This window comes from Anomalospiza imberbis, unplaced genomic scaffold (assembly GCF_031753505.1).
Source record: "Anomalospiza imberbis isolate Cuckoo-Finch-1a 21T00152 unplaced genomic scaffold, ASM3175350v1 scaffold_85, whole genome shotgun sequence".
NCBI lineage: Eukaryota > Metazoa > Chordata > Aves > Passeriformes > Viduidae > Anomalospiza > Anomalospiza imberbis.
Window position 1 is genome coordinate 274,361 of NW_027100469.1, and position 124,640 is coordinate 399,000.

The window sequence follows — 124,640 nt, forward strand, 5'->3', positions numbered from 1 at the left end:
GATACTGCGGTGGCGAGGAAGTGCCCGGGCCCGCCCGGGCTCTCACCTGCGGTGCGAAGGCACCTATGGCCTCCTGGTGCGGCGGCTGCGGGCCCTGGCAGGGGACTCGTGGCGCTGCCGGGAAGTGCTGATGTGTCTGTCACTGCTGCCGCGCTCGACGTCGCCCCGGGCCGTGCTGCCCAGCTCTTGGGTTTCGTCGTCTCAAAGCTAGAAATGCAAAGGGTGCCTTGGCAAATAAGACTTGGTTGAACAACGTCTGTTTCTGTGCGCTCTGTGTTAAGGGTTCCGTTGTGCTCCGAAAGCCTTTTTGCCCTTCCTGAATGTCCCCCATTGTGAAAGGCATTGACATTTACAGTTCCACCTTCACATAGTTTCTCTGTAGTAACTTCTGCTGTGGTTTCGCTTTCTGTCAGACTTTAATTTAGTTGCTACTGCTTAATTCTTAAATATACCTTTTCTTACTTGACAGTATGATACAAGTGACATGAAGACAACTGTCTATAGATGAGTTTTTTCCCCCTTCTTTTTCAAGAAAATAATCCCTAAAAGCAGTGTTATTTAATGCAAGCAAATGAATCTCTCTCTGAATGTATGCCTGTTGTTCTCTTACACTGCTAAACAGAAAATTAGCACATCTTGTTTCCTTTCTAGATGCCATCCCAAGTGCAGATCAGATCCGTATAACAACCTCCTTGAAAAGCCAGAAGGGCTCAGTGTGGACAAAAAACAAATCAATATTTGAATACTGGGAAGTGGAAGTGACCTTTCGAGTTACAGGAAGAGGCCGCATTGGAGCTGATGGATTGGTAGGAGCACTTTCACCAAACTGAGAAAAACAAATGTGCTTTAAAAGTGAATCTTGACTTATGACTTCTTGCTTTCTTCATAGGCAATCTGGTTTACAGAAGAGCAAGGCTTGGAAGGTCCTGTTTTCGGGGCAGCCGATAAATGGAATGGTGTTGGAATTTTCTTTGATTCGTTTGACAATGATGGAAAGGTTGGTTGGAAGGAAACTCTTGCAGCAAAGATGACAAATTAATTTCCTGCCTGTTGAGGAAGAAACTAGGATATTGTTTTCTTACTCTTCCCCTCTTTCACTTTAAAGGGATAAAATAAAATAGTCAAGTTTCCCTTATACTGGAAACACCAATTTCTGTGCGAGTCTTCAGAGATGCTGTTTCTCTTGGAAGAAATCTGCTTTGAGCAGCTCAGCAGCAAAGATTTTGTTGCATATGAGGATGACATTTGCTGTTTTCAATTCTCAATTTTCCAGTCCAGAATGATCCTGAAACTTAAACAATACATAGTAGGTCTGCTTTGGTGCTTTTGCTTTCCCTGCACAACTTTGGCTTGCTTTTAGACATTTTAGACTGATTTTAGCAGAAGGCTTTCAGAGATGTTGCTGATATTTCGCTTCAAATTAAACTAATGCATTTGTGTGCCATTTCTTTCCCTAGAAAAACAATCCCGGAGTGATTGTTGTAGGCAACAATGGAAAGCTGCTGTATGACCATCAGAAGTAAGTTTATTTTCAGTGTTATTGTTGAATGCTTGCTTTTGAATGATGAAATGTTCCATGAAACCCTTAGAGAAGCATTATAAAAGCTTCTTTCATATGAAACTTTGTTGTTTCCTTTACATTTGAGGGTTTCTATTTGTTAAAACACTGATTTGGCAGTAACAGCAGAGAAATTGACAACTGATGGCTATTTTATTGGCAAATGCCCTTTGGGATGGATGAACTCAGATGAGTATAGGTACAGTACAGACTATTGCTTATGGGGATCCTCCACACACAGCTAATAATTGGTAGAAGTGACTAATTGAAAGCAAATTGCTGTTACTAAAATTAATTGGATTAATTTTGATTTCTGATTGTTTATCAACAGCACAATGGACACCTTTTTGGATTTCGGAGAGGAGAGGTATCTAGCTCAGTTGCTGCAGTCACTACAGCTTATTTCCATCTAGGTTCCTGGGTGCAGGAATATATCTGAAAATTGTATCTTAGAATGTATCTTAGAAAACAGATTTCCCCATTGTTGCATTCCCTCTGCATTGTGTCCTGTGTACAGCATGCAGTACTGGAGATCCCTGCAGAAAGCTCAGTGCAATTACAGAACAGCCTGGAAAAGCTTGCAGATTGAAAAACTGGGATGAGGTTACTTAGTGAGAGTCAGACACTTTTTTTGTCTGAGCTGATTAATCTAACACAGAGTTTTATTGATGCTCTCTTTTTGCACAGCGATGGATCCACGCAAGCACTGGCATCCTGTCAGAGGGACTTTCGGAACAAGCCCTATCCTGTGCGAGTCAAGATCACGTACTACCAAAAAACACTGACTGTAAGTCTGAAATAACAGAATTACTTGTCTTTCTCAGCTTCTTAAATGTGAGACTGGATTTTCACAAGAGTTGCAACAAATATGTCAGTTCCAGTGTTGGAAACATGGAGCTTGGCAGCAGAGGTTGGAAGGAGATGCTGTGTTTAAATGCTGCACAGGTTCTTTTGGCTGCATTAGAATGCAGGTATTGCTGATTTTTCTAATGTCACTTAGGAGGCAGTCGTGCAAACACACTCATGATGTGCTCAAATCCTTCTGTTGCTCTTGACTTGCCTGGAGAGATGTCCCAAAGTCAGGATCTGTTTGAGCTATAGGTGATCCAGCTGCTCCTGAGCTTGGTATTTCTTAAGCTGATGTAAGAGTTGCAGAGGGTTTTATAGCTGATTATTGAACCAGAGGTTCTTGAAGTGTGGCTAAAAAGCTAAAACTATTCAACAGTAGGTTTACATTTTCTACTTGGGGCTTCTCACCTCCAAAAAATAGTGGGGCTTTCAAGACTAAAGATTAAAACCCACTGGTATAAGGGAGTCTTTAAGACTTCTTAAATATTAGCTGATTGTAATTCCTTCTAGGTAAGCAGAGAAAAATACTAATGTGGTGCCGGGTTGTGAAAGCTACAGAGTGTGTGTTTGTTGGCATCTGATCCCTTCTGGAAAGGTGCTGTTCATATATTCACAGGTAGCAGCCATAAAGTACACAGCTATCATTTTGTAGTAGAAGTTTCTCTAAAAGTAAACATGACTGCACCTAGAAGAGGGCAGACCTTGTACTGTGTTGTAGTGGGAAAAGCTGCCTCTCACTCTTGAATGGAAGTTAAACTTCAGTCTCCAAGGCTGCTCTGTTCTCACCTGGGCCTTGATGCCTCCTCTAGGAACTCCTCTGTCCCAGATGTTGCTGCTAAACTTAGCAGTTCTCTCTTTCTCTGGGGATGCATTTTGCAGAATCTCCGTATGCTTTGAATCAGAACTGCAAGAGATGACTGGTGTAGATGTGTGTAGTTCTGTATTGCCCAGAACCTTCTTGGGATGTGGACTTTTGCAAATAGAATGCTTATGTAAAATGTTGCTAAAATCTCTCTCTCAGAAAAGGGGTTTCCTGTATGAGCTACTGAGTTACCCAATAAGTTGCATTTTGTGAGCATTACTGTAAACTGACAAAACAATTAACAAAAATGTGGTGAAAATCCTAAGTGTTTGTCCTTTTAGGTATTAATTAATAATGGCTTTACTCCGGATAAAGAGGACTATGAATTTTGTGCCAAAGTGGAAGATATGGTGTTGCCATCACAAGGGTACTTTGGAATATCTGCAGCCACAGGGGGACTTGCAGGTAGAAAATGTTAAAAATTATGGCAAATGCTGTGAAGACTTGCAAGGCTTGCAAGAGAGGTTGGTTGGGTGGTTGGGTTTTTACTATTAGTGTTGATCCATTATACCAATTTTTGACCATGATGATGTAATTAACCCTCTTGCAATTGCAAATTACTGACATGCTTTGGACTTTTCCTGACTCCAGCTAAAGAATTTTCGTTTTTTCCTGACAAAGCTCCTGTATAAGTCTCATTCCTCATTGCACAAACACTTGTGAGGATGCTGTTTTTTGAAGATCCTTTGCAAGTGGAAGGTTGGCTTGGGAATTAGAGACATTTGTAAGGTGGTTTTATTTTGTTTGTTGAACACAGATGACCATGATGTGCTGTCATTTCTGACCTTCCAGCTGACTGAACCTGGGAAGGAAGCAGTAAGAATTTTTATGCATTATTAGTAAAATATTTTATTGTACATATTATTGTATGTGCAGCACCATATTATGGTATTTCCTCTTAAGTCACACATGGCATTCCTGTTTCACAATTTTGGCATGTAGTCGTGCTGTCACGTGGTTTAGAAAAATTAAACTAGTATTGTAATGTTTCAATAATATTGTCATTAGTACTCTCAAGACCAGAATACTGGAAGCAACAAAACTCATTATGTTAAAATGCAGTATATAGTACTGCATACTTTATAGTATGCAGTACTATAAAGTACGTTTTCTTTTGGAAGTGGGCAAATATCTGTTCTCACTTTCAACTTTCCCAACTTCTAGCATGATTCTGTACTGCTAAACAACATTTATCCTCGTAAAACTTGTTTTAATTTTCTATTGGGAAAATTTTCTATTCAATCTACATGGGAATGTGTGATTTTTCACTTCAGCTAAATGTATGAATGTGCTGCAGTAATTTTGTCATGTGTTCACGTCTGAAATCTGAACGGGACAGTCATTTGTGTTAAGAGTGGGGGAGAACACGAAAAAAATCTCACACGTGCCCTTCCCTCCAATAATGTTTTAAAGCCAACACCAGATGCAGAAATCCCTCAGAAAGATAAAGAGAAGTATCAAGAAGAGTTTGAACACTTTCAGCAAGAATTGGATAAGAAGAAGGAAGAATTTCAAAGGGAACATCCTGATGTGCAAGGACAGCCAGGCAAGTTATTTGAGCTATTGTTTCAATTGTCCAGGAAAACATTTGTTTTCCAGCATGTTCAGAACTAGGGATCCTCTGGCTGATCTTGCTAAACTCCCACTTATGTTACTTACATTATTTTAAAATATTTATTGTAATTTGTTTCCTGTTTCTAAAGTTATCCTGGTGGTTCCTGTATTGGGAACAAAATTAATGACTGGAAACATGGTGGGAATTAGGAACAACAGAAGGGAGAGAAGGTCATGCATCGCTGTAAAGTGGTGATTAAGACAGCATGGCCTTTTTTCATTATTTAAAGGACATCTTTTTGGTCTGTTTCTGCACATTCACAGAAAACCTTTTTAAAGGTGGGCTAGTGCATATCTTGGAACGTGTGCTTACCATGGAAAAGCTTTTTAATGCTTGCCTAATGCTGGCCAGACAAGAACCCAATTATTTGAAAATATAATGGAAGCCATTTGTGGATTTTAATAGCTGTATGCAACTACAAATACACTGGGAATGTACTTTGGGCATCTAGACGTAAAAATTCAGGTTGTCATCTTTATTGCACAGCGATGACTGTTCTAAAGGTCCTATAGGTTATTTTGATCTGCATTTTTGAGATACAGTTCAGCCTTTCTTTGGTAAGAAATAATGCCTTTGCCAGAGTCTTTTGGACGTTGGGATGGTGAAGTTGTAGGAGAAGGTAGATGAATGTGCATATGTTAAGGGAGCAAGAAGAATGATCCATTGCAACTTGTGAGGAATATGCACATGTGTAAAAAGCCCCTGTGTTTTTTTTCTTAGCAGCAGATGATGCTTTTGAAACTGTGAGTGATCGTGAACTGAGGCAAATCTTTGAGGGGCAGAATCGAATTCATCTGGAAATCAAACAGCTTAACAGACAACTGGACATGATTCTGGATGAGCAGAGAAAATACGTCTCTGCAGTCACAGAGGAGATTGCCAAAAGAGGAGCTGGGTTTCCAGGTCAGCAGGGACAGGTAAATAAAACCCATGGTGATTCAGAGCCCAGCCTGATTTCAGCAGTGGGATCCATTTGTTTTTTCCAAGATATGTTGATCTGTTTCCTCCCCCTGCCCCTACCAGGTTTCCCAGCAAGAGATAGAGACAGTTGTGAAAACCCAAGAAGAGGTTATTAGACAAGTAAAGGAAATAAGGTAAACACTTTCCAAATATTATGGCTGTGTTTTGAATTTTATGATTTCCCTTTAAATCCTGTGTATTATTTCAGTGGGACAGCGTTGACAAACTTGATGTTTGTGTCAGTTCCTTAGTGAAGACTCCCTGCATATATTTAATTTCTGTAATAAAGTCAGTTCATGCCTCAAGGATTGCTAAGTGCCCTAATTTGTCTCTTTTTTATCATGAAATTCCATTATTTTTATAATGAAATTCAACAGGTAAGTTCATCCCCTTTAAAACCAATGAAGTAGACCCCTTGTCTTTAGCTATACTGCTATAATAGATTTGTGAAAATGCTTGTGTTAGATAGGGATGTCTCAGTACTTCTTTTAAGATGTTTTATTGTTGCTGTCTTAATCAGGAATGGCTTTAAGCTGTTTTAGCCCTTCATTTGTAGCAGCTAAAACATTACTTACCTTGTATTTAAAAAAAAAAGGAGAAAAAATTCCTTCAGTTGTGCTTTCCCCCCATATTAGTTTAAGGGCAGCTCCTGTGATTTATCTAAGTAGGTCAGTTTTTTGTAGAATGAAGATTAGAGCGCTTCCATTTTTGCACTTGTTCTTCCACAGAAGCTTTTGTGTTAATATTCTTGACAAATCTTTATACCTTGCAAGCAAATTAGATTTTCTTGTTAACATTGGCAGTCTGCCCTTTTAGTGACTACTTACCAGCTCACAGTTTGCGTAACATCATCTTAATACTTTTCTTAGATTAAAGAAATGCTTTATTTAGAGAGAGAAATAAACAGTCCCTCTGTGCATCGCTTGTCATCCCGCAGGAAAAGGACTTAGTGACCAAGTAATTTTCTTGGCAAGATTGTGGATTTCTTAATCACCTGATTACAGAAGAATCTTGCATGTTCCTACAATAGAAACTGTCAGCAGCGTGTTATTAATGCAAAAGTCAATATAAATTCAATTTGATACAGCCCATGTCTATTAAGGGAAGTTATTTTGCTTTTAACAAAGTCTCGATCAGTCTGGAGGAAGGTGGGTGTGCAGATTTCTGTTCATTATGTAGAGATGGTTCTGTTAGGAGGGAGAAGAACCAAGAGAGTGTCCCACTTGTGTTGTAACACTGTGAGGTGTGTGGAAAGACACAATTACCATCAGTGGCTATTAGGCAGTGGGCATGACAGGTTATTTAAGATAAAACCTTCCAATGAGAAATTTACTTCTAAAATGTATTAGTATAAGAGTAATTGCAAGTCCAGGTAAATGAAAAATTGCTGACCACTCTACAGAGAGTTAGGAGTGCTCCATGAAAGCATTGAAGTATGCTTCCATCTGGACCAAATGGAAAGTTTTAAGTAAATTAAAAAGAAATCCAAAGGCATACATTTTGATTGTCTATTCTGTTAATAATGAAGAGATTATCATTCACGTGATAAATATTTTAGCTGTAGAATAATCCTCTTTGCAACTCAAAAGAAACAGCACAGTAGGGGAAAATTATATAAACATATTGATTAGAGTTTAAGGTTTTTTTCTCTCATTGACTAGTTTACCTCAAACCAAATTAGTTATGAAACCTCAACTTTTTCTGGATTTAATTTCATTTGTTGTAGAAGGAAAATGAATTCACAATAAGACAATATTAAGTATTTTGACAATGCATATGGGAATTGAGTTCCTCACATAAATGGTAATCATAAAACAAGGATGTATCTAAATCTTTTCTTATCCCTAAAGCCTCTTCCTTGTTTTTATTTCTTACATGACTGATTTCATTTATTTATTTATTTATTTATTTATTTTTCAAACAGCTTCTGGGTTTCTTCAGAGATTGCATTAAACTCTGCTGATCCTAAAGCCTTGGCCAGCGCCTCAGACAGAATTCTTGTTCTATAGCCCTCAGCAGTCAGGCAGACAAAGCAGATGTCTGGCAACAGAATATTTGCTAGTTCTTTTTCTCAGCATGACTGAGAGATGGGGCACTCTACAAATGACAACTGTCTGCACAATTAACTATTTTTAAAAATTGTATTTTGACTAAAGGGTTATTTCTTGAGAGCTATTCTTGAAAGCTAGTAAAATTTGCTGCCTGTTGGTGCAACTATGTATTTCAGCCTAATTCTAATGAGCTAAACGCTGTCCAGAATAACTGCTATTTGTAGAAAAGCTGGTGTGTGTTGACAGCTGGTTTGTTATTTGTCTTGTTTCAGAAGTTCTGTGACTGATGCTCTGAGATCCATCAGTGGGGCCCAACACCCTGGCTCTGCAGGAGTCTATGAAACAACACAGCACTTCAATGACATCAAAGAACACCTTCATGTAGTAAAGAGGGACATAGAGCATTTAGTGCAACGCAACACGGTAATTTATGTGCCGGGAGCGTAAAGCATGAGTGTAACACGGCTTTCTTTGGCTGTTAGTGAAAAGCAATGCAATTGCTCCAGCATGCAATTTAGGGAGCAATTAATCCTTCATTAAGCTGCTTCGGTAAAACTATGCTGCCTTGACCTAACTGCATGATCTGGGTCTTGATGAGAAGTTTTGCACAAAGAGCATGATTTTTAGTCTTAAATTCCTGTGGAAACAAGGTCAAGCAATTAGGTTTTCTAGGTGCTTTTTTTGTGTGTTTTTCCCCCTACTTAACAGCTCTATACAGAGGAGATTCTGTGGTGCTTCTGCTCACAAGGGAGAGCTTTAATCAGGGAAAACTCAGGCAGGCTCTGCTTAAGGCTTCTTAATGCAAAAAAAAAAGACTGTTCACATTCAGGAGTACCTTAGTCTAGCCTAGGTAGCAATTAAGCTGATGTAGCTTATGTTCTGTAGAAGGTCCTTGATTAATTTACCATATTTATGTATACTTTCCCATGTAAACCTCAATTTAACATCAGGCAATTCATCTGAGAAATATAAAGGTGGAAGGGGAGAGTGAGATGAGGAGTAAGATTATTTTTTCAGAGTACTGTCATTTCTCTCCATCTTCTCTGATTTTTACATCACATTACAAAGCCCTTGTTTTGTAAGTCTTTTGATGGGATGTCTTGTTTGCTCTTTTATTGGTTTTTAGCCATCCAGTGAGAAACAAAAGTGTCCAGAGTTGCCACCGTTTCCATCCTGCTTATCTACAGTGCATTTCTTCATATTTGTGGCAGTGCAAACTGTGTTATTCATTGGTTATGTAATGTATAGGTAAGTCTTGTGTGGCTTAAAGACAGCAGGGCAAATAGTTTTAAAACTGCTGACTGATAATGTCATTGGAATGGTATAATTGTGTTAATCTTGTTAAAACAAGCAATCATTCAGATTGGAAGAGACAATGGGAGGTCTCCAGTTCAATCTTCTGCTCCAAACAAGAGTCCACACTGAATTCAGATAGGGTCACTTGGGATTTAAACTGGTCAGGTCTTCAAAACCTCTAAGAATGCAAAATTTACCACTGTTCCAGAACCCACTGGAAATGTTGAATTATCATAATGAAGTTTGGTTTATTCTACCCCCATTCACCCACCATGAATCAAGTGGGAACTTGACCTGGTTCAACCTGACTGTTGTGTCTTTTTCTCTTTTTTCTCTTCTTTTTTCTCTTCTTTTTTCTCTTCTTTTTTCTCTTCTTTTTTCTCTTCTTTTTTCTCTTTTTTCTCTTCTTTTTTCTCTTCTTTTTTCTCTCCTTTTTTCTCTCCTTTTTTCTCTCCTTTTTTCTCTCCTTTTTTTCTCTCCTTTTTTTCTCTCCTTTTTTTCTCTTCTTTTTTTCTCTCCTCTTTTTCTCTCCTCTTTTTCTCTCCTCTTTTTCTCTCCTCTTTTTCTCTCCTCTTTTTCTCTCCTCTTTTTCTCTCCTCTTTTCTCTTTCCTTTTATTTGTTCTTTCTAGACTAATTGGGATGGTCTTTCTCTTCCCCCTCCATGTGATGTCATAATGTTGAAATACTATTTGCATTGATGAAAAGGACAACCTCCATGCCTGGTAGTCTTTTGCCATGAACTGGAACAATGATTTCCAAGACAAACAAGGAGCTGGTCCCCTCCAGTTCTTTGTCATGCGTTTGTAATTCCAGCACCTGGATGTGGTTGATCCACAGTGTCTGTATCCACTAAGAAAATTAATGATCTGTGCCAGAGGGAAAAGGAAATCCCACTTAAAGTCAGTTTTTTCCCTGCTTAGTTGCATGGGTTTCCTTTTCTCAGGTGATATTTAGGCAAATCAGATACTGAGAAGCTTCAGAAAATGTTCAAGAGTATTTTAAAAGTCAGTTTGTTTGTTTGTGTGGGGTTGTTTGGTTTTTTTCCTTTTGTGTCTGATGCAAAATTGGAACTACAGTGATGCTACCTGTGTCTTTGTGAATAGAAAAAATATATTCTGGTTTTGTGCTCTGGCTTATATTTTCTCTAAGTTGCTATTGATAAGGAATGGAATCTTCTAATACTCAAATAAATGAAAATTTAAAGCAGTTAGCTAGTTTCAAATTAAAAAGACTTGAAGAATTATTTTCTGCCTTTTCTTTCAGGAGCCAACAAGAAGCAGCAGCCAAAAAGTTCTTTTGATGACCTGTTCCGCTTGTGTGTACATAACAGCAGTCTGTATGCACAGAAAATTCTACACTTATGTAAATGAGGGAAATTTTAGTGTTGGATATATTCAATATTATAAATTATTGAATTTTGTTAAATAAAATGAGTTTCCATTTAAAGTGTTGATGCTAAAAACAGGGAGCAAATGCTGAATGGGGTGAGACTGTGCACCCTGTCTGTGTTTTCAGTTGACTTTTTCATAAATACTGAAAGGCAAACTCCCCATTCTTCTGCTTTTGTTAAGATTCCAGAAGAGGAGTTGAAACACCCAGGCTTGGTGTTTGTTCAGAGTGTGAATTGCAGAGGGATGATTTGTGCAGAAAACTTGCTACTGTGTGTCCTGACATAGCAGTTAAAAAAAAAAAAAAAAGAAAATAAAGAGAAGGTAAAAAAATCCCAGACCTCAAAGAACCGTTCTTCTGTGGGGTTTGGGTTTTTTGGCGGGTAAAAATTAATTATAAACATTTTATTTGTTTACCACTTGGATTTAACAGTATATTTTAGTTAATTCTTATTTAAACACTTTTTAATATGTGGACACAAAGGCCTTTAAGACCCTGACTCTTGATACCTGATGTAAAAAAACAATTATACAGAACATGCAAAGAAAGGCTTCTCTCCCTGTTTTGCAGTTTGATTTTGGGCAGTGAGAAAAAATTTGATAAAGTAGTTTCTTCAAGTATGTCATGGGGCTGATTTATTTTTTCATGGTTTCAAGTCTGTCTGTAATTTTTTGGGGAGATTATGGAACTTTTACAGCACAGGTGATTGCTTTATCCATCTTCCAATCTGATTGTATCAAGGATATATTTAGTGTGTGAATTTGTCTTTACTTTTCTAAAGCTGTCCTGTATCTTTCACGTATCGAGTACAGATGCTTTGGTTTAAATCTTGACATGGTGAGTATTGTAAACTGCAGCTATTGAGTGTTAACCCATTTCTTCACAAACTTGCTTCAGACATGTTTGTTAATCTGTAGAACCAGTATTTTGTGTCAGTTCCTGTTTGGATATCAAAAGCATAAGACTGAATATGTGATTTTGATACTGCTTATCAAGTGAACATTTGCTTCAGGAAAGAAAGAAAGCAGAGGGCCCAACTTAGGAATGTGAAATTAATTTTGCCTTGTTTACATATCTGTGGTAACTTTGTCCTTGAGTTGTATGTAGAATTAGAATGAGTATTTCTCTGGTTTCCTAAATTCTATAAAATACACAAATGCATCAGGATATTTCACTTAGAACTGTTAATTTGTTTGTCTGAATCTGCAAAAATGATCTGTAATATGACTACACTTACTGCATTTCTGCAGTCTGCTCCCTTGGAGTGCAACACATGCTGCCAAATTCACTGTAATGAAGAACACTTCAGTATTGTGCCTGTCGGTTTGGAGAAATGATAAATCTATGCAACATATTTTGTTACTTTAAGTACAGTGTCCAAAAAGTGAATGTCTGTGCTAAACTAAGAATATGACACTGGCTACACACCAATTAACACATCTGCAGTATGGAGGATACTTCAAGTGGTATAGCTTTATAGATTCATTTCTAAATTTCAGCAGATTTTGCTGTACTAATGAGAGAAACTACTGCCTCAGGCTAATCAATGAATAAACAACTTTTCAGATAAAGCAGAATAACCACTGAAATTTATCTCTTCAGTTCTTTTAACACCAGCAAATATTTCCAGGTGCCTTGAGTCTAAGCTATTACAACCTGGACTCTTGAAATGAAACTTAATATATTTTCTTAAATGGTTCTGAAATTATACAGTGGTGTTTCCTTTCAGTTGCAGACCTTGTTGCATCAGTGCAATATCCAAACATAACTCCTCTCACAGCAGGCTTTGCAAAACCTCTTATGCAGAAAGTATTTTGATACATATCTGGCAGAATGAGGAGCAGTTCTGATGCGTCCATTGGAATGAGCCTGGGTTTTTGTTACTGTGAAGTTACCCACCCATTCCTTTGATTTAAAGCTGGAGCAGCCCATACTTCTGTTTGTTTGGTTAGAAAGAAGAGCAGGTTAGGGGTGATGTCTAGAAGGAAACTTGAAGCCTACAGTTTTCTCTTCAAGAGGAGACTGCTGGATCAGACATGTCTCGCACATGCAATGAGAAATCTTCTGTGGTACGGAACAGAAGGTCTTATATGGAGCAACAGAAAACTGGTAACTTTGCTTCATGATTAATTTCACAGTTGTCTCCCCTTGGAGCTTCCATAACTCACTGGATCAAAAGAAAACTCCCAACTGCCCAGCTCAAATTTCGTCCTGTGTGTTCTTGAAGTGATAGCAACAAATTAGGATTCTAAGAATATTTTTCAGTCAATGTAGCCTCCTGCTAGGTGTCTTTCAGCACTGACAGTGTGTTTGATTCTTATCCAGTAAGATTTCACAGCTAGGAGGAAAAGACACGGAATGCAGCTGGACAATATTAGGCAGAAAAGTTATATTTGAATTGTGGATGGTAAGTGCAAATAGTTGGTAATGACGAGATAATGGGATTGTACTGGTGGGGGTTTATTAAGCACATGGTCACCCCTGAATCTTTCACAAGTCAAATGCACAATACGGTTTGTAAATGACCTGGTTTATGGTTTGTAAATTAACTGCTCTGCTTTGTAACTTCCGTGGGAAGAAAATCTGACCTTTCTCAAAGGATCAATAACCTTAACACCAAAAATATCTACTGGGTTTTTTTATTATTGTTTTAAATTCAAACAGCTGACAGTTTCATGTTTGTTTCTGACTGATGTAAATTGATACTTGGAGTTCAGAGATAACTTTATTTGAATAAAGGTGCATATTTTTAGTAAGCCTTTTTTTTTTTCATTTGGTATATGTCCATGAAATCTAAGCAAGTGTATTTGAAGCATTCTTTACCCTCAGTTCAGAGTCAGAACACTTAAAGATCTGGGTTCAGTTCTACACTGGGGAGTTAATGGCATTCTGAGTCTGAATTCCCTCTGTGACTGTCACTTTTCCCCAGACAGAAGCAAGTTTTTTAGCAAGTGGAGGACAGGAATCTTGAATTTAATCTATTCAAGCTGACAAAACTCTAAAATATTTATTTTGATGGTCCAGCTGCTAGAAAAGGCAACATCCTCTTGGTAGAGGGATGAAGGAGGGGGCAGAGTCCTGGTTCTTTCAAGAACACCTAAGTAATTTTGCATTATGTGACTGATAGGAACACAGAATCTAGAAAAGATTGGGAGTTTGGATGGCATTTTTGGGCTGGCCTCCTTCTAGAATTTGTCTGTTTCGAGACTGAATTCTGTGCTGGGGTTAGAGATCTGTGTGTTCCTTGGGTGTGGAACACAGGCTTTTATATATCAACCACTTTCATCAGGTAAAACAGGAGTTTAATTTTGATTTCACTTAAGCTAGAAGGAAAATACAAAGATTTAAAGCAAAGGAAGTGACAACATGAGTACTTAATTAGCTGTTGTCTTGTATGTTTTCATGAAGTCCAGGATTCCTGTCATCAACAAAAAGCAGTAAGTTTTTAAACTGCAATAGAGCACCTGCCTGGAACAGAATTACTCTGGGGGTACTGGCTGAGTTGTGCCTTTTGTCACCAGTCTCTCCTGTGTTTCTTAGCAGCTTCAGTGCCAATAGGCCCAGTAACTTTTAAAGCCCTTTTTGTTATCTTTGATCTCAAAATGAACATGGGAAAGCGTTTTGCTGATTGATTGCAAGGCTGAGAGCTGGAGGGCAAGACCTCTTAGTCCCTCCCCAAGCCAGTCCTTGCCTTTCTCAATCCTGTGAAAGCATCACTTCTAGGCACAAAATTATGTTAGAAGCATTTCTAGAGGGATCAAAGCCTACAGCAAAGTCAGGGAAGCTTCTTTTCAGTAAAGACCAACAGCACAAAGCTTAACAGGTACTGCTTTCCATACACTTGGAGAAGACTATTGAGACCTAGCACTGGAAAAATCAGTGTTTGCAAAGTTCCAGCTAGGAGAATTTGAAATAAAGATGAAGTAGTTTTTACTTGGAATTAATGATTCTGAGTGATAGTTTCAAAAAGAAAGAGTTTCTTATTTAGTCACTAATAATTCAGGATTTCAGAATGTCCTGTGGTTGTTTTTTTCTTGTTGTTTTGGTTTGGTTTTTTTTTTTTTTTGGTTTGGTTTTTTTTTTGGTGGTTTTTTTTTTTGAGCTTTTTTGGTGGTGTTTTGGTTTTGTTTGTGTTTTTTTTAAATAGTAATAGATTTGCTTTAATTAGAAAGGCTGTAATATAGATTAAGGCATTAGGCAAACTGGAATCCTCCCATCTCTCAGTTCTCATTGAAATTATGAGAGTGCTCTGAGAACCATTTAGATAATCAAAATTCCAGAGTGTTGCATTAAGGCATGTGCAGTCAGTGCAGTAGGATAAGTGATCAAAACCCAAACTCTTGAACTTTGGAAACGTAGCAGGTGATTTTCTTTCCCAAAATAGTCTATGACCTAGGTCGCAGATCCGGGAAATCTTCACCTGAGCAGAGCTGGTGAGGCTAATGATGTGACTAAAGGTTAGAAAGATAAGGACCAACAGAAAACATCTAGATCCAAAAGGTATCCATACTGTTTTCTGGCACACAGATTCAGATTTATTCATCCTTTATCAGCAGTTAGGATTACAAACAACAGGTGTTTTATGCAGCATCAAAGCAGGGGTCTAGATGGAGAGAGTCTGGGGAAGAGCTGACAGAAACCCAAAAGAAAGAACAGTAGGAAGATCTGACTTGCTTTCTTTGGGGTTACTTTCTTGAAATAAAGTAATCGTAACAGTGATGCCTCATTCAGCTGCAAGATAAACCAACCACATGAAGAGGGTCTGTAGAAAAGCCACACAAAATATTTCTGTCCAGTGGGATAAAATATTAATGTATAAAAAGAATAAGGGTTTTTGCTTAATGAAGAACTCAAGTTTTCAAATCTCAAATCTGAGTGTTTTCCACTCAATAGCCTCAATTTTGCTATTTTACTATGACTATTGAGTCAAGCAGGTTTTAAATTCAGATCCAGGGAATGTTGTGATCTCTGTGAAAGTGAGAGCAAACTTCAAGATTGAAGATGTCAAAATGCAATTGCACACTATAATTGATTTTTGTGTGTGTGTGTGTGTGTGTGTAAAATTAGCTTAAAGTATTAATGGAAAAAGTAGGTAGTTGCATCTAATGATTTTTTTGGAGTAATCTGAACCATCTGCCTCTATATATTAAGGAGTTCTTTCTTTAATCCAGATTATGGCTGACAAACTGGTTTTGGCATTCACGTTTCACTAGCACTGTGCCCTTGAAGAGCTGATGTGGCTGTAGAAACCCTCTCGCTTACACCTGTTGTGTTTGAAAACATTTTTTGTTTGGCTTTCTTGTAGTTGTTTTCTTGTAGCTCCTTTTTTTCTTTTTTTGAGAAGATGGCCTTTCTAATGAAAAGTATGTTGAGCAACCAGGTAAAGAATTTGGGACTTGGAGGTGGAGGGGAAGAAAGCAAAGAAGAAAGCACTCCTTCTGATCCAGCAGCAGCTGCAGGAATGACCAGAGAGGAGTATGAGGAATATCAAAAGCAAATGGTTGAGGAGAAGTGAGTACCTGTTCCCTTATTATGAGTACGGGGCTGATTCTTGGTAACTTTGTGCAAATAAAAATAACCCAAGAAAAAGCCAAACATGCTACTTTCCACTATTTTTTTTTTAAAGCAGATGAATCTTTGCTAAAAAGACTTTCCAGAATAAAAGTTACCCAACTGGAAATGGTAAAATATTACATTCCCTCTTCCTGCCCCTCTCCCCATCTAGCAACTCTGTCCTATGCTTTCCTGCTATCTCCACAGCTTGATATGCTGGACTTATTCCTAGGTGATGTTATTTTATCTAGAAAGATTTTCCAAGATGTTTGTAGTGCAGGATTTAATTCTCTAATGTATATGATTTGTTCTAGAATTCCATGTGGAGTACAATTTCAATATTAAATATTTCATTGTCCACATTTATTATGGCAGACCTGAAAAAGTACCGAGTGCTCATTTATCTTGAGCAAAGGTTTAAGATGGTTATTTTTTTTCTAAAATCTACTAAATAAAGCAGAACTTTAAAATCAACTAAGTCTCAATTTTGTCTGTAAAGACAATCGTTATCACTTGCTGTGTTTATGAAAACAAGTAAAATGGAGGACTTGGTGTGTGAAGGAGTTCAAACCATGCATAATTATAAATAAAACGATTGACTTTTAAATCTCAAATGCATCTGTTCCTCTAATGGTCAATTACATAATAGTTGTGTAAATCCTTCTTGTAAGATGATTATAGGTGCCAGGTTAATGACTGGTGGAATTTGAGGTACCCAGGTCTGTATTTAGCATCAGACATTTCGATCAGGAAGCCCTGAAGAGGTGTTATTTGGTTTGAAAAAAAGCACAGAATGTTTTGCTCTGCCTTTTGTCAAGTGATACTTAAAAGAGAAATTACCACCTGCTGGCAGGAAGATGCTTTATGGAGACTGAGAAAAAATACAGGATTCCTGGGATAGGGAAATGCCTGGGAAAATAATTACTTCTATACTGGTTTTAAGTGGGGCATGTGTCCTTTCCCTGCTGAACTGTACTGAGGAAGCAGGGCAGGAGTACCCCTATGGGACAGTTAGAAACTCTAAGAGAAAAGATCATCTCTGGATGAGATGTGGTGCTGTGTCAGAAATCTCTGAAATGGGCAGAGCATGGTCTTTTTTCAGGGCTCCATGGATTTTGCCCAGTGTTCAGCTGTGCAGAAGTGGAGACCAGAAAAGTAAATATGCCTTGCTGAACTTGTGCTCAGGCAGTTTTGAACCTGTAACCAAGCAGGATTTAGGTACTTCTCAGATTTTAGGTTTGTTTGTGGGGGTTTTGTTTTTAGAGGGAGAGAAATCCAAACACTAATTTTGGAAGCAGAGGAAAAGTAATATTTCATTTTGGAAGTAGTTTTTATGTGCCAAAATACCTGTACTGAAACAAGATCAATTTTGCAATAAAACTTCCATGAAAATACTACTGGGGAAAAAAGAAATTAAAGGGAGAGGGGGATGAAAGGTGAGTGTTATCAAATGTTACCGAAAATCTTTGAGGAGACACATTTTGCAAATAAATGCATATGTAATCTAAAAAAAAAAAAGGGTGCAGACCAGTTCTTAAATCTAATGAAAACATTTTATAAAATCACAGATGAAGTCAGTACTCTTCCATACAGGGAAGCTTTAGGATTCATTGCCTTTATGAAACAATGAATGCACAAAGAAAGACCAGGAAAATTCACAGGTGACAGAAGCACAGGAAGTGTGGCCCCTTGGCATCACTTTATTGGTATTGCTCCTTTTTTGCCTTTGGACAAGTTACTAATCTGGTGAATAACTCCCATGTGTAGCTTTTTGCAGCCAAGCAACTGGTTTAGTGCAAAAGATTGTTTTTATTAACATCTTGAAGGAACATTCTTTCTGATTTCCAGGATGGAAAGAGATGCAGCATTTGCACAGAAAAAAGCAGAGCGAGCTGTTCTGAGGGTTCACCTGAGAGAAAAGTACAGACTGCCCAAGGTAAGCCTGTAGCTCATGAGCTCATCTAGTCCAGAGGCCGAATTTCAACCTGCCCATTCCTTTTTCTTTGGTGATCTTGGCACTGTCAAATATTTCCAGGAAAACCAAAATATTGAAAGCAAAAGCTTCTAGCAACTTATTTCAAAAAGTTTTAAAAATTATTGTTATTTTGTAAGCTAAGCAAAAGCTTCAAGCAACTTATTTCAAATAATTTTTTTAATTATTGCGTTATTTTGTAAGCTTCTGCCATGGGCAGCAGAGAGGTAATACAGGACAGAGTACTCTTTCCAGGGGTTTGGATCACACATTTGCCCTGACTTGTCACTGCTGGGAAGATGGTGGCATATTTCATTTATACCCCTCAAGGATATGTGGTTCATAGCAATTTGAGAGTTTATATGTATTACTCACCTGCCAGCTCTGAGTCATTACCACTCATTTTCTGATCAGTACTTTCCCGTGCTTTTTGATTAATTAAAATGGAGGAAGGTGAAGACTCTAGATCCTGTAAATTTAGCTGCTAAAAATGTAGTGCTTAATCCAAACAAGTCATTTAGGGACTCATCATCAACAGAAAGAGACCAGCACTTGTAGCCTCATCTAGCCAAACTTTTAAATAAGCATTTAAGGTGGAGTTGGATCCCCTCCCAGTGGCTGTGTCTCTTCCAGAGGGAGGCCAGGTGACATCTGAACTCAGGTAAGATGTATGCCACCCCTAAGAGCCTGGTTCCTCTGGTGCTCTAGCTGGACAACATACCCTGAGGGTGAGTTTAATTACTGAAAGATTAATTATGCAAAAAAAATAAGTCCAAGATTTTAAGTGATTGATTGGATTGGAGGCCTAAGTCTCTAAACACCAGCATTTTAATTAGCAGCTGAGGAGTAAAATATAATTAGGCTTTGCTTTCCTTTTGGAGGCATAGGCTGAGACAGCTCCTGAACAGCATTTACCCAGCATCTTGCCAGAGCTTTCAGCTCCCAGAGGGGCTGCTTTGGAAAGCTTCAGGATACTTTAGTGCCTAGGTCTCAACTAAACATCAGTGGAGATGAGTGCCTCTGGTTTTCAAATTCTCCCACTTGTAGTGCCTTTTACAGCTGGAGATGGTGTCCAGGTCACCAGTCCCCCTTGGCTGAGCACCTCATAGACACCCAAGTCTGCAATGGTGATCTGACCTATCTCCAGTAGGATCTTGGCTTTGGCATGGACCAAGTGCTCTCTGGAGCCATATTTCAGTAATAAAAATAGAAGACTTGTCTCCAAGGTAGGAGAGTAGCTCTAAGCCAGAAAACAATATTGCAGGATATGTTTTCCTGCTTTTGTTTCTCCCTATATAGCATTTCTTGGTTTTCATCAGCCCCTATGAAAACATGTTACAGCAGGAAGGAAATGAAACTACTACATGCATGCTAATATGTCCCTGAAAAAAAAAAACAGTGCTGTAATATAACATTCTGTCAGGAAAATGCTCTCAGACTTGTGATAATGCATTAAATATCTTGAAAATCGAAAGTCATTTCAGGTAGCCTAGTATGATGTAGAAACATTGAATATTACCATTATCAATCACTAGCAAGCATTTTAAGTAAAAGCATGAAATTCAGGACTAAGCAGGGCCCCCCTTTGCCACGTAAAATCTAAAGCTCCATGCTATCTGGGCCAGATTTATAAGAGAAAGTAGACCCTTAATGAACCTAATCCTATTAACAGAGTTGTCAACTTAGGTTTGTCATCAGAAAGATGTTTTTAGCCATGAGACATTTGATCTATGGACAACTTCTTCATCTTTGGCATATTCAATGCATCAGATTAATACAAAACATTTTAAAATATTATATAAATACAAACATTAATATTTTAATAATAATACTGATTTTTTAAAATCTCACCAAACTCTCTTATCCACTTGCTGCCTTTTTCCTGAACTGGGATTCAGTAATCAATGAACTTCTGCAAGGTCTAAACACAGGGGCATGAGTTGATGGTGAGCTGTGGAAAAAAGGAGTCCCAATGCAGATGTAAGGAGAGAGCAGTCCTCACTCACCAGCTCTGCTGCTCCAAGCTGTGATCTCTGGATTCTCTGAGGGTGTTTCGGAGGAGGAAGGCTGCTGGTTCCAACATTTGGCTCCTTGCACCTACTTGTGAAGTACTTGCAGCCCATCAGTGGCATAAGGACGGTGGTGCTGCTGTGTTGCTAATTTAAGTTCCACCTGGAAGTCAAGGCAAGGTGAACTCTGGTTTTATATGTTACTGGTGCATTAATAGGTGATGAATCACAGGATAAGGTCTGGAGTCAGCTACCTAAGGATCTCTTCACATAAGCATAGGTAAATGTTATGACAGGATAAGTTAGGCATAAGGAAAGCAGTACATCACACAGGGATGCTGGAAGAGTTTGGTTCCCTTGTGGATTAGTCTGTGAGCTTTGATCTTTTTTGTTTACAAGTAGACTTCATATAAGCAGTGTTGAACCAGCATTTGGTCTTCTTTGCTCCTTAAGTTGCACAGAAGATTTTAACATCCTTGTTCAGAGGACTGAAAGTGCCATTTAACAAGCAAAACCAAACTTTGATTGTTCTTCTCCCCTCCTGGAGGGCGTTGTCTCCCTTTGAGGGAGCTTGACAAAACTTTTAGTGAAAAACGCTGTCTCCCTGAGGGACATTGCTTTTCCTGCCCAGCGGACATGGAGCTGTCTAATGTTAAACTGTATCCTTTACCTGTGGGTGCCAGAGAAGGAATTTCCCCTGTGATATCAGATGGTGACCATCTCCTGCTTGCACTATCTTAATCCTTCTCCCTCTCTCCCTCATTCACCTTTTTTCTCATTTCTGCACACACTTAATGCTACAAAATAAAGTTGGTATGCTTGAACTGGACCCTTGCACCTTACTTTGGGCAGAGGACTTTACTGTCAAATTGTAACAAAGCAGATATTTAGACAGTTTTCTGCTCACAACTACCTGTGTATCATTGTATATGTATTGAACTCTATTGCATCTGTAGCAAAACAGATATGGGACTGACTACATCAGATGCATAATCAGAGTCAAAAAGTATTACCACACACTCAGACTCTATTGCCTATGCTGTTGAATTGTCAGAATAATGTCTGACCCAGTTTTGGCCTGGGCACTCTCCCAAGCAGTCCCCATGGCCAGTTTGGGACTTAGGACAGGCATTCCCAATCGGCAGTTAGATGGGACCACCCTGTTTGGTAGGGAGACAGAGTTCAATAGCATCCCAGTGGGTTTTTCCAGGCCAGCTGGCCTTGAGGCAAGAGACCAGTGCCAGGCATATTTAATTTAGTAAAGTAGATGTTGCTTCTGTGTTCACTTTTCTATTTCAAATCAAAGTAAATAAGAATCAAATGCTCAAATTTTAGAAGGAAGTGAAGAGGCCATATGTGCATCATGTGCCTTTTTGCTTCTTGTTGAGCAACCCCACCCTGTTGAAGCTCGTTTTAGGTCTATTAAAGCTAAATGCCAAGTGGGTAGAGGCAGGTGGCTTGGGCAGAATTGTACTGCTTTAGACTGTATCTCGATATATTCTTTTTTAGTCAGAGAACACTTTGGATCCCCAAACTGTTACACATCACATCCCAGACTTCCACAGGACAGTGGGCTTTGATGCAAGAACATGCCAGACAATTGTTCACATTGCCAAAGATGTGAATCACTACAGTAGCGTGCAGTGATGATGCCTTAACTTAGAAATAAATCTAAAGTAAAGAACATGTGTGATTGTTTGATTAGGGGCACTTTTTCAGTAATTAACTTTTTTTTAGCATCCTCTACTGTTACTGGCAAGGATTTCAAAAGGGCTAACTCCTTTGATAGCCATCAGTTGCTGAATAAAAGCTTAAAACAATTTTTTCTGCTACACAATCAATAAAAAATACCTCTTCCATTTGGGAGATTGTTTCTAGCTCCCACACATCTGACTCCAGCAACTCTTACCAAAAAGGTGAAGAGACGACCTCACCCATTTTATCCGCAGAGCAGTAACAATCCTGCTAGAGCTCCCTACAGTTTCACAGGAGATATGGGGGGGATATCAGATTAAAGGGAAGTACAGTAATTGCAAACATAAAGTGTAGAAATATGGAACCATAAACAGTGGTTATACAGTTGACCACCCCCAGCCTGCCTGTCCTTGCTAAGGCCTGCAACAACACAGACATTGCTCATATGTGTCCCTGCATTCATTTGTCCTTTCATTCATGTAAAACCCATACCCCTCACTCTAAAAAACACCTCCTGCTGATAGCATTGCTGCTTATTCATATCAGGCCTTTGCTGCTGTCATGGTTAATTTTGGAGATGTAATGAGGCATTAATGCTTATCTTTGATGTGTGAACTGTGTCGAAATATCCTGTTCTTCTGAGCTCTGGATCCATCAGAATCCACCAGAAAATGTGAACAAAATCACCATTGTTTGAAAAATTGACATAATCCCACTGATGGAGTGTTTCAGTGGGCAGGCAGGAAGCAAGTGTGTGTAGTGCTTACTGCATCTCAGCCCTTTTAATTGTTTAACCAGTTTCTTCTCCTGTCTCCTTTTGCTTTCTCAGACTCACAACCAACCTCCCTCCTCTCTTTTGTTGTCCAAGTCCTCCTATTACCCCACTTACCAGCACTGCAACACTGATTATGTGCCAGGCAGCCCCTGCTCTTCATCACAACTCAGAGAGGCCAACCAAAGATGTAGACAGAGTTTAGACACGTTTTGGGAAGATGGGGGACCCTTTTTCCAGTAATTCATTCTGAAGTTTAATACATCTTTCTTCCAGAAGGCTTCAGTTTAGTGCTGATACCTAAAAATTCCCCCACCCGCCCTGCCCAAGAATTGAATAAGGAAATGGTACCACAGCTCTTCCAAAGCTCTTGTTTCATTGACCAGAAGCTGACAGGCACAGCACAGCAGCTGACAGGCTCGGTAGTGTCCTGCAGCATGGTTTTGGGGGCTACAAATAACTTGGAATGGAATTCCTGTACCATCAGCATAGCAAAGATTTCTAAAATGGCAAGTGACACTGAGGGCTTCAGTTTTGACGGTGCTGAAGCCCTTCAAAGAAATATAATTGACAGTGCCCAAAAAATCTTAGAACTCTCATGCAGGCTGACTGAGGCCCTGAATTCACAAACTGCACACACACAAAAAAAAAATTGACTGAAAAATCTGTGCACGTTCCAGTTCTCCCTAAAACCCTAAAAAAGAACAAATCAAGAGGCTCACTGGTAGATCCTGGGAGAGCAGAAATACTCTCATTTGCTGGTTTTGTTTCCTGCTTTAGAGTGAATTGGATGAGAATCAAATACAGATGGCTGGAGATGATGTGGGATTGCCAGAAGACCTTCAGAAGATGGTGGCAGAAGATCAGGAGGAGGAAGAAGACAAGGACTCTATCCTGGGCCAGCTGCAGAACATCCAGAATATGGACATGGATGCCATCAAAGAAAAGGCACAAGCCACCTTCACTGAGATGAAACAGGCAGCTGAGCAGAAATGTTCCATGATGTAGATGAGCCACCACTGCCCAAAGGCTGTAACTTCAGTCTTGTGTTAATGGGGCTGCAGAGGGAGAGCAGGCAGAGGGATGCACTTAGCTCTATAACATTCAGTGTAAATATAGAAAAGTGATGAGAGAGACTTAAAACCCTGAGGGAAGAGTAAAAATTTACCTGCTGGGACTGCCTAGAAGGAAGTTAGAACCGATCCTCAGTTTTGAACATAACCTTTTCCCCCATGGAAAAAAATGGCTTTAAAGAAGTTAATATTGGGGAAAAAATGTGCCTTTTTCCATTTTTTCCACATGACTGAAATGCTGTTAAATGTGTAGATTCGAACAAAATTGTACTTCTGATAAATCACCTAGAGGTAACCACTCATTTAATCCTGCTTTCAGAAATAAACACCTCTATTTCTTATAAGAACATGTCTGTTTCAAGCATCTTGAGGCAAACACAGTGTTCAGATATTGACATTTGCTGCAAAATCTTGATTTTTAAAATCGTCTCTGTATTAAGTGTAGCAAAAGGCAAAAAGTGAAGCATGTAACTCAACAGCTTGGATCAAAAATGTTGTCATATACACTGAGTGGGGACTTGTAGGAAAGTAAGGCTTGGTGGCCCTCAGTGAGTCCTGCTCTGGAGCAATGCAGGCTTCTCCAGTCTGCTTTCATTTCCCAGTCTCTCAAAGACACTTCAAACATCAAGGGACAGCAGTGACTGTCTGCTTGTCTGCTCTGTGTGCCAAATTCTAGGGCTGGGGGTACCAGCACAAGGCTAAAACCAGCTCCCCACGCTGATTCTGGGAGTTGTCTCCATCGAAGGCTAAACATGGAAGGTTATGCCAGGGTGGGGCACCTAAACCTGAGGAAAGGCATAGCTCTCACTAATGTTAGATCTGCCTGTGTCTATGGGACATGCAGGCTGCTACTCCCAAGGAATTCTATAAAATGAATGGCTTTGTAAGTTCTCCAGGAGCTAGTCTGGAAATAAAATTTGGAAATGAATACATGTAAAACCTTTCTACAGGTTTATAAGTCTCTTTCTCTCTCTCTCTCTTTCTCTCTTTCTGTCTCCAACCAATCAAGTAAAAATAATAATTTTAAATTAACAAATTCACTAAATATGATTTATCTCCTTTCTTTCTCTTTTCCTTCTTTCCTTGCTTGCTTCCTTCCTTTTCTCTTTTTCTCCCTCCCTGTAGAGGGGTCAGCAGTCACCCACAGCTACACGGGGACAGTGACAAGGGGCAGACAGACACAGCATCTCAGGGAGGATGTGAGCCTGTGCTATGCCTGCAGCATTTTACTGGTCACTTGGAAAGGAGGCTGCATTCGCCTTTTGGCAAAGTCACCTCTGTGGTGAGGCAGAGAGAAGGGCAAGGGAGAGAGGTTACCCTCCCTCCTGCTCCAACAGCTGCTGGGTGCCAAGGCGGCAAGGGAAAGTCCCCCTACCACCTCCTGGTGCACTGGCACAGACACTGAGATACAGAAGAAGGCCAGAGAAAAGCCGCTGCCTTTAAAAATCTCATTACCACTGACAATCACAGTGGTGCCTGCCTCCTTGTCTGCAAAAAAACAGAGAGGGCAGCGTGCAGCTTTGTGTGTTCATCACATATGGATCGTGGCTAATTAAGGCAAATTACATTTATTTGACAAATACATTTATTTGTATGTCTTTTAGCTATTTTTGACTAGTATCCTTTGTTACATTTCAAGTTGATTGCCAGTTTTCCTAATGTTTCTGCTGAGCACACAAGCACTTTCTTAAAACACTCCTCCCAACCTTATGTTAAATGTTCTCATAGGTAGTTTCTAATTTCCCTGAACACAGCCAGTTTGCTAACAGTAAAAGGAAGCTGAGATTCCTTCCTGCAAATAGAGCTTGGAAAAGTTATTTCATCAATCACTCGTCAAATATAAACTGAACAGACTTGCCTGAAAACCTGTTACCCATTTTCTTCCCCATAAAGAAAATAGGCATTTTTTTTCTTGCTCATTTCCTTCTTACCTAGGAACACAGAGTTGACAAGTTCTGACCTTCCTTGCTCTTTCCAGAGAATGTCCTAGTGCATTAAATGGCTCTCATCCAACAGGTAATTTCTTTAGTGGACAAAACCTATCTTCAGCAGGTCCCTCAAGCATCAGAGCTATTTTGCCTAAAACCACCAACACTTCTGATCTGATTTCTTCCTCTTGGGATTCTGCTCTCACATGGCACCACAGAATCTAATTATCTATGTGGAAAGAAAAGTGGGGTCTTTTAGGAGGTCTTTACATAAAGTAGATAAAATAGTCACCAGCTCAGCTCAACCAGCCTGAGGTTTATGAGGCTCAATGCATTTCCCTCTGCATTGGTATAAATCTGGGTGGTGTCTCCACACTGTTGTGTTGCTTTACAGACTGAATTGTCCTATCTATAAAACACCAAAATAAACAAGCCTAAGGGTTTTGACCTTTGAATTAAAATGTGCTTGGGACATCCCAAAAATCTTACTGAAAGCATCTGGTGCTTTAAAGGATCTAATTAAATTTGCCAGCAGATATAGGATCAGCATTTTCACAGTTTAAAGGGTCAGAGAAGAAAGTACAGTCAGAACCACCAGGCAAACGATTAATAAGATTCCAAAAAAAGTGTCAGGGCTGGCAGAGACAAGCAGGACTGGGAGGTGGCTAGGGACTGGCACAGGATGGGAGCCCAGCCCCACTGAAGTGCTGCTGGTACAGGAGTGAACTGTTAGACCAGAGCTCCCACATTTAGTCTGGAGTGGCAGAGCCAGGGCAGGGGGGCAAATCTGTGCTGCCCTCAGCAGGAGCCTGATCTTCATCTTGCCAAAGGTGGCTGCCTGCTCCTGGCAGCACGTGCAGGGCTAGCTGTTCTTGTCTTCAGCCGCTAGCCACAGGCCTGGGGAGGCACATGAGTAGGAGGTGGTGAGGGCACCCTAGGTACATGCAGCTCTCAAGGTGCTTAGCCCTGGGGACAGGTCACAGGGCAGCCACTGCATGTGCATGTGTGCTGGTATGTGAGTCTGGGAATGTTTGTGTCCATATCTGTGTGCAAATGCACATGTACACGTGTGCATGCAGCAATGCACGTGTGAGAATGGACAGGGACATGTCTGTGTGTCCATGTGTCTGTCAGGAGCAGATTAAAGGGTTAGGTCACATGGCAGCTACTGCTGGACGGACCCTACCTGGGATTTGAGTTCTTAGTGTTAATAGGATCGCTGTAGCTCAAGACCCTCATCCCATCAAGATAAATGTCTCCAGTGCCCACTCTTAAGCAATCCGAATTCAATTAGGCTAATTGGAAAACAAGTAAAGAAGGATTGTGTTAATATAGCCTTATAGCATGAACCTCCCCTCCCTCCCTGTGACCATAGCAAGCGTAAATGCCAGTGCCCTCACACCCAGTCCATGGTGCTTCCACCAGCAAGGGCTGCCTGGTTCCCAGAGCCTATTCCATACCCAAAGCCTGGACAGACAGCAGGACAAGATCTCTGTGCAACTCCTGGGTGCCAGACAGGACTCTGGGAGGTGGAGAAAACACAGCTGATTCTCCTGGGCAGATCATGCAAAGTTTCAGCAGAAAAACAATGAAAGTGTGAGCAATACAGTGACAGGAGAAGACAGCAGATTCCTCATGCATTATGCTTTCAAGAAGGTCCTGTAACTCCACCCTTAGGTGGAATTTTTGGGAGGAAAAATTCTTTTTTTTTGGTTGTTTTTAACAATCTGACAGATGATACAGAGCATGAAAACTGCAGGAGGGTACAGGTTCCCATTAGGTGAATATTTCCTCCTTTTCCTTGCTTCCCTCCTGCTGATTTGCAGTCTGACCTTGAAAGCCCCATTTATCTTTCAGGGAGGTCCTTCCTGCTGCACATCTTTGGTCTGGAGAGCAATGTCTCTCCTGCAGTGTGACTTCAGCTTCAAATGTCTGCTCTGCAAGGCACTAATTATTTCACCTGGACATAAAGAAAAGGCAGGAGAAAAGGAAGGAGGAACCTGCGGCATTTTATGGTGCTGATTTCATTGTGTGAAACCGTGTCCACGTCCACTGTTGAGTATGTCACATAGTGACTACAGGATGAAAACTATTTCCCTTTAGTCTTCACTATACATGTACAGGGAGGAGGTACAGCAGACTGCTGCACTTTACAGGTTGTCTGTCTTGAGGACTTCTGTTACTTTCCAAGCATAATTTCAGGAGAAATTTTAATAATGCATTGCAAAAAAATAAGGTGATGGAATGGGGGTATCCCTTGGAAAGGCAAGTAACAAACCCTGCCTGTTTCATCCCCTAACAAATACTCTCAAATTCGATTCTGGTTGCCTCCACAAGTTTCCAAAAGTCAATGGTCTTTGCAAAGCGGGGATGTACCACAGGATCAGTTTCTGAGGCTTCATACTCATACGATACATATCTCAGAGGGCTGCAAGTGATTCAACTGACAGCCAGGACATCAGACTCAAAGGGAAAAGTTCAGTTACCATTCTTTGCCTATCTAAACCCTCTGTGCAATCAGAGGAACCATTAGACTTCTTCCCTCCCTGCAGCACTGCAACACCTCATGCGTGTCACACAGTCTCTGCCTGAAGCATGGCAAGAGAGAAAAGACAGATCTACAGCTGGAAGAGTAAGAACTCTCTCTGCTCTGCTACAGGGTTATGGGTTTTTTTCCAGATATTTTTCAAATTGGGATCAAGGGAATGGCTTCCTCTTTCAACAATTCCTCTCGCCTGCAAGAAGGATGCTACATTGACAAATGTAGCTCCACATGGAAAACACAAGTGGAATATTCTACTGCTGAGGAAAGAAGAGCCTTCTCTGTCAGGAAGGAAGGTCTCTTGTGTCCTGTGTGGGACTCAAGTACCGTGCTTCAGGGCTGGAAGGCTTTTCTTCTGCCTTCATATTGTGATTACCAGCAAAAAATCGAGTATTAACTCTGTAACTGACAACTTTGACAAGTACCCCAAAAGCAGCATCTGTGCCAGGATCCAATGCTCTTTTATGGCACTGACTAAAGGGTTTTTGCTCCTTCATCTCACATTTCTATCTTTCTTAACTACAACAAGCAAACTGATTCCTAATTTTGCCCAGGACTTCTGGAGGGACAGGTGTGTTTTGTGCTGATTTTGAGTGTCTAAACCCCCAGCTTCAAATTAGAAGAAATTAGGGACGTTGCACAGTTCATTCATCTTCACTAATAGAGTTCCTGGGAAACACACATGTAGATTAAAGGAACACAATGGCCCCTGGCTGATTGCTTTGAGTACCCTCCAATGTCCCTACAATGGTATTGACTGGCTTTTTATAGCGTCCACAAAAGCCACACTAACCTTTTCTTGTCTCTTCTGTTGGCCTCTTCCCTCTGTGCAAACGGATGCCTGAGTTCTTTCGGCCTCAAACCAACCCCTAAGCAGACAGTGAAGGCAAACCTCACCTGAAGCTAGGAAAAGCCGTGCACTCCTAAAAGAAATCTACTTTGGGACATCAGAACATAAACCTGCAAAAAGTGTGGATACTGGCAGAAGCAAGCACTGCCAAACTTTGAAGTGATTCCTCTGGAAAAAATCTACATGATATGGAGCCTTTTGGGGCAGAAGTGGAATAAAAAAAATGCAGATTTATTGAGAGAGGTCATACTTATTAGACTAGCTAATATATCTGGAAGAATGAGCAGTAGCAGTGGTGTTTTTCTTTCACATACACTCTCCTCGGGCTTCAAATGGAAACAACTTCAAATCTAAATGTAGACTGAAAACCACTCTGGATGTTACTGGGTTTGTTCACGTAAACAAGCTGGGACAAAAGGTAGCTGGTGCCTCAGAGGAAGTGCTGGTGTGAAAATGACAGAAAGAAAAAAGCACGGGAAAGATTGATGCAGGAGACTTGATGCTGTTACCTGGCTGGTCCTGTGGTGGGTCCACGTCTTCCACCAAGCCAAGTACAAAGAGAAATGTGTGGGATTTGGCTCCCTGCCTCACCTCCAAAAACATTTTGTGCATCCCCCATGAAGCCGTGCCCTGCCTGCTACTCCCCCCGGCCCCACTCGCAGAGTGGAGTACAGGGTCACAGAATCAGCTCTTCTCACAGGCTCTGTCCTATAGCAGCATATTTGAACTTCCTCGCAAATATTGCTTAGAGCTTCCTCGGGTTTGTGAGGTCTGAAAGGCTGAGCCCACCTCCTGCGTCTATGCTGCCCGGAAGTACCTGGTCAGTGAAATGCCTATGGAGGCAACTGGGCGCAGGGCGAGTGTCCCGCAGAGCACCAGCGCAGCGTCGTTTACCCCAGTGCCCCTGAGTCGGGCCGGGGCCGCACGATCGTCCCGCAGGGCAGCTTTCGAGCGGCCGCCGGGAAACTGACGCACCTACAAACCGTCTGGGAGGGATCCGGGCTGCAGCCGTCGGACAAGAGAAACGCGGCGAGGCTCCGAGAGCCGCCGAACAGCGCGGGGCCGTGCCGGGGACCCGCTGTCCTCCGACCCGGCACCCCCGGGCTCCCGCCCCTTCCCTTCCCGTCCCGTTCGCTGAGTCCCCTTTACCGCGCCCCCGGCAGCGGCCGCCGCGGCTCCCGCCGTCCCGGCTCTGTCCCCCCGTGCCCGGCGCGCCTCTCGCCGCCCGTCCCACCGCGGCTTCCAACAGCGCTGCCCCTGCCCCGGGGCTCCGACCGCGGCGCTCGGCCCGGGCCAGCCCCCGGCTGCAGCGGACACCGCCCCGCCCGGCCTCGGGGGCCCCGGATGGCATCGCCCGGCGCCGCCTGGGGCTGGGGCCGGGGCCGGGGCCGGCGGGGAGGGGCGGGGCGGCCGGCGGGGGCCGGGGGATGCCCTGCCTCCCCCTCCATGCCGAAGAGGTGCGGGGGCCTCGCCTTCCCTTTCGCCTACCGCCCCCTGGCACTCCTCCCCCGCCCCAAGGAGGCCAGCCCGCCCGGCGACACCGTGCCAGACTTGCCCGCGCCGCCCTGAGGCCGGGTAAGACCGCGGCGCCGCGGCGGAGCCCCAGGCCGGCCGCCTCATGCACCCCCCGCCCGGCGCCCCGCTCGCCATGGCCGAGGGCGCCTTCTCGCTAGCCGGCCCGGCGGCGCGGAGCCCCGGGGGAAACCCGTCGAGGCTTCACAGCATCGAGGCTATCCTGGGGTTCACCAAGGAAGACGGGCTGCTGGGCGCCTTCCCGTCCGACGGCAGCGCCAAGGAGGCGGACCGGCGGGGGCCCCGGCATTGCCTGCCCAAGATGCCCGGAGAGCAGCCGCCGGCCGAGCCCCAGGGCCGCGCTGAGCGCTTCCAAGGTGAGCGCGGTGGACGAACGCCGGGTGCCGGGGGGCGGACGGGTGGGCGCCGCTCCCCCACGCCCCCGGGCAAGCCCCGCGGGGAGATCCCGCCGGTGACCCCTCTGTCTTCCCCTCGCAGAGCCGTACTGTCCCGGCAGCGCCAGCCCCGAGTTGCCCGCTGGCAGCAGCGGCGAGGGGAAGCCGTCGGAAGAGGAACAGCCCAAGAAGAAACACAGGCGAAACCGCACCACCTTCACCACGTACCAGCTTCACGAGTTGGAGCGTGCCTTTGAGAAGTCCCACTACCCCGACGTGTACAGCCGCGAGGAGTTGGCCATGAAGGTCAATCTGCCCGAAGTCCGCGTCCAGGTAACGCCCGGTCCGCCCCCCCGCTACGGCCCAGCCCCGACGGCCCCCGGCACCGGGAAGCCACACACGGCCCGCCCCGACGCGCCTCGGCGCAGCTCCTTGGTCCCGGCGACCGGAGCAGCCCCGGTGCGGCGCGCGGGCCCGTGACCGCAGCACGGCTCCGGCCACACTCGGGACCTCGCTGGAGCGCTGGGCGCGGCTGCCGCACAGCCGCGAGCCGGCCCAGCCGGCGGAACAGCGCGGGGCTCGGGGCAGACCTGCGTCTGGCAGCCGCGTTGTCGGTGCTGCTGCCCTTTGAGTGGCGTGTCCCAGCCCGGGGCTGCTGAATCTGCTGTGTGCCAGGGCAGTGGCGGGTGGATGGGCGGGCCAGCTCCACTGCGGGACTGCTTTCCACCGAGCGCAGGGCTGTGGATCGTGGAGGAACGCCCGAGCCCCCCAAATTCCCTTCTGCCCCAGCTCGGCAAGGCGTGTTTCCCTCGCTCTCTTTTGCGTGTACCGCTGCAGAGGCGAGCCTCTTTCCACTGCCTAGGGCCTGGCTGATACAGCTCTGCTTGCAGGTTTGGTTTCAGAACAGAAGGGCTAAGTGGAGGCGGCAGGAGAAACTGGAGGTGACCTCCATGAAGCTGCAGGACTCGCCCATCCTCTCGTTCAACCGCTCGCCGCAGGCAACACCCATGGGTCCTCTGAGCAGCAGCCTGCCCCTGGAGACGTGGCTCAGCCCGCCCGTGCCCAGCAGCACGGCCCTGCAGACCCTGCCTGGCTTCGTGGCCTCGCCACAGAGCCTGCCCAGCAGCTACACGCCACCGCCCTTCCTGAACTCTCCGGCAGTGACCCATGCGCTGCAGCCCCTGGGGGCCATGGGGCCACCGCCGCCTTATCAGTGTGGGGCCACTTTTGTGGACAAGTTCCCTTTGGATGAGGCAGACCCACGCAACACCAGCATTGCCGCCCTGCGGCTGAAGGCCAAGGAGCACATCCAGTCCATCGGCAAGCCCTGGCAGACAATCTGAACTCCCTCTCAGCACCTGGGAGAAAGCCATGGGGAAGGCGCATCCCAGAACGCCCGAGGGACACCCTTATCCTGCCTCTGCTGCCACGGATGGCCAGGCACAGGAGGGCTGTCCCTTACACTAGCCTTTCCCCTAAGCCTTGACTTGCTTTTGTATTTTGTGGTCCTTTTGATTCCCTTTTCCACAACCCCTGAAGAGTTAGGGGCGTGACCATAGCTTAGGAAAAACAATCTCTTTTGCTCTCCCTCCTTGGCTGGATGCTTTAGTTGCAATAAAAGCTACAGTAGGGCAAAGAGCTATGTAAGGTGGCTGCGAGCTCAGGACTGCTGTACTGAGGGGACTGCAGGGGGGGGTTCTACTTTTACACCATTAAATGGCACCATCTGCTTGGAGGCTGTGTATCATGTTTCTGAACCCAAATGGGCATCTTGGGCTCGACCCTCTGCTCCATGTAATGCACAGAGGGGTGGGAGATGCCTGGCTGTGGGCTCTTCTCTGTCCTCCATCATCAGAACCCTGCCCAAACTGGCTGTGGCACTGGAGCCTGCATCGCCATGATGGAGAGTGTGCCCAGATGGGTGTGGGCACAGAGGGGCTGGAGCCCTTGCAGTCCTTGGGCCAGGCACACCACTACCACAATTGCCCTTGTGGAGCAGTGCCAGGCTCAGGTGGGCTCTGCAGGCTGGAGTCAGTGACAGTTCTTGCCTCTGCAAAGAAGGGAATGGCAGGACCCCCAGGGCTCCTGCCCCCTGCAGCCCAGCTGCCCACAGGGAGAGACAGACGGTCTCTGGTTGGGCACTGACACCGGGCTGGGGCCTGGCAGGCCCATCCTGCCCACTCTGGCTGCCCAGGACAGCCCCTGGAGGCTGGCACAGAGCTGGGCCATGCTCGCTCCCCTGCCCACCCAGTGCCCATAGCCGGGCTGTCCGAACTAAAACTGCGGCATCTTTATTTTTCATTATCTCTGTTACTGCCTGTAATGGGGCTGAGAAGCTGTAATGAAACACCCCTTCTCCTCTGCTGGGCATGGGGTGCTCTACACACTCGGGAGGTTGTGACAATTAATGTTTCTCATTAGGGAAGAGAGAAGGATGCACAAGGGCCCTCATTGTGTCCTGGGGATGATTCAATGCAGACTGGGAGACCTCTCCTTTCACCATTTCCCACTCATTGTGGCCAGACAAAGGCTGGCATCTAATTATATTTTCACAATCTGTGTGTATCTTTTAAGAGTCCTGTCAGAAACAAGTATGTCAGCCTTGTTCAGCTTCACTTCAGAGAGCTTTTTAACCTCAGACAGCAGTTTCTAAACATCCCTTCATAGCCTTCTCCACAGCAGCCCCTATCTATTGTATGGAGAGCTTCTTTTACAGATAATAGGAATCCCTCTTGTTTTCAAATCCTTTCCCTCTGTCTCCAGCCTCCCTGCAGATCCAACCTGCCTCTCTGGACCAGAGCACACACTGTGTTCAGGACCCCCAGCTTCCCTCCCCTGAGCTGTGCTGGTCCAGGACATGCAGGGAAGCCAAGTAAGTAGTCTGCCCTGAATTTGGGGTGAATGAAGCTCTGCTGGGGGAGACTCTACTGCTGGGCTCTGGACTTGACAGTTCACAGCATTTGTGATGGTGCCCACCCTTCCCAGCACACATCTCTTTGCTTCCTTGGCAGAGAGGAAGTGCTGCTAGGAAAAGAACTGCCATTTCTGTCAGGACCAGGGAGGCAGTTTGCTAACTTCTAGTAAGGACACCTGAGTAAAAGAGGAGAACAAAAATCGTATTGCTTCAGTTCTTAGGTCTTATTCTGGTGGTCTTTTCACAGGTGAGCTTTGCTTGCATCACCAGTTGCAAGAAGGCATGGCATTTTTGGTGACTGCAAGAGAAGGATTTCTCTTGGTGTGCTTGAGAAGTGCCTGCATGGCCTGGTTTGTGTCAGTAAGAGACACACACTAATGAGTGACTGCACAGGCTCTGCACACTTTTCCTTCTCAGGGCAGGAACAATCTCACTTGCCATTACTTGGCTGCAGTCCAGCTGTGGCTCTGAAGCTGAAAACCCTCCTGCAGGTAAGCACATTAAATTGCTGCCCTAAAGTTCTCACCTTATTGCTTATTGCTCATGGTTAATAAGCAACTCTCCAAGATTTCAATAGTGCTTTCCCATATTTTTGGCATTCCAACCCTACCTTTCTCTTACCTGCAGTTCTTTTGTATCTTGTAAAGCCGCTGGAAAGAAGCCCTCTAATTCCTGATCAGCTGTCACCAGCACTGATGCTTGGTTACATGGGATAGTCAAAGACTGGCAGTGGATAAAACCACAATGACAGGGCAGCAGAAGTAGCAGCTGAAGATGCCTGTTCACTTTTAATAAGGTCCTGATTCAGCACCTGCAAACAAATAAAGATTATGGCAAGATATGGTGGTTGTTCCTTTATTGGCATATTGAACAGGTCTTTCTTATACCTTGTAGAGGTGAACCCTGTAAGTGGATCTACTTTGTGCAGCCATGTCCTTCAAGGAAAGCTGTGAGTTTATTGCTAAAAATGAGTATTTTACCAGCTACACATAAGTGGGCAAATAAAGAGACAGAGGCATATGCAATCACATCTTTCTTCTAGCCTGTCTAGTTTTCTGTGTTCCTACACTTTCTTTCAAATTGTCCCATTCCATTTTAAAAGCCCATTTGTTCATTTTGTTGTAAATATCTTCTCCTCCTTAATTGGGTGCTGAGTCTAATAATCCTGCCTCGGCTTGTTAACTGTACAATACCAGTCAGAGTTAATGACCCATTAGCGATTAATTCCTTAAACAGCATCTAATTGCTCACTGTAAAACCTTTTCTTAAAACTGGATTAAATCATCTAGATCCTTAACCACTTCTTTACTCTAACTTTGCTAAGGCTATTAGCATGGCCTTCTGAGTGGTCTGTTTCTTCTTTTGCTTAAACTGTATTAGCAACATAGTATTTTTAGTGTCCATACTTGACTTCTTTTCAACACCTGAAGTTATAAGGAAGAATAATACACATAAAAGACTGCCAGAGGATGAGTAGTTATGAGGAAAATGCCATGATGGAATTTGTTCTCAAGAGTGAATTCTGGTCTCCCTTCCCTCTCTCTATCCCTGCTCAAAATCCTGTCAATATTCAAGAAAACTAGCAGATACCTGAGCTCTTTAATTTTGACTTGAGGTTCAGCTCTTTGGCTTTCCGGTGGAGCAGGACTGTCTCTGTGTGCAGGAGGGACCCACAGTCCCTGCTGTATGGCTCGGAAGCTGTCATTCCCTCTGGAGCAGTGGGCTGGCTGTTGTGTGTGCTAGTGCCATGGTATCTTACAGCCCCTGTGACATGAAAACACACGTTTCTCAGCCATAGTTTGAATTTCTGTTACTAGCTGATGCGGTTGAGGGCAATACTGTTCCCTTCCTTTGCACAGAAAGTTGAACGATCTTGTTTCCATCTGCCCTGGCTACGTCTTACAGGCGTTTCAATGATAGACATTCAGTTTCTTACTATTGCAATATCTCAAGTGGCTTTTCAAAGCTCCTTGTTACATATTTTCTCATCTCTAGGGATGTACTATGAAGTCCAGCAGGTATTAATTCAATGGGGTTCCCTTCAGCTGCAGTGTTTCAGCTTCTCTCTTCTATGCAATCAGCCGTCCTCCTTTGTTGCTGTTATAAACCTTGGGACTTCCTTCAGTAGTTTGTCAGCCACAGAGTACCCACCCACAAAATGCTAGCATTGGAGAAAATAGTGGAACAAAACAAACAACCCCAACCAAACAACGAAACAAAAACCCCTACCAAACAAACAAAAAAAAACCCCAAAAAACCCCCAAACAAACAACCCCCCCAACAACAAATACCAAACAAAAAAAAAAAAAAAAAACACAAACAAAAAAACAAACCAACAAGCAAACAAAAAAAGCCAAAAAAAGAAAAAAAAAAAAGAGCAAAGCCAAAAGCTCGTTAGACCAGGACGTTGACATTACCAGTCTCTCTAGTAGAATTAATACTGCGTCTCCTCTCTGAGCATCTCTGTGCTCTGCCAAGGCATTATGTCAAAACTTGCTGATATTTGGCAGTCATCCCTGTGTCATATGACACTTCTGCCCCATAAAGACTGTGATTGCAGAGCCAGGCAGAACGGTGTGACTGAGATACGGCAAACAGCCGCAGCCACGGGGCTCACCTGGCACCGCAGCGCACCGGGACACCCTGCACGGCCGGGGCTCGGCCGGTCCCGAGGCTTACCGGGGCGCTCCCCTCACGGCCGGGGCTCGGCCGGTCCCGAGGCTTACCGGGGCGCTCCCCTCACGGCCGGGGCTCGGCCGGTCCCGGGGTCACCGCAGCGCTCCCCTCACGGCCGGGGCTCGGCCGGTCCCGGGATTACCGGAGCGCTCCCCTCACGGCCGGGGCTCGGCCGGTCCCGGGATTACCGGAGTGCTCCCCTCACGGCCGGGGCTCGGCAGGTCCCGGGGTCACCGCAGCGCTCCCCTCACGGCCGGGGCTCGGCAGGTCCCGGGGTCACCGCAGCGCTCCCCTCACGGCCGGGGCTCGGCCGGTCCCGGGGTCACCGGGGCGCTCCCCTCACGGCCGGGGCTCGGCCGGTCCCGGGGTCACCGCGGCGCTCCCCTCACGGCCGGGGCCCAGCAGGTCCCGGGATTACCGGGGCGCTCCCCTCACGGCCGGGGCTCGGCCGGTCCGGGGGTCTCCGCAGCGCTCCCCTCACGGCCGGGGCTCGGCCGGTCCCGGGATTACCGGGGCGCTCCCCTCACGGCCGGGGCCCAGCAGGTCCCGGGATTACCGGGGCGCTCCCCTCACGGCCGGGGCTCGGCCGGTCCCGGGGTCTCCGCAGCGCTCCCCTCACGGCCGGGGCTCGGCCGGTCCCGGGGTCACCGCAGAGCTCCCCTCACGGCCGGGGTTCGGCCAGTCCCGGGATTATCGGAGCGCTCCCCTCACGGCCGGGGCTCGGCCGGTCCCGGGATTACCGGGGCGCTCCCCTCACGGCCGGGGCTCAGCAGGTCCCGGGATTACCGGGGCGCTCCCCTCACGGCCGGGGCTCGGCCGGTCCCGGGGTCACCGCAGAGCTCCCCTCACGGCCGGGGTTCGGCCAGTCCCGGGATTATCGGAGCGCTCCCCTCACGGCCGGGGCTCGGCCGGTCCCGGGGTCACCGCAGAGCTCCCCTCACGGCCGGGGTTCGGCCAGTCCCGGGATTACCGGAGCGCTCCCCTCACGGCCGGGGCTCGGCCGGTCCGGGGGTCTCCGCAGGGCTCCCCTCACGGCCGGGGCTCGGCCGGTCCCGGGATTACCGGGGCGCTCCCCTCACGGCCGGGGCTCGGCCGGTCCCGGGATTACCGGAGCGCTCCCCTCACGGCCGGGGCTCGGCCGGTCCCGGGGTCACCGCAGAGCTCCCCTCACGGCCGGGGCTCGGCCGGTCCCGGGATTATCGGAGCGCTCCCCTCACGGCCGGGGCTCGGCCGGTCCCGGGGTCACCGCAGCGCTCCCCTCACGGCCGGGGCTCGGCCGGTCCCGGGGTCACCAGGACGCTCCCCTCACGGCCGGGGCTCGGCCGGTCCCGGGGTCTCCGCAGCGCTCCCCTCACGGCCGGGGCTCGGCCGGTCCCGGGGTCTCCGCAGCGCTCCCCTCACGGCCGGGTCGAGGGCGCCGCCTGCCGGAGGCGGCGGGAGCAGGCGGTCGGGGCCTGGGGACAGGCCGAGCTCCGCCTCCGGGCACAGCGGAGCTGCCGCCAGCGGGCCGGGGGCTGCGGGGACAGCGTCATCTCCCGGGCACACACGGGGCACGGAGGCTCCGGGCAGAGCGGCTGAACGTACAACACACGCCCTGTCCCGGGGAAGGCAGTGGCCTTTGCTACTGGCCTTTACAGGGCGAACTGCACTGCTTAAGTAAAAGCATAAACTCCGCCTTTTTGTTGGTACTATTTATTGCGAATGTTGCAATGTCATGTAGTTTCAAACAAAGAGAAGAAATGATTCGATAGGTAAGTCATATAATTAATTGGAAGACCCTTCCGTGACATTTTTATATATATATATATATATATATATATATATATATATATCTCAAAGCCATTCAAATGAGAAAATGCAACCTTGAAAATGAAGTAGAGGATTTAGTCCTTGCTGAACCATACAAGTGTGTATTTAAATACTTTACATAAAGGAATTCTTGTGTACAGAAAAGTGACCGTGTTGATTATCTGATACAATCAAATGCTTGTGAAATATAGTCTCTTACAGAAAGTATTCAATTTCCTTATGATTTAGTGATCTTCTTTCAGCTTGGAGTGCTCTCTTTCATATTCACAACTTGAAGCAGATAGTCCATCATCTAATAAAAAGAAAAATATATTATTTATAGACCAGTCCTGAAAAAAGTAATTCACTAAGATAATAAACCTAATAGATAACTGCTCTGTGCATTCACATAACAAACATATTCCTAATAATCTTTCCGAAACAGACCCCATTTGTCTTGGTTAGTGTAATAACCAACTGCCAAAGTAGGAGGAAAGTCATTCTCCCAAATAATTCTGTGTGCCATCTCATTTATATCCTGTCTCATTAGTGTGAAAAAGCCAACTAATAGAAACAATTTAGAGTTTATTTTCCAACTTACTTTTGCACTTAGTCCAACTTGCAGGAGAGATTTGCATCCCCTTTAACTACATTGACTGTAATTTATTCACAGAATAAAGAGCAGGCAAGGTATTAACTGAAAACAAAATAACACAGGTGCATCATCCTAAGCCAAACCCCAAGAAGTACTGGGCCCACCTCTTCCATTTTTTGACTATTTGTGTGTTACAGCCATTTCCCTCCTCTGAGTGAGTCCTTTAGAAAGAATTATTTTCTTCTTAAGAAATGTACAGCCCAGTGATGCACTGAGTGATTTGTGCTAATAAGAGAGACCCTGAATTGAGTTACCTGAGGTACTTATCTGTATTTACTTCTAGCTTCGGGGCTTCCTGATCTTAAATTTAAAATTCAAGTTTAAAATTAAATCAGCTAAATTTGAAAGCATCCATGAAACAAAGTTCTCGGAGTCTGTCTGCTCCTAACACAGCCAGTCTTTGCTGTGTGCAGCAGGTGGAGCACAGGGCTGCAGGCAGGCTCCTCATGGTTGGCATCTCTGTCAGTGCATGGGAATTACAGAAGCAGGAATTACCCTGGAAGCAGGGTTCATTATTTACCTTCTTTTGGTCACATTTAGTATCTCAGTCCAACAGGCCACTGCATAGGGAACAGTAACCTGCTGTGAATCTGCTGTCTAGTTCCTCCTAGAAAAAGTTTCTGTTCCAAACTCACATGAACTACGCCTGCAAAAGTATTTCATGTCAAGGACAAATTTTTTGGATGCACTGTGCCATCATCCTCAGCCTCCTGTACCTGGTAATCCTCTCCTGTGCATGGACACCTTCCACAGCTGTGGTACAGCAGCACCTTACCCCAAGGTGTTGTCTAATCAAAGTCTGTGCACCTGAAACGCCTCACATCCTGACAAATCTACACAATCAACCCCCAAAGGCCAGTTTTGCATTTGTACCACTATGTACATGAATGTCACATTCCATATATCAAGAGTTCCACCTTTATAAATAAGGCTTCTTTTGTTCAAAATAACTTTAAAATGAAAAATAGTTCTCATTATTTAAATGTTTAGGAAACTATCGCAGGCATCAAAAGAGTAAAGCATATTCCTTCTGATCTTCATGTTTTCTTCATCTAGAAGGAAGATCTCAGAAATACCTTAAATTTCAGGTGCTTTCTTGAAGCCAAGAGGAAAACAGGACATAATATGCTGTCTAGGCTGTGTATCACCAGATATTTGTGTCCAACAGCAGGAAAGTACAGCTACAGCTACTTTCATTAGATTTTACTTCAGGGTAGAGACAAAGAAACTGTTGAATGATGGACATCAAAGGTTCTATGGCCAAATGAGGTTCTGCAAGTTGTCCTCTATCTTAGTCACAGGAAAAACATGAGCTTTTTTTACTAATCCTTGCAGAAATCTGTATACTTAAGGCAATAACCTCATTATTCCATAAGGATGTTCGATTTCTGACCACAGAAATGCAGATGTTAATTTACAGAGAAGGTACACACATATGGATATGATTCAACTTACCAGAGGCAACTTCCAGCCTTCATAAGTAGGATCTATTGACAGATACTTTTAGAAGTCAGAACATTTCCCTCTTTACATTAAATAATGGAATTTGTTCATTTAATTTGATTACAGAGCTGCACACTGCAGAACTGAAGATGGAATAAATAGTTTCTCTTTTAGATAGTATTAATAATCAGTTACTATGATGTATCACTATCATAAAGCTACAGCCAAAAAGAAACCTATGGGCAGCATTTGTATCACTGGTGTGACAGACTTAAATCACAGCTTAATTTAAAGGGTGATTTTTTTACCCACATTCAAATAAAAGCCTAAGTATTCACTGATTTGATTACACCAGGATTTCAGGAGGAAACCAGGCTGAAGTTAGCCCAGGAATATTAATGACATCATATTGCAGTAGAATACGAGAAGTAAAAATTCTTCCCAATGATTATCTTCAAGGGGGCGTATTAATCTTTTTGTTCTATTTCATTGTCACCCAAAAGAATTCTGCAGCTTTATCACCATGACTGTGCCTGAGGTATTATAAGGAAAGGAATTTTCTTGTTGATACTGAGATTTACATTAGACCCCAATAACTTTCTGTAAAACCTCGCTGTTATCCTTCCGTGTGTATTTTATAGGATTTCCCAAAATAATAGGGATTAATCTATTCCAAAATCTTGTTGTCTTGTGCAACAGCACTAGGAAGAACATTAACTTGAGGGATGAGGAGGGGCAGCTTATCAGCAGCCCCAGACTCCTTTAGCAAACCCAGCAATGACCACAGCAATAGCCAGCACCACGGGCTGGAGAAAAGGCAAAGGAAACAGGGATAAAGCTGGGACCAGAGAAAATTCTGCAGCCCTCTGGCTTTACTTAGCTCAAGGCAGAACATCCTGAATGGTGCTGGAAGGCGGTGGTCAGTGTGATGTGGTTCCTCCTGCCCTCACACTTGTTTTTCACACTAGCTTGGCTTTACTGGGCAATATGTGCTGCTGATGTGATCACCTAAGCATAAAGAAAAGAATGGCCCAACCAAGCGGCTTGAAGAGAACCCAGGCACTAAAATCTGCTGAACGCATGCTGTGTTTATGCCCACTAGCAAATGAAGTCATCAAAAACACAATTGGTGAGTGACAATCAGTAATCAAGAGCAGAGTCTTACTGTACTGAATGTCTAACACATGAGACGTGTTTCTGCTGCTTTTCTGGACAATCCACCAGTTATAGGAAGCTGATATGCTACTGTAAACCAAAAACTGGACACATGGATTATCTTTACAGCTTTTATCTTACTTACATGTTTCCAACTGCTATTGTCATCTGTCTCCCAGGTGTTCCTGGTATACCAGGGGAGCCCTCCTTTTGAAAAGTGACCACTTTTATTTTCATTCCTTTCCAGCAGCCTTAGCAAATATTTTGAGATTTCTTCCCACTGCAGATACTCTTCCAGCTGCTTGATATTGTCAGGTAATGCTGAAAATGGTGTCTTGTTTTCTTCTTCAAAACCATAAGGAAAATCTCCAGTGCTTTTTTTCCCCATTAAATGTCCTGTAACAACAATTAAAGTAGCACAAAATTAACCAAAACGAGTAAAGATTTGATTGTTCAAACATCAGCGTGACTTTGCTACTGATTGAGGGAAAGGAAGGGAAGGGAAGGGAAGGGAAGGGAAGGGAAGGGAAGGGAAGGGAAGGGAAGGGAAGGGAAGGGAAGGGAAGGGAAGGGAAGGGAAGGGAAGGGAAGGGAAGGGAAGGGAAGGGAAGGGAAGGGAAGGGAAGGGAAGGGAAGGGATGGGAAGGGGTTAGATAATGTCGAGATGTAGCACTACTGGCAGCGAAGATTTGGTCAGTGTCACACAGTACTATTAATTTCTTCTGTCTCTTGTGTTACATTGTCAGAGAAAACGTGGCTGAGAAAGGGGCAGCGATTACCAAGCACTTTGTCTGGAGACAGAGAGAAGCTCTTGGTAAGATTTGCTGGAATAAAAGTGGACGGGGAAGCTGAGGTTTTGGACTTACCCTGCCTCGACACGGGACGCAGAACCCTTGCGTTCCAGTGCCTTTGTTAAGTTAAACCGCACTTACCCACAGCCCAGTGGCTGCCGCGGGGGTAGATCTTGGTGAGCGCGGGGGTCCCGCCGGGCTGCAGGGGCGCCGCTCCGCCCTGCGCCGTCAGCAGCGCCAGCGCCAGCAGCGGCAGCGCCGCGGGCCGCCCGCCCCGCATCCTGCCCTGCTGCGGGTGCTGCCGGTGCTGCCCGAGCCACGCTCCGCTCCGCTCCGGCTCCGCCAGGGCTCCGAAGCGCCGCCGCCGCCGCCGCCGCCCATTTATCCGGAGCCGGGCCCGGCGCGAGCGGAGCCCCCGCGCCTGACGCCTCCTCACGGGGCCGCTCCCGCCCCGCCGGCGCCCGCGGGGGGAGCTGAGGCGGTGCCGGCCCGGGCGCGGGGCGGGGGGGCCGCTCTCTCCCTCGCTTCCCTTCGCAACACGGGCGCGTCCCACAAGTTCGCGCTCCTCCGCTCCGTTCGCCGGCAGCGGGTGCTGCGGGCGGCCCGGGGCGCTTGGGGCGGTGCTGCCGGCAGCGCCCGGGCGCCGGGGCTCCTCAGAGGGCGGCAACAGCCGCGGCGGGGCCGCTGAGGGGACCGGGAGCTGCAGGGGGCGACGCCACCCCCACCCTGCAGGACCGCACCGCGCGGGCTTCGGTTCGGCTGCACCTGGGGCGAAGGGTCTCGCTGCCCCGCGCTGGAAATGAAAATCTGGCGCCAAGAGCTTATTTTATTTTCCAGTATCACCTAAATTTCCTGTCACAAGTGACAGTAGAGTGAAGCACATTTACAGGACTTTCTGCTTTCCCTGCACAGGAACCCTGTGAACTTTGAAGCCCCTGAGGCACCTGGAACTGGCCAACTTTGTAGTAAACGGATGAAAAGAATTCCAGCCTGAAGAGGCAGTGCAGGGAAAAGATAGAGGCAGTACGTCCCTGGAAAGGCCCTGAAGTGGCACAAGAAGTGGTTTCACTGAAGTGCAGGTGGGTGAGCAGTGGTGGGATATGAAGTCCTGATGTGCCGTTTGTCACCCAGGAGAACAGCAGGGACAGGATGAAGCCACGTGTAATGTGTGTGGTTTATGCGATGATTTTGCTGTCTAGAGATCTATGGCAGGAGCTGGGATACACAGAGAGCAGAGCTGACTGTAAGGAACTTGCCAGCTCCTCCAGCTAGCCCCACATGACTGGAACTGAACTATCCCTACTGGAAACTCACACGGATGTGAATTAACATAATTTCCAGGCAAACTCTTGTTTTGAAGTTCTCCTTTTGAAGTCAATCATGTATCCTGCTGTATTGAGCCAAATTGTTCCCTTGTTTAGTCACAGTTTGTTTCATCTTCTTTTACTGATTAATGTGATTCATTCTTTTCTTTTGGTTATTAATTATGCATTCGTGCTTAATTCACAATAGTATTTTCATGCCTCAAGTTGCACTGTGCAGACTGCAGTACAGCTACTGACATGTGCGCCGTTCTGAGTGACAGCTGATCAAATAAAATATTGCCATCCAGAGAACCTTCTAATTGTTTGGGGCAATCAAGGCAGGAAATTGAAAAATTCAGGAAATTGTCCATTTCAGAAAACAAAACCAAAACCAGCCTAACGTGAATTCTTACTCAGTCACAAATCTCTTGTACTGAAAATACCATACAAACAAATAAACCTTTCTCAAATGCTGTTTATGTACTATGCCTTTATTATTTATTTACTTATTCATAAGGATTTATTCTAATTCCTAATTTACTACCCTTCTAAGGAAAATAGTAACTTCATTATATAGAGAAATATTATTCTGGATCCCCCACATCAGAAAAGGAACCAGGTACAACCAAAGGATGTTACAAACTCTGAGTGACTCAGCTCACTCAAGACAATATTCCTCTCTAAGAAGAAGCCTGATAAAAGCAGTTTGTGTTTAAACATCAAGAAACAGCTCTCTCTGTTTTAAAATACCCTTCCCCTTTTCATATATCCCATGGCAAAGCAAAATGTTGCTGTGCTTCATGGCAGGAAAACATTAACGGTTTTTAAATGCTATTACCATGATAACACTTTAATCTGCTCCCTTTACATTTTAGACAAGCATCATTGTTCTATCAGCAACGCATATTTGATGGCTATAAAAGGGGACAATATAAGAATGATGTGCCTTTCATCATTTTCTTTGTAGGGATCCTGGTGTTACACGCAGCCAGGAAGTATGTACAGAACAAACACTGGTGGAAGCCTATCTCCAACGTAATAACAAGTGTGATCACTGAGGAATACTCTGTAAATGTTGAAGATGCTGAATAGACTAATCTCCAGCACTTCCAACCTGCACTCAGGGCAGGTGTTCTGCAAATAACCTCAACATCGACTCAGTGCAGCAACAGTTCCCTGAAGAACTAAAGACATTTCTCAGAAAAGAGCTCCACGACTTTACAGAGGCTGAATAATATGAAATAGTAACATTTATTTAATAAGGCCCAGTGTAAGATAGTTGACACTGTGCTGCATTTTGGGAAGCCCTGGACAGCTGAAGCTTAAGCACAGTGATTGCTCACTGCACATTTAACTTGTGCCAGGCTGCTGTGGCAGCCACAAGTTTGGGTTTATGATTTTTGCAGTGGAAGGGTTCAATAATTGGAGAATTCAAATGGGAAGCATTAATGGACATGCCTGTGGACCAGAACAGCCTACAGGGACCATCCAGGCCAACAGCCTGAGCTCTTCCAGGATGCCCGGAAGCTCAAGGGCGTTGTCCAAGTGCTGCTGGAATGCTAAGCCTGGGGCATCCATCCTCTCCTGAGGGAGGCTGCTCCAGGTCTGAGCACCCTCTCAGTATGGAAATGCTTCCCAACATCCACTCTGATCCTCCCTGGCACGGCTCTGAGCCACTCCTGTGACTAGATCCCAGTGTCACAATTGGTCAGCTGCAAAATGTCCAACTGCACTCTCCAAGTCGGAGCTGACTGTGCTCACATTGGGGTAGGTGGACAGCATAAATCTGGATTTCAGCAACACCAAGAGAAAGAAAAAAATCTTACTTCACATACACTGTCTCCAAAAAACACATTATTTTTTCTTAAATGGGATGATACACTTCCAGGAAGACTGCATTAATGATCCCAACATTATTCTGCCATGCCATTTATTATACTCAATTTTATTTCTATACAATTTGACAGAAAATAAGTAATTTTTATAATACAGTTGGACATGAAAACCACTTAGTAGGACACAAAAGAAGTAATATTACTTGGAGAAATTCAGCAGTTGTCTGCTGAGCAAGAGCTGTTACAACAGAAAAGGTGTCATTATTGTATAACAGAGTATTTTTGCAGAGGTAAGGGATTACAGAAGAAACAGAACTCCAGAGGAAAAAAGCATCATGCTGCTCCTTATCAAAGCTACAAAAACAAAGCCAGCAAGGAAAACAAGTTCTGCTTTGTTGAAGGTGCAACACTGACATTTAAAGATAAGAGAAAAATACCAAATTTCATAAAAGACAGTTATCAGATAAGTTTTAAAATGAAAAATCAATTTTATGTTTAACACTATTCAGGTGTTATATGATAGGAGAGAATAATACATTCTCCAAACTGGCATAAGAGCTCTGGTTTCCCTGTGTTGGCAATATCCCTGAAGTGCACTACTGTGCTATTCATTCAGTAATTTACAAGTGTTATTAAAGCCCCAGAAAACCTTTTTGTTGGGTTAGTTTAAGAGCTAGAACACAAAAAGCAGATCATTAACAGCCTGAATGCTAGCAACACACACAGTCCCCAAAAACCAGGCCTCTAAAAATCAGGCCATCTGGGCTTTTTTCCTTACCCCGTGAAGGAGCAAGTTTCAAATTCAGAGAAAAAGCTCTGAGTCCCCACTGCTCAGTACCAAGTCAGAGTGGAACTCCCCTTCCTGGCTGTTTTTGGCAGCTGCAAGCAGCCAACTTAGGCATAAGTCTGACTAAACTCTTAGAACTTACTACCTGTTCAGAGGTTCTTTGTCCTTACAAGCACTGATCAAAACAGTTTGTATGGTGAAGAAAAGAGGGCACTGACAGATTAAAAATAACCCCCAAAACAAACAGGCAATAGTGGGTTCAGATGCAGCACCAGTCAGTCAAACCCACTGTGGCATGGCAAGAGAGCCCTTGGCTGCTCCAGCACCAAACCAGCATCAAACTGGCTGTTCCAGTCCTCCAAACCAGTGCCAGGCTGGCTGAGAGCAGTCTGTAGAAGGTGGTAAATACATCATTTTGTAATTAGCCAGCAGCCAACAGCTTCACTCATTAGGTGTCGTTTATTTAGACAAGACAAAAGCTTGCACAGTTTTGTAACCGCATACAGAAATGAAACCATCTGAAATATATTAGTTTTTTTCCCCCTGAATATTTCCCTTTGTTCTTGTGTTTAGGATTCCCGCTTGAGCAGAACATATGCTCCCATCACTGCCAGAAGAGCATACTGCAAAGAAACACAGAACACAGACACGTTACAATTCCTCTCCACTGCGCTCTGAAAGCACAAACTGCTCAAAAGGTGCCCTTTCAAACATCACACTTTGCACGATTACAGAGCTCTGGTCCTACAAAATTACAGGAAGATTTTAAAGTAATAAAGTTCATCACAACCAGGCATCACAACTGCTTCCGCTTAACTAACAAAATTCTAATAAATGACATATTTTCAACTCCTTACAAACAACAAACTCTACTGCCCAACAGTAAGCAAGGAAACCCAGCTCATCCTACGTTAGGTACCAAACCACAGACACAAATTTATTAACATGTCTGCTTAGAGGCAAGGTTCTTATTGTCTGTACTTGTTATTTTAGCAATTCAAGAATTCAAAATGTCAGTATACATACCTTAAATTTTGGGTAGTCATTCATTATTATAGTTACCATTCCTACATAAGGCAAAAACCTGTAATTGATAAAACAGGTGAATGTAAAATTAACCTTCAAATATTACATGGAAGTCTTTTAATGTTACTCAGTCTGGAATATTTCAGTGTGATCCCATAATTTGCGCCTAATGTGGATCTGAATAGGAAGTAAGATTCATCAGTTTTCCTTAATCAAAGTTATCTGAGAAAATCTGAAGATATTTCAGCTCAGCTGAAGGAGAAGGAGACAGTGAAAAGCTCAAACCTTCCATAAAATTCCTGTGGAATGCCATAACAATTTTCTAGAAATTCCCAGCAATTACAAGGAGAAGCTGGTTAATATTGTATTTTCAGGTGAACTATTTGTTAAATGCCCTTTTTCCCCTCACACTCCACATCAGTGTGAGGACTATAAGAAGCAACTATTCTAGGTTTTCTTTTAAATTACAATTCTATTTAAGAAATTTAAAAAATACATCAGATCTGGTTTGTATCAACAGCAGAACCCATTTAAGAGCTAATTTTTCTCTTTAATTACAAAGTACATTTTGCTTTACTTACCCTCTTGCTCTTCCAACAACATCTTTCTTCTCTAACCAGTTCTGACCTTCTTTGTACAAGCCTCTATCATCAACTTCGTTATTATCCCCTTTAGTCAGAAATTTGATGTTCCCATTTCCTCTAGAAGGCAATGAGGTGATAAACTAAATAACACTTAATTTAAAAATCTCAATTAACATCTACAAAGCAAATGAGGACGAAAAGTGCTACAAGAGTAGATAACAATGTTTGCTTTCAGCCCTGCTTATTGAACAACCACCATTAAATCATTAACATTACAGACTTTACTGACTTTATCTATCAACAGATATTAACAAGAAACATTTTTTACAACACTCCTAGATTGTCAAATGATGCAAGCAATTACACAATGGACATGAAAGCTGGAGGTGGCAAGCACTGACGTTGGCGAAAGGGACATTGTCCATCCAGGCACTAAACTTCCCCAAAAAAACCCTGTGTGTTTATCAGCATCTTCGACAGAACATAAATTCAAATAAAGTTCTTAAGTTTACAGTCTTTAAATGAATTTTGCTTAAATATTATTATCAAGAAATGAGGAGTTCTCATAATGACAAATTAGGTAATAAAAAAAATTAAATAGGCGATTCTTGGAAATTTTAAAAAAACATGGAAGAACAGATATTACTCAAGAAATAAACACCTTCAGTTCATGGAGCAAATACACCAATGTCTGCCTCCTCCAGCTTAGCTTTTCACTGTGCAGAACTGGGAGCAGAACTGTGGTTTGGAAGGAACTGTTTAGCAGGGTAGGCATCTGCAATCAAGGCCAAACCAAGCCCTTTCCCTGTTGCTTTTCAGCAAGAATTGCCATGGGCAGTGTGGCCAAGAGACACAAGAATAAGAAGAGTCTCTTCTTTTATCCTGAATCAAATTTGGAAAACTTCAGTCAGCAAAGCTCACACACTCTGTCAGGCTGCGGCCTGATTCTGAATCTCCACCTTTCATCAAAAATTTGCTCTTACAACCAAAATCCCAACTGTACAAGCATCAGCATAGAAGCGGATTCTGCTCCCATGCACATTCCTGCTGCCAAGATTCCTCCTGGGCACAGCTCTACCTGCTCCAACCCTGAGCAGCTTCGCTGAGGGAAAGGTCTCAGACCCTCACAAAGTATGACACAAAACTGGGGACAGAATCACATCCTACAGCTGAGCTTTCTCTCACTGCTTATTCTCACTTGCCTTTCTCACACACTAAACCACAGTTAAACTGACACTGAAAGCCATGGGGAAGGAAAGGAGCTTTACAAACAAAAAAACACCAAGTTGCATTACTTTTCATGTACTTTGATAACTCTGTGCACTATTGGAATGTCTCTGCCTTCAACTTTAAAAACAACTATTTCACCAGCTCTGATTGGGTCATCATGGAAATTTGTTAGGAACAGCAGGTCTCCCCTGTGAAAAGCTGGCTCCATGCTGCCACTACAAACAACAAGAAAGAGAGAGTTTGTTGGCATCAATGAAAGAAGCACCATGAAATCAAAGAACATTTAATTCTTACAGATACACCCACAATTTTAACAGAGATCTGTAGCTTCACCCATTCAGTAACACTGCTCAGACCTTCAAGAGAACCCAAATCCCAGAAAGCAATCTGCAGGAGTTTACCCATTAAGTGAGGGAACTTGGATCTTAAAAGGTCTGACACATTTACTGCTCCTACAAACCTCAGTGGGAACTGGGCCCATGGCTACTGACAGTGCGGCTTTTGCCAGAGCCCACACACAGCAAGAAGAAAGTCAGTGTTTGAGTCCTTCTTTAAATAGGTGACATTTCAAATTCTAGCTGTATGCAAGGGGACGGGGGAGGAGACAAAAGGCAGAACAAGACCTGGACTTGAAGCAGAAAGCCTTTCCATTGACTCACCTGAGCACCACAACAATGGGGCTCTCACTGCCAGTCACCACGATCAGCCCTTTCCAGATCATCAGGGCAGAAGACACAATCATAGCAAAATTTAAGACTTGGTAGTATAGCTGTGTGAAACAAGAAAGTTGTTTTTTAAAGGTACTGTATTGTATTTATAAGCACAACATAGAACTTTAACTCAAGTGCACCACAAATTTTAGGCTTTTATGTCGAAATCCTATTCCAACAAAAGTCGGGTAGGAGAGGTTGCTATACCAGAATCCACCAAACTGCAGCATAAAGCTGGAATCCTCTGTGTGCCTTAGTCTTGGGTTAATCCACTGCTGTGTGTCAGCGACAGACGCGAACACTCTGATAAAGGCCAATAAAGCTAGGGAAGCGACCTGGCAAACGATCAGAGCTGGTTCGGCCACACGGCCCTGCCTCCCTCCCGAGCTCGGAGATATCCCCGCGGGACGTGTGGAACACCGGACTATCAGAGAGCCTGACTTTCTGGGAGAGAGTTTGCTTAAAAGGAGGAGCTGGAGGAGACGAGAGACGACAAGAGATAATTTCCTGCTACTGTCATACTGAAATTTCTTATCTAGAAAATCACTGATTTGACTCTCTGCCCCCAAATGCTCCTGCTCCGCCAGCCCTTCCAGCAGCGGATGCGCTTTAACCACACGCCTTCATTTTTTGTTCCTTTTCTCGGCAGCACACGGGGACAGCGGTGGGCCGGACCCCGCAAGCTGGCGTTTGAAAGCCGCCGCTGCCGGTGCGGGCTGAGAGCCGCGAGCGCAGCCCCGGTACCTGCCGCTTGTTCATGCGCCGCAGGTCCCCGAACAGATCCATCGCGGCCCCGCCGCCCTGCGCCACCGCCGCCCCAGCGCCCTGCCAGCGGCCACAGCGCCACCCGCGCTGCTCTCTGGGACCTGTAGTCTTCTTCCTCTCCCGCCCTGCTGACGCACAGGGGGCCTCTGCGGCCAGGTGAACCATAACTCCCAGAGGCACCGCGGCGGAAGGTCCTGATGACGAGGCCTCTTGCTTCTCGCCCCTGGAGGTGCCTGAGCAGCTGGCTGTACCGAGGGACCGTCGGTGAACGCTCAGATCCCTCGGTTCGGCGGGAAGAGCCGCGCCCGCCCGAGAAGCATCGGGACGGCCGCCCCGCTCTCCCGGGCGCGGAGAGTCTTGGGTCAGGCGACTGCCGCGGGCATCCCGGGGCCGCCGCTGCGTGTGCGCGGCTCATTGGCGGGAAGGGGAGGGCGCGCGGGGGCGCGCGCGCTCCGTGAGGGGGGCGCTGTGAGGGGCGGGCGGCCGCGGCCGTGAGGGGGCGCTGTGCCGAGCGCGGGAACGGCGTGAGGGGCCGTGCCGGCGGAGGCGTCGGGGGCCGTCGCAGTGTCCTCCTCAGCAGCTGTGAGCGGAAAAAATTCATCATTTCAGCAGCTAGCGGTGGCCTCAGCGTTTGCTCAGGGACCGCGACACGGCCCCGATCAGAGAAGAGCACAGAGGCCCGGAAAAGCCGCAGCCGTGTGTGGCAGCCCCTCGGTGCCCTCCGCAGGCCTGGCGGCCGGCAGGCATGGGCCGGGGCTGCTCAGTGTGCCTGGCAGCGGGTCAGACCCCCAGCAGCACAGGCAGACTTCACACCCGTTTCCAGTTTGTCACTGAATGGTTGCATGAGCCTGAAGCAGCAAACAGCCACATAGATACAAGTCACAGCCCAGAGCCTGATTTCCTGGGAATTAAGTGGGCCAAAGCGATCCAGGCATTCACCAAGTTTAAAATTACCCCCTGAAGACTGAGAATGAAAGAACAGAGAACACATGGAAATGCTACTAAGATAAATGGAAACAAACCATCTGACCAGAGCAGTGTTTATGTAATCTGCTAGAAATACATCAAGACTTTAATGTTGGTAAACAGTTGGATGAAACAGACTAGGACTGACTAAGAGAGGCAGAACTGACATTAGAGCACAGGGGAAGGCATGATGCTCTCAGGAATGAACAGAAATGGCAAATTGGAAAGAAAGCTCCAAAGACACCAGGTAGGCACCAGGATCTAGATAAGGTCCTTCACCTCATATAATTATTCTTCCAGTGACAACAGTATTCTTTTTCCTAAGTTTATGTCATTTCAGGTTAGTTCTCTGCTATCCTTTAAATATTCAGAGGAAAGCATCTGCCACTATCCCCTTTGAGCAGATGCAATATTCAGAGAAGGAAAATAGACAAGGGCAGACTCAAAGGTGGTGAAAAGATTCTGACTTTCCTTTGTGCAATTAAGAGTTTAATTAAAAAGGTGTGTAACAAAGTTACGTCTTCTGTACAAGTGGGATCTGCCCACTGAAATGTTGTATTGACTCTTGCCCAGCAAAAGGTTTTCTGCAATTCCCTGAGTAGGTTTTTCATACCATACTATTTGGACAGTTTTTTTCTTTTTTTTTTTTTCTTTTTTTTTTTTTAATAGAGATTTTTGCCATTGTGTACAAATCTGCTTGCCTTTATTTTTATAAAAAAACCCCAAGAAAACACAGATTTAAAATGGTGATTGGGACAAAATTGATACAGGCTGTACAATCAACATAAGGGAGACTAACAAACCTCAGTGTCTGAAAACCTAATTGAACATACCAGTAATTTACACTAGGGTTCAGACCACTGACTCATAGCAATCCAAAACAATTTGACAAAAACGTCTTTGTTAAATTTGCTTTGCTATTGGAAGGAAATCTGTGTCATTTCTTGTGGTTATAGCTGTACATTCCACTTTAGCTATTAATTCATTTTATTAATGCTGGGTACCATATGTGCATCAATATGAAAAGAAACCACAAGAAACCAGCTTTTGTTCCAAAACACTGTGTATCACACCCAAATTCCTCCTAACATACAATAGATTTAATCCTTACTTTGTATTTAATTATATATTTGCACTTAACAGTAAATATTTGACACTTTTCTATTACCTGGTCACACAAGGTTATGGCTGAACATAAATGGATGAATTTTCATCCTAGACTAGAGTTGCAATACTGCCACTCACAGAACAAAGACAAATGGCTATCATAGAAGAATAATCTCTTGAGTGTTATTTTTGGGTACTGCTTTATTCATCAAACAGGCAGAAAATTGTTCTTTGCCTGTTGTGAAGCAGGGATGTCATTTTTGGAGGCAAAAGACAAGCCACTCAGCAGGGAGATGGCAGCAGCTGAGAGAATGTAAATGACAAAGTTCAGTGTTAGAACAATGCCTTGCAGTCATTCCTGATGGAGAGAATTAAAAGTGGAAATCGAGGTGGTAAAATCTAGTTCTGTAACAAGCAGAGGGAAGAAGCAGAGTTAGTGTATGGAGAATTTAGAAAAGTGAGAAGGCAGCTTTGTGTTGAGACCTGGGAGGATTGAAGCTGCTTATTGTTCACATAGAGGGGACTTTCTTTTGTCCGAGACACAAACCCACACTTAATTCTGAGACTGCAGTTCCTTTGCCTGTTGGTTTGATTATGCTTGGTGTTTGATAGCTCAGAAAACACTTGGACTCCTTAATTGTTTGTGGTGAGGCAAGAGAAACATATTGGGAAGTTGGTTTTCTTCCTTTTCCAGAGATGCTGGGAATCACCCACACCTCTCTTGGTGGCTTTGTTCTTTTACCATCTGCATGATTTTGATTACTAAAGGTTACCTGTGTTTTGAAATCTTTCCCTGCGCTGGATGTTTGACGTCAATATTTGTACAGTAGATCTTCTGGAGCTCTGCAGCTAGAAAATCATGCTAGTTTTTTAGTACACAGAAAATGTAGCTCTTGACATTCTGGTAGATTTGCCAGACCTTTGCACACTGCCAGGCATTCGTGCTACCTGTATATATAATACTGAATGACAGCTCTTTGTATTCCAGGGAACTGGCCATGGGCATAGAACTCACCCCTCTTCTGGATACTTTAAATACTTGTGTTTCATTGCAGTTTTGTAACAATAGAAAGACTATTTGCTCCCTGCATGCCCATGGATGCACACCCCCACTTTGGACACCACTGTCTGGGAGCATGCCTGGCTTTTGTCTTGTGTCACTTCTCTCCTGAGTCTTGTCATGTGCTTTGGGAGCTGGCAAGGACTCACTCACAGGCACAGTTTGCAACCCCAGTGTCACTTTCTAAGGGTATGAGTCAACATTTCGAGTCTTCTCTGTGACCCAGTGTCTGCAGAGCTAATTGGATTTCAGCTGAGTGGATTTGTTTCAGGGAATAGTTTATTTGTGAAAATAATTTCTTTTACTTGGGAAGAAGGGTAAGGGGAGGGAGGGATCCAGCTATCTGAACATTCAATTGAATTTAGTGAATAATGTTATCTTTTTCTTCCCCTTCTCCCATGGAACAGGGAAAAAAAATATCAGAAACAATCACTAAATCAGGAAATATTGTTGTGCTTGACCTGCAATATTGGTCTGGCCTGCAGAGGTATGGCACTGTTAGCCAAGTGCTGCCAAGTGACCTGGGGAGAGCAATGCTGATAATGCACTGCATCCACATCCCTACCATCACATTACAGCCATTGAATACAAAGTAGCACAATTTGAGAACAGAAAATAAATGAACTGCATAAAGTCTTTTGCCAGATCATATAAGGGGACATATCTGAGAAGGGTACTATGTGCAGCTTATGTGGCTAATAGTCACATTACTGTTTCAGATACATTTTTTCCTTCAATATAGAATCCTGGGGCTCAGAGAAGAGAGCTGTAGTGCCTCCAGTTAATTTTCCAGGTAAATTTGGGTCATTCCCAGTGCAGTGCCTCACTGTGATGCCCTCAAATGGGCCATTTGGTCCTCAGTGAGGAAAGGTCTTTTTTTTTTTCCAACTAGGAAAGAAATAACATCAAAACCAGGTTTTGTATGGTCACTGTTGAGGAGCAAATCCAATTTTTTTTTTCAAAGTGAGGAAGTGCCCAGGGATGAGTCGGGAAGTGGCTTCTTCTTTCTTGCTTCTGTGTCCACATCCACTCCTGGCTGCAGAATCTACATTGTACACAGAGCCCGGGGATGTAGGTCAGGAATGCTTGTGCCTTCCATGGGTGACCAGTTCTGTACTTATTTCCCTTGTCAGTCCATTCCTCACTGTTCCTAGGCACCCTTCAGAGAGCCTGGGCAGATAACCTTTGAGTAATAATCTGAAATTCAAATACAAATAATTGACTACTGAACTGCACTAATATTTGAGAAAGGTTTTAAACTAAAACAGGTTCTTCTGTGTGCTGTTATTGGCCTGGCAGCTGTGTGTGTATGCTAAGTGTACTGAGAAAGGTAATATTAACAGAATGAAAAGGTCGGAGTTTTATAAAAATCCTTTTAAAAGTAAATAGGCTTGCCAAACTGAATTCCCCACAGGTAGACAGAGGTTAAGAACTGAGAACATTTGGGCCTTTGGTAGGCCAAATTGTGCATCTGTAAACGCCCTTCAGAAATACAAACAGCAGACAAGTGTAGAGAAGTACAGAGATTGTGGCCAGCCAGATTTAGCTCCGGCTGTACCTCCAGGCAAACAGGCCAAGGCTCAACAGCTCCTGAGGGAGGTATCTGGGGGCACCGTGAGGGTGGGCACAGCACACCTGTGTCATGCCCAGGCACCCCGGGGACAAGGGAGGCAAATGCACATGGTAGTCACTGCCCACATGCCCTAATATTAGCAGGTGAAAAAACAGGTTTATTGCAGCTGTGTTGGCAGGTGGACCCGGGCATTGGTGCAGTCCTGGTTGGGCAGTTTGCAGCTGGATATTTGGGCAGAGGCCTCGGTGCACTCCCTGCCTCCTTGAAGAGATGGGATGGAATGGGAAGGCACACAACAGTAGGAGATATATAGCCTTCGTTTCTGTTGCAATTTGAGGTTGCACTGTTAAGCACCTTTATTTCCAACCACAACAGTGGCTGCAAAATGGTGGAGTCTACAGGATCCCTTTCCTGACTCTCAGAGAGGTTTTATGAGGTTTAATCCATTACTCAATCCTCACAGGAAAGGGGTAAAAAAGATGAGTATTTATGTCATCACTGTTAGTCTCACATTGTTAATTAAAAGCAAACAACTCAAATGTCAGATCTTGGACAAAAATAAGTTTAAACATTTTTTCTATAGTTTACAAGAGGAAATCATTCCTTTAGGTATGCCTACTGATATTTGTGCCTTTTCACCGTATCTCACATTGCTTTAAAACCTTCTGTTCGCCTCCTGCTTTTCTGGACATCATCCTCCTGTTAAGGAGATATGTCAGCTCTGACACAGAAATGTGGCTGGAGCTTGTGGGGCAGTTCAAGACCCTCTATCCCTTAAATCTTTCAAGAAATTACTGGCAGGAGAGTTAAATTGTTCTGCCAGCTAGACCTGAAGAGAGCCCACTGCCAAGCAGCTGGGCTGCACTCCTTGGCTGTGCAGAAGCTCCTCTGGGGACACGAGTGACAGTGTGACACCCTGGCACCATGATGCCATTTGCATCATCAGGTTACTTGCAGGTGTAAGACAGTGAAAAGGGAAAATAAAGAAAAGTAATAGTAATGGCTGTGAAAACTGAACTTTTATTATCTGTTCACTGTATACAAAACACCATTCTGCATAGTGATAACTCATTTGTTGTACAGTTGACAGTGCACATCAACAAACAAGTGTTCAGAGGTATCCACTAAATGGGAAGGGCAGTGGTGCAGTGGCCAGCACGCACTGAGGTGCTGTGCCCACTGCGCGCTGTAGATGAAGTACCTCACAAGCACTTGATATGCCAGTAATATAAATGGGCTAACAAGCATCTACCCAAGAGCCAAATTAGGAATGAGGATGGAGAGAGCAGAACTAATGTATCTGATAAACAATTTCCAGAATGATTCAGTTTTACACAGGTGGCTGAGAGGACCCATATTTTTTTAAACACTTCAAAATTTAAAACTATTAGAATTTAATGATAAATAACAGAATCTCACAAATCTTTGGGGCAAAATGCTCCACATTTATTTACATATGAAATGTGTTTAATACAGTCATAATGGACATAGTGTATAGTAACATCTGACAGCAGCAAGACTTTTAAGGAACCCAACAATTACTACTGTTTATCATGCAGCTATCTATATATACACAATTTGTTTTAAAAAAAGGTACAAAATTTTTTGTAGGGTTACATACAAGGTATAAAATGCAAAAACAAACTAAAAATATACTCTCACAGAGAACTCTATCTGAAAGGGACAGTATGGTACCTTTTTGTACTTGTGCAAGCAAAACTAGTGGTGCTGGACAGGAGTTTGCAGTGTCTGGCTGAGCTCCGCAGGGCCTATGCTAAAGCTGCAAGCCCCAGTCCCACTCCTGGCTGGGGCTGGCTCCTTACCAGTTGTGGCTGTGTGTGACACTGAGCACCAGGACGTTTGGCATGATCATTTGGAGCTGGCAAATCCCAACCCCTGTAGCAAGGGTCAACTATTTTCTTTCAATAACCAGCAAGGAATATACATAATGCTGTGTACTCACTTCTATATGTTTAATAAATTACATGACAAAAAACATCATCATTATAAACCTATTCCTCTAATTACATCCTGTTTCTTAAATCCAGAGCAGCCCAGCCCATTTGTAACAATTTGAGCTTTGATCACAAGCACCTGGTGACCTAAAAAAGACTTCATGATACTCAGAGTTGTGCATTTATACTCTTCAAAAGTACTTTACCACTCCAGGGGGTCTGCACCTGTTCTGGTGTTGCCACCTAAAACCCAGCACTTTATTTTACATATGCAGTGGTACTTTTATCTTATTTTATAATATATTTTGTAAGAAAAAGTTTAAAAGCTTCCTTAGACATTTGGAAGCCCAAGTTCTTTAGAATTTAAAATCTCCCCTTAGCTTGCTTCCTCTCTCCTCTCCCCTCCTAGCACCTCCTCCTGATGCACTTCCATTAGCTAAACTTTCTTTCAGAAGCATTCAAAACCAAACAGTTTAAGAGAACCTAAGGAACTGCCCCGGCATTCAGAACTCTCTTTTAAAGAAACTTACTACAAAAGAACAGAAAATAACCAGAAAAAAAACCCCAATTTTTCCACTAGATACTGATACAAACACATAACCAAAGAGTATAAAAATTATTAGTTTAAATATATACAAATATTTTTCAACTCAAATACTGCTTCAATGGTTCTGAGGGTATAGACAATGAGGTGAAGGGGACACTTTTATGCAGAATATATTGCAACAGCCTGAACAGTACTGTTAACACTATTATACCTTGAACTTTCTGTAGCAAAAGTGTCATTAGTATTCCAATGTGGAGTGAGATTTCTGCATCCCAAACAATCTGATCACTTGTCAGCTGAACTCATTCTTTTGGACTTGATGAAGGCCATGCCATGTGTTCTCATGTGAGTGTTTAAGGCCGCTTCAGTTTCAAAAGTCTTTGCACACACTTTGCATCTTCTGTCTGATGCTGCACTGTTGGAAGAGTCATCCTCATGGTTGGGTTTGTTTTCTTGCTGATTATCCTCCCCAGACCCATTCTGTTTTGATACTGGCTGAGGCTCCTTCAGCTTATGTACAATGAAGAGGTGTCTGGAAAGGGACACGTGAGATGTGTAGCAGAGTCCACATTCCCTGCATTGGTACGAAGAGCCATCAGATTTATGCTGAGGAATATGTTCATGAAACTGGAGAAGATTTTCTGTTGTAAAGCCACAAACTGCACACTTGTGAACTTTAAAAACATTTATCTTCAGCTTCTTTAATGGCTGAGTGATTGCACCTCGTGGAGGTCTGAACTCCATTACAGGTTCTTCCAATTTACGCTTTGGACTAGGAACCTAACAAAGAGACAGAAATGGTGTATCAGGTGAGCATAAATATGCAGTTTTTTCATAACTATTTGTGACTTGCAAATGTCAGAACCTTTCCCTTGGCAAATTCTAAAACAACTCTGATAAACGATCCTTTTGGGGCTCTGCTTCACAGAAGATGAGACATTTATAGGATCGAAGTACCTGTATTTATTTAAAGATCCTGAATATATACCCCAAAAAAAATTCTAAGTGACTGAATGAGTCTTCTAAGTGATTACCTTTGTGTCTTCTTTTACTTCCCTTTCTTCCATATTGGTAGATTCAGTCATTTCTTTCACATCAGGGTCTTTAATGCCGTGCATCAACTGAATATGTTTTTCCAACATCAACCTCTTGGTGAAAGTACGTCTCGAATCTGGGCAGTGCCTGCAGATAACACACACACACACACATACACAAACACACACACAAACAAACAAAACAAAACAAAACAACAACAAAAAAAAACAGAGACAAAAATTCAAGTGTCATGCTTAGCACGTGCCTTTTGTAGACTGGAAGAGTGGTTGTGTATTTGAGAGACTCCTGAAAACCAGTTTCCCCAAAGTGGAACTGTGAATGCTCAGCTCAGCCAACTTTCAGACTGTAGACTTTACACAGTGCACTCTCAGGAGTCTGACACGTTTCTGCAGGCAGGATAGGCAATTGATTTGGCCTGTCCTGGGCATCTGAAAGAACGCGACACTGGCTTTTCCACAGTTAAAGAAAGATGTTCAACTAACAATGTTTTTTGTATTCCATTTCTAAATAAATAAAACCAGAACTTACGAGCACGTATAAACCTTCCTAATGCCTTTGTGCTTGATACGATTGTGCCGACATAAACTGTGGGACGAACTGAAAGATTTGTCACATTGCCGACAAGGATGTTTCTTCATTTGCTTCAAAAAAAAAGAGAGAGACTTTCATTAAAAAAGCTCAGTAAAAGTGGTGCATGTGTTGAACCTTCTGATAAATAGGAAAGAAACATCACTTACCTGTTTTTGGTACTGTACTTCATGTACACCCCCCCTTCAAAAACACTGTACAAGTCAGAGATGGACCTCTTTCAAAACAGTGTGGCCCCCATGAGCTATACACACACACACACACACACACACACCTGTCTCCAGCTGTAAACTGGGGTCACGGACAGTGGATGAAGAGAATTTCTTCCACCAAAGAAACAGGGAAGATCAGAGGACTATTTTGGATCAATAAAGGCAGCAGGATGAGGGGGCTGCCTTCCCTTCCCATCACCAAACCATGTCAGCAGCTCCTCAGCCACATACAGGGAGCAGTGAAGAGCACAGAAGAAGGAGCAAACTTGAACCTCACAGACACTGACACACTAACAGGGTTCAGGAAAGTCATGACAAAATGAGTGGTATGATCTGATGCCAACTTGATGGCCATCTGTTTAGGGAATTTTGTGGGGCTGATGTTGCAGCTGGTCAAGTGGAAGGAAAAAGTAAAGGAAGAAATTGAGAAGGGCTGGAGCAGTCACACACTGTAGCTGTGTGGCATTGAGCAGAAGCATCAAGCCCATGGTCAGAAAAGCAGGACAAGGATGATACTCAGCAGGCCCTGGGGGCACTATGTGGGGTAGCCAGCTGTGGCCCCACATTTGTTCTAAATTCCTTGGGGAGACTCGAGCTAGAGACCCAAACAGGATTTTGGATGCATTAGTTTCTGCAATGGCAGCCAAACCAAAAAGAATTGAAAAATTAGTTCTGTAATTAAGTGCCACATGATCTGTTGTACAGAATCTTGTCTTGACAGAAGAGGATGATCAATGACTAAGTTGGAGTTGGTAATTCCTACTTAGAAAACATCTGCCCTTTCACAGAAACACACCTGCACACAAGTCCAAGGAGCTCAGCAGATGGCTGCCTGGTGGAAGGCAGACATAATGATCCAGTTTCAGACAGGAGTTACACAGGCTTGTTGGAACCCTCCCTTACCTGGGCTGGTAACTTTTTTTTTTTTTTTGGGAGCACTTTTAAGATCAGGCAGAGACTCACACCAAGGTGGCTACAAAATTTCCTACCCTACAGCTGGCTCCCTTCATCCAGGATCCTCAGGAGAGGATCAGAAAATGTGAAATCTGTCTGTGTAGACAGTTCCCAGTGCGGGCTGGAACCTTAAGGATCTGTCCAAAGGGGATATATATAGCAATACCTCTCCTATGAATACCTCTGCATAATCCAGCCTGGGATCAGCTAGGGGTTACAGCTCTTTCACTCTGGTCCTGCAAAAGCAGAAATTAGAAGTTTGAAACTAGTATTTTTATATACCTCGCATGACAATGGATTTTGTGAATAGCACAGGAATTGTTTAATTACCGTTTTAAACAATCATTCTGAAAGGATCATTTTAGAGCATTTAACCCACACCTATCATTCTTAAGAAAATAAGGCTGTAAATTAGTTCCACTATTTATTAGATCCATATCACATACTTGGTTATTTTATGCTCATTTCTATTCTCTCCACAGTAAAAGTTTTACTTTTTCAACACGGTCTTTTTGACAGCTAACAATTACTAAAAATTTTGACAGGTTGGGAAGGAATGTAGCACCCGGTCTGTATCCCCCATTTCTGAAAGACATGGAATTGTATTTCTGTTCATTTTAGAATCTATGTGCCTCCTGTGTTATTCAAGGAACTGCTTGAATGTGGATAAAAACAGCACCTGAATGGAAGCAACTGAAGAGGCCTTCAGGCCAGGATTTGAATGCAGCAATTATCTAATATTTCATAATAAGGGCTATTCTTGAGGTAACATTGCACATAAACATCAGAGAAAGAAAGACACAGATTTAAAGCTAATATTTAAAAAGCATTATTGATATGTTACTAACCTTCTTTTATATGCCTTTGGCTACTCTGCTGTGGCTGGAATCAGACTGAATATCGCTCTCTAGTTCACTCTGAAGTGACAGTTTCATTGGGAGGTTGTGCTGCTTTGTTTTTAAGAATTGCATAAATGTACAATGCATTCGGTCTTAAACGCATTTCTGATTGCCAGTAAAAGCTCTGCTGAGTTAATATTTGGGCAGCAGGAAGCTGAAGGAATGGGGTGGGAGTTACTGGAGGCAATGATGCTGGGGTGCTATTTGCTTGAAGTTGTCCTAAGAAAATTGAAGATGACACTCAGTAGTCCAGCATTTTCAGCTTTTCCATAAAACGTTTATAAACAGAATAAAATAATTTGCAGAACAGCTTTAGAGATAATAACTGTAATAGAAACCTCTGAAAATGTGCAATCATTTATTACAGCACATTAGAGTCCTGAAAACTATGGATTTTCACTCAGAGTGGTTCTCCTCCACTTAAGACAAAATCAGCCTATTATCCCTCCCAGTCCTGCTCTTTTGCTGCAGTGCAGCACAGTACATCAGTTTAGCTCCCTGGTTCCCAGCTGAGGAAAGAGTCAGAGCATTGCCACCAGCACACAGCAAAGGTGAAGACTGGCTTGGCAGGTGGCTGCCACATGTCAAGCAAGGGGCTGGAGCCCGCCACAGCTAAGCAGGATCATTATTGCTTTCCTGCCTGCCAGTCTTTTTGACTTCATTTAACTGGAAATGCTATTGAACGCAGGAAGAACATCAAACAGTCTCTCTGCTCACATGAGGATGCAACATTCCCACATTTCACTTTCAATCAATTTTAAGTAAGATATCTCAAATTCACGTGCTTTAAATACAAAATTCAACTTGTTAACTCAGTTGAACTCTTAAATGTCACATTAGAGCAACAGCTCGACTGTGGAATGTGTCTGCCTTTAAATGAAACACCAGTTGGCACTCACTGGACAAGTAAAACATGACTGAGTCTCCACTCCCTGAGGCTAACAGGCACTGAGCTTCAGAAGAGAACAGAATCAAATTGTCCAAGTTGGAAAAGATCTTTAAGACTGGGTCCAACTGTTACCCCAGCACTGCCACGTTCATCACACCACCGTAAAGAGAGGGAATTGAGAAAGCACAAAGAAGAAATAAGAACCTGGAACAGATTAGATGGCTTGGATGAAATACAGCAATATCTCTCACTCTTTCCATCTTGAAAAAATTTCAGTACTGAATGAACAAGCCTACAGTTGATTTTCTCAGGAGAATGATGTAGAAACTGAAAAAAACTAAGCAGCCGAAACAAATAAGATGAAATAGATATAAGAACAGTGAATAATAATGCTGGGACTTAAGGGAATTATCTTCAAAAACACAAATGGAATTTAGAAACAAATACTTCACCTTTCAGGTTTAATTCACCTTTTTGTACTGAATATATTCCTTTACCTTTCCATGTTCTTTCCTCATGTGGGAGATGTAAACGTCTCTCTGAGTGAAGAGCCTGTCACACTCCCAACACGTCCAGCCAGGACTAGTGACTTTTTTAGGTTCTGCTTTCTTTATGGGAGAAGGAGATTTCTTCTCCAACTTTTCTGTTCCGTTGACAGATTTTGTGTCTTCCTTGTTGTGACTGGCTGAGTTTTGAGTTGTGGGTTTAGTACCGAGAGGCAGGTTTATCCCCAGGTTTGGTGGCCCCTCAACACTTTTCAAAGTTCCATGCATAGACTACAATAAGAGAGAGAGGAAAAAAAGGTAAAAAACTGACACAGACATACACAGTTGTACTCAACCAAAAGCCTTCAGTTACTGCTTTGGCATACAATTATCATCAGATCACATTTGTAAAGAAACAAAATTAAGTAAAGGCAAGACCTAGCATGACCTAACAATAACTGACACCGCATGTAGGTGTTTTCACAAAAAAACAAGAGACTTGGCTCTTGTGACTACCCACTGGCTCTGGAGCAAATATCAGCCTCATCAGTAGAACATGTTCTTTGATTTAACAGCTTTTAAATACTGGAAAAGCCAGTGATTAACCCCCCATAACTGTTAATAAAAAGCAAAGTGCACAGGACCAACAACTAAGAGCAAAGTGCAGGTGTGTAGTAAAGGAGGAGGCTGGCTTTAGTATCCCACTGCACAGGGGAGCGGGAAATGAGGTTCCTGTACTCTCAGGCAACTCAAGCTGTCCTGGAGATTCCATTCCAGCCTAACCTATCAGCATGTAAAATGTTAGTGCTCAACTTTCCAAATGTCTTGTAAATACAATACTTGAAATTTCACTTCTTATTTGAAACTACACCAAGAGCATTAAAGCATAGTATGGAGTCCCAGTGCTGGCCAAACAGGGAGCATTACACCTCCAGGCCAAGCCAAGCCAGGCCAGGCCAGGCCAGGCAAGTCCTTCACCATCTGCTCTCATTGGCTGCTGGAAATTTTCTTGCAGTGAGTCATTACAGGAAAATAAGACGTACATTTTGCCATCAAGAAATATTGACATCTGCAGGAATTATTCTGGGTTATTTTCTGTAGCTTTAAATAATCTCCTCCTGAGCTTCCTTCTGTCCCTTTCTGTCCTACTTTCATCCAGGTCTGTCTCTGCCTTGATGGTTTATGTCTAGCCATACCAAACCACTACCTTCTGTGCAGCTGAGCTCTGCCTCTGTCTGGCACTCGTACTCTCCCTGAGTCCTTTTGTGCTTTTATCCTCTCCCTGAATCCTTTTCTGTTTTTATCTATAACCTGTTACTGTTTTTTTCAGTCCCCCTTAACTGAATTCCAATTTACACTGCTTTGCTTCAGTCCATACTGCTACATACACATCCTAAATGCAAACTCAGCAATACTGCTACTGCACATATATTGTCTAATCCTCTAATTTTAGTCTCAAAAATGTCTGAATCATTTAATGAATCATACTAAAACCCCACTGGTTGAAAGTTCAAATACTGGCATGGAACGCTAAAGCCAAAGAAGTTAAGTAGTGCCCAAGTAACTGAGCATATCTTTGAAATGTGAGATGCTGAGCACCTTGATTTCTGTAAAGATAGCTTCTGGCCCTAACTGCAGTCAGATCAGAGTTTTGCATTGCTGCATGCGAGGAGCATCTAAGATATCCTGCAGTAAACATGCAACAACTAATGCTGCTAGTTCAGAAACAAAGAAAATATCCAGTCCTTGTATTTCTGAACATCTTGGCTCAGCCTTTCCCTCATCTCCTCCTCAAGTTGAAGACTGGCTTTAAGACCACCTGTTTTTTTCAAGACTTGTTATCTTATTTTCAACACTATGTCAGAGAATTCTGTGGTTACAAGTGCCATAGTTGGGACTAAAATGCAAAATTATGGTTTTAGCAGCCAAAAAAGATGTCTGGTTTTCCACTCTGCGGTAGAGAAATAGTATTCAGAAATTGTTTCACCGCCATAGAAGCGCAGTTAGGCTCCACAGTCCCATTCTGTGTTCAGGCGCCAGGGGTTAATAAGGAAAAACTTCAGCTTTGGTCTGTATGACATGAGGTCTGTGTCAAACACAGAGCTGACAAATGATAGCCAGGGGGCTGCTGATCCTTCAAACCAGGACTTACAAGGATCACAATGAATTGTTAGCTCTTAATAGTGTTTATGAGGAAATCCACTGAAGTTTTTTTCAAAGCACACATGTTCAAGTTCACATAACACAGGTAACCTCTACATCTAGTAACATACTGCTTCCTGGTGAATTCTGAACATCAAAGGTTTGATTTTGTGATGCACTCAGCATTCTCAGCTCCTAACAATTGGAATAATACTTAGAATACTGTAAATAAAACTCAGTATTTGTTAGGATTGGACTTGCTGAGATATTCCCAGTATACCAAAATCAACATTCTTAGAGAAAAACCAACTGAGTCATCACAGATATGCTGAAGACCAGACAAAATACAAAATTTTAACATTTGAGACCAAAATTCACAGATTACTCCCTCAGAATTATTAACATCTCTCTCAGCAGTCTTGACACTACATGCCTTTTCACAGTATGTTCTGACAGCATATATTGCATGACAAATGGTATCACGAAGAAAACAAGAGAAGATGCCTACACACCTTGATATGATCCATCATAAGCTGTTTCTGTGCATATAGAAGAGAACAGTCTGGACACTTGAAAACAGACACCTTCTGGTTTTCAATGTGCTGATCAAAGTGGCGATAGAGCAAAGGTTGTAGAGTAAACACAGTGTCACACATAGAGCATTTATATATTATTCTAAAAACAGAAGCACAATAAACAGTGTCAGTCATGTTGATGATCTATTTGCAAGAATCATGACGTTGACTTTTTTCCTCATAGCAGGTAACATCTGACATGTTTAAGCAATCGTTTCACACTGCCTGAAAAAAGTTAAACTAATTCAAAACATCCTTCAATTTCAAAATATGGGAGCAGTAGAAGAAACAGAAAAATATAAAAAAAACTAAAAGTGCAAACAAGAAGCCAGAAAATAGCATGTGCCAGTTACATATACAACAACAACATCTGCTCAGGATACTCTGACAGTTCAACACCTTCAGTTTCTGAACTCACACTGTAGCTAAAGGATAATATCCCTGGCTCCAGGTTACAAACCTGTATATTGTATATGCAGTATATTGTAAGGAGTGATTAATTCAATTGTAGTTAGCAACATGCTTCAAGATAAATACATTTTTGGCAATGTGCATGGCTTTAATGCTCCTGAATGCCAAACCTAGACTCTGTCAATGCCCTGAAGCCCTAACAGCACAGGACGGGATTTCCCTGATCTGCCATTCCAAGCCTTGATGAATCTGTCACAGAAATGTAGAGACACTACCAAACGCTTCCTTTCTTGGAGCACACATGACTTTTGAACATAGGTCCCCCAGCCTCCTGCTCTTACAGCAGTTTTCTAACCACAGATCATGAGATGAGAGAGAAATCTAAGCCATGGTAATCTGTAGTGCTGCAGAGAAAGTTTAGCTAAAATAAAAGAAGCCCAACCACAGGTGCTCAGTACAGCAACAGGGGCTTCCACCCTTAAGAGTAACTTCCGCTTAAAAAAACAACCCTCAAACCCTCCTGCCTGCTAAAGTGCTAATCTTCTCATTAGCTACATAAATGTTCCCAGTGCTTTATACATCCCTCTAAGTAACTATCATTGATAGTGCATTGTTCCAGAGCTCTGGGGATCACTCTGCACTGTGTTTTGAGATGATAAGAACACGGGCATTGCTTCCATGTCCAAGCCGTCCTGTAACTCCAAATGAAAAACAATTTTCACTTCTTCATGTTAACTGGGAAAGACTTTGTTTTTGTGCTATCAAGGGGTACCAGTTTCTCACACATGCTAAGATAAATGTATTATTTACATAGCATCCTCTGATGATCAATGTACTATTGTCCTGCTTTCTGTGGTGAACCCTTCACTGCAGATCTGGAGATTTGTAGAAATTCTTTCTGAATTTATCACATATAAAAACTGTAACTCTCTAAAAACACCACGAGCTAGATCTCTGTATTTTCTAAGGCAGCTAAAGTACTTTACCCTGCCTTCACAAAAGCAGAACTATCTGGTAAAGATCCGAATTTCAGACAAGTCTCTGGGCAAAGACTGTACTCGCTTAAATTCATACCAACACACCTCACAGTATGAGTTATGACTATACACACCTGGAGTATTTCCTTCAGACACAGCAAAAACATGATTTTCAATCCTTAACCATGCAACTATGCATGGTTTTGTTTTTTTTTAAATTTAATTGAAGTAGTCAGTGTTTAACATGCAACTGCCTAAAATGCTGTTCAAAGCTTAAAGGCAGTTGTGCTTCCACAGGATGTAATTTACAGGGATGCTGGAATAAGTCAGGCAATTCATCCCATCCCATCCCATCCCATCCCATCCCATCCCATCCCATCCCATCCCATCCCATCCCATCCCATGCCATCCCACTCCCAGGCTGCTCCTGCCCCACCATACACAACAAAGCAAGTGCATGGCCTTTTCACTTCCCAAAAATCTGTTTAGCAAATTCACATATTATCTTGGAATAAATACAAGTGTTATCTCACAGGAAAATACTTTCAGTCACATAAAAGACATTTAGCATTTGCAAAGCCTCTGCACCAGAGGACAGTATTCCTTCTTCCCAAATTTTTTTTCTTGAAAAAAAGGAACTTGTGGGATAATACACTTTTTACCAATAGTACTATAAATATCCCATAATTTGGCTTGATAAACAAGAATTCCTCCAGTATTCAAAAAGAGATCAATCATGAAAAGTATATTAGTGCCATTCCTAGACACTGTTTACTGAAAAAAGGTTACATCTGTGGTTTTCTGGGAAACCAGAGCTTAGAGTATATTACAGGCAAGAGCTTCCCAGAGTTGAAAGACAAGACAGCCATCCGTTTCCCTATATTAAAATAATTTCATTTCATCCCAATGAGAATCCCTGCATATAAAAGTCATTTTTCATACACCAAGTGATTTAGTGCATCTGTTCTGCAGCAACTGTTTGTAATGTAATTGTAAATCACACAGTTCAAGTAAATGCCAGGGGCGGGCAGCCAGATTCCCCAGGAGCCCAATTCCTGTAAACAGAGGAGTATGACTTACTACAGAGTCCCTCAGAAGCCATGGGGCACTGCTGAAGCCATGGCCAGTGTCCTTGGACTGTGCCACACTCCTGGGGTCAGGAATGAGGCTGGCAGGCTTGCAATGGGTGCCAGTTACACAGCCTGGGTGCCCCATGATGCAGCACACATAACCCAAATGTGAATGTATTGCCTCAAATATAACCTGTCGGCTCGCTCAGAACTAGGCAAGCCAGGAACTATGAACACTGCAAGGGCTGGAAAAGTCCTACCAGTCACTCTGCATGCATTTAAGGCAGCACTGTCACTAAAACTGGCAAATTTAAAGGAAACACCACTTCTTAAGAGGAGTGCTCAACTATGGATTCTGTGACTTATTACAGTAGTAAATAAAATTTCATTTCATTTTTTACAATCAAAGTAAACTTGTAAAGGAATACAATTATAAGTGCATCTATGTGATAAAAAAAACCTAATGCAAAATACTTAATTCCTGAACGTGATCAGAAACAATTTGGCAGATCCAAGGACAGTTCACTTTTCATATGTGTAGCATCTTACAGAAACAGTGATCTTAATCTTTTAGATTCGTCTAATGAGAAATCTATGGGAACCTGAAAAATGTTTTAAATGCTGGTATCTCACAGCCCCTGACAGATGATACCATGCTGAATTAAAACCATGTATCATTTCCCACGAGGAAGAAATTACTTTCATTTCGTATCAGACATGGCAAGTTTGTTGCCATTTTGCTTTGATGGAAGTGCAAAGAAAGAAAAATATCTCCTGTTAATATGTTACAAGAAACAGTGAGAAACTGAACTCTTAAGAACACTGGTTATTACATCACATAACACCTTCTATGTTCTTGAGCTTGCAAGTTGTTGCCATGCTGGTGTTCTGCGCATGCCCTGGAGAAAACACAGAGCTCAATCCCTGTTTGCTCTCAACAGTGCACTCTAGCAGTGAGGAAGAGGCAGATGGAGGAGAAGAGGTGCTCAGAGAGGCTCACACCCGAGGGCTGGAGGAGTCTGCACACACAGCAGCACTTGCTGCCTTCAGCAGAGCCCCCCAGTGTCCAACAGCTTTAAAAAAAGACCATGAAGACGAGTCCTACTTGTACCATGTGTCACCACCTTCAGCAAACTACCACCTTTATGGGAACTTTCCTAGCTACAGAACAAAACCACTTCTGCTTCAAGCCAGAAAGAGATTACCTATTGGAAAAAAAAGCTTATATAAATAGATAAAATCGCTTTTTCTCAGCTTTTCAACCACGTTAAGAAAATCACCACATAAGCACTGATTAGTATAGCAGCTCTTTTTGGAATCACATTATTTTAAATCACAGTAAAAATGCAGATGAGCTAAGCAGATTAAAACATTAGAATGAGCAACACTCTGGCCACCTGTCCAAATAATTTGTGTAATTACGTTTTGCAATCACTCTCTTGTAGCATGCAGTGCTTGAAGACCTGCTAGTGTATTCACAGAAATATCACCTTTGCCCAATGAACTACCAGCTGAAAAGTCATGAAAGCACTACACAAATTCCACATTACCAGCAGGCTGACAAACTGGTGGCTGTAAGAGGTATCCTGCAAGCACAGGACAGAATGCAATGTCACGGGTCATTCAAATGCAGACAAGTGCAGTAGAAGATGAATTTTGCTTACTTTGGTTCGCCTATCTTGATACCCGGGTGTTGCGTGTAGGCATGGGAATGTGTGCTGGGAGCAGATTTAAATGCCATGGGACAGATAGGACACTTGTAAAAGACTTCACAGTGACAACCTTGAATATGAGACTTGAGTGCCGCCACGTCAGAGTACACAACATTGCAGTGCACGCAGCTGCGGAGAGAGCGGAGGAGAGTCAGTGCAGCCTGCCCTGAGCAGTGCTGGACATAATCAACATGGATTTTCAAGCAAAGGGAAGAGAGAAACACACACGGATAGCAACTGGATAAAACTACATTACTCTGTGAACTTAAACAACCCCGGAAGAATCAACATAACCAGTGATTTGTGGATCACAAAGTAAGGGGAAAGAAATTTCACACATTGTCATTTGAAAATCTAAGAGATAAAAGGTCAGAACATGTTTTTATGTTATTACAATAAAACAGAGAGAAGGGTGGATAGACAAATACTCTACTGATTGCAGAAAAAAATGCTTAAATCCTCTGCAAATTTGGAAAGAGATTTTCCAGAACACATTTTTATCACATGCAGGGCATTGTTTAAAGTACACCACAGCAATTTAGAAACAACCACCAAATGGAAAACCAGTAAGGAAAATATTTTCACCATTTCCCTTGTTTAGATTTAATGAAGATATACTGGTAATGATTTTCTGTACATGTAATCAAATCAGCACTTGGATTGAAACTCAGGAAAATGAAACCAAATCCCTACTATCAGATCAATATATCATATTGGAATTCAGAAAATATTTTTCAAAAACATACTTCTGCTGTGTCGAAAATTTGTGACCTTTCTGCATCTATTCTAAAATGAAATGATTAAAAAATTCAATTAATATTAGAACATAATAATTTTTATACACAATGATCCCCTTTAATGCCCTACATCTCCAGCAGCAAATGCTCCCAAATCAGTTCAAGAACATAGTGCAGTCAGCAATTACCTGTCAAATGAGACAATTTCTTATTGATCAGTATTTTGCAGTAAGACTTCTACAAACTCTTCAAAAGTAGAAGGCCTCCACCCTTCCAAAATTTTAATTTTAGCATCTATCATGGCCGTATGATTGTTGTCACATAAATGTCAATTTAATTTTTCAGTAGTTTTACTGCCCTGATGATAGCAATAAAGCAGGAAATACAGTTCTACATTGAATTCAAGGATCCCATTTGACTTTTAAAATTTATCACCCTTGAATTTTATGAAATGTCAACCTTTCTTTTTCTGGGCATTTAATTTATACTGTTAATGCCATTCATTGAGTTTATACCCATCTAGTCTCTGCTTACCAATGCATTGTCTAAAGCAGATTATTCTGATCTTTTTTGGCTCTGTTGAGAGCTTCTGTGCTCATACAGAGCTGAGCACTTCTTCACAGCCGTACACAGCGTGATGCACTCAGTAACACATCTACTCCTGAGGTGTCCCTCCGGAGAGCGGGGTGGCATTTTCACCTGCCCGTGCCACGGCTTGACTTTATTCTCTAGTGATGCCACATAACAACTGATCCTCAGCATCCACCATTGTATATTACACAGTTCCTAAGGACCAACCGTTCCTCTTGGGGACTGTTCTAACAGCTGCTTGCTTTCACCTTGGCAGGATGCAGTGAAACTTCAGGCTGAAGTTTTCAGCTGATTCAGTGCAGACAACTAGCCTAAATCACTGGAGTCAAAGAGAACTTCTTGGCAGAGGCCCTTTGGAGAGGCAGGACAGGGTATGCTACTCCTTAGGCAAAAGTTCTAAGGAGAGGCTGAGGAGGCTAAGGAGGGAGACAGTAACATTCCCAGAGCCTGCTTTTGCTTGCCTGGGTGACTTTGGTTTAGTCTCACCAGATCAAGAAATTCTGACTCGATGTGACATGAGATGTTTATGAGACATATTGAAAAGTTAAGTGACTTAGATTCCCAGTGAAGGGGATTCTGCTGGTGTTACTGGGGCAGGCCAGGAGTCCCTGGAGGTGATTCTGTGTACAAACCCAAGAGACATACATTAGAGGGAAGAGCAGTGGAGTGCAGGAAGCAGGTGGAGGAAATGTAGGACTAGACAGGCTATTGCTTGAGAGAAAATGGTAAAAGAAAAGAACCCAAAGAAATGAAAAGAGCTTGGAGTTAATGTCAGGCCATGAATTCAGGCTGAAAGCAGAGGCTTGATGCAGTAAAAATGCTTTCTTCCCTTAGGGGACAATTGCACAGCCATCCTGGAAAATTAACTGTGGCACCTTAAGGGTGGAAGTAGCTACCCACTGTAAGATTTAGAATGGCCTTTTTCCAGGCAGACAGGGTGAAGGGTACGTGTTTTTGGAGTGCTAAGCAAAGCTCGAGGTACAGGTGGCTCTTCTGATCTCTTGCTGTGCTGCCTGCCATTCAAGTGCACGGAAAATGCTAACAGAAAGCATTTTTTCAATCTTTCAAAACTAAACATTTCTATGAAATGCCTTTGCTCCCCATTTTCTCAGTGAGTTGCCATTACATGGAAATGTAAAAGTCAAAGGGAAACTGAAGAGTAACAAAGGAGAACCAAAAGACAAGATTGTTTGAGAAAGGCAATTTCCAAGTGATGTAAAGTGATAAAGTCAAGGAATCTTGACTTGCCACAGAAAAGAGAAAAACCAGACAGGTGCAGTATACCCATCAACATATCAACATTCTGGAAGTACTGACAACGACTGTTCTACCAGAAAGAACAATCTAAAATTCAATGTTTTGAAAAAACTCAAGAAGGTTTTGAAAACCTGCAATTAAGATAATGCATCTGAATTCTCTAGACTTTATAAACTGTGAAGTCCTGAATATGTGTTACACCAGATAATATTCTGATTTAATCATATACAAAAGTGGATGCCCAAAACAAAGCAGAATCCTAATGTATTTATTCCAAAATTTCAGTACTAATAGTACTATTGCCATGACAATCTTAAACCCATGAAGCTGGTATTGTCCAAACAGTGCTTATGAAAATGGAAAACCACTTTAAAAACCATGAATTATACATAAATTGACAGCAAAAGGAATCATTATACTGACCGAAAACCAACTCTTCGGGTATAATGCAGGCAGTTCTTAGTGACATGGGTCTGGAAGTGGACAGATCTGCAGATTGCTCCACATTCAGGACACGTGTATGGAGATTTATGCTGATGAATTCTCTGGTGTGATGCAAAACTGCACTGGTTAGGAAGCAGCATCTGGCAGATATTGCATGTCTTCTAAATGATAAACCAGAATAGATGAGACAAAAGGTTTGGTTCAGCTCTACATAACGTCTTGTGTCAAACACTGCAATACAGCAAATAAAGGTTAAATTTCATAACTGGGATGGGACCCAATGCAGTAGGCAAGTACAAACACAAGCCCTGCTGACAGAGCTGGCAAGTGCTGGTAGCCAGACTGACTGACTGGCATTCTGGGCTACAAAGCTCCTTCCTACACCACTGACCACGGGAGATACACATGCTTTACAGAAATATTACTCGGGTGCCTTCCCAGATTACCTTAATAGTGCAAGGGGCCTACAAACAACTCCAGAATCAAATTATTGCTACTGTCTCTTATGGCTTGGGGCTTGTGAACCTCACCAGTGACTTGCAAAGATTTAAAATCAAACCCAAGACTCCTTCATGACATCAGTATGTTTTTGAACACGTATTTGCACATTTTAAGGAATGTTCTAAGAGTCTGGCATATGTAGTGATGTAAACTCTGTGAGAATATTGACCAAAAAAAGATCTCCAGATCTGCATTATAAATTGTTTAATAACATACGCATGAAGAAATCCTGAAATAAACACTCTGGGAGCACTGTGGCCTGGCGTGTTTGAGCACAGTCTCCATACAAACAGAGTTTTCCAATGTCCTGACGCAGCAAGATGGCAAAATGCAAACCATTAAATATACAGCATGTTAAGCAAAGAAAACATGCCATCACTGCAATGCAGATTCCACTGGCATTCCTGCCAGCCCACTACAGTAGCGTTCAGCATGGGTAGATGTACTGCTCTCCTGCAAGCCTCTGCCTGAGTTCAGCTGTCTACAGGGATTTCAAACTGGCACCTGCTTAGAGCCTTTGGGACGCAGCAAGGCTATATTGAGACACACAGAAATATCTACTTTGAAATGCCAAATACTTGGCCTTAATTGACCAAAGAGTGCCCAAAAGTGGGGGACTCACAGCCTCAGGCTGACCAGAATTGTTTTGGGGTGTTAACTTTGTCTTAAGTTCAGATAAAGGCAATAACCTCTGACCAGCAGTAAGTGCCACATTTACTGGGCTCAGTACCATTCCCCAAATCTCTCTTTGGCTATTCATGTATTAACGTGCTGTAATACAATACTGGAGAATCTGGAGCATTATTTGATTACATAAGAAAACAGCAAACCAGAACTTCTTATTCCAGTAACAGAAACATGTGGAGGTTTCACAGTCCTTCCAAAGCCTTTGGCTTGCAGGACTTCTGAAGGAAACTGGGATGCGATACCACAGAAGAGCCACACAACATTCCAGCCCCAGCTCAGAGATCTTCCTGATTTTGCAGCAAGCTGCCAGACTTGTTTGCTAACCCAACATGCCAATAATACTCTCAGTTAAGGCCCCTGCTCTGCTATTTCAATGAGTACAGAAAATGTTTAATTGTAACTGATTACAGTAGAACAAGAAGCATCTACTGTGAAATTCTGACATTCAGCACGTTTGCTTACCATTTTATTTTGGGCTTAAGGTGGCATTAACTTCCAGTTCTCTCATTCCAACCCACACCAAAATAAAACACAGTTTGTGAAAATCATCACCTGCCTGCATTTAAAGTCAAAGTTTCAGAAAAAAAAAAGGGTTAGAAGGAAAAATGGTGGAGGTGGAAAATAAAGATACACACATACGCTGAGTATGAAGGGAAATAAGCTAAGTAGTTTCCATGGGAGCTATATACTCCTATCTATAACTAAGAGAAATACTAACATTCATTAGCTCAGATTTGCTACCTTTTCCCCCCCAGCACGTAGATGAGGGTTTTATTCAGCCAGAAAACCTGTCAGTGAGTCAGGGTTAATACTCCTTTAGCAGGAATATTCCTTTAGGTTAATATTCCTTTAACAGGAATATTAATGGCAATAAAACATTACAGAAAGGTAACAACTTTATAGTGAATGTATTTTCATTGATAAGATTGTTCTACCATTGCTTATTTTAAACAAAACATTCTACCTTCATAACAGGAGTATACAAGCAGCTACTTACTCATTGGAAACACAAAACTATATATTTTCCATTTCAGGAGCAATTAGATGGGACACTAGAAAGAATAGTAAGCTGCAAATGACCTTTTTTCCTATTACTTGTTTGCAAAATCTAAGTGTTTATTTTTATTCTTTCTTCCTTCCTTCCAAAGAAAAAACATCAATCTCATCTAACTTCCCTGTCTTCTTCCCCCCACAATAATGGCAGTTTTACAGCAAAAAGACAGTGCCAAGCACTAAGAAGGAAAACAAGTCAGAGTATTTCTCATCCAAGCTTCTCAAGAGGTAACATCTAATGAAAAGCAGCAACATACTTAGTAATAAATGCCTATACAGAGCCTTTCTCCAGGAAACACTACCCTTACAGGATGCAACCAAACTCAACATAAAAGAGTGGCTGCTTGACATATGAAAAGGACTACAAAAATGGCTAATTAAGATTTAAAAGGATATTTCAACAAAGAACATTTAAAACTACATTTATTAAGTGTTCTTTTCAAACAGAGGAACATGGTAATAGCTTCTTTTCCTCCAGTGCTTTGCACCGTTTTTTTAAACCTGCAGCTCAGCAGAGCAGGTTTCCATGAGGAGACACAAACACCCTGACAGGCAGCAGGCAATGCCAGCTGCTCCTGCAGCTCCAGCAGCTTCCCTCCTTGAATAGCAGTACCTGGGAACCCATACTTCTCTCTCCACCTCCCTGCAGCTGCATTTTGACATTCTGTGAACATCACAATTGCTTTCCTTTAGTAAATTACCAGGATAAACAGTATCTAAAGGACTTGTACAGAGAGCAAACTCAGCAGCAACAGGGCAAAAGCACCAGACAGAGGGAGAAAGGGAAGGGCAAAAGGTTTAGTTTACTTGGCCATAAAGACTAAAATCCTCATACCCTGAAAGTGAGAACATCACTTTATCTTTGTTCTTTCTTTTTCAATTTCTATTTTAGCCTCATTCTCCCAAACTATTCTCTGTCCCTCATCCAATTGCTTTGTCTTGTCACCTTCTTAGTTGCTTGCTTTTCCAGTACCAAAACCACCTGGTTTTTGCAAGGTGTACTGGATCTTAGATGGAATGTTACCTAATGGGCTTATTATGGGAAAAAAAAATCTATCTACAACTGATAAACATCAGCAAATCAGTTAGCTAAACACCCTAAGTATTAAGTAGGCCGAGCTGGTGCAGAATATACTCCAATGGTCAGCCATTAGATCCTGTTCAGAACTGCAGCAACATCTATGGATGGACATGTTCTGCTGAAGGAGGCTCCCTTAGGTATGCACACTTGTAGTATCTTACAAACAGAAATTCCCTTGCATGGCATTCCACTTGGAATCCAGGTAATTTCAGTCTAACTCTGCTAGCCAGTTAAAGGGAGGAGCTAAGGCAGAGCCACATAATCGAGGTTATTTCCACGTGCAAATCTCTTTGCATTACTACCTGTAGTGGTAGGTGCAGTGGAGCTGCTTCGTGGTACAGATCAGGTCCTACCTGTAGCAAATATATCCCGACAGGAACCTGCCTGTGCTCCTAGGATGAGTGCATTTCTTTCCTAACTGCAGGACTTAAAAACCTTTAGCCTGTCCACTGTTGTGTGATTCCCAGGAAGACTCCTGGGACATTCCTGTCTTGAGCATGCTTGCAGGTTTTCAGCTTACCCCGCAGCAAGAAGCTGGAGCATGGAGCTCACCTGAATGCTTTGAAACACACCAGAATCCCTTTTAATTGGCACACCCCAACAGAGATCCAACCATATAATTTAATTAACCACCTTCACTCTGCCAGGATTATAAAATACATCGCACACTGATTAATATTAAGTTTTATTGAATGACGTATTTCTTTCAGGTCAGCCCACATACATTAGTAAATAATTTTTAAATGGTTTTTATGTTGAACTCGTTAGCATTTGTAAGTGGAAAAGAAACCCAACCAACTAAAGCAATGATCACATAGAAAGGAAGACGTGCAAGTGAGAACAGCACTTTGCACTTTCTGAGGAAGAGCTGAGGCAAACAGCAGCATTCCTGTCAGTAGGCAGTGTGCCATTTGTCACTGCCTGGGTCCCTCCCTGCACGTGAGGGGAATGCCTCGCTCACTTAGGGCACTTGGTGAAAACTCTAAAACCTGAAGACCAATCTAGAATGAATCACTTAAAGCTATCATTCAGGTTGAATAGACAGGCTGTTAATGAGGGTGCCAATTAAGTGGATTCCACAGGCTAGTCAAATTCCAAAGCACAGAAAGAAACATTAACATATTATTAGTAATACCCACGATTATTTTCTGTATTATCATGTTCAGCTGTGAGAAAGCTAATGCTAAACTTTAGCAAAAATATACAGTATCAATTTCAGACTTCAGGGCCTAAAAAGATTCTAAGTCTTATTTAAAAAGTGTTGACATTCACTATGTAAGTGCTTGCAAGACTTTCTGTGGTTTTCATTTATCATTTTAATCACAGAGGTTCAGATAATTAACAGCTAAATGAAAGTAAAAACATATCCAAAGTCTCCTAGGCTTATAGATGAAACATTGGAATGTAAACATAGGATACTCTACTTGTCCACTTGTGTCTGCGGCCTGCTGGAAATGAGTTGCAAGAGATGTCTCATCTTGGAAAACTTCATTGCACTCCAAACACTTTAGACTATGTCTACAGAGTTTTGATGGATCTTCGTCTAGCGGCATAGCTGGAATGACAGGAGAGCTCGCAGGGGCCGAGATCACTGTCCCAGTTAAGCCAGTCTGGATCTTTGTTACGGAGTGCGTGCCAGCTCCCCCTGCGCTCTGGAGCATGGCTGCAGCAGTATTGCTGGAAGGAGATGCTATCATTTGATCTGCTGGGACTGGTTTTAGGATCAGGTGAGAACACTGCATCACGACGCCTTTCTCCTTGTGCCCACGGGCGTGGGACAGGAGACTACATTTATTGTAGAAAACTAAATTCTTTGTACAATGATTACAAGTCACTTCAATTCGCACACTCCTCCTGTCATAATGCTGGGTCAGGCTCTTCTCGAGAGCAAACGAGTCGCCACACTCCAAACACTTGTAACCTCGTGTTGGTAGCGTGATTCCGGCATTAGCAGGGGGGCTAAGGTTTGGGATGTAAACCGGTACGGGATTGACACTGCTCAGCACCTTATTGAATGCTTCCACTACAGAGCTCTGTAGAGATGACACCACCTGCACTCGAGACACTTTTTTCGAAGGCTGGGAGGCGGCTGCAGAAATTATTGCCTGCTTGATTTGCTGCTGGGGTTTTGTTAGCACTTGGCGCAGTTCAGAGGTGGTTTGAGCACCCTGAGGCAAAAGGTTAAGGTTGGCAAGATGGACTGTCTTTGGCACAAGTTTGGCACTGGCAAGGCTTGATGCTGGCACCACAACCGTCTGCTGCTGGATGGCGTTGGCAGCTTTGATAATGGCGCTGCTGGCGCTCTGTACGGACGCAGCAGAGATGACAGTGGCTTTCACTGTGGTGTTGTTAGCCAACTTCAGATTGATCACTTGAGAACCTGCAGTTTTCACTGCCGAAACGGGCAGGAAGGCAGTAGCCACGGGTTTGATAGTCACCTGTTTGGGGGCAAGTTCAGCAGATCCAACTGCATTGGTGACAACAGAGGACTGCAGAGGAGCTCTGGGAGGAGAGGAGAGAACGGCAGCGGAAGTCGGTGAGGACAGGAGAGATGTCATGGAGGTTACCAGGGAAGCACTCTGCTCCGGCTTTTTACCAGAGTCCAAATCAACTTCTGGCAACACTCTAGTAACAGTTCTCTTGATCTCCCCAGAAGAAGTCTTGATGGTTTTTATGCGAACCTTAGGAATTGCTGGTGTTGACCCTGCGGGAGAAGATGGAGACCCTTTGCTACTATTCTCACTTGAGACACTTCTGGGACTATCGGGCGGTTTGACAGATGGCTTCTTAGCACCATCAATGAGACTCTGAGACTCCGGAGATTTTTCAATAGCCCGGGGACTTTCACTCGTGTCTTTTGGTAATGGAGAAGACTCTCCTGAATTAGACTGTAAATCCTTACTGCTATCTGTAGCTGCCTTTTTAGCACTCAGTGCTGCGATTGCAGCAATGCAGGACGAAAGCTTTGCTGATGACTTCGCTTTGGACTGGGAAATGCTGGCAAGATTTGTGTCACATTTTTCAGTACTCAGTTTTCCATCAAGTACCCTGTTTTCAAGAAGCTTCTCAGAATTGTCTTTTAGTAACTTGTCCTCTGTTTTTCGAGTTTTAAAAGGCTCATAGACACCTAAATTCACGGAGCTTGTCTCTGTCTCTCGTTTACCAGCTTTATTTTTATCTATACTACTTGAAACAGTGATTCCAGATTTAATTAAGTTCTCCCCTCCAAGTGCCTTTAGTTTGTCATATTCCTGCTGCGACAGAGATCCTGCCAAGACATTTGCTCTGAAATTTGCACGTATCTCCTCTTTATCCGGGGGGTCATCCACCTCAATTCTCTCATCATCATCAAATTCTTCTGCACTTGATATTGGGCTGAACTGGTTAAAAGCTGAATCCTTCAGTGTAGTTTCAGAAGCTGACCCATCATCTTTAAGTGATTTCCCTTCATCTTTAGTGTAACTCTCAAGAGCTGCTGATGTTAGAAAGCCATTGTGCAAGCTATTGCCTGTGGAATGGTGGCCATCCTTATCTAGACCTTCGGAAGAATCAATAGTACGCACGTTTTTCACAATGACGCTCACCCCAACATCAGATGATGATGGGACATGGGAGTCTTCATCTGCGTGAGCATTTTGTTTTATGTGGCTTTCGTGGTCATCATGTCCAGATTCAATAGCTGCTTTGGGATCTACCATGTCTGGTATGTCAAAGGCTGCAAGAAGGTCATCAAAATCTGGGGTCTTCATATCCCCCATGGCCATGTATTTGATTGTAAGCAAATCTGTAAAATAAGCAGAAAGTCATCACTTTAGGCTCTAGTAGCCCAGTCTTATACAAAACAAGCACTTGTTCACATCATCTGCCATGCAAAGAAGTGTTATTTCACTTCTGAAGTAATGTTTTCAGAGATTATGGATTACAGAACAGTGTCCAGCTGAACAGTTGAATTATCACACCAAGAACTATAGTAATTTATAAACTCCACAGATAGTAACCTGGCAATTTTATTCTGGGCCCAAACTGCAGGGACCTTCTTCCTCTTCCCTCTCCTACACTCACTCCTATCCTCACCCACCCAGACTGCAAAATACCTGGACATGCATAAAAATAACATGAGGCACTTGTAATTTCTCTTAAGTCGTGACTTTCCTTAACAGTTGCACAATTAATCTGAGGAGTCTTCTTGAAAATAATGACGTATAAAGTAATAAACATCTGTAAGACTTAGGTATTCATCAACACTGACTACCTGGAAGTCACTGTGGGCTATGAGAAGGCAACTTTCATAGGAAATTTTCAGAGGAAAATTTTTAAAGGATACTGGAATAGACACAGCTATTTCATTAGACAGCTGCAAATAAATATAGAAGGGTTTGGAAATTTGTTTACACAGTTCACTTAATGGTTTTGGGCCCTTTGTCTAACAAACTCTTTAATAAAAAAGTAGATGCGTGCATAGAATCAAAATCACAAAGCAAGTTTCTATGAGGATTAAATGGAAAAGACTGCAGATACCAAAGCATATCAAATCCATGTAAACTGACAGAAAGCTTTGACACAGTTTCTCATAATCTGGGATACTAATTAGTTGCATTCTGGTTGTACATCTGTCCATAGGTGCCTTTTTACAGTTGTTGCATACACTCAAAAAGAGCTAGATAGTCTCCCTAGTCTGAAACGTCCTCTAATTACATATCCTGGAGTTTAATTAACATTTACCCATAACAATGAATGAAGGCCTGCTTACACACTTAATTCCTCCAAGTATGTTTAAGATCACAATGGCCCAGCAGAGGAGACACAGCTGTCCTCTACTGAGAAATACTGCTGCCCTTATCAAGAACTTCTCTCATTCTTCTAACTTTTCAAGCAATCAAAGTTAAACAAAAAGGGAGACAAACATGATCAGTTGTGATACACAAGGAAGAGGAGGTCTAGCCCGGCCATTAATCTCTTCCTCAATATTCTAGGGCATTCATCTTAAGATTCAGTATATAAACTATGTTTCCACCACAACTGCCAGGACTCTGTAGCCCTATTCCTCCCCCTTTTTTTTTTTTTTTTTTTTTTTCCTCCACAAACCTTTTAGTAACTCTTTCCTTTAAGGATAAAACTCCGCCTTTTATCCACTGTCAAAATCAACTGACACCTTGGCTGCCAGACAAGCTGTGAGCCTATTCCTTCTCTGGGCCAACATGATGCCTGCAAATACTTCAGAAGAGGAAATAAGGCAAGCTCCTGGTTCCCCAGGAAAACATGACTTTCCAAGAACTGGAATTTCTTTGAAAAGTGCTCTGAGAATGCTTGAGAAAAGTTATACAGAAAACCACTTTATTTAAAAATTCAAGCATTACTTTGCTTACTTATCATTCAATTATAAAAGTAACAAGGAAAAAATCTGCATATGGCCAATAGAATTACACAGCTAGGGAGTCACAAAGCAGTGAGGTGAAATGCTTCTGGCTTCTGCTTTTCTGATGGTGGTTGAGAGAACTTTGGGGAAGATAACGAGTTTTAAAAACTTAAAATAACAGATTCTTCATATACCCTTAGTACATGGTTTCCCTGAATCTCTTCAGTCACAACACCCACCCCAGTACCTGTGTGTCAGCATCCTACTGAAAGTAAGTTCTGGGGGTGAACCAGCGGTGGTTTATTTGTGCTCATGCTCTCCCAAAGCATGTGTGCATGACTTCCTATGTTGTTGTTTCTTTGGAAACACATCTCTTCAAATATTTCCTATTAACAGAATGAAGATCATGGCACAGATTTTAGCCAAAGCAAGGCACTCCTTGTCTGTTCCACTGCCTTGCTTTTCCCAGTCAGCCTTTTACTCCAGTTCACCTGATACCACATTTCAGTGAAGCATGCACTTGGGGAATTATGTCAAAACAAGACCCAGACCATGAGAACTCTCTTCTGATAGCAGAAGCAGCAAGCAAGACAAGCAGGACTTAGAAGTAAACAGCTGCTTCTGAAGAACTGACTTTGTTTTACTGCATGGAATTGTTATCACTCCTCCTCAACCCCTCTATCTGTACCTGTTCCAGGTGGAATGACTCTAGCCATAGGAAGGAAAACAAACCTAACCTTTCTTGTTCTCTGCTGAGATGGGGGGACACACCAGAGAAACATACACATTTTTTCTTACTTTTAAAGTCAGATTTATCTTGTAGCTCTGGCTTCAGGACACCTGCAGATTAGGCCAGCATTCTTCACAAAAAGACCAAACTGTCTAGAAGCTGTTGCTGAGATTAAAAGGTGCTTTTCTGGGTAAGGCCAAGCAATTGTAAACACTCCAATCAGAACTGTTCTGGGGAAGTTCAACAGCCTAATGAAGACAAGGAAATAGAATAACCTGGAAGCTCCCAGCTAGGTCCTATCTCTAAACTGCTCAGACCCCTAATCTTTGTTTATCAGGTACAAGAACAGCTTCAAGCTTTCCAGAAATGGCAAATAATCCTCGTCCCTTCCCAATACTTTTCCAATTAATATTTTCTATGCATTAAGTCTTCTATAATTTATGGATCACAAGCATGCTCTTACATACTCAATTTTTACTCTTTTATTTAATCCTTAACCTTTGAAGAACCAACCAATTCCCTCCTTGACACTCACCTTCCTGTTCATCCAGATCTTCCAAATAGCTAAACCACAAGTCTAACAGCTTTATATAATTGCTTTAACTGGACCAGACCATCTTTTCTGCCTTACTGAATTCCTACCCTTTGTCTTCAAATCCCACCTAAATATCTAACTCCTTGCTTTTGTTCAGACAATTACTCAGCTTCAGTCCCCTCAGCAGCAAATCCATTTGTTATCAAAGGAAATAGGAAAACCACCAAATTTAATCTTCCTCTACCTATGGCATTCACGTTCTTGTGACTGCATTCCTTTACCTGCCCTAAACTCTTGTTTGCTCTTTGTCCTACATACATTTGAGGACTGCGCACCCTGTAGGATGGAGATGATTTCTTTTGCATGTTCTTCCAAAACCACCAGCATTCTGTCCAGTTTTGTGAAATGAGAACACTGAGAGAAAGACCTCTTTTCAGGGTCTGGCACATGGCAGTGTCTTGGTTCTGTTATAGCCACATATAGGAATTAGTCTGTTACTTCTACTGATTCCTGGGCAGACACACTATTCCAGAGCAAAATTCCAGTAATCTGGAACAATTACTCCACTTCCAAACAAGAGCAATGATGCCTAAGTAACATCAAGCTCTGAAAGAAAATGCCTACACAGGGAGCAATACCAGCCTAACCAGCATAAAACCATACTTTTTTGGGTTTTGGTTTCTGTATTGTTGTGACAAGAAATTTCATCAGGTAGAGAAGACATAAGGGATTCAATCAAAATTACAGTGACATATATCCTAATATTAGACAAACTTCATCTTAATACACAGATTATGAGCAGTTCATTGGTTATTAGTAATTATGACTGACTTACACTTCCAGTCATTTGCTCTGAGAGCCAAGCGTTGTAAAGACAGACAAAGCAATATGCTAATCTAACCACAAAACCTTCTTCAGGAAATGGGAACCACATCTCCAATCACAGCCTTGCCTGGTTTGACATACTCAGCAGGCAAGTGGGATGTGCAAGAGGCCACTTCAACCACAGTCAGCAATGGCTCTCATGCTCATATACATAATGAACAAGTTCCTTTTCACTATCAAAGGTCCCATGACCTGCTACTGTTGCAAAACCCAGACAAACACCCAGTTCCACAAATCACGGAAATTCCTTTTGTAATATGCAAAGTAATTCTTACCCTAAGAATTTTTGATTTCTTAGGATAACAGTCTTATTTAGCATCCATTTAGCACCCACAGCATCAGAAAGGTCAGGATAGTCCTATTGTAAATATCTTTGTGAAGTATGGGGTGTTTTACAGTTAAAATTTATCCCAAGAACCTACTTCTTCTATGTTATACACCATATCCACCTGCCTTCAAAAAAGGGGAAAATCCAGTTTGCTTCCATGCTCAAGACTCAATGAGTAAAAGACTTAATCCACCATTCTGACAGCCAAAATAATGCTACTTGTAGTTTATGACTCCTTAGGAGCCTCATCCTGTAGTCCAACACATCAGTCTTTGAACTGCGTAACTCAGGTTCTCTTTGGGTATGAGAAAGACGGGAGAGAGGAGGGGAATCTTCTGGAGTATGAACCACTGCTAGCACAGTTTGAAGAGAACCACATGCAGCTGGTTCAAAGTTTGGGACAATCAGCCTTTGGCTGGTAAAAAGAACAGGGATGTTTCAACACATGAGCAAGGAATCTCCTTAAGCACAACATGGGGCTCAACAGGCCATCCCCAGCTACAGCTGGCCACATGAAAACCGCCTGTACTTATCAAGAGATACAGGCCAGGGTTTGGGTCCACCTACTTCCCAAATCCCTCCTAAAACAGAGATGAATTCCTGAAAAGCAGGGAAATCTACATACCATTCTTTTTCTAGTCTACTTAGGAATTAATTACAATCATGGCTTAATTTTGTACTTCTATATGCAAAATAGGCTGGGGCAGTACCACATGAATAATTCGGATGCACAACAACAATGAAGAGAATGTTGAGATTCCCAAACTAATGCAAACTGTAATTACATTCTAAATGGCGCAAGCTTCCCACCTCTTTCCTTTAAGGTACTTTTTTTGAAGTGGACGACAATCGTGGCCCAAGCACAGCCATGAGCAGCTGTAGGCTCTCAGGGAGCTCTCCCAGACAGGGCCCATCAGGGCAACAAGCAGGCCCAAGAACATTAGGGTCAAGTTTGGGTTTTTCTGAACATATATTCCTGGCACTCTGCTGCATATTTGTATTTTAACACATAGGCATATGGCTAGGAAAACAACAGTTAGTCAATTCATTCCAAAGGGACTTGGAATGTGATAAATCCTTACTCTCATTCTGAAGATCAAATAACTGAGGCCAATGCAAAATGAGATCCTGGGTGCTGATACAGAAGACCGGCCCTCCAGCATTAGCATTTGCTGCTGGAAAGCTGGCCTGCGTGCACAATCCAAATCTCCTGATGAAGAGCGTTTACAGATATTACTAGACTGAAAAAAGATAACTCACCAAGAACACTGCAGACTCCATCTATTCAGTTTTCTCATCTTACAGCCACCAAAAATCCCTGCAAATTCAAAATCTCCTTCGCTAAAAATAAAAATTCATAATATAGGTAGCATTCAAAAACCCAATCAAAACAGATTCAAGGCATTTTGTCACAACCTAAGAACTTAAAATTTTAAAGCTGCCTACTATTCTGGCAGAAGGAAGAAAAATCCCAAAAGATGCTGCTGTGTAATATATGAATTTTAGCTTACACTTGAAAAAGAACATGCATCCTCATGAGGAAGAGATCCTATTCCTATCATGCAACAAGAATTCCTGTTTGCAAGCATCATTCTGCTACAGACGTCTATAGTCAAATACAGACCGCCTGCATCCCAATGCTGAAGAACAGGAGCAGAAATCAGCACAGTGATCTGTCAGGCATTTTGCTCTGCCACAAGCTATTCACTGCTCTATCAAACCTGAAAAACAACACATTGCAGCTGCAGTAAAGCTCACAAACCCAGAATTTCAGGCCAAATGTTAGCATGCTATTTTCACTTTTCTACAATTAATAGCTCAGTGCCTTACGTAATCTACTGCAGTCAGAAACAAAAAGGTTCCCTTGTATTGTCACCCTGCCTCAGCAGCCAGCACACAACTTACCCAGTATCCACAACCTCTCAAGGCTTTTAGGACTGTCTGTTCTGCTGAGCACAGAGGAAAGGACCCACATTTCACACCACAACAGAGTATTTCCAATGTTCTGCCTCCATATTATCTTGACTGTAGGTTACCAAACCAGCTAACACAGCCAGGACTGGGAAGATTTTTAAAAAAATCACACTGGTTAGGATTCTAGAGTTGCTGATTTCCTGTTATAGGAAGTAACAGTTCTAGCAAAAGAATCCCCCAGGCAAAATGTTTAGTGATCCACTGTGCAAGCTCTAACAGCCTTTGTTCTTCCTTTTGCTGGATTCATTCCTGCTTCCTTCTCTCGGTCCCTCTCCCTCTCTGAATCCTTCAGATTTCACTATAAGATAAAAACGTCAGCTCAAATCTAAGTACACATTTTGTATTTTCTAGTTGAGAAAGAAGAACTAAAAATTCTATCCATTATCCATTGCTTTGAGTTAAAAGCAGCCACCCCTCTGCAGTTGCTGCACTGACCATCCAGTTTCCTATGCACAGTATTATAATTCACACCACGGGAGCTCCATCCAGCCCCCCAAAATACATCTTTTTCCACTTGGCTGCTGCAAAATCCTCCCCTGCTTACAGAAGTTTAAGAAAAGCCATCCATACTATTTCTTTTGCACAGCTTTTTTCTCTGTAGGCAATATTAAGTGCATGTTTAACACTGAAGAGCTTAATTAAAAACCAAGTATTGGGTCACTGAGATGTGGCCAAACAACAACGTGTAAATAATCAGACAGCAAATTCTGCATGTGTGAGACTCTTAATACAGCACAGAACAGCTCCCTGCCACAACTGGTCGGCAATTCACGATTGCCCTTCAGAGGCCTATTCCGTATCACTGCATTGTGGAAAAAAAAGTTTATCTGGATATATTTCAATGAAAATATTGTATTTAGCCAAGATATCAGAAAGTCTTTACAAATAATAGCTTTAATCCTTTTAAAACTGGAGGACCTTAATAGCATTTCTTCATTAACACTTAAACAATTGTCTCTTTCCTAATGTGCCAAGTGTGCAATCAGGATGTAACTCTACGCTATTGTTCTATTCAGCCCAAACCACCACGTCTCACCTCGTGAACCTTGACCTTTGAGGGATTTTGTTAGCCAGTGCTCAGTTACTGCCACAGCCGCATTACCTCTGCAAACACCAAAGGGTTAAAGGCAGCCCCAATCAATAGGCCTACAAGGAAAAAAAAGGGAAAACGAGTATGCCTTACAGCATCTTTTCAATGCTTTTATGCACAATTCTACAACAATATTGTTTCCTTCTGGCCTTAGAGAAAGGCACAGTAACTCCCCCCCAATTAATGTTTCCTAAGGAAGCAAACCACAAGACAGCACCCTGTAAATAAAACAGCATGCAAAGCATCCTCAGTCACAAGCATATCTACAATTACAAATAATTCAATCCATTTTATTTAGTTTAATTTTAAAATAGACTGCGTAACCAGTGTCCCACCCTTGCAAAGCAAAAATATTTTAGTAAGGGTCATAAATCTCAGCTCTTGCCCATTCCTTAAGCATAAAAAGGCACAAAAAGCCAAAGTAATCTCAGTTACTGCAAATATGTACATTTACATACAGAACCCTTTATGACTACATTAGCCACATACCAGTGCTGTGTGTCTAAAGTGTGCATTCACATACTGTTTTGGGATGGTATCTTTCTGCAAGCTCCTCTGCTTTTGGCTGCCATGAAGGGAGGAAGCTATCCCAGTGTAGTAGCTCAGTGACTGCATTGTGTTCAGGAGCTGATCTGCCTCAAACCAGTTCCAGCCGGTTCTGGTCACCCTACATAAAAAGCTATGGCAACCCTCGCTGAGTTGCCAACAAGACCCTGAAAATCGCAGAGGCTGGTTTTTGTGTGGCGTGGGGCCGGCACAGCCCTGTGCCCCGGCTCCCCTCTTGCCCGGCCCACCCGGCCCCTGCTCCCCAGAGCCCCCCACACGCTCCCTTGCTCGCCTCCCCCACTTACCTCCCACAACCTGGCTGAGAGCTGTGTGTGCGTGCCTGTCTGTAGCTAACAAAGAGACCGCAATAAAAATCCTCATAGGATCTCTCTTGCAGCACCAGGCAGGCTCGGCCACAGCCCTGGGAGACAGGCTGCTAACCCGGGCTGCTGCCCCTCTGCTCCCCCAGATGAGGGGTGGCTACTACACACGTCACATATGCCCCCTCATGCCCATGGCCATGGGGTGCCCGATCAAGGGCTTCTCCCATCTGCCCTCCCCACTCCTCGTTCCATCTGGGGCCGCCCGAGTGGCATTTTCTGTGCTCTGAGCAGCATTACTATAGTGTACCCACAAATGCACCTCCCTCCCCTCAATAAATCCATTTCCGCAGCAGTAAGATGCCTACAAAATAGTTCCTTCGCCCCCTCCTCGCAGCACCGACTTGGCTGCTACACTGATTTTTTTTTTTTTTTTCCCCTTTTTGCTATTCGACTATGCTGGAGGCCTTGAGAAGCAGCGAGCTACAGCCCCACGGCTGGGCAGCCCCCCCGGCTTGCACCCGCCGGCTGGGGAGGCCCGGTCAGGCTCTGCGCAGCTCCCACCCTGCAGAGATTGTGCGGACCGACCGCCTGCCCGGCCCTGCGCCTCTCAGGCGATGCCTGCCCAGGGTCTCAGCCCCTTGCGGTGCCCACGCCGCTACGGGGGTCTGCACCCACCTGTGCCCGTGGCCGCTCTGCTCCTGCCCGCTCCCCTTCACCTCGGCCACGCAAGGGCCTTCCTCCTGCATGGCTGACAGGCACCCAGACCGAGACAGCAGCCACCCCGCTCCTCTTGGCTACTCACCCTTGCTCTGGGAACACCAGTAACCACCTCCGCCTACGCGCTGAAACCCCCTCCTCTCGGAGGCTGCGGGAGATGCTGCTCTGCAGGGCTCCCTCCGGGTGGGTGGGCGACCCCGGCAAAGCCCCTCTGCCCCTGGCTGCACCTGCAACTGAATAGAGGTCTCGGGCACAACCCTGCACCCCTCCCTGCGGAGACACCTTCTTCGCATCCCTCATCCCCACCCCGTTCTGGGGAGAACCACCATGTTCTTCCGCTGCCTCGGCCCGTCTTCCCGACACAGGCTGTTGCGGCCGCAACCGCGGCCGGCCCTCCCTCGGCCCCTCGGTCCGGGGGGCCGCTCCCTCCTCCGGGCTGCCGCGGCCCCGGGCACCTCCCCGCAGGTCTGCGCGCTCCCGGCCCGAATTGGCTCTGTCCGAGCGGGCCTTGCGAACCCTGGGGACGGCCGGGGAGGAGAGGCCGTGGCCCCTTCGGCGGCGGGGAGAACGATCCGCCCCCGCCCGGCTCGGAGCCGCCAGCCTGGGCAATCCCTGCACGGGTGCTCCCGGGGCCCCGGCCGCCGCCGGGCCGGGAGGAAGCGACCCCATAGCATGCAACCTCCGGTCCCCATGCGACACACCTGCTGCGGCCGGAGCCGGCGGGCTCGGGCAAGGCTACGGCCCGCGGCGCGGCCCGGCCCCGCGTCGGAGGAACATAATGGCAGGAGGCTGCGGGGCTGGGCGGTGGGGGTGGGGGTGCTCGGCGGCACAGATGGGGAGACGCTCCCGTGTGATTCCGTGTGGAACGGCTCCCTGGAGAGTGCCGGGGGCGGGGAGGCTGCCGGGCCGCCGAGCGCCGCGGGGCCGGGGCCGGGTCGCGGCCTCCCGCCGCCCGGACAGCTCGGGGGGGGTTTCCGAGCGGTGCCGGCGGGCAGAACCGCGCCGGCCGCCGGGGCCGATCTCCCCCGCGCCGAACCCGCGTGCTGTGGGAGACGCTGCCCGGGGCCCGCCGGGCTCTCCCCGTGCCCGAGCGCCTCAGGCCTCGAAGGGCAGCCGGGGGAAGAGCCCGCGGCCGCTGCTCCGGTTGCAGGCCAACAAAGGACGGGAGGAGCCACACGCTGCCAGCTCTGGCGGTTCAGCCCCTCCGCCGGCGCTGCGGCCGCTGCGCCCGGGCCCGGCCGGGGTCACCCCCCAGATCCTGGGGCGCGGCCGGGAACCGTGTCCCGGGGCGATGCTGCCTCTCCTTCCGCACCGCGTTAGCCGGGCACTCTCGGGCCCGCCTGCACAGCGCCTGCGGCCCGTGCGCTGCCTCTGACCGACCGCCTTTGTTGGCCGCGCAGCATCCTGGCGGTATCGCCATTGCTAGGAACGGCAGGACGAGATCCCGCCCTCTCTCTGTTACCACCGTGCAGCACCATTTTCAGAATGTAGAGTTTTGCACGCGAATCGCTTTATTGAAGCATACTAATGGTTTTAAATACATAAGACCCGTCTCAAATTTACGCTATGAACATACAGTATACTAAATATTCTAGATAAAATACTGCTGGTGTATTAACCTCTCTTACGAGCCTGTTAGGAAGGCAGCAGAGTCCCAAAGGCGTTCTGCACAAGCACAGCTCCTCCTGGGAAGCTGCCCCAGAAGCTGTGCCCGCAGCTATCGGTAGGGCAGGAAATTACCCATCGCGCCATACCTTGGCTGCTCCAATCCCGCCTCCACATAAAAATTCTGACTTATTCCAATTAACCAAAACAGCAGCAGAACACGGGTTCTACTGAATTTGAATATAATAAATCCATTTTAGGATTATATAAAAGTGGATTTGTGCACTAGTTTTAACGTTCAAGAAGGGCCATGCAATTCAGCTTGCAGAAGCCTTGGGTTCATCCTGCAAGTGACTTGTAGAATTAGGCCATTATAATTAAAACACCCTATTTCTTCCCAATTCACCAGTAAACTGATTTGATTAAAGACGTGAAAACTACACTCTCTTTACTTACATTGAATTTCTGTGGTTGGCTTGCATCATAGCATAAAGAAGATGGCAGCTCCTACTGCCAATACTACTACTCCGGTATTAATATCTGAAACGTTAGTAGATTTCACAGTTTGCACATGGCACAAAGGTCCTTGTGTGTGCTGCCTTTCACACAAATCTACTTGTTTTCCTTCCAGCCAGGTGTCCTTGACAACTCCCATAGGAGAAAAAGTCTGCCACCCTAACTATTTGACTTAAAATACATAAAATGAAGAGAATTTAAAGTATATTTTACAAATCATGCCAGGCTGATAGCACTTGTCCAGTGTTTTTTTAATCCAAGCACACAAAAAAAGAGGTTCAGCACCACGAGTGTCCCTGCAGTCACTTCTGCATTGGGAGTTTTTGGCATGTTGACCTTATGTCTTGGCTCTGAAGTCTTAGACCAGAGGTCCTGTTCACTCTCCCAGACTCTCTGCCACATAATCCTTAGGACCTGTGGTGGAAGAAATTCTCATTAAGTTATCCTGTTTTATCCCTTGGCTTTGCAGCAGCCAGGTTCAAAGTCCCCAGTCCTGCTGTTCTCGCATGGACAATCTCCTTCCCAACCCATGGAACTATCACCAGTGGATGCTTCCAGCTGGACTCCAGCTCTGAGATGGGATCTCCTGGTCCCCTGTGCTAACACCTGCAGAGTCCCATAACTCGTACGTCTTTCTCTGGGAACCTTGAGCCCCTCCTTTTCTTTTCCTGAAGAAATGCCTCCAGTGCGGCCCACTGTTCCTTCTGAGCAGTCAGCAAGGAGTGCTGCCAACTCAGAACACTTTGATGCTACAGTGAATGCTGAACTTGAGTGCAATTAATAACGTCTTAATTATTTAACTTCTAAGGATTTTAAGGCTCCTGAAATTCAGAACTCTGAACAGTGATGTATTCATTTCATGCCTTCTGTTCAGGGATCAATTTTAACTGCATCAAACAGAGCTTCTGCACTTTAAAGATGTGCTGGGACCAGAGAAGATTTTGCAGGTGGGTTGACACAATAAAAACTGAAGTCAATTTACATTTGATTTTTTTTTAATGTCAGAATAAATACTGCCTGTTTTGTCCTTCCTACTTTTGGGGTGGTCAAAAAGAGAGCATTTTCCTTCTAGCTAGCAAAACATGCTTAACTTAAAGCAAGAAGGGTAAAATACAGATTCCATATTTCCAACCCCAAGTTTGTTTTCAGAGTAATAGCTTTACAACTTCTGGCAAATTGCTTCTTAGTGTTTGTTAATTCCATTGCTTTTTTCACCATAAAATTTCTTTTAATGTGATCAACAAAAGCAGAGCAGAAGCTTGTATTTCTTGTTTTAGAATACTTGTATTTTTATCACTGGTTAGAATGCAGTGGTACTTTCCTTTAGCCACATATATTTAAATATTCAGTATTTAAAAACCAGCTTACAGTTAAACTTCCCCTTCTCAGATGCTCCTATCACTAATCTCCAGGTATTTTCTTGGGGGAAAAAAAATCATTTTCCTTTCCTGGTTATTAAAATATATCTTCTATTAAATTTTGGACTAAAACCCCCAGGATTGCTTTTTAAAATTACAAGTTTTATTAAAAGAAGGTGATCTCATAGGAGATCAGATGAAGAACTTTGGTAGGGAGAAGTCTACAAACACTGAGAGCTGAGGAACATCTCCACAACAGGCAGTTTCCCCCAGATTTAAAGAATGCGTTCATGGAAGTTGGCAACTCATGCTATCTATCTGCAAGCAGAGAATCTTTAAATACAGAGTAAACATTTGCAATGCCCAAGTAGCATGAAGAGTGAGAAACCCTAATGACTCTCAAGGTGTTAAATACTGTAAAGGCCCAAATACTGCAATGTCTTGAACAACAAGAGACTCCCATTTTTAATCATCTTTAAAAGAGATGCTGATTTAGATATAATACAAAGCCAAGAAGATTTGTCAGGGCTTAATTATACCTTTTTCTCTGGCTGTTAACAAATCAGAGCAAACGAAGCATTATCCAAAGAAGTCAGAGTTGGTTAGTGAGGATCATGGGCTTAAAACAGTTCTGTTTGTGAGGAGTTGCAGTCAGTACCTCAGTTTTTCCACATGTATGAGGTATGAGGTAACACTGTGCTGTACCATGCTGAGAGTCCCAGCTCCTCTGAACAGGCAAGAGCAGAACACACACACCTCAGGCACTCACCTACATATGAACTATAGTATGAAGTGTATTCCCAGTGGGAAAAAAAGGGCTCTGCTCAAAATCTGCATATATATGAGACTCAGTGTTGCGCATGCAGCAGGCCTGGTACACAGGCCATATGCCTGCAGCACCTGCTGGCTCATCCTCAAGTTGCCAAGCAGTGACACTGGTGTTCAAGGCATTCAGCTGAAAGCACTGTCACAGGGTTACATCTGTTGGCAAAAGCCTGCCTTCAAGCCCAAGCATTTCTAGATATGAAATAGGAAATATGAAATAGAAAAACTTGTATGACTTGATGATTGTCAAAAGCTGAGAAGGCATTTCTTCTGCATAGGAATACTGTTTTTGGAGAAACTGCCTACTCCCAGAGGAGCAGCTGCAGAAAATTGACTCCTCCCCAGAGGCAGGGCAGCCACAGCTCCTCTGGGCAATCTGCCAGTACCTCACTCCCCTGACAGGGAAGAAATTCTTCCTTATTTCCAGTCTAATCCTGCCCTCTGTCAATTTAAGACTGTCATCCCTTGCCCTGTCACTACAGGCTCTGGTGAAAAATTATGTAGCCTAATACTTTATGTCTGTATACTCCATTTAGACAGCATCTACCACCCTGAGGCTCCCTGAGCACTGGGCACTCAGTGCTGAGTGCACCACACCAGTACTTTAGCCAGAGCAGCAGCTCAGGATGTGCAGGCAGGAGCTGCTGAGGGACAGCACACACCTGATCTCAGCCATCTTTCCAGCAGCACAAGGAGCACAGCCTCAGGCCAGACCTCCCAAACTCAGTCCCCCAGCTGCTCACACAAGACAACACAACCACAGGCATATTGCAGAAGGTGAGGCTGACGGATTTTTGGATTTTCCGTGACACTGTTCTCTTTTCCACTTACGAACACATTCCAAGTGCTGGGCCAGAACCCCTCAGTCAGTTCCTCATCAGGAATTAGCCACCTGCGTGATTAACATCAGTACCGCAGAGCTCAGCAGCCTGGCACATTGAAGAATGCCTGTTTTGTTCCCTTAACGTGCCATATGTATGGGGCTTTTTCCTTCCTCTTCCTTATATTTATTCAAGTATACGAGGATTATTTCTGAATTATTCATCATACAATATCTGATTAGACTGTGGCGGTGCTGGTTCCCACTGCTTAATGAATGAGCCATTAGGCTTTTGCAGATGGTGCCATCAACAGCTCCTGTGCTGCGTGTTCCGTGCATTTACCCAGCAAAAGGAGAGCGCTGAACCTGAACAGGGGATGGGAGATGAGTAATACCCATGCAGTGATCCTGCAAACCAACAAAGAGAGCAAGTGTTGCTGTAAAACTTACATTTTGTCCTAAATGTTATATAATACAATTTTCTCAGAAAATCCTGGTATAGCTGAGTATATATCCCACCAAACTACTCAATACATCACTTTAAGCAGTGAAGCAGAAGACATAAACTGCCAGCAGTTTACGTATGTGGTCCTGCAAGGTGTGACAAATGCTGCCATGACTTACAGGCGTGAGCAGGGCCAGACATCATCTGTGTGCTCCAGGCACTTCTTTCTTGGAAGAGGAGACCAAGAAGTGAGAGAAGACACTGTATTCCAGAACCCAAGTGTTTTCTGTGTCTGTGAAAACAGACACAACAGGCACAGCTGCACCCTTACTTTGGGAGGGCCTTAGGAAGTGGGAGACACTGCATAGCTTTGGGTGTCAATGAGCTTGAGAAATCCATCCCAAATCACACAGCTTGGTGGGCTTCCAGCTGGTCCCTCGGGGCTGCCACCTGGGCAGCTGGGGAGAGGAGCGCTAGGGATGGTGCTGTGTGACACAAGGGGTGATGCCCCTCTGCAGGAACGGGCACACAGGCGCTTGGGACCAGCAGCAGCTCAGCTGTGCTTGCACTTCTGCCTTTCCAGAGCTTTCTCTGGAAAATGAAATAACCATATAATAAAAGAAGGAGGAACCCAAGAGTGATATTTCTGCCACTTTTCCTCTGTTTACTTCAGGAAATGCTGTCCTCGCAGATGAGGGTGGCAGCAGCAGCTCAGCCTGTCTGTGGTTCCTGATTCCAAGCTGCCTGTGATGATCTTCCTACAATGAAAACAAAGTTAAAGTCAAGGCGCCTTGCTGGTTTGTGGCCGGCATGGCCAGGGAGTCTTTCAAGCACTCATACTTTCCATGCCGGTCCTTGGCACCTCCTGCTGGAAAAAGGACATCTGATTCACCCCCACCTACCAAAGATGAGTCAGGATTATACAAATTCCATTTAGTTTGTGTAACAACACTACTTCCCATGTTGCAAGCTTTCCTGTCTGCTGCCATAAAAGTCTACTGAACAAATCTCAAAAGACACAGTGATCAGTAAGAGATGCCCCCAGTGGGGGCTGGTGGCTGGCATGTCCTGGTTTTTGGTCCTTCCCTAGGACAGATGGGGGCTATCACCATTTTAACTTCTTTCAAATTTCAAATACTGCTGCCTCTGTGGTGATTCTCCCACCAGACAGAACTTAGTAACAGCTAGCTATTGGCTGCAGCTCAAACAACAGCTTGCTGGCAGCTTCCCTCTCCTGACAACCTGACTCTCAACATCTACTGCAGGCAGTCCCCTAGCCCAAGGTACACGTCCTGTCCTTGCCAGTTCACTAAATCCTTACTGGGCTTACCCATACTCCAAAAATTACTTTGCCTGTGTTAGCATGGCAAGAGGGAGGGAAGCTGCTGCACTCCCCACCTGCTGAGTGCTCTGCTACTCCACGGAAGTGCTAAAAGTACCCAACAACCTACACCACCAAAAATACTTTAGAGTGCACCTGAGTTAGGAAAACACTTGTGCTGGCATACCGCACCACCCTACAGCATGCCACACTGCTCTTCGGATGTGCCAGCACTAGGGACAACCCTCTCCCATTCAGAAAGGGAGAGAGGAAACCAGGATGATCTCCTGGGTACAGAGAAGGGGAGAGGCACCAGAGCAGCATCCAGCCCCAGCCCCAAGGGTTTCACTGCTCAGCAGCAGCCCATGCTTAGTTCCATCAGCCAGATTAGCAGTCTCAGATGGCCCTCCCCTCTGCAGTACAGGTGGGCAGGCTCTTGACTGTTTAACGTGAAAGAACAGCTGCAGCAGCTACAGCTACAGCTTCCAGCCCCTGCCTGGAAGGGTCCCCCAGTGACAAGCACTGCTCCCTGTGGGACACGAGGTATGGTGGCACATGTGCCCCCAGCTGCTGTGCTCGAGTGTGGGTTTCCCACGCAGCGAATGACCACCACGAGCCAACAGCAAGGCACCTGCTGCTGTCACCAGTGACAGTGCTGGGGGCTGCCTGTACCTACTTGGCCAAATTATAGGCTCATGTTGTCTGGTGGGGGGGTCATTCTCCCTTACAGCCCCAGGGATCTTTTCTCTTTGTCCTTTCACTTCTAAAACCTCTGCTTCAGAAGTTAGACTCCCATGCAGCCGCTGTGCAAGAAGTGGCTTGGCTTCAGTTCAGTCAAAAATCTCCATCTTGCACTGCATGGGTGCAAATAATAATGCAGGCTGAAAAACCAACTGCTGAGCATCATCTGTCTACTACTCATGAGATTCATTTATTACTTCTTAGAGCTGTCCAAAAATGTCCATCTTACGTAACTAAACCCACTCTAGTTTGTGATACATAAGAATCCTAATAATACCTTTTCTACCTTATATATATACACCACAGTTTGAACATCCTAGAGCTGGCAGGCAGATGGAGTTTAACAGGAACTATTCCATCAACAGATGCTACTACCACCGAGTTCTCTTTGCTCAGTCTGGGAATGAACTGATGGGCAAGGCAAGAAAACATGTTTTCTTACAGAGACACCATCTGCCAGCTTGAGAAGCTGCTGTCACCAATGACTCAGGATAACTCATGTAACAAAAAACATTATTAATACCATTCTCAAGACAGCCCTATTATTAACTATACATTAACTGTATTGTAGCTATTGTCTAGCATCAAGACAATAGCAATAAGAAAATACTGTAACTAATTAGTCTAAAGGGAAAATAACTGTAAACAAAATTACTTGAGAAAGGGCAGCTATTTATCTTGGGAACCTTTAGGCAACAAACCTGGGTTTAATCCTTCTTTGCTATCATATTCTGTTAAGAATTGTTGCATGACATCAGACAGAGCTTTTCCAGTTGTGGAAACTTACACTCTTCACAAAACAAGAGCAAAAAAAGGTTTTTGTTTATCACAGCTTGTAAAGAAAAGAAGGGATTATTGGATTGCCAGCAGCAGAGATGAGGAGTTCCCATGGATTGTTTTGTAGAACAGGATGATGGGAGGTGTAAAGGTGTCCCAGCACATGCAGGGTACTAAGGGCCCGCTGGGCATGTGGCTCTTCTCATCAGATCAGAAAAGGAAAAAAGATGCTGATGGCAAGGCAACACCAGAGTGGAGGGTAAAGCACCTCATTCCAAATAAAACTCACCAGCTGGCAAGTGGCTTGCTCCTGTGTATCCCACCACAGGAAAGCATGTTGTACTCATGTTAAAACCTGGATTATCCCAGTACAGACAGGAAGAGAGGAACTAGCAGGGAGGCTCTGCAGTGGTAATGAGTCCCACCTCTGATTTATGTGCTGGGATGCAGTGAGGTGCAAATAGCTGCAGTTCTCCACCTGCCAGCATGGGTAAACGGCTTGTCATGAAGCACAGCTATTTTCTGATTCAAATAAACCCACTATTTCCACTAAAATAAGAGCTGGTAATCCAATGGGTGTTTCAAAATGGTGTTTTGTTGCAGCTGCAACACTGAACCAGAATCTGCAGCAATTTTCTGCATATCCCTAAGGCAGGGATGAAACAAAGCCTACAAAGCTTTGAGAAGCAGCAAACGAGTATTTTATAGCTACTCTAGCTTCTTAAAAGACTCCTTACAGACCAAAAAAAAAAAACAGATTTGGTACGTTATTAATATCTCAAAGCAGTCCTGAAAAATTTCTGAACCAATCCCAGTCCTGCAAGGCAGGTCTCATGCATACTGCTGGCATTCAGCAGAAGAAGAAAGAGAGGAAAAGAGCTGGCAGGCACAAAGACGACAGGATGTGAACAGAGAAGACTCCTGGGACTGCTTTAAACATCTACAGTTCTAGCAACCAGCCCTTTCAGAGGGGAATAATCTGAGCAGTTTCTGACAGACTGCCTGATGGTAACCCGCAGAAGAGGTGCTCACCTCTGTAGGCATTGATATCTTCTTTGTGGTGACTGTTGACAGAAGCTGACTGTTGACAGTTGCCTGAAGTTGTGGCAGGGGAGGTTTAGGTTAGGTTTAGGTTAGGTATTAGAAAAAGGTTCTTCCCCCAGAGGGTGGTAGGACACTGAGCAGGCTCCCCAGGGTATGATCACAGTCCCAAGGCTGCCAGAGCTCCAGGAGCATTTGGACAATGCTCTCAAGCACAGGGTGTGACTCTTGGGAATGGCCTTGTGCAGGGCAAGGAGCTGGACTCCATGATGCTTGCGGGTCCCTTCCAACTCAGCGTATTCGGTGAGTCTGTCCTGCCACGCACAGTCAACATCCCTCTTCTTACTGGATGTCGGGAAGCAGAGCTGGCGCAGGTTTAGAGAGATGAAATAAATCATAACCACCACATTAAATCATCAAAGAGCCCAGAAAGCATCTGAGACCTGCTTGATCTTATGTGTAGTGAAGTAGTTTGCATAACAGGTTGAAGACTTTTCATCCTAACTGCAAGTGACTTTGAAAGCTGAAAGCAGGGTGCCAGCAGATTCTGTCTGAAGGGCAGATGGGGAAGGCCTGGTCGCTTCCTCCCACATCCGCTGCAGATGCAGAGGCTGGTCGCTGTGGTAACGCACCCCCACAGGGATCCGGGGCTCCTGCTCACTGCGTGCCAGCAACAAGGATGGGAGACAGCATTTCTTTTCATTAGCTCTTAAAATAAGCCTGGTATGACTAAATTGCTGCAGCAGTACCTTAGAAATTACTAACTGCCTAAATGCCACGACGTGGAGGTGTCCTCACTCCATTCCTAGACTACTGCAATTACTAAATGATCAATCTTTTTAAAAAACCCAACAAACCAATTTCCCAACCTGTTCTCCTCCACCTGATACTTTAAACCTATCTCCAATTCCCTGCAAAAACCTTGAAGCTCAGAATACTGCATTCTAAAATGTGAGCAGATCTTACTGTACTTGAACTAAAATTTTATGCAAGGAAGAAGTAATACTGAAACATATCCACATTACAGCAGTGAGGAATCTATGTCAAGGTGAACATAGCCCAGGAGCTTACTGCATGTGAAAGCTGCCAAAGTTACTAATTAGCTGACAGAATGAGGAAAAGCAGTTGATGCATGAACCAAGGCAGTAACTACAGAGACAGCAACACCAGCCCTGGAATCTACTGAAGAGTTCCATGGTGCAGATGGTCTTCTGGAGCCAGAGGCAGGTTCGGGACTCCCAGGACAACAGGAGGAGTCAGCCTGCACAGCTCTATGGAGGTACAGAAGGTAAATGCACTCCCACCTTACTGCAGTGTGGTGAGGAACAACGGAAGAAGTGTCTTGGCCTTTCTGAAGCACATGAACCATTCTTTTGCCAGAGAAGCCGGAGTTTATTTAGATTACCTTAAACCTTTCTTCTAAACGTATTCAACATCCAAACCCAGGTAACACACACTTAAATTATACAAAATCATACAGCAGTGCTACAGCAGAGGGCAAAGTAATTTAGCCTACCAGATACTTCAGCAAAAAATAATTATCTCCAAATAACTGCACTGTAGGGAAAAAACCAAACCCTGAGGCTTTGATTTAGAAAGGGTACCACAAGTCAATGAGAGCTGTAACAACTACCTAGGTTTAGGCATGTCTTTTAATCCCACCAATTTCACCGAGATTGAAATGTTAATTTATGCCTGTGGAACTTTTAAAGTGCTTTCCTGGACCTGGGCCAAAGGAAATGGGTGCTGCTTGCAGCTTGCTCTGAAGAACCAGAGTATTTCATTCTGAACACTAATGATTAAAACAGTTAGAGCACTTCCTAAAGACAGTGCTGCAGTGAGAAAATGCCTTTCCATCACCATTCTCTTTTTAAAGAGGGTTCAGACAGATGAAGTTTTCCTCCACACACTCTACTGCCACAGGCAGACTTTTGTCAGACAATTTGGATGAGTCTGAGTGACTTAGAGAACCTCTGTTAAAGGTATTGGCAAAAGCAGGTTTAATGTAAATGTGCAAAAGGGTGATGAGGTTGAATGGCAGGGTTCACTCTGGTAACTGCAACATGGATGATGCACACAGAGGAAAATCTGTCTAGAATCAATGCAGAATGATTTACACAGGCACCATGAATGCCACAGGCTAAGAGAGGCCCTGCTGCTGAGTCACAGGGTTCAGACTTGGGCAGGGGTTTACGCCTGAAGAATTTGGCAGCACCTAACTGCTGACTATTTAACATTTGTGAAATGATTCAATTCCTGTAAGCACAGCAGGAATTTAATTCTAGATCTAAGATGGCAATATCCATACTATACTTCCCATAGGAGATTTAAATCAATTTACACACACAGACGTATTTTACATACATACATATACAAGTATGTCCAAGGGTACCTATTAAAGGCCAAACGTCTTTGCACCTCTCAAGAGGCAAGGGGTGAACTTCGAGGAGCAAGGCTATCAGCCCAGGCCCAGATCTGTATATCTTGAGCTGAAGCTCATGATTCAGATTTCCCCTTCTTTTCTGTTAAGGAAATTCTGTCCTTACATGCTTTGTTTCAATAAAGTTTTGGGCTTCTTAAGGCTGGAAGGCATAGAAGAATGTAGCAACTACATATGCACATAGTACATAATTTTGTGGACAACAATTTATTATACAGTAAGAAAAAAGAATAAGCTTTTAGCTAAAAAAAGTATTAGCTAAGTAATGCACTCCTAGTCCATGTCTCAAGCTATAATCTGATTTAGAAGTCAACTGCACAGAATAGTTAATGCAGGTACATCTCATTCATAAATAGATATGATGCCATTTAACACCCTGCAGAAGGAAAACAGAAATTCAAGCTCATGTACGGATTACTTCAAGCATGACTGTCATCCTGGAAATAGCTATATCCACGTACCTATATCCACCTTTCAGCACAGAGCAACCTGAAGATCACCAGATTTAGTTAAAGAAGCATTAACATTCCCATCTCAAAAGTTTTATGGCCACACCAGGACATCCCTCAGTGCCTATCCAGCATACTGCCAGGCCACCAGACCATAGCACTCTCCACTGGAGACTGAAACAGGCTTGTCTGCCTCAATAACATTCCCTTATCTTGTTTTTATGATGAGGATCTTAATTAAAACAATTCTTCCTCTCAATATTACCAGTACAGGAGACGCTACTATCCCTGTCTGAAAACTCCCTTAGATTTTAGTTTCCTTACCTCCCAACATTTTTTGCCTTTTCAAAGCATCAAGACTTTCAATGACCTAATAAAACATCACTTTTCTTGCGATTCTTGTTTTAGCCCTCACAGCATGTCTGTAAGACTCACCATACAATACCTTGCTTGCTATGAGCAGGCACTTGCCCTCATCTTTCCAGTTAGTGTTCTTCCAGAACATGAAAAATCAGGTATCAGATCAGCAAAAATCTTAGGAGTGTTATGGAAAAGAAAAAAAAAAAAAGAATCAAAATAGAAACAATCCACCACAGTATGGTTCCATGACTTTGCTCCCTCTGATAATCTGTAGTTCTCTTAAAAACAAAAGTGATGTCAGTTTGCTGGCTCTTCAGGTTTTGGGTTCCTTGCACAGATCTTATCCCTCTCAGATGCTGCCAGACCCTGGACATCTGGCAATCAGAGAGGAAAATGCAGTCAGAGCTGCTTTTTGGCTAAATCCAAGGCACTGGAACGTCAGTGACCGATCCTAACACACGATGGCCAAAGAACAGAATAGGAAACTTGGAACAGTTCAGATTTTTCTCTGTACCAAACAACAAATAGTAGGTGAAAAAAAATAGAAAGAATGCATTTTTCATTCCTAAATCTATTGGTACAGTTTGGTTTCTTAGGATATGAAAAATTTTCACCACAACCTCATTCCCAGCACCTACTCTAGACTCTCCAGGGCCTTGTCCAGAAGTCTCCAAACTCCAGAAGATGGAGAGGCAGTGTGGAAGCCCCTCTGTTCAAGGATGCCACTCTGGTCCAGTTCAAACACATCCCAGCTATTGCTGTTCAGAGAAGCTGAGGCTGTCAGAGAGAAAGAATTCCAGTTCAACAGTATCATCAGTGGTCTCTACTGGTACATTACGCTTTTCCACAGTGGGTGAGTAATGCTGTCCTTTGTGTCTTGAAGCCAACATCCTGGAAGTTCCACTGCAGGAACATGCCTCTGGTTGTGTGGTGCTGTTTGAGCAAGCACAGTTTGGATGGTAACTGGTAAGCTGCTTGTGGTAAGGAGAGGAATTGGGTTGGCAATGACTAGAGATGTAGTACTCAGCTGCCTCTGGACTCGATTCTACTGGATTATGGAAAGGATAACCAGGCATGCAACATGTCTGGAGACAGTTCTTGGTTTTGAATCCAGGGTGAAGCCCTAATTTAGCAATAAGGGGCTTCCCAACATTAATCTCCTTTCTTTCATCCATTGTATCTTCTATTCCTGAATACTCATAGTGCAAGCAAACAGTGAAGATTAAATGTTCCTGTAAAAGCAGAAAGAGGGGGAGAGAAAAAATTATACTTCCTCTCCAAATAAACACTACAGAAAACCCTTAGAGAGGCTCCAGTCTTCTGGAGAAGCAGAGAGACCTTTTTAGGAGCAAGACACACACAGTGGGCAGGCCTTGTTTCCTGAGGTCCTCTTTTGGTCACTACTCATTCACTGAACAGTTTGTATTTCCAGAAGCACTTGTGTTACCTCAACTGCCAAAAGCACTCAAGAAGAGATGCCAGGCTGTGTCTGGCACAGATGTTCATGACACAAAGATACAGAGACACTTAGCAGTGCCCCAGTCTGCTGAAGAGAACCTTTCAGAAACTGTATGCCCAGGAACACAGGCTGATGATACACGACACTTTCATCTCCTACTAATGACTTTGTAAGAGGCAGCTCTGCTTCAGGTCATGTTCTTCCTGAAAAGCACAGGAACACCCTCAAAGCATGCAATAAGTGATCTGCACAAAAATAGCCATCTTGGCCAAGTTCAGCATGGGCCTGGAAAATACAAAGGGCCTTGCACACCGGTTTCAGGATTGCATATGCATCAATTCCCTGCCTTTTACTTTTCAGCTGAAATGAAAGTCACTGAACTGGGTTATTATCCATTCTTTCCCTCCAAAGAACTTACTACACTAACCATACACAGCTGCCTCAACAGAACGGCAAAGCAACATAAGTAGTGTCAATTATCTGGGCATACTTGTAATGAACAGTATATACTAACCCTTAGTTTTTGCAGTGAACTCAGCCTGGTGTAGAGGCAGTGTTTGGGAAGGTCCTTTGATACTAAATAGCTTCCAGTTTCCTCAGGAGTTCCTTTATTGGCCTCTTTAGGATCTACATCTAAGTCCTATTGCAAGAAAAAAAGAGAACTTAATTGATTATATAGAATTTGTAGATCATAAAATAGTATTTCTTTCAGTTTGAGAAGTTGCAGCATTTTAGACCCAGTTTATTACACAAGATGCAACTTGATATGGGTGGAGCAGAAAATTTTCAACTTCAGTGGAGCAAGATCATGTGACAGCAGCAGGAAGCACTTACGAGTGGGAAGTCTGTGATGTGGGCTCTGCAAGCTGTGATTTCAGGGGGCTTCTTAACTATCCGTGTATAGATTATCATGACATTGGAGAACTCGGCTGCAAACCCCAACTGAATCTGAACACCACACTGGAATTCAAGGGACGTACTTTCTGGAAGCTCTGCCAATAAATAACACATTGTTACAGTCTAAATATAAATTTAGCATATGCATTTTTCTTTTTCAATCATTTAACAAACAAGAATTAAGTGCTTGGGATCACAAATAAACATTGGCATCTCTAAGAGAATCTTCCTGTATGATGAGTGGTGTTAGAAATGCCATCCCTGACCCTCTGCCCCAACTGTCAAAGAAATTTGAAGATGTACTCCAACAGGTTTAGGCCAAAAAGGTAAAAACAGGTCTTAAGCCCCACTGGCCATCTTAAAAGGCTAGGAAGCCTGGAACTCATCTCAGTCTTATTTTATTTTTCTTAGTTGTCTGCACTGAAAACTTCTTTTCATCATGCACGTTTACCATACAGTTCACCTGCCTATTTTAGGTGATGACTTTAGAACGAGATCAATGACATCTTACAAATGTCACTACTAGACATGCAGTACTGGGAGACTGTCCCAGGAGACAGACAACCTCTAAGTCTCCCTTCCAGTGTCTGAGTGGTCTTAAATATACTGAATATACATTAATTCTACATGTCACCTTGTTCATTACTATCTCATGTAGGGGTAAACCCCAACCCAAAAATTTCCAGCTGAACACAGTAATGAAAATGTAGCTATAGCCTTGAATTTCTTCCATTTGCATTCAATAGTACATGCCCTCCCTTCTCCCATCATGGCAGCAGGATCATCTAAAAGGCATTCTGTACTGTACCATGCGCTTTGGCCCACTGCAGGTTCCGTGCCAGGGACTCTGCAGAAGATGTGCTTTGTTGAACAGGATCAGTTAATGCCCTTTTCTCTGACAAGCTGCTGCGGATCTCCAGGGCTTGCTTGCCTTTGGTAAGGGGACACTTGCCCATGTCTAAAAACAAGATGCAGAGAGGTTCTTTCAAAAACAATGCTGCTGCAATTCCAACTGAATTAAGTACCTTCCTGCAATGTGTGGTTACTGTGGTTATGCCAGAGCCAGAACATCCATCAAGAGCTGCAGTTTTACAAGGAGTCCTTGCTCATCTCTTCCTTCCCTGAAGGCCAAAGCAGTTCTGCAGAGTCCCGAGGGGTTGCAAGCAGCCTGGCCAACATCATCCCCTGTTCCTCAGAGCCAGTCCTAGCAGCATCACAGCTCTGATGGGGTAAGGTCCTAATTAGAGTGGCTATTTTCAAGAACGTGACTAATTTCATTAGCGGAGATTATTCCAAAGAACTGGGGGCAAGGGGAGTAGTTTAGGTTTAGATACAAGGGCCCAATATTGATTATTTACCAGCATCACTAATGACCCACATGTCAGGACAGAGAACAAAACTTGGAAAGTTTGCAGATGATTAAAAACTGAGAGGAGTGGCTGATATCCCACAAGACTGTACTGCGAGGAAGGACCTGCTTGGGGACGTAGTGGCCACCAAGCTGACCATGAGCCAGCACTGCACTCTTGTGGCACAGGCACAACAAGAACCACAGAGCCAGCAGGTTGCAGGCTTTTCCATGGGGGCTGTTTCCGTGGAACACTTAATGGGAACATTCCTCTGGCACTGTCTACACAGAACCTTGTACACCCTGACACCCAACACCTGGGAATACTCACAGTAGTGCCTGTCATGCTACCTGACAAGTCAAACTTTCCCTGCACTCTTGAACAAAACACAAAGCTCTGTGACCTGCAGCTGGCCCAGGCTGCTGAACCCAGAGCAGAGCTGGGCTGATGCACCTACACACACCAGCCTGACACTGTTCTGTGCTTGGAGCAGGTGTTTGCCCAGAAGCAGTATGCTTTCCCCCCACACTTCTCACTTTAGTGCTCCTCTCATCAAAAACATCAAAAACACAATCACTGAGCCAGGCAAATTAACACAGTGCATTGCCCTTTTTACTGCACTTACAGAACAAATCATTATCATTGCTATAGCACTCTAAGGCAAGTAGGATTATCTTAATTGTATAAATGAACATGCAAATGACTGGACTACCACAAGCAGCTGGCACCACAGGACAGAAGAGCAGTTTTGTGGATGGACAATTCAAAGCTCCACGCAGAGAGATACTCAGAACAAGTAAGGTTCACTGAAGAGGAAAGTATAAAACTGTACACTACTAAAGAAGCTGAGCATCAGGAATGTTGTCAATATGCTGCCCAATAGCACCTGCTATTTGAACCAAAACACAACAAGAAAGAGATTTAATTAGTGTAACACATTCACCATGAGAGGAGAGACACGGAAGCAAAGTTGTTTTCAGTAATGCAGACTGAGGAGACTGTTAGTGCAGTAAGCTGGAGTTCACCTTCTGCAACCTCATCAAGCAGAACAGTGACCTTCTTGTCTTCTAACAAACGGTCCTTCAGGAACTTCATGAAGATTCCATTGGCCAACCCCAGCTGCTGAATTTCATAAGCTTCTGCTCCTTGGCACCTGTGAGATCATCAGCATCGGACAAGGAAAAAACACTGAAAAACCTTCAGGTCTAAGAGTAAATTTATACTGGGAATGGGGAAAGAAACCCTACAATTTGAAAACGAGGTTGTGTCCAAGGCCAACCTGCTCTTCGTGTTCCCTTGCAAGCAGCTGATGGAAGTTTCTCTTAAAATGACATCACAGACTACACCTGTTCATCAAACTGCTCATATGAGGAGCTTAAATTTATTATTGATGACTTTAGTAAAGCTCCTGACTACTTCTATTCAGCAGTTTTTGCACTTGAAAAGTGACCAAGGTTACTGGCCCACAGCACAGTTCTGAAAAAGATCAGCTATACAATCTCAGTAATTTCTGTGGCACAGAAGAATAACTTCCTTACGTTGCATATCCAAAAACAATATTGGCCGTAACCTTCAGAGCATCCAAGATAAGAACTGTATCATCATATTCATTTCTGTAATAAATGGAAACACAAGAAAGTAAAATAGTAATTTGAGAACTCATAATGGCAACAAAATCAAAACACAAAACAGAGAAAGTTCAGAACCAGTAATTTGTTTCACTCCTACATGTCTGGAATGAATCCTGACTGCTCAAACACAAAAGTCAGCACCATCAACACTCTGCCTGAGGGCAGTGTAAAGACAAGAGGCATCAGGCATTACCCAGAGAAGGGCATGCTGTAATAACCAGTAGAGTTTGGCTGCAATCTCTGCAAAACACAACTCTGATATCCACCCATTTTAGGTTATTTCAAAAATGGCATGTTTTTTTAAAATTTTTTCTTTTCCCCACCCAACATGGTGCTGTTAGTACAAAGCTTACATCAATGGATTTTCTATTTGGTCAGCAGATTGCGAAGATGAATTGGATCATGGGCATTTCATTAGCAGAGAAGTTTAGAGGCTCCACAGATACTAAAGTGCCAGCAACTTTCTGTTATGAAACATTCCTCAGAGACCAACTGCCAGAAGTGCTGACTGAAGAGCTGATTTCAAGTGCAAGTTTAATTGATCATAATAGTTTCTCAACATGGAAAGAACACAGTACTTTGTGTAGAAAAATCCCATAAATCAGTTGGTTTTTAACCCCCTAATAAAGATACAACATCCTCAGTATAGAAGCAAAATCCACGGCTCTCGGGAGTTCTAAAATAATTACTTCACTTGAGCCCTTCTGCTAAGTTAACATGCCTTTGATCACAGGGCTTCTTCTTCCTCCCTGTAATGAAGATGGATAATGATCCCAGGGGAAAGGGTCCTGTTTCATCTTTAAGATGCCAAATTTTACTTTTATCTGATCAGTCTGTTTATAACTTAAAAAACAACAGCAACAAAGAAATAAATGTCATTGAAATCAGGAGGCAGGTATGTACCCATGTGAACCACCAGGTTCACATCTCTATCCAAGGCCATGGGCAGAAGTCTGTGGGTGAATCCTACTGATGCTAAAAGCACTCGGGTGCAGGCTGTGAACTCTGAGAACTATGAACTTTGCAGTACAGTGAATTCTCAGCCTAAAGACTTGTCATCTGCAAAAGGCCCAGCTTTCCGTTCAGATCCCAAAGAGCTGAGGTCAGCCCTCAGCACCCAGGAATGCAGGAGATACCTTTTGCGACACATATCCAGCAGGAACACGTTGAGTCCCGTCTGCTTCTCCTGCATCAGCCGCAGGATGTTCTGCACGCACAGGCAGTTTGCTGAGCGGTAGGGATTCGGGGCATCAATAGGAACCATGAAACTGTTCCCATAGTTTTCGTAGCCATGGCCAGCATAGTATAACAAACCTGAGTTCAAAACAGGTGTGATAGTGAGCAGTGCATCAGAGACTTGTGTCCATTTTAGCAGGTCAAAACTGTCATGCACAGCGCTGACTGTGGGCCAGGGAGTTCACTGAAGCCACTCCAAGCCACATTAACATCAACTCCACAATACACTAAGACAATAAATTAAAAGCAGCACAAAAATCACACATGCAATAGAATCAGTTAGAAACTTGCATAAAGACACCAAGTTAAATACTCTTAAAATGCTCTAAGTAGCTATGACCTCTAACAGAGACAGCCTGTTATATTTGATGTGTAATTCACAGATAGGAACAAGGAAATGTGCCAACCGTAAAACATCTTCTCCGCATGTGCAATTACAAAGCTCTGAGCAGCAGTAAGCCTGCAGCTTATAGACGGAAAACAAAATGCCGAAGAGTTTGGTAGGACTCCAGAGCACGTCCCCATTACCGACTACCAACAGCTCATGTTCACTTGAATGCAGCTATATCTCCTAGTAACAGACTCATGACTCTTCTGGGTCTACTAAACAAACTCTTTGCATGCTTATCTAGCCAGAAATTATTATCCTGCCATCATGTTCCTCATGTGTCACTACACAACAGTCTACAACATTTTAAGATTTAGAATCTTCAATAAAACATGCAATATTTTTGTAGAGAAACCATCCTGAACAGGGAATTAAAGAAAGTTTTTCCTCAACCCTGAGAAAGGGAACTGCAAGCTAGGACTTAGATTTTCCTTATATGAATAAAAATCTCCAATATTAAAGTAATTTAAATTTGCATGAAGATCAGATGATCTTAGAATCAATAATCTCTACTGTCATAAAATGCAGTTACCAGAGGCTTGTATGATTTAATTGGATTTTCCTATTGCCTATTCCCAGTGCTGGTTTTCCTTAATGATGCAAATTTCATCTTCTAAAAAGAATTTTTATTTATCTAGTCAAAGCAGTCTGCGGGTCAGATCTGCAATTAGAATATAGTGCTCAGCTGAATAAAAGTCAACAGAAATCTGACAATTTATGCTGGCTGGAGATACCACGTTCTTATCTTGTTATTCTTACTAAAATTTGCTGAAAAATTTAAGTCACTACAACACTGGCAGATTCAGATAAAACCCAAAATAAGGCTCACCCTTACATACTAGCTCGTGGAGGTGGGCATGCTAGATGTTTTCACCTTTTCACTACACACAGCTACAAGAAATGAAAATATGAGGGCTACCTGAGCCTGGCGAGCTTCAAGAGAGCTAAACATGGTATGAAGTGCAACTGTATAATCTTGTGTCAGGCTCTAGGTTAAAAGGAAAGCCTTAATGTGACTTCCAGAGCTTGGATCTGGACCTAAATCAGGGTTATGTTTCAGATTCTATGTATCTGAGCATATATTCTGTAAGTAAGTGGACTGACTGACTACATTCCTTTTCTGTCCTTGGCAGATGACTGTGCTATGTGTCAAGTACCTGCAACAGTTAATATGCTGAGCTCAAGATCAGAAATAAATCTGCACATACCTGGGGTAAGTGGAGTAAACATATTTGGAGGGCCTCAACGGAGACTCGCATACAACAATTTTAAGTAGGTTCAAGTTCCTCAGAGACATCAGCATTTAAATTATATCTGCCTCCCTCCCCCCCTCCCACTTTCAGTCCCTCTCATTTGAAAAGAAAGCAGCCTAAATATTTTTAGCCTTTCTAACACATGGGTCTGTGCTTTTACCCTGTGTGGAATACAATGTTAATTGCAACCTACATTTAGAACAGCACAGACTAAGTCAGCAGAGGAGACAACCATCATCACTTTGTTTACTACTCCTGCTCTTAAGGACCAGCATCTGAAATGTCACTTTCCTGGCAGTAAGCCAGAATTACACAACCTAGTAAGCATCAGGTTTATATGTAGCAGGGACTAAACAGCAGTAGTCATTATGCCTCTTCTATTTGAAGCTATGCCCACTAGAAAAGGCAATAAATTGTTACCTATTTGTGCACTGACAGCATCTTTTATAGGCTTTAAGCCATTCATAGCCACTATGCAGAAAGAACAAAGTAATCATTTGAACGGAAGTAGTTATTGCCAAACACCACCGAAAAACTGTTCGGCTTACCTTTTGTATCAACTGGCTGGAAAAGTACAACTGCAAAAATATGCCATGTAAGAGCTTTCATATGGTGCTGCTGAGAAATTAATTAGAGCCTTTCAGTACTTTATTTGCTACATTCATGTCCACAATTAGGGAGAAAAATTGAGAAGGTGCAAAAATCTCAAAGCTCACCCAAACAGACAAGCCCATCTATTTCCCAGGGAATAATAAAAGCAAACTGCTCTCAAAAGCCTCATGTTCCTGCCAGACCAAGGCTTCGTGTCAGGCAGGTTTTGGCTCAGACATAAATGCCCAAATGTCAGAGCAGACAGTTCTGCACAGAGAGAGCATCAGGTAACACACCCATAAAAAAAGTTGTGCTAAGAAATAGGCTGACCTTGTGTTCTAAAAAGGGATCAAATAATGTTTTCTCAAATGGATTTTTACTACAGGAATTCTGCAATCCACTGAACAGGGACCTGGAAAAACATTTTGCTCTCTGTCCTAAATAATTTCTGGAGTTTTCTATACAATATTAGCAAATACAATCTTAGAAAAATGACAAAATAGTGGTAGTCAGCAGAAAATGTAAGAACTTTTCTTACACTCCAAACCAGATCACTCTTGGCCTTTTCCATGCAAGGCTTTTGCTCCATGCATCAATTCCATCATCCTCTCCCCCACTTCTGTCTTGTGCTTTGTGCCCCAAAATCAGATCTAGGCAAGCAAAATACTATCAATACTATCAAACAAAATAAAAGCCCGCACTGCAGTTTTAGGTGTGGTTAAAGAATGAAGTTCAAACATTTGATCTGTTCTAAAAGTAAAGGAACAATAACAATAACCAAAGGCAGAGGATATGCTGTTGGGTGCCTTTAACTTATTCTTCGCATTCTACATACATCATATTTACCATGAAGGTTGTTTACCAGAGGCAAATACCAGATGTTTGCTACTTGATACATACAAAACTGACCTACTTCAGAAGGTATTTATGTGTCCTTACCATAAACTCCTTCGTCCAGGAGAAGTAAAAATTCATCCACTGCATTTTGCATCTCAGACTCAGTAAGATCCAGCAAAGATACAACTTTGAAATCCAGCTGCCTTAGCAAACTGGTCAATTCATAGACATCTACCATTGGAGCCTTGAGCTGGGGATGATTCCAGTAGCTCATGTTTCCTATTAACAGAGCCACCTTGTCTGTGGCTGCCAAGACACACAGAGAAAAAAAAAAATGTCACATTTATATATTCCATGGATTCAACACCTTAAAATTTAAAGTTTTCCAAAGTGAAAAGGGTATCTATCTCACTTCAGGCACAATATTTTATCTGATTTTACAAGTCATCCCACATCAACAACACAGCTCAAGTCTCTTTTCAGCCTGAAGAAAAAAACTCACCCGCATGAGAGAGGAACACTTACAAGACTCCCCCTCACACTAATGAACCTGAAAGAGCCATAAAATTCTGACAGAGGCCAGCAGCCTTTCCATCTGGTTTAGTATCAACAGGAGAACATGCCTGACCACTCAAGTCCACAGTGCAAATTTAAGAATGAGATTTAAAAACCCAGCAACTGTTCTTCGTATCACATGTGCTATCCATCTCTTTATGAGCTTCAGCTCAGCATCAAAGCATCCACATGATGGAACGGGGAGAGCCGCAAGGACAGCATTTCCTTAGCAGACAGGACAGCAATCCTTTCTATCACATCATCCCAATACCACTGCCTCCAAGTGTTCAAAGGAATGGAGTAACACACTGGCTAAGGTCTGGCCACAGGAATCCGAAGCAGTAAACTGAAACAGATGAGAAGCTGCAAGCGCTTCACAGGGTCACTAAAAATACTGGTGCCCTCGGCACAGTTTACTCCTGAAAGGGCAAACAAGCATTCTGAAAGGACTATACAAATATCCACAGATCTCCCTCCCTGGAGCTCTCTATTTGCCCCACGGGTCTTGCACTGGCAGTGTCAGTAGCAGCATCACTCAGGAGCAGAAAATCTGCGTCCTAGATGCCAAATACATTATAAATAGTCATTTCAGTATAAAACTACTTACCCACAGGTCTGTGACTTGATTCTTCTTGTGGGTCTGTTTGAAATAGAAGAGAAGAGCAGTGTGTCAGTGACTCCAGAAAATGAACTGCATCTTCCCCACAGCCATAGTCTAGCAGCACTGCTTTCTCTAACACTTTGCTAGGTTAATGCAAGAAAAAGCCCTCTCTTTGTTTTGGTGGGGTTTGGGGGTGTTTTGTTGATGTTGTTGTTTTTGTTTAGATGATTTCCTTCACCCTCTTCCAGCAAACAACCTGACAGGATGTGAATAGCTAATTCTATAGATTAAGAAACAACAGATGCTGAATCTCACAAACTGCACATTGGCATTTTCAGTGACATCCGACCAGTTCATCCTCTCTAAACAAAATGCAGACATGCAAGGTGCGGGATGCACAGCAGGGATCCCCATCTAAATGTGAAAATTATTTTATTCTGTACTTCACAGAGGGGTGGCAGAGCCAATGCTGTGCCAAGAGAAACAGTAAGCAGCGTGCCAAAATGGTTCACCTGGATAACACTACACAGTATGACAGAGAAGTCCTTCAGTGGTTGAAACTGAGGCCGGGCAAACATAAACATATTTGATATCTAACCCAGGAAACTATCTTTGGGAGTTGAGGTTTTGGGAAAACTGTATCGGAGATAATCCCCTTTGGAGCAACACTGTAGACCTACATTCCTATAATAACCACCTAACACGCTTCGTATCACACTGGCTGACTCCAGCATGACTGGAAGAAATATGCCACTCAACATATCATGAGTGATAGCCAGACACCTCACATCTTTTTCACCTTAATTATCTGAGAAAGCAGCAATGTGCTAAAACTGAGAGTCCCAAGAAACCACAGACAAGAAAGATAATTCCCTTTGTATCTGTGTAAGTATATGTGCAGCCTTGAGTTATTTTATAAACAGCACCCCTATGATTTTCTACATGCTTCAAGTTAAATCTCTTGGAACTAGAAAAATGTGCTGCTCTTAAGGGGATACCAGCTCCTATTCAATTCTCAGTTACAGGTACATCCAAATACTGTAAAGTTTATACTGCAACCCAGCGAGCCTTCAATGACTTGTAACATAAAATGAAGATGCCAAGTCAAAGTTTTTCAAAACTTACCACTTACCTGATTTCTGAAGATCACCTAAATCTTCTGAAAATGAAAACACCAATAAAATAATAGTTTAAACAAGAAGCAGAAGCCCCATTTTACTAGTAAAAATGTGCCATGCCATTATTAAACAAAGCTGAACACAAAACAAACTACCTTTCTAAAATACTTTTGAGTTTGCATTTCTGCAAATCAAACCTTTTTTGTTTATTCCACACAGAGAAGAGAAAATCCTGTAGCAATACATTAAGCTGTGCTAGACACAGCATTGCAGTACAGTAGATGCAGAAACAAAGTGAGTTATGACACCTCAATCCCACAGGCATGCCAGTAGGTTGAAGGAAAAAGGAAAAGGCATCAGAATCATCCCACTGAAGAACAGATGTTTGAAGGGCTGCTGAAAAAGCAACATCCTGACCAAAAAAATCTGATTTTGGGAAGCCATGTGTATTCAGAAAGACTTCAGATACAATCTTCAAACATGCTAAGCTACCAGGGATTTCACCACTTTATTCTGAGAACACTGGAAAGCAGGGAAAAGAAAACTAACATCTCTGAAGCACCAGTGCTCTCTTGGAGCAGCCTCGCAGCACTGTACCCAGTCCCCTGTGCTGTGGATATTGCAGACTCTTAATGGAGATGCTCAGCAGTCGAGGGAGGGATGGTAACAACATTAAGGGTCACAATACACTTCCTCCTCCCTGTTGCAACAGTGCAAAGGAGAACAGAAATAATCCTAAGGACGTTGCTAAAAACACTTCTGCAGACATGGAGCTGACACTGGAACTAGCTCTAGCCAGCTCTCTAAGATCATCCACGTTCCTGAATATCTCCAGATTTTATTTCTAGGATGTTGCCTCCTGAGCCCCACCCAAGAAATCTCCAGATCATTTGAATATCACAAAAGAAGGAAGTAGCCTGTTTTTTCTCCTGTGTGATTTAGATCATGGTGTCCAGGCAAAGAAGAGAGAAGCACGTGCAGAAGGACTGTTGCATCATCCATCAGTGTTTTAAATCCAAGCTCTTAACCCACATATGCCTTTCAGCAACACACTCAACAACCTGTCATTCCCATCACCGATTTTTAAAACTGATTCACAATTAGAGGTTTACATTACCTTCTGTGCACTCCACTGGCATAGCTTTCCTTCCTTGTGTTTTAAGGAGGGGAAAAAATTGGAAGATGAGCTCTCAGTTCTGAGATTTAGCACACAAGGTGGAAGACAAAGGGCACTGTCAAACTGCTCTGCAATGTGGCTCACTTTACAGCAGTGTAAATTTGCATTGGCCATAACACTGTACAGTAATGATTCCTGAAACTCTAAACTAGGGTGTTTCTTAGGTTAGGAAGTTACACAGTAGTATTGTCAGATACATCTGGAAGCTATACAAACAGATCTGCTCCTCTTCAATTCCCTGCAAATACACATGCATGAACATGAAACTTGTTCATTCATTCTACTTGAAATGAATAATCTCACCTCTCCTGATTGCTGAAGGACTACATGTAACAGAGTTCATGTCCCCAGCAAGGGTTAAAGTGGTTTTTAGCTGTCAAAAAGTGTAAGTCAGCTAGCAATCTCCTAACAAGCTACATAGATGCTGGCAGGGCCAAAAAGGGACAGCACATCTGTGCTGGTTACAATAAAAACCCAAAACTCTAAAATTCTGTGTGCAAGCACAGGTGTTTTAACAAATGGATAGACTAAAAATATAGAAGGGATGTGCTTGTCTTAATACTGAAAGCTTCAAAAATGAATTTTAGTGATGTGGAAGAAATGGACAAAGGAGCTGACCTGTTTGAAATAGAAGAACTCCTTACCTATAATGACTTCTACTTTCTTGCTGTCTTCATCCTCCCGGTCATTGAATACATGACACCAATATGTTCCTTGATGTCCCACATCCACGTAAGTTACCTATGCAAGCATCATCACAATCATCCCAACAGACCTCCAAAAAAGACCTGCATCAGGTATTTAAGCCTTGTATCTAAGCCCCACAGGCAAGAAAGAGTAAAAAAACTAAAAGCAGCACTTCAAGTGAGCACTTCATCAGAAGTTATCAAGGTTCTGGAGAAATTATTTTCTTCAAGGGAACTTTCTGTGGTAAGCTCAAGGTGGTTAACATTAGCTCCCAAGTGTGGCCCATTGCAGTAACTTACTGTGTAGACATTTTTGCTCCCATTTGCCAAAGGAAATCCATTTCTGAACCATTGGTAATGAGGAATTGGGTTTCCAACAGCTCCACATTCTAGTACCAAAGCATCCCCCACTGTCAGGTTTTGTGGCTGAGGCTGATTACAAATGCACAACTTGTTTTCAGGCAAACCCATTAAGAGCCCTTCAAAAAGGAAACATACGTAAGAAAAGGAAGCGTGAGACAACCTAAGCACAGCATCAGGGACCCAAGTGCCTTGAGGAAGAAGGAAGGCACTTTCAGAAGGTGATTTTGCCACTCACCATGAGGTGTATTCCGAAGCTCACAAACTTCAAGGCGTGCCCACCGACTGAACATAAAAGAAGATTCACTGTTCACTCGGCAGATGTAAAAGCCAGAATCCTTTACACTCACTGGACTCAAAACCAGTTCTGGAGAATTACCGTGGGGAACCTGCATCACAGGTGAACCAAAAATACTTCAATTTTGATTAGTTTAATCTTAACCAGGATCAAGCACTATAATATTTATTTCCAAGTCCTTAACACCATCCTCAGCTCCTTACTTCAAACTTACTGGTAGGCTGAGACAACTGAATTTACAGCTTCCTTCCTGCCCCTTTCCACATTCACAGCCCCCAGGAATGAAGTGGTGTGAACATAAGGAATCACATTTTGTTTTAGCGCGTTCATAGGGTCATCCAGCATTTCTTAAACTTTATGAGTTTTATGAGTATATACAGCAATCTTCTCTCATTGTGAATAAGAATCTTAAAAAAAGGACAATCCAGAATCATTATGTGTTATTTTCACTGTTTAAAAACCCTGCATTGTCTATGAACTCTTACCTCTTTTTCCTGCTTGAACCACTGGTATTGAACAAATGGGTGTCCTGTTGCCCAGCAGCACAACTTCACGACCTGACCAGACAGCACTGCTTGAGAGTCAGGCTGTACAATGATTTTTACACCTTTAAGACAGAATTTACACATAGGAAAGTTATGAAGAAATACAAGTCCATCATTTATATTTGCACTTAAATTGCCCTTGGAGCACAGAACATTTCTGTCATTAAATATACTTGAAAATAATTTGTTTGTATGGCGTATACACACAGTTCCAATTAGTTATATTACTTTAAGACATTCAAAATTGTCTTCCACTACACAAAATCCATGCTCAAATCAATAAGTACTCAATAGAGCTCATAAAAGATTTAAAGTATATCATTCAGGTATTTTAATTCTAAAGGAAATAATATGTCTCATGGTATCACGGATCCCTTTTCGGAAAGATATTCTCAGTTTTAAATGTTTGCTCACTCCCAACAATTTCGTTGAGCTGTTCAGATTAAGGCCCAGCCTGAGGGAGTCAAGGCAGTCAGAGTTTAAGTCCAACAGAGCACATTCTTCTGCTAGTCCTTATGCACTCTTATGAGCTGAATCCTTGGTTTCAGCTTTATGCCTCTAACTCCTGCAGGACACGGGGCTGGGGTTTTCTGCAAGGTAAAATTTTCTACTTCAAATCTTAACTGCCAGGAGAGTAACTCTGACACCACTCCATTATGATGCAGTTATTTTCTTAACCTAAACCATTCCAGATCTTGTTACAGCATGGTCTCAAAACCAGATCCACCGGTACAGCCAAGGTCATCAGAGGAAGGAGAACAGAACATTTAAAAATCATTATTTGAAGCATTCTTTGCTCTGGATGGTACAACTAGACCAGAACCCACGGAGACAAGAGCCTGAAACAGAGAGCACATGGCGTTTGGAAATCACGTAACCTTGCCTGGCAGGGCAGTGGGTTCTATCAGCTGCCTCCACACACAGGATTACTCTGTAAGAGTGGAACACACTGGCAGCTACTCCAAAAAAGCTGCAACACTTGGAAATTCCCTGCCTTCCTTACTCCAAAATCACCTCCTTCTACACCTAGCACTGGAGATCACTACCTCAGTTCTTCATTTAACACTTCCTCTGCTGCTTTCTGCAGTTAAACTGTGTTAAGTAGTTTTGGATCATCACAATCCTGTAACATTAACCAACAGAAAAAACAACTATGCTATTTCAATTTAAAGGACAGAAAAATTAAGAAGGCTTACTCTTTCCAAAACTTCCACTTTTTTTTTTTTTAAATTTCCCCTGATTTGCATCACAAACAGCTCTTAAGAACAAAGATGAGAAAAATCCACTGGAAGATAAGCATTTTGCACTCATCAGAAGCATTCCAAACAAGTTCTAAGAAATCTGATCCACAATTTCTTCAGTTTCATTTCTTTTCCTGTGGTTTACTCAGCACTACACAGTCACTTCCTGTACATACCATGGAATGTAATGGTTCAAAAAGAAAAACCTTCCAGCTCAGTTCTGTGATTGATTACAAAGACACATAAATATTTCTTCCATTTTTCTTGGAAAATGCAGAGCATAAGTGTTACCTTTGAATATGGCTAAGTGACATCTATGGTTACCAGACTCTGAAACCTTGCAAATTCAGTGTTCATAATCTTATTCATAATCCAATTGTTATATCCTTAGCTGACACACTGGGAAACTCTTGATGGAAGAGAGAAAAGCATTGCTACAATACACTTGAAAAATCCCAAGGTTGTCCTAACAATGGTTCTCAGCCCATGGCTTCTTTTCACACATTGTCCAAAGAACAGGACAGCCATCAGCATGGTAAGGAGCTTGCAGGTCTCATTTCTACTGCCCACTGAAAGAGAAGATTTTTTCATTTCCCAGGAGGTTGAATTTCACCCCATCCTGAACAAGAAGGACCTAAGAGAGGGCTCTGGTTCTGTACTACAGCAAGTAGCACTTGATCTACATGGTCCTACTTGAGGTGCACCTTGTGCTGCACCACTTCCTGGACTTTGAGAACAATCACACTGAATCACAGAATATGCAGAGCAGCAAGGGACCCACAAGGATGATCAAGTCCATGCATTAGTAGAAAATAATCTAGTTCTATCCTAAATTAATCTGTCCAGTCAGCAAGCTGGACCAAACCCAGCACGTGTAGGAACTGCCCTAACTGGACCCTTCCCCTTCACCTGGGATAAGTTACTGACACCTCCAGACCCCAGTGCTGGCAGCACTACCTGTCTGTCCATCTCAGGTCCATAAGCAGCTCCCGGAGGCACAGGCTGAGACCAAACCCCAGTCAGCAGACAGAATGACAACACCCAGCACACCCATGCAGCCAAATCGAAGCGTGCAACAACACTGCATGAAGGCTTGGCTGACATTTAACCTCAGAATCAGATCAGTCAATAACCTTGGTAATAATCTGGATCCCAACTACCAGAATGCAAACACTAAAGATGTTTTTAGTTACTGTAGAGTGCTACCTTGAGTATTCCCAGTCTAAAATCCAGGGCTGCAGTGAAAGCACAGCCCAGAACTGACCTGAGTGGCTGAGACACCGGAGAGCCTCCGTGTGCTCCAGGGCCTGCAAGGACTCCGCCAGCTCCACCACAGTGCAGCCCCGATCCCCCAGCAGCTTCAGCAGACTCCAGCTGGGACTACCTTCTGGCTCCAGCACCTGGAGGGAACACTGCTCCAAGTCGAGAGGGCTGTGGAATAATGTGAGAAAGACACGGCATAGACCTTCTCAATACCTTTTTCTCAGAAAGGACCTGGGTAAACAATCACTTGTAGATAAATAAAAATATTTTAAAAAATAGAGATGGGAAATTCCTAGCTGATTTCGACATATTTGCAGCATTTCCTTCAAGTTTCAGGAGTTCAGAGGTTATTCAGTAACACCTCCACAGACAGAAACTGGTATTAGTGAGCTGGATGGGGTAAGAGATGCATATACCTCACAACTCTCAGGAAATGTATTAAGAAACCTCCTATTTTTCACTTTTAAGGCCTTAGCACAAAAAGTAGTACAGCACCTTTCATTTCCATGAGCCTAATTCGGAAGCCGTAGAGAGTGAGTCAGAGTCTTAACTTCAAAGTGCAGGAAGACCGATTTTAAAGTTGTTGTAAACAAGTGACTGCTGGAGCCCAGCCTAACACACCGACTGTACAGTGTAGTTAACTGTGTCTGAACTTCACAGTTTTAACTTTGGTGTCGTTATCACGCACTTTCAACCACAGCGGATTCAATCAACACAAATAAAGAAATAACGACAGCTACCTAAAGAGAATACAATGTTACGTATTTCCACTAAAAAGATTCAACAGCGTTTCCTTCCTTAAATCACAGTGCTACGCAAACCTGGGGGCGAGATACCTTCAGTATGTGATGTGGTGATTCTTTCACTAATCAAGTGGACTTTCAGTGTTCTAGGGGATTAGAGATAAACACGCGCCGCCGCCCGCGCCCCGCCGCCGCCGCCCGCGCTCACCTCAGCCGCAGCGTGCCGCGGCTCCCCGCTCGCTGCGCCAGCTCCCGCCAGCCCTTGCCGGGCGCCGCGCGGTCCAGCAGCTCGCTGAGCCTACGGAGCAGCGGCCCGGCCAGCCGGCTGAGGGGCAGCGGCCCCGCCGCGCCGCACTCCATGGCTGCCCGCCGGGGCGGTGCTGCCGCCCGGAAGGAAGCGCCGCGCCGGTAGCCCAGGACTGGGCGGCCGGGCGGGGTCCGGCTGAGGGGAGCACGGGCACTCCGCCCTGAGGGGGCACCCCGCCCTGAGGGGGCCCAGCCCTGAGGGGGCCCAGCCCTGAGGGGGCGCCGCGCCCCGGGGACGTCCCGTCGGCCCCTTCGGAGACCGTGAGGAAACAGACCAGGTGCGGTTGTACCCTTGTTGAAATGGGAGTGTTGTGGATCCGACTGCGAGGGCGAAACCTCCTGCAGTGTCCCCAGCTGGTGCTGAGAATCCCGAACGTGGCTTTAGAACCGGGGCTGGGGCATAAACCAAAGGCCACAAATTTGAGATCTGTTTCTCTCTCGCTTTGAGGAGAAACAGCTTTATCCAATTGCAACCAGAACGACCATGGACTCTCCTCCTTGACACAACTTTTCCCAGCCTGCCGCCACTGTCGAAGCGTGCAGCGTAAGGCACCTTGCATTCTCAGCGAGGGAGAGGAGGGGCTGCTCGGGAAGAGCCTCCCAAGGAGATGTTCCCCTGAGTGGTCGTCATCACTGAAAACGGCCGGATGATCTGAGGTGAATTCTCACCTCTCTGGTAATGCAACTTGCTCAAAGTGGACTGAAAGTGCCTAAGAAAGTAATTTTACAAACATTTTTAATCAGTGATCAAGCATTCGGGTAGCTCAGAGAAGTGGTAGAGGCCCTATCCCTAAAAGTGTTCAAGACCAGGTTGGATGGGGCTTGGAGCAACTTGGTGGAAGGTGTTTCTGCCCATGTTGGTGTAGGACTATTTGACCCTTAAAGGTCCCTTCCAACCCAAACTGTTCCATTTTGAATGTGGCAGCCGCTCATTTCTTTGAGGGTTATTTTGACTATTAGGCTCTTCTATAAAACATAGATATCCTTATTGTGAATAAGGGTGGTTGGAAGTGCTATATTTACTGCTGAAGACCCCAGTTTCCTATCTGTATGCATAACACTGGGTGCAAGAAGTATTTAGCACAGTAGGATCTTGTAACCAGTTTTAGCTGCATGTCCTTCAAAATGCTTAAGAAAAAACCTGGCATGAAAGTTGCTTTTCAGCCTCTTCCCCTTTTCAAGTTCCTTAAGCTCAGGGCAGTTTGTGCAATTCATTCCAGTTTGCACTGTGTGAGACTTATCTCCTTGGGCACCAAGAGTGGAAATACTTTCTTACCTCAGGATTTGCTTATTTGCCTTTGAGGGATGAGAATCATTAGGTGAATTTCTGTGTAGAGATTATGAAAAGCCCAGTGTCCACCTTTGATTTCCTCAGCCTGTTTGTTGGGCACTGTGGATTTTCTCATGCTCAGCAGAACTTTTGTGTGCTTAACTTCCAGCAAGGAAGAAATTAACAATGTGCCTAGGAGAGCAGTTAGGCACATACTTCAAAAAACAAGCCAGTGCTTTGTTATGAAAAGCTAAGGCCAACACTTCCTCTGTCTCAAGGCCATTAGGAAATTCCTATGGACTTCTATGGAAGTAGGATGTGCCCTCTCCTCACTGCCAACTCCCTGTCTGGCAGAGGTTTTCCCAGGAAGGGCCATCTGCTGCATGTAATGAAATCGTCTCTCTTAAAAGTCAAACTGTTCAGTGATCAGACTCCCTATCCTGAGGTCACACTCCAAAACACCAGCAAAGCTGTCGGCTGGCTTGCGGCTCCAAACAACATGGAAAATTCAGCCTCCTTTGTCTCCAGCAGGGAGGCCCAGCCCAGGACCAGCGTATCCCAGAACATCCACTAAGAGCTCGAGGGTAAGTGAGGGGTCGGGGTCTTTGGACTTTGAAAATTATTTGTCTGCTTTTTTTCTCCTGGGCAAATAGAATGTGTATCATAAAAGACTAATAAAGGAAAAACAGCAAATTCCTTTTATTATCAATGCACTACATGAATATAGTGATTTATACTGCTATTGACCAGGAAATGGGATTTGTTATTTCCTTATGCTAAAGAAGAGCCATTTTTGTTTATCCTGATAGATTTGGGTGTTTCTAAACAGGTTGCATTTATAATTCTGCTCACTATTTCTGAAACTACACTCTGCTACTATTTCTACCAAGTCTCATTAAGACAAAATTGCAAAAATTGTATGAAAGCAAGCTTCTTTCTCTAAAGAGTGTGTGATACCAGGTATCCTGAAAAACACATTTATTAATTCTAAATATTTCTTGCATGGTCTAATACGTATTAGATAAAAAGTTCCTCCATTCTTGAGAAAAAGGTCTGGTCACTTGGTAGTAATAGATGATTCCCAGTCTTCATGAATTGCTCAGTCTGACAGGGTCAGATGCTTGACAGATGTTAAAAATAGATTAAGACAGATCAGTGTTAAGAGTTGTGCTGTGATTGCTTATTTTAATTACTCTATATTAAGGTGTTTGTTTGACATGTGCAGAGCCAGTCATTTATTATTCCATTTAGCTGATGAATTATGGCTGAGGTGTTTTTATACTGTGGGACCATTTACAGCGGGTACTGCACTAATCAAAATGTTGTCAAAAAGCCTTGGATATTGGCAGTTGAAGAACCTCAATATATCACAGAATTTTTGGCAAGGGCATATTTTCCAGACATCTGCTTTTTGAACAGCCACAACTTCACTGATGTTTTCCTTACCTAGATCTTGTCAATCCAATAGATAGTGTGGTAACTCGTTTAGATAATCCAGTGTTTCTGTAGTTTGGTTTCTGACAGTGTGCACTCTTTGACAAGTATGCTGCTCGAGGTGTTCCATTTGGCTGTGGTATCTCAAAGGACTTGGAAAAGAATAATGTGGTTATAGTTATTTGTATTTGAGACAGAACTGAACCAGGCAGAACTCCTATGAGGTGAAGAAACAAGTAGAAAATGCATCATTGTAAACCTGTGCACATGTGGGTTCTCATTACTACCCCATCTAATGTTTCACTCTGTAGTAGGCTCACTGCTGTATAGCCCTGTGGTGAGTAGAATTCACAAAGTTACAGTGAATTCTGGAATTCTGGTTTCCGTTCTCTTTGAGGTTGTAACTTTTAAAAGGTTACAGTTTAAGAATGCAACCATGATCACAACACGTTTGAAAAATGTTTTTATGGTGTGCCAAGTTGGAAAGCTTGTATAGACCAGGAATGGCAGATCAGAAATTTCATGTGGAACTTGATTCCATTAGTACTTACAGATGCACTGAGCTTAAAAGATTCACAGTGTCAGTGTTGATGAAACTTTTAACCAAGAACTTCTGAAATCTTTGATTTCTGTTGAAGGAAAAGTTTAAACACAGAACATCAGGAAAAGCATTTAAACACAGCAAAACATTCATGGCAACCTTTCTGGAAAGATAAAGTTATATGTTCCAGATCAAAAGTATATTGTATGTATTTCCATACAGGGCATATAATACCTCCTTTAAGAAATACAAATTGGTGTGTAATATATGTGTTAATTGTATAACTGAAAAGACTTATGTTTTGTTTTACTTTGGAAGAAGAAAAATGTTAAACTTCAAAAGATCTCTGTTGAGAGATGCCCTGGATGAGGAGTAAAAAAAATATGTATGTTCCCAGATACAAAACAGTTGGCAGGGTGGGAATGGGGATTGGATGCAATTATACCTGTTGAATTCTTAGAGGAGCTAAACAAAACGTATGCGGAGTTCTGTAGGAAAGCTATGACATATTTGAGAAATATTCCAGGGAGAATGGCAAGGGAATTATAGAAGCATCTTGGAAAATAGAAGCATTTAAGCAGGACACTCAGATTTCACAGATGACAGGTTTTGTGTCATACGTATAGTGCTGTAGTTGGTCAGTCTTGGGATCCTATGGTAGTGGAGATTCCTTTCTGCTTTTTTTTATTGTTTCTGTTCTACTTTTGCTGCTTTCTGTTCCTTTAATCAATATTTCTTACACCTTGCTGTTCATACCAGCAAGCTTTCTGGTTGGCTCTATGTAATATATAATCATTTCTGTTCATCATCAAGATGAGTTCTGTGGTTATTGGTGGTTTGGTTTGGAAATATGTCATGTTCATCTTACATGAAGTCTAATTATATTGACCAAATATATTTCTTTCTTACTTGCCAGTAAAACATCTCTTAAAGGGATGTATGGGAATGTATAAAGTATGCTCAGGCAGATGGAGAAAGAGCTTTTGGTAAATCTAAGAACAGTAGTAGGAGTAGTAGGGTAGGGTGGGATGGGATAGGAGATAATTGTGTTGCAAAAGAATACCTCCAGATCCCAAAGTTCAGCCTGTCTAGTGGAGACCATAGTAGGAAGCTCAGCTGGCAGCTGGGGAGTTGTCTCAGACCAAAAAGCTCCAATAAAAAAAGCAAAGTACACATGCACTGGTTCTCTAAACAGGATCTGTCTGCTGGAGATGTGTTCAAAGAAGAGGTAAGCAGTCTGTGGCTCACATCCACATCCTCCAGGCTGGCCTTTTTGTGTGTACAACTTTGGTGAAAGTTAATCCTCGATCACTTAAGGCAAAGGGTTCTGACAATTGGTGTGGCCAGCAGCAGTTCAGTTCCTGCAGCTTTCCTCCATGTGCCCTGAGGCATGCAGTGTTTCTGGAGCTCTCTCTCTTGTTTCAGGTATCCCAGAACTAGTCAGCTCGGTATAGAGAGCCCCAAGTGTTGGTTGATGAAAGGCTATTTCCCAGTGTGAATCGCTGTGCATGATCAGTGTCATTCCCCTGGTGTTCTGCTGAGATATCCCCCGTGTGGGCTTGCTCGGCCTCTCCCTTCCCACCCCTCTGGCTGGGTGGGCGTGAG

The 124,640-nt window shown here is 43.5% G+C and overlaps 7 protein-coding genes and 2 long non-coding RNA genes across 24 annotated transcripts in view; 4 read left to right on the forward strand and 5 right to left on the reverse strand.

Moving 5' to 3' along the window:
- LOC137467894 (protein ERGIC-53-like) overlaps positions 1-10,894 on the forward strand; it is an 11,278-nt gene extending 384 nt beyond the window's left edge. Inside the window, exons 2-13 of one of the 3 annotated variants that reach the window (XM_068179319.1) lie at positions 652-806; positions 890-997; positions 1,458-1,519; positions 2,246-2,345; positions 3,551-3,674; positions 4,027-4,085; positions 4,683-4,815; positions 5,605-5,801; positions 5,908-5,978; positions 8,171-8,318; positions 9,022-9,143; positions 10,456-10,894. In XM_068179319.1, the coding sequence (XP_068035420.1) occupies positions 652-806; positions 890-997; positions 1,458-1,519; positions 2,246-2,345; positions 3,551-3,674; positions 4,027-4,085; positions 4,683-4,815; positions 5,605-5,801; positions 5,908-5,978; positions 8,171-8,318; positions 9,022-9,143; positions 10,456-10,492 (1,316 nt within the window). In that variant the 3' untranslated portion in view covers positions 10,493-10,894. Of the gene's footprint in view, positions 1-651; positions 807-889; positions 998-1,457; positions 1,520-2,245; positions 2,346-3,550; positions 3,675-4,026; positions 4,086-4,682; positions 4,816-5,604; positions 5,802-5,907; positions 5,979-8,167; positions 8,319-9,021; positions 9,144-10,455 lie in introns of all 3 variants that reach the window. The other 2 variants (XM_068179318.1, XM_068179317.1) reach the window with 2 other exon arrangements.
- Positions 10,895-15,629: 4,735 nt separating this feature from the next.
- On the forward strand, positions 15,630-24,004 carry LOC137467888 (complexin-4). Its single transcript, XM_068179299.1, has 3 exons — positions 15,630-16,092; positions 17,983-18,070; positions 23,363-24,004. The coding sequence occupies exons 1-3, from the start codon at positions 15,926-15,928 to the stop codon at positions 23,588-23,590; spliced, it is 483 nt and encodes a 160-aa protein (XP_068035400.1). The 5' UTR covers positions 15,630-15,925; the 3' UTR covers positions 23,591-24,004.
- Positions 19,586-35,983, reverse strand: LOC137467890 (uncharacterized). Its single transcript, XR_010995648.1, has 3 exons — positions 35,387-35,983; positions 34,418-34,607; positions 19,586-20,785 (listed from the first exon to the last, which is right to left on the reverse strand). It is a non-coding gene; the product is annotated as an uncharacterized lncRNA (long non-coding RNA).
- LOC137467893 (retinal homeobox protein Rx2) lies at positions 29,813-32,612 on the forward strand. Its single transcript, XM_068179316.1, has 3 exons — positions 29,813-30,864; positions 30,986-31,215; positions 31,773-32,612. Exons 1-3 carry the CDS (start codon positions 30,594-30,596, stop codon positions 32,223-32,225), a joined length of 954 nt encoding a protein of 317 aa, XP_068035417.1. The 5' UTR covers positions 29,813-30,593; the 3' UTR covers positions 32,226-32,612.
- A 2,312-nt stretch (positions 35,984-38,295) lies between the features above and the next one.
- Positions 38,296-42,905, reverse strand: LOC137467889 (gastrin-releasing peptide-like). The gene is made up of 3 exons (XM_068179300.1): positions 42,446-42,905; positions 41,659-41,909; positions 38,296-38,573 (listed from the first exon to the last, which is right to left on the reverse strand). The coding sequence occupies exons 1-3, from the start codon at positions 42,582-42,584 to the stop codon at positions 38,520-38,522; spliced, it is 444 nt and encodes a 147-aa protein (XP_068035401.1). The 5' UTR covers positions 42,585-42,905; the 3' UTR covers positions 38,296-38,519.
- Positions 42,906-46,670: 3,765 nt separating this feature from the next.
- Positions 46,671-50,664, reverse strand: LOC137467898 (signal peptidase complex catalytic subunit SEC11C). Of its 2 annotated transcripts, XM_068179322.1 has the most exons (6): positions 50,525-50,664; positions 49,730-49,839; positions 49,136-49,285; positions 47,838-47,957; positions 47,257-47,314; positions 46,671-46,853 (listed from the first exon to the last, which is right to left on the reverse strand). In XM_068179322.1, exons 1-6 carry the CDS (start codon positions 50,564-50,566, stop codon positions 46,800-46,802), a joined length of 534 nt encoding a protein of 177 aa, XP_068035423.1. In that variant the 5' UTR covers positions 50,567-50,664; the 3' UTR covers positions 46,671-46,799. The 2 variants fall into 2 exon arrangements, with proteins under 2 accessions (XP_068035423.1, XP_068035424.1); XM_068179323.1 differs by lacking the exon at positions 49,136-49,285.
- Positions 50,665-56,675: 6,011 nt separating this feature from the next.
- Positions 56,676-89,407, reverse strand: ZNF532 (zinc finger protein 532). Of its 13 annotated transcripts, XM_068179313.1 has the most exons (13): positions 89,260-89,398; positions 88,644-88,785; positions 87,496-87,685; positions 86,919-87,028; positions 81,160-81,279; positions 77,499-79,858; positions 72,732-72,913; positions 69,676-69,852; positions 65,491-65,653; positions 62,849-63,127; positions 59,338-59,450; positions 58,788-58,935; positions 56,676-58,533 (listed from the first exon to the last, which is right to left on the reverse strand). In XM_068179313.1, the coding sequence occupies exons 6-13, from the start codon at positions 79,836-79,838 to the stop codon at positions 58,039-58,041; spliced, it is 3,897 nt and encodes a 1,298-aa protein (XP_068035414.1). In that variant the 5' UTR covers positions 79,839-79,858; positions 81,160-81,279; positions 86,919-87,028; positions 87,496-87,685; positions 88,644-88,785; positions 89,260-89,398; the 3' UTR covers positions 56,676-58,038. The 13 variants fall into 13 exon arrangements, with proteins under 13 accessions (XP_068035414.1, XP_068035413.1, XP_068035408.1 ...); XM_068179312.1 differs by lacking the exon at positions 87,496-87,685; XM_068179307.1 differs by lacking the exon at positions 81,160-81,279 and having other exon boundaries at positions 87,462-87,666.
- Positions 89,408-89,591: 184 nt separating this feature from the next.
- LOC137467892 (uncharacterized) lies at positions 89,592-91,667 on the forward strand. Its single transcript, XR_010995649.1, has 2 exons — positions 89,592-90,045; positions 91,149-91,667. It is a non-coding gene; the product is annotated as an uncharacterized lncRNA (long non-coding RNA).
- Positions 91,668-101,447: 9,780 nt separating this feature from the next.
- LOC137467897 (mucosa-associated lymphoid tissue lymphoma translocation protein 1 homolog) lies at positions 101,448-119,879 on the reverse strand. Its single transcript, XM_068179321.1, has 18 exons — positions 119,693-119,879; positions 118,743-118,909; positions 116,178-116,299; positions 115,633-115,783; positions 115,335-115,513; positions 114,993-115,089; positions 114,289-114,321; positions 113,186-113,212; positions 113,052-113,054; positions 112,060-112,092; positions 111,000-111,203; positions 107,729-107,906; positions 106,500-106,574; positions 105,987-106,114; positions 104,421-104,570; positions 103,550-103,707; positions 103,230-103,355; positions 101,448-102,488 (listed from the first exon to the last, which is right to left on the reverse strand). Exons 1-18 carry the CDS (start codon positions 119,842-119,844, stop codon positions 102,009-102,011), a joined length of 2,463 nt encoding a protein of 820 aa, XP_068035422.1. The 5' UTR covers positions 119,845-119,879; the 3' UTR covers positions 101,448-102,008.
- Positions 119,880-124,640: the final 4,761 nt, after the last annotated feature.

What these genes read in the sequence shown, in the direction of transcription:
- LOC137467888 (XM_068179299.1), top strand. Translation starts at nt 15,926, where the DNA reads ATGGCCTTTCTAATGAAAAGTATGTTGAGCAACCAGGTAAAGAATTTG. An exon ending in AAGCAAATGGTTGAGGAGAA is followed by an intron (nt 16,093 to 17,982) that starts GTGAGTACCTGT and finishes TCTGATTTCCAG; the next exon opens with GATGGAAAGAGATGCAGCAT. An exon ending in AAAAGTACAGACTGCCCAAG is followed by an intron (nt 18,071 to 23,362) that starts GTAAGCCTGTAG and finishes TTCCTGCTTTAG; the next exon opens with AGTGAATTGGATGAGAATCA.
- LOC137467893 (XM_068179316.1), top strand. Translation starts at nt 30,594, where the DNA reads ATGCACCCCCCGCCCGGCGCCCCGCTCGCCATGGCCGAGGGCGCCTTC. An exon ending in CCGCGCTGAGCGCTTCCAAG is followed by an intron (nt 30,865 to 30,985) that starts GTGAGCGCGGTG and finishes TTCCCCTCGCAG; the next exon opens with AGCCGTACTGTCCCGGCAGC. An exon ending in TGCCCGAAGTCCGCGTCCAG is followed by an intron (nt 31,216 to 31,772) that starts GTAACGCCCGGT and finishes CTCTGCTTGCAG; the next exon opens with GTTTGGTTTCAGAACAGAAG.
- LOC137467889 (XM_068179300.1), bottom strand. Translation starts at nt 42,584, where the DNA reads ATGCGGGGCGGGCGGCCCGCGGCGCTGCCGCTGCTGGCGCTGGCGCTG. An exon ending in CGGCAGCCACTGGGCTGTGG is followed by an intron (nt 41,910 to 42,445) that starts GTAAGTGCGGTT and finishes TTGTTGTTACAG; the next exon opens with GACATTTAATGGGGAAAAAA. An exon ending in ACAATAGCAGTTGGAAACAT is followed by an intron (nt 38,574 to 41,658) that starts GTAAGTAAGATA and finishes TCTTTTTATTAG; the next exon opens with ATGATGGACTATCTGCTTCA.
- LOC137467898 (XM_068179322.1), bottom strand. Translation starts at nt 50,566, where the DNA reads ATGGATCTGTTCGGGGACCTGCGGCGCATGAACAAGCGGCAG. An exon ending in GTTGTTGGAAGAGCAAGAGG is followed by an intron (nt 47,315 to 47,837) that starts GTAAGTAAAGCA and finishes TATCAATTACAG; the next exon opens with GTTTTTGCCTTATGTAGGAA. An exon ending in ATGACTACCCAAAATTTAAG is followed by an intron (nt 46,854 to 47,256) that starts GTATGTATACTG and finishes GTTTCTTTGCAG; the next exon opens with TATGCTCTTCTGGCAGTGAT.
- ZNF532 (XM_068179302.1), bottom strand. Translation starts at nt 88,851, where the DNA reads ATGCGAAGAAGGTGTCTCCGCAGGGAGGGGTGCAGGGTTGTGCCCGAG. An exon ending in ACCCGAAGAGTTGGTTTTCG is followed by an intron (nt 69,853 to 72,731) that starts GTCAGTATAATG and finishes CTCTCTCCGCAG; the next exon opens with CTGCGTGCACTGCAATGTTG. An exon ending in ATCAAGATAGGCGAACCAAA is followed by an intron (nt 65,654 to 69,675) that starts GTAAGCAAAATT and finishes TTCTGTTTTTAG; the next exon opens with AATAATATATAAATGCTCTA.
- LOC137467897 (XM_068179321.1), bottom strand. Translation starts at nt 119,844, where the DNA reads ATGGAGTGCGGCGCGGCGGGGCCGCTGCCCCTCAGCCGGCTGGCCGGG. An exon ending in CCGGTGTCTCAGCCACTCAG is followed by an intron (nt 116,300 to 118,742) that starts GTCAGTTCTGGG and finishes TCTGTCTTAAAG; the next exon opens with GTGTAAAAATCATTGTACAG. An exon ending in ACATCACAGACTTCCCACTC is followed by an intron (nt 103,356 to 103,549) that starts GTAAGTGCTTCC and finishes TTCTTGCAATAG; the next exon opens with GACTTAGATGTAGATCCTAA.